The sequence below is a fragment of the Periplaneta americana genome, chromosome 3, assembly GCF_040183065.1.
Source record: "Periplaneta americana isolate PAMFEO1 chromosome 3, P.americana_PAMFEO1_priV1, whole genome shotgun sequence".
NCBI classification, from domain to species: Eukaryota; Metazoa; Arthropoda; class Insecta; order Blattodea; family Blattidae; genus Periplaneta; species Periplaneta americana.
In genome coordinates, this window is record NC_091119.1 from 88,191,240 (window position 1) to 88,335,418 (window position 144,179).

Sequence of the window (144,179 nt, forward strand, 5' to 3'; positions counted from 1 at the left end):
TAGTAATAGTGGTAATAGTAGGCCTAGTAGTAGTGGTAATAATAGACCTAGTAGTAGTGGTATTAGTAGGCCTTGTAGTAGTGGTAATAGGCCTAGTAGTAATGGTAATAGGAGGGCTAGTTTTGGTAGTATTAGTAGGCCTAGTAGTAGTGGTAATAGTAGGCCTAGTAATAGTGGTAATAGTAGGCCTAGTAGTAGTGGTAGTAGGCCTAGTAGTAATGGTAATAGGAGAGCTAATTTTGGTAGTATTAGTAGGCCTAGTAGTAGTGGTAATAGTAGGTCTAGTAGTAGTGTTAATAGTAGGCCTAGTAGTAGTGGTAATAGTAGACCTAGTAGTAGTGGTAATAATAGGTCCAGCAGTAACAGTAATAATATACCTAGTAGTGGTGGTAATAATAGGTCTAGTAGTAGTGGTAATAGTAGGCGTAGTAGTAGTGGTAATAGTAGGCCTATTAGTAGTGATAGTAGTAGGCCTAGTAGTAGTGGTAATAATAAGTGTAGTAGTAGTGGTAGTAGTAGGTCTAGCAGTAGTGGCAATAGTAGGCCTAGTAGTAATAGTAGACCTAGTAGTAGTGATAATAATAGGCCTAGTAGTAGTGGTAATAGTAGGAAAAGTTTTGGTGGTATTAGTAGGCCTAGTAGTAGTGAGACCTAGTCAGTGGTAGTGGTAATAATAGACCTAGTAGTAGTGCAATAGTAGGCCTAGTAGTAGTGGTAATAATAGGCCTAGTAGTAGTGGTAATAGTAGGCCTAGTTTTGGTGGTATTAGTAGGCCTAGTAGTAGTGACACCTAGTCAGTGGTAGTGGTAATAATATACCTAGTAGTAGTGTAATAGTAGGCCTAGTAGTAGTGGTCATAGTAGACCTAGTAGTAGTGGTAATAATAGGCCTAGTAGTAGTGGTAATAGTGGGCCTAGTTTTGGTGGTATTAGTAGGCCTAGTAGTAGTGAGACCTAGTCAGTGGTAGTGGTAATAATAGACCTAATAGTAGTGTAATAGTAGGCCTAGTAGTAGTGGTCATAGTAGACCTAGTAGTAGTGGTAATAATAGGCCTAGTAGTAGTGGTAATAGTAGGCCTAGTTTTGGTGGTATTAGTAGGCCTAGTAGTAGTGAGACCTAGTCAGTGGTAGTGGTAATAATAAATCTAGTAGTAGTGTAATAGTAGGCCTAGTAGTAGTGGTCATAGTAGACCTAGTAGTAGTGGTAATAATAGGCCTAGTAGTAGTGGTAATAGTAGGCCTAGTTTTGGTGGTATTAGTAGGCCTAGTAGTAGTGAGACCTAGTCAGTGGTAGTGGTAATAATAGACCTAATAGTAGTGTAATAGTAGGCCTAGTAGTAGTGGTCATAGTAGACCTAGTAGTAGTGGTAATAATAGGTCTAGGTAGGCCATCAGCTATATTTTCACTAATTTCTTTGCATTTAATACAACCAAAAACTAGAAGTACATACTGTACAAAACGGAAATTACATGATTAATTCATTTATTGTGAAACAAAACAGTTTTAGACAGATATAGTCTGCGGATTTTCTTATACACTCTGTTATTATGATCCCCTGTAATGTGATGGCACCTAATCCTTACATACATTGTTGAAATCAACCTTAAAAGCCTGATTAATGTGTTTCTGGAAAAACATTATCCAAGAAATATTCCGACATTCTGTAAACACATTCAAAGGAGGAACTGCATTTGGAACATTCTTCCAAATATTAAGATATGCATGCTTTCCTGGGCATCCTACAATAGTAGCTATGTTGGAACAAATATTTACGGCGCAGTATTTGACCATGTTCTTATTATTTCCCTTCAAGTGTACTTATATTTATCCGTACTCCTCAATAAGCATGAACTGCTTGCACTCCCGGCGAAGCATCAACTCCCTTTAATGGCGGCCGAACAGCGGTTCAATTTTGTACGCGAAACTAGCGCTGTTGGTGTCTCTAGTTACATATTACAAACTCTTTGTCTTCAACTTGCAGAGGTCTTCAGCCTCTTTATCATAGACAAATAAATAGAAAGACCCCCAACTCAATGCATTACCTTCGACACGCTATTGACGCGACGTCGAGACACTTGGCGGCAAAACATCGGAACTACATCTCGTTACACATAGCGGCAGAATGCGGAACTACATCCCTTGTTACACGGCCCGATCGGTATTACAGGTATCCGTTATGCCAACATTAGAGCACGATCGGTACTGCAGATACCTATTATACCAACACATACTGGTATTTTTCATATCGCCAAAGGAGTGTGTAATGGTTTATCAGTTTAAATAACATGTTCAACCACAATATTTATATCACTTTTTTGTTTTAACATGTGAATATAAATATAATGGTTGAACATGAAAATGAAAACCATTAACACACTCCCTCTTTTAACACCGTCATTTAACCCTTTTATTAAATTAACTTATCAAATTTGACTAATAAAAGTTTTTGCATCTTCTAGATCAAATATGTAATTGAGATACAGGATGCGAATAGGATAGGATACTTCTCTCCAAAACACCTTAAGCACTATTTTTAAATAATGTTATGTATCATGTATTGGAAGATAAAAACAAAGATTGACTTTGGAATATTGACTTCGAAGTTATTATTGGTCAGTTATATAATTATAATTCGCTCTTAATTTTTTTATGTCAAACATTAGCTTGAAAATAGTCATAAGATGTTTTGCTGTGACACAGTACAACGCACGTTCATAAACATTTATAAAACACCACTTTATTTGTTTTACACCGTCAGAGCTGAACATCTATTTTTAAAAGTAACTGCCATTAGTTTAATATATGGATATTAAAAATCTAAGTAATCAATAATCACCACTGATAACGAATACAAAGAAAACTATTTGTCTACAACAGACATAAAATTAACTTAGACTTTTAATAAAAACACCATTAAGAAATACAAGTAAAAAAATCATTTTTCATTCTCTGATGTATAGTTGATTCAAAACACTGAACATATTAGAAAAAGTGCAATACAATTTATTAGAGATAAGTCTATACTTCGCAACATTTCCTAATTTTGAGCTTTGATACTGAGTGTTTGATTTGGTTGTGGCCCCATTGCTCAAAATATGTTGTTGTTGTATTCTAATGCTAGGGGTTTGACAAAGTCATTTGAACTCTTGCACTCCAATATTTTTCGAAGATATTATCATGGCCAGCCACTGAAGCACAGATTTTGAGGTGTTCCGAATCCATTTCTTGGTTTGAGTTGCACAGTGGGTAGTTAGGGGACTGATATATTCCAATTCTATGCAGGTGTTTGTTTGGCCAGACAGTCATGGCCTGTTGCCAATCTAAATGCAGCTACAGACGATTTTCGTGGTAAATCGGGAATTAACTGTGGATTATGATGCAGAGAGTTCCATTTTTTCCCTTGAGATTTGTGTTATCAAATTTTGTTTGTTGAAGTCTAAGTATGTAGATTTAATAAATCTTTTCACAGAGTAATACGTAGATTTAGTAACAGGTCTGTAAGTAGCAGTGCTGCCCTTCTTTGCTAAAGCATCAGCATTCTCGTTTCCCAGGATTCCACAATGGGATGGTATCCACTGGAATACAATTCTTTTATTGAGTGATATTAATTGAGAGAGCATTTTAGTTATTTCTGCTGTTTGAGATGAAAGTATGTATTTAGAGACTATTGATAGAATAGCTGCTTTGTAGTCTGACAATATAACTGCATTCTTAAATTTATTGATGTGGCATAGAAGATTCCTGAGACTTTCACTTATTACAATGATTTCTCCGTCAAAACTTGTTGTTCCGTATCCAAGAGATCTATAAAGTGAGAAGAGACAAAATATTGTACCATATTTACTCTCTTCTTAGCTGATGTTATACAAGCATTCCATTATGAAAAATTTAGTTGCTTCTGTACCATTAAAGTAGTCCCGCCCAGAAATCCGATTGGGGGACTATTTTGCTGCATAGAATTGGAATATATCAGTCTCCTAACTGTCCATTGTGCTACTCAAACCAAGAAATGGATTCGGAACACCTCAAAATCTGTGCTTCAGTGGCTGACCATGACAATAATTTTGAAAAATACTGGAGTGCAAGAGGTCAAATGACTTTATTGTCAAATGCCTGGCATTAGAAAACATCAACATATTTACTCTGGTCATGATAATATCTTTGAAAAATATTGGAGTGCAAGAGGTCAAATGACTTTATTGTCAAACGCCTGACATTAGAAAACAACAACATATTTACTCTCTAAAAATTCTAAATAATGCACCCAAATCTCACCAGTTGCAGAAGCTGCAGATTCTTATCGCTGCCACTGGACTCCCTCCTATGCCCTATAGATGACACAACTGAAATGCTCATTGTACTAGTAATTATTATTTGTATTTATATTACTATGTAATGTTAACTTAGGGTCTTAAAGATCGTTAGATTTATCATTGCCCTATATATTACAAAAATTATATTGCTCATAATGTAGAAGTCAAGTACTCTACTTTTTTTTTCAGATGAATGAATGAATTCCCCTTATTTTCCTTCAATTAACTGAAGAAATCAACACATTAAACGAAATGAGATAATGATAATAATAATAATAATAATAATAATAATAATAATAATAATAATAATAATTCATTCTAGTACCGAGGTCATGGAAAGCATGGGGCTCTACCTCCATGCCCCCCAAATGCCTTCTTGGCATGTTACGGGGATACCTTTACCTTTTACCTTTAATTAATTAATTAATTTATTTATTTATTTATTATTAATATTTGTGTGCTGAACAACAGCCAGAGGCCAATTATAGTTCAGCACAATACACAAACAGAAGATACAAAGGTGCAAAACAAAAATAAATAATATCTTAAATAACAAAAACATACATAAATAAAATTGAGTACAAACAGTAAAAACTAATAATCAAAACGAAACTAAACCTTAAAAGGATCTAAATTGTGCCCATGCAAATTGGCATATTTTATGCATCTACAGACTGGAGAAAGTGATTTTGAATTTCGGTTATAAAAAATTTTTTGAAATCTTAAACCTTTTGTAGGAATACGAAGGCTGATATTGTTTATGATAGACTCACAATCAATATCATCCTTGATAACTTTGCAAAAAAATTGATAATCAAGATTTAGACGTCTAGCATAAAGGCTACAACAGTTAAAATATTTACAGGTAATATCATAGTTAAAGTCAGTGGAATTGGGTATATATCGAAAAGCACACAAGGAAATAAATTTTCTTTGAATATTTTCCAATTTAACCGAATCGGTTGAAGTAATGGAATTCCAGGCTACAGATGCATATTCAAGTTTAGAGCGAACCAAAGTAAAGTATAGAATTAATAGTGACTCAGGAGTAGAAAAAGAATAGGTTATAGACCTTATCAAACCAAGCATTCTTATTGAATGATTATAAATATATTGAACATGATCGTGAAAGTATAATTTAGAATCGAGTAGTACACCAAGATCTTTTATAGAATTTTTCCTAATAATACAGGCGTTATTAAGAGAATAATTGAATTTTATGGAAGTAGTTTTTCGAGAGTACGAAATGACAAAAGTTTTTGTTTCATTAACTTTCATTCCATTAATGTCAGACCAAAGTTCAATGGAATTAATATCATTTTGAAGAGTTTGGCAATCGGCAGAACTATTTATTGAGCGAAAGATTTTGAGATCATCAGCAAATAACAGGTAGTTTGAACTTATTCTTTTACATATGTCATCAATAAATAATAAAAATAATAGAGGGCCCAATGTAGATCCTTGGGGAACTCCACATAAACAATTAAATGGGTCCGAGAGAGAATCACCTAGACGAACACAACATTGTCTATTAGTTAAATAGTTTTCAAACCAGCTCACGTAGTTAGAAGAGAGACCAAAGTTTTTAAATTTATTTATCAGAATATTGTGAGGTACAACATCAAACGCTTTGCTAAAGTCGATATAAATTGAGTCAATTTGACCTTGGGTTTCAACAACAGGCATAACAAGATTAAGGTAGGATACTAAGTTTGTAGTTGTTGATTTACCTTTAGTAAAATCATGTTGTGCTGAATTAATTTTATTCTTAACATAAAATGAAACATATTTGTGGATTATTTTTTCAAAAATTTTTGAGAAATTGTTTAATATTGAAATAGGTCTATAATTGGAAACAACATTTTTTTTTTACCATTCTTAAAGATAGGAATAACGGATGCTTCTTTCCAAAGCATAGGGTATGTACCGGTTAATAAACTTAAATTAAATATAAAGGTTAAAACGGGTATTAGAATATTAGAACATCCCTTAATAATAAAATTAGGAATGCCATCAGTGCCCTTTGATTTATTAGGTTTAAGATTTTTTATGGCTAATGAAACGTCATCAACTTTAAGTTTAGGTAAGCATAAGAAGTCAGTAGAATTATACTCCAACAAACAGAGATTAGAATTAGGCTGTTTTTGAATCGATTTGAATTGATTAGCAAATGCATTAGCAATTTCTTGCTGATCAGTAATGTGAATCCCATTTATTAATAATTCGGTGGGATAATTATTGGATTTACGAAAAGATTCTACGTATTTCCAAAATGTATTAGGTTCATTCTTCAAATTTTCATCAATGGATTGTAACCATTTAAATTTGTCAGATTTAATCATAGCTTTAACTTGTTTTCTGTAATTGGAAAAAATTTGATAATGGTGATAAGTTTTGAATTTCTTAAAATTTCTATGTGCTTTGTTCTTTTTCCTAATAAGTATACACAAGGTATTTGAAAACCATTTAGGATAGTGCGATTTTTTTTACGAAAGTGACAGGAACAGCAAGAGAAATAGCTTTGTTCATAATCTTGGATAACGCGTTAGCAGCAACGTTAACATCAGTAGTTTGATATATGGAATTCCAATCATGATTGTATAGAGTGGAATAGAGTTTCAAGTAATCACCTTGAGAATAATTTATGAAGGTACTAGATTGGCAGTGATCAGGTAGCGACAAATACACTTCAAGATTAATGGAGATAGATGGATGATAAGAATCCTCCAAAACTAGAGAATGATTGGCTAGTTTTACTGTACTATTAATAATATTAGTAAAGACAAGATCAAGTAGATTTTTACTTGAAACAGTAAAATTAAATTGGTTAATCCCAGAAGGCAAGACGAGGAATATAAATCACTGGACTTAATTTTAAGTAGTAATGAATATCATTAAGATTAAAACCAGTTGACCAACCCATACCAGGACAATTGAAATCACCAATAATTACTATTCTAAAATTATGAGTATCAAGGTTTTTTTCAAGAAAATTGAGGTAAGATTTTAAGTGATTATGACCGAAATCAGGTGGGAAGTAATGATTTCCAATTAATAAATTAATACCATCAGCCATTTTAATTTCAATCCAAACACATTCATTAATAATTTCTAAATCATATCGCCGACAGGTAAAAGGTAACTGGTTGTTAATCGCTGTTAGGACACCCCCACCTCTTTTTTTATTGGTGTCCTCATACGTTCTGTCTGCTCGAAACACAGTATAATTGTTAGGGAATAAGTTTGTATTTAATACTGATTCAGATAACCATGTTTCAGTAAGACAGATAATGATATCATTATTACTTACTACATTTTGAAAAATTTCATCAATTTTTGTATTAAGACCACGAACATTTTGGTAAAATATCTCAAGATGATTATTAGAACTGTGCATTGAGAGTTAGAGAATAATATTAAGAGGCATTAACCCTAGAATCAACTGAAGTTCCTGGTGGAGCAAAATGCTGCTCAGGTTTAAGTTTACCAAAAAAGGGTGCAATGAGGCATCCCGCAGGCCAAACATCAGAATTATTAATTAACTCGAAATCTCTCTCATCAACTGAGATATGAAAAGAGGAATACGTCTGGTATTTTGTTTTCAATTTAGTTATTTCGAGAGACCTTAATTTACGTTGATGAAAGAGTGAATCCTTAATATTATTCTCGTTTACATTAGGACTAAATCTAGAAACAAAAAGAGATTTGGTTCTGATCCTCTCTGGAGCCATTTCTAAGTTGCTATTAGTTAGAGTGCCAACTTTAGGATCTCGTTTCTTAAATTTTTTGCGAGTGACAGTTTGAAAACCACCAGAGTCTACGTTATTTGATAACGCAACAGTGCTATCGTCTGTGCGTACGACAGCAGAGATTACATAATAATAATAATAATAATAATAATAATAATAATAATAATAATAATAATAATAATAATAATAATAATAATAATAATAATAATAATGAATGAAGTCCATTACCATACACTTGTCAACAAAATTAAACACAATTTTGTTAAAAGATAAAGACAATGAATGAATCACTCAATGAAAGAGAATACAGGTTCAAATTGATGCCACAGTGAAGTGCAATGAATGAAGCAATTATGTCAGGTGGTGAAAAAGGTTAATGTAAGTAGGCTGGTGATGAAGTGGGTCGTAGTTCTTGAGTGGGATACCAAGCATCCCTTGATGGAATGGCCCCTCTTAGTAAGTTATACCTGAAGTCACGGTTATACTGATTACTGCGAAAATGGCTTGCACATATATAGGCCCTTCTGTAAGGATGAGGATTTTCTGCCACAGCTGCCCACATGTGGTACCTGTTACAATCAAAATTCTATTATTATCTTAAAAAAAATACACAAACCAGGGTTGGTATTAATTTAAATTAATGATTTAATCATGATGTAAATAAAATAATTTTCATTTTATTTACATCAAATAATTGTTACTACTTAAATCACAGATTAAAATTATATGCACCTAACATGATTAAGATGAGAAATTAACTTCCTGAAAAAAAAATATATAAACTTTTTACATATGACTGTTCTGCTGCTTCTTAAAACTATTAGCAATATATATGAGTAGCAAACTTGCATCTCTGCAATGAACAAAATATTTTCTATGGTGAAATATATTTTTCTTCCTATGAATTCATATAAAATTTCACCACAGAAAGATCTTTGTTTATTACAGACATATAACTCTAGCATTTTCTGAAGAAATGGACAGGTTTTGAAAGTTTGCTTCTCATATGTCTTTTCCCAACTCCTAATTAAGGAGCAACAGAACACATGGTACATTTAGTCAAGTAGAGCCTACTTTCGGAATCACCACCTAGTTAAAGCACAGTATGATGCTGAGGATTGAAATGAATAGTTGTAGCTCATAACAGTATTAAAAGTAAAAGTTGCACAATGCCAAATGGACTACGTATTTATTCTGAAAAAAACACAATGCTAAGCTCTTCTGATAAATTTATTTGTAAATATTAATCTCTCTAAATAGTTGAATTCTTTTCTAATGAATAACAAACTGAGCATAATATCTTGCCTAAGTCTAAGCTAATTATTATTATCATTAAGTGCAGGTTATTAGCGTTGTAACTCTTCATGTATTAATAATGAGGCCTATGTGTAAACATAGTAAATTATTTTTGAAGCGATGTTGTTAATTACTTAAAATAACACATTAACAAAATACACAATTATGTAGGAACTAATGCACAAATTAAGTTTAAATGAATTACAAAAGAAGGCAAAAACTCATTTTAATAAACAAATATGAATTTGACAAATAATTCTCACTTAAATTTAAAAATCACTACGTTTACCAACCCTGACCATTTACTGATGATATATAAGGATATCTTTGCATTGAGCTTATGCCAACGCCATTGCTTACCTTTTAAGCTGTGCTGCATTACTTGGCGCAGGAAACAGGAATAATCAGGTCTTCTCATTACTATCCGATTTCTGACAGTACACTGCAGCACATTCACAGTGTAAAACTCCGCCATTTGTCTTTCTATTAACTGAAACAAACCAGCAGTAGCCTAGTATCATATAATGCATTAATAACACTACATTTCATAGAACAATTGAAGGATTGCAGTATAATCAACGTTTGTGAAATATTCCTGGAAGAATTCTATCCACGAGTCTATAAAAATAATAAATATCTCCGGCAATTTAACTCCTTTTATTTTATCAAAATTATTCTAGTAAAGGTACTACTGCTAACTGTAAAGTCAAATTTCTAAAATATATCTTTTCGGGAACAACACTTCTTTACTATTGTGTTACCAAGCTAAGGTACCCCGCCATCCTTCGATAACGCAACTGTAAAGAATTACACCGGGAATAACATATTTAGTCATATCAGATTCTGTCCCACGAATTTTAAGATGTCTAACCAACTTAACTTAGCTATATCCAAAAATAAGATGTTCGTTCATACCCAAAGTGTATATTAACTTTGTTAGCTTACCTTTAAAGCTCTTGGCGTAATTGCAGTTAGACCTAATAAACTGTTGTAATTCAACACAGAAGTCAGTTCATCATGTGGTAGTGGTAGAAGGAAGGTAATCGCGTTCTGAAGTTTATCCCTGAAAACAATTACAGATCTCAGTTTAATAAACGTTTAAGATATGATGGAAGAATTCAGTTTAAATTAGAAAACATGACGGTGCAGTTAAGCTGCATCTACACGGTTCAGTTTTAGCATGCTCGTACGCACGCAGTCTGGGAAGAATATTGAAAGAATCAAGTTTAAAGCGCATGTTGAATTAAGATACATTAAGATTTTCTATCTACAAGGTACGCCATATTAATATTAAAATACCAAAATACCATGTGATGGAGTGTAAAAACCGATTATAGTTTCACTGACCAAGTTCTGCAGCAGCGAAAGCTAAAATAATATATTATCCTGCACATTGTGTGCACTTCCGTTATTATTAAATACCAATCTTGCAGGCATTGCTTGAATGTGTGAAGTTGAAAGAAAAGTTGAACCGTGTAGATGTAATCTCAAACATATTTCTTTCTTACCTTTAACGTTGCGAATTATTTCTTGTTGCAGGAAAGCACCAGTAACTTCTCAATTAACTCGATCTGTTCAAATTTCTTCCTTAAGCAGCCATGTTCGTCCATTCCATAATTTATACAAGATTTAAACAGAATAGGAATGCCAACATCCAACAATTGATCAACTGAACAAATGAGGTTAATAGGTCATACACAGTACACTAATATTGCTACTTTGTCCTCGAATGAAAATGAAAATTAGCTATATAGTAATAGTAATAATAATCCGAATATTATAAAACTGACACATTCTGTAAATAATGGATATTAATAATATCTGTTTAAAACTGTCATATTGGCAAAACTTATAACCAAAGAACTTTCGAAACCAAAGAGTTTTGTACTGCTAATTTTACAAACTCTGTGATCGAAATACAGCCAGCGCTCTCCTGACCACATGCGGCAAACTATGGAACATCTATGAGCATCCACCATCTATAATTTGAGTTAAACCCCCCCTGCTCTTTATAGTATCTAACTCGTTGATAATACTGTATGGCTTAAAGTACATCCACTAATCAATCCACTAAATGTTACTTCAAAATGTATTAAATTGGAATCCTAGTAATAATAATAATAATAATAATAATAATAATAATAATAATAATAATGTATGTGTTTAATTTACAAGTGTGCTAGATTGATTTGTTTATCAATTACTCAGTAATTGGCTTAAAGTACAACCAGGGCGGCAGCACTTCAGTCGCTTCTGATGCAACAAAATGGCTGAAGGTGCTGAGTCTTCTGTTGCTGTGTCGCCAACTAAATTTGTAAAACATAAGTCAGCAAACCTTTGACTAGTGGCCAAAAAACAGTTATTTTAAATGTATTTCATAAGTTCAGTGAAAAATATCCAGAACTTCCGATAAAAGAGATAGTGAATTTAATGTCTGATTTACTGGTGTGTCGTGTACAAGCATTAATAGTGCTCGGAAAGAAAAAACAAAAACTGGTAAGGTTGTAACTGTCTAAATTTTATTCATAACTCTTTAAAAGAGTACATGAACTTAAACGCACAATGAAAAGGATATGAATAACATTGACAATAATCACTTCAAAATTAATCAACGGTCTGCCAACGGAAAAAATAACAGTTTTTCAATTATAGTGTCACAATGCGATCATAGCACTTTTTTCAATGTTATGCCCTCTCACCGTGTATATAATACACTATATAATTGATGCTTAAACTACTAATTGTTCTGCTAAAACTTACTAACTTATTATTAATAGTAACTAATTCTATGTAGAGTATGTATTTGTATTTCACTTCATTTATTACGCTAATATACTGCGTACCGTACTTATATCACATGCCATAATTGTGTACTTCACACGTGCTCCCTGTCAATGTGACAGTAATTGCGGCGCGAATGGCGGAAAGATACAATTGGGGTTTGTTTATGTTAGGATCACTTTAAGAGTGGACGGACTTTAGTACATGAACAATACGAATCTAACCTATAATTGTTTTTTTGAAAGATGGGACATGATAGTTAAGCGGCCGAGCTTGGAACTACAGTACCATGTTGCCAACATGAACTACCAGGTGCCAGCTAATGGAAGCTAGCAATTGTCGTTAAGATGGCTGACGTTAAAACATTCATTGACTATTTCGTTTACATAACGTCATTCCATTTTCGACCAATGAAGTGTAATGAAATTTTGAATTCCAACCAATCACAGTCAGGCTTTGCGATAATTTTTGCAGCTAGATTTATTGCTATCAATTTATCGCATGGTCGTTCTTTTGTTTAGGCCCGGTTGCAGAAACACCGATCAAAATATGATTGGCAATCAAGGAGGGTTTGATTGGCCATCAGTTCTATTTCTGTTGCAGAAAGAACAATCAGTGTTTGATCGGAGATCAGTCTTCCATCAGATTTGATCAACAGATTTTTGCTGGTTAAGTCACTGATCATCGATCAAGTAGGCTATTTATGTTGTTCTGTTCATAATGCAGTTACTGTAATGTATATAGTAAATAGTTACAGCGTAACAATATTGTTTTCGACATAATGGATTCTTCTGATGAAGAAATTTTAGAATGAAAAAAATATTATTAAGAAGAAGGCGTTGCCGTGTTTTGTTATTTTCAAAAATTGAAACAAATATATGCAGACAGACAAATCGAAACCTTCCACTTTCTCCAATGAACCAAGTTCTAATAATGCTGAGATTTTATGCTGTTGTAATTTTTCAGGCGGTCTTGGGTTATCTTGTTAGGGTCCACAAATCAACTATTTACCGAGTAGTTAGGAATGTTACGTATGAAATTGCTTTGTTATGGCAGGGTCTCATAAATCCCCAAACTTCAAACAGGGAACGATTTGAAATCCAGAGAGAATTTTCAGCCATGTCAGGATTTTCAAGAGTAGCCTAATATTGGTTGTATAGACTGCTCACATCTCCGTCCAATCACCTGGTTGAAATGATGCCGAACTTTATCGAAGTAGAAAAGGTTTCTTTTCTGTGAATATACAGGCAATATGTAGTCTACACCATCACTGCAATTCTGGAATGTTGTAGCACGTTGGCAGGGTTCTACACATGACAACACAATACTGTATTTTTAATGAGTGGGTTACGAGCTCCATTTGTAAACAGAGAGATGGGAAATGGAATTATTTTGGATTATGGAGGTTATGCATATTCCAATTTCTTGTCGACTCTCCTAGCAAATCCCACAACACAAGCCCCCTCACGTTTTTTTTTTTTTTTTTTGGGGGTTTGCTTCATTTTTTTTCACTATATTGTAGTCTATATACAAATAGAATCCGCCTGTTTCCTTTCTACAAAAAGCAACAAAACAGCAAAACATTCACTTGTTTTCCTAGTCACCGCCCACTTGATGCATTCGTTTCCCTACTTTTAAAGAGCATCAAATTGGCTGTGGTTGCTAAATAGCGCTGTTGTCAAATGTATTTCTTTCTCAAATCAGCAATTAGTAAATTGAGACAAGTTGATAGGAGATTCACGTTTGTGCAACGCAAAGAACAATCAAATAAATCAGACATCAACTGATTGTCGATCAGGGACTGATTTGATTTGCGTTTCTGCAACCGGGCCTTAGTCGTTGTCGCCAACTGTTTCCCTGTGAATTGATGATCATGAATACATTAAGATGCAACTACACGGTTAAACTTTTCTTTCAACTTTAAAGCAATGAATGATTAATTAATATATTTACGCAGTGAAGACGACGTTCAAAACGGCGAACCATGTAGACACAAAATCTTCATACATCTTAATTAAACGTACCTTTTAAACTTGATTCTTTTGAATGTTCTTCCCAGATTGCATGCATACGCGATTGGAATGTTGAACTGTGTAGATGCAGCTTTAGTTCCTTTACACACTACAGCGAGAATGCGTTTGTCGAGCTATAAAAAATGCTTTCGTGTAGCACTGATTGTAACGATCGAAATAAGACACAGCTGACATTGGTCCTGCGCTCACAGGTAACATAACCTATAAGTAGCCTATAAAATTTGTATTTTGTGAATGAAATGAAACAATTAATAGAAAGCCAGATGTTCAAATTTATGTAACATCATCGCATATCAAACCCAATGACCTTGCATAGTAATAATGTCTTTGATCAAACTGCTTTCCGTATGGCGTAATAAAATTCGTGTTTTAATTAGGCCTATCTATACAGAGATGGCTTCACTGTGTAGCAACATGCCTCGCTGTGAATACATAAGCATTGGTATATAGCTGTCCCCACTGTTACTGTTAAATTAAATTATGATTTCAGCAGATAATGAAAATGTATGTATGTTATAATAATAAGAGAAAAGTGCAGTACATGTAATTAACATTGTTAAACCTGTATTTCGCAATTGGCATTACTGAATAATAACATCGAATTTCTTTATTGCAGTAATCGATATTCATCTACTAGTATTTAAATTTCACAATGTTTGAATAGGTGAAGTATTCGTTAATAAACAATACATTATTAACATTTTGTGATCGAATTTTAGGGATATATGATTTACATTTTTATTTTACTCACAAATAGTCCTAAGGCCGGTTACACACTATACCGAGAGATGTGTAATGTGAAATGTGTGCCGAGAAATGCGCGAGCGAGGCGAGACAGCTTTGTCCACACACAGCGCCAAGAAATGTGTAATCGAACCATAGAGTACAGAATAGAAAATAGTTGCCCAACGAGCACAGAATGCATAGAGTAGACATGAATAGCTTGGAGGTGAAGCCGCTTTTGTAGACCGTCGCCATTATAATGCTACCAAAACATTGGGCTCCCGGTTAGCACATGGGCAGTTGATTGTGATGTTGCATCGTTGTTTTAATTAATAAATTAAGTAATTTCAAGATGCCTACATGTACTGCGTATGGCTGCACAAACAGGTTTTCAAAAAAATTCCTGGAATAACTTTTCACAGGTAAATATGCATGTGTGAAATGTACTTATTACCGGTAGATAATGAATGATTTAGCCTAGGTTAGTCGGTTAGATTCGTATTGTTCACGTATTTGTTTGATTAAGAGAAAGGATTAGTGTATTGATATTATTGTAATTAATTTTTATAATCACTAAATCAGACACGCTTTGTAAACTTAGCATTTACGAGCGAAGCTAACCTAACAACCCATGTTGGAAGTTTGTGTCGAGTGCTATAGAAAACGGGCGTACCGAGGTTTCTCTTAAACCGAATGCACGTATTCGTTTGATGAAGAAAAAGAAATAGTGTATTAATATTATTGTAATTAATTTTTATAATCACGAAATCAGACTTATGCTTTGCAGACTTAGTAGCTTCATTAACTCGGTCGTGAACTGACTTGACCCACTTGGTAATAAAACTTCACTTTTGTTCGCCGTTATAATCTAATTATATACTATAAACGAAGAGCCTATCAAATATTATATGGTTAAGAGCATTCTATTTTTTCTCTAAACAAAATCGGGACATCTATACGAAATACTGGCAAAAGGAAGAGAATGATAATTTGCGTTAAGAAGTTTCATTATTAAATCGAAGCAAATGGATCAACCTATAAAAGTAATTGTTATAGGGTAGCATTTTTATTGGACTAGTAGCAAAATAAGGTCAAACTGTTATCTTCCTTTTTTATCATTATTGTTTGTTTAACCTCCCAGATTATCTATTAAATACCATACTGCAATTTGAAGAGCTGACAATTTAAATAACCTGTATATATGTGATTTATCGATGACAGTTTCGTAATTTTTGCTAAAAAATACGTGCATAGCGATTCTGTATTACGAAACAAACAAGAAAGTGTGAGTCCTACAAGAAATTAGGGACATATGGAATTCTTATTATCATAAGATCTTCTATAACGTAATAGCTATTTTGCAATGTTTTGGTAGCAACAAGATGGCGTCAGGTCCATAAAATCGGTTTCACTCCGTCCAATGGTATTAAGATGCTAGTGTCTACTCTATTGTATTCTGTGCTCGTTGTAGTTGCCAGTGTCGCGCGGTAGCCATCTTAAATTAACCTGTCATTGTATTTTCATGGGCTAGTTGTGTTGTTTTAAATTTTTTGAGTAATGTTTTGATAAATTTAAATACGTCGATCCGGTGTGCTATATGGCAGAGTGAAATAAAGAGTTCAAGAGCTTACTTGGAATAACCCATCATGGGTATGCATGAGATACTAAAGACATTACATACGTAAATATCCGGAGTTGTTATCGTCTGTAGTTGATTAATATTTAAATTTAACTTGTGTTACAGTTTTCCAAAGGATCCTGAGGTTAAAGATATTCGGACACCTCGTGTTGTTGCAGCACAATTTGTTCCAGTAACTTCAGGGAGGAGGATATGGATCGCACGACCTTATCATATATGTTTCAGAAAGGGGGCTGTGCAGTATATATTTGCACCCTGAAGAACTAAAGGTTAATTAGATGAACATTACACTGATAGTTAACCATAATAATATTGGTATATCTATTCACTACTGTGTATAAAGTAGGCTCGTTATGTTATATGAATTATTGTTTTCAGGAAAGAAGGAGAGTAAAACGGAAGTTTGCTGAAATCTTTCTCTCCCTCTCTCTACTGTGACAGTTGTAGACGAAGTTGGGACCTCCATTATGTCATTGGAAGCTGATACTGAAAATTAAATTCGGATTCTATCGAAGAAGAACAAGGAAGTTAAGGAGAGGATAGTTTTGTGTACAAAAAGAGAATAAGACATTGCAACAATATAAATGGCGAGTGGTGAAATCAGTGGGTAACTTGAAAGATGTGTTGGAAACTGTGAAACAGAAAATCTTGTTTGAATATGAGTTTTGTGATATGTCACGTTCCATTTCAAAGACTTTTGTATCTCTTCTCAAAAGATATATGAAAGGTTAATGGTAAAAAAAAAAAACAGTGCGATGAAAACGTACTTACCGGTAACAATTTTCTTTCCCCTAACAAAAAAGAATTTGATACAGCTCTTCCTAATCTCGGACTCTATACAAATGGTAAAGTATAGTAAATTCAGTTCATTGTACAGATAAATGATATATTCATATTCTTAGCATAATATGAATAAAATGTTAATATACAAATAATTGTGTTTTTTATATGTTTATTATGTTGTAGCCTATAGTTTGAACCTTATAAATCATCCAATTTCTTAATACAAATATAGCAGCGGATCAAACCAAGAACCAACAGTTTAATAATACTAAAAAGGTAAGTAGTTTACATAATTTCGTGGTGCAAAATATAAATTAATGAAATATAACTTTTGTTTATTTTCTTTGAGAAGTTAAATTTTGGTTGTTACTCCATTACCATGAAAAGAAAGAGATTTATATTGCATAAAACTGCAATAAGTGTATCTGACACTCTTTGATGCGAAAGTGGCTCTGGAACTATGCGTTTTCAATTTTTTTTTTTTTCACGGCCTTCAGTAACTATGACAATTTGGTCATAATAGAGGAGGTGTTGGAGGTTCTTTCATTGCACCCAATTATATAAAATATTTGAAAAAATTATCAACATCAGACGCAATAGTTCCAGCACGGATTACTAGGGAAATGACCAGTTTTCATAGTATTGCATCTTGGACCTAACGAGTGTTATATTTGTAACAAGTGAGGGGGGGGCTGCAACGATCCATTAAAATACAGAAGACTCAAATTTGTATAATTTTAATAAGTGTGGGCTACAAAATCGCATTAGAATACACAAGTATCAAAAGATTTTTTATCCTGGAAGTACAATACTTGTGGTTGCAAACCAAAACCATGTTTTTATCATATTATACAACTCGCAGAAGCCAGTGAAATGAAAGAAAATTGTGCCTTTCTTTGGTGTAATTTTTCTGGAGAAATGCCATTATTCCCTCACTATATTAAACGGCATGTAGGAAATTGTATTTCACTTTATCGCGGAACGGAATGATACTGTTCACTTTTTCATAACCAGGAACAGCATTCTCTTCAGTCCAATAATGCAACCCCTTCATCACGAGTAGGCCTACAATGAAGAAAACTGAATCCTTAATAAATTATCGTATTGACTAGCAAGTAATACATACAGTAATATCTAATATGAAATCATATCTTATCATTGTTAAGTATTATGTGATCATGAAGTCATAATTTCATTCGTAGCCAATATTATGTTGATTGGCATTGGAAATTAGAAACTTAACCTAATTAATGTCTGATTAAATCGGTTATCTTCCATATTTATTTTCTTCTTTTATTTGAAAACTACCCCCGAATTTGGACATAACGAACAAAACTGTAAATTCATGTTTCAATAGAAAGGAAAATTATTTCAGGAGCATATTTTATTATTGCTTTATTTACTATCACAATCATTTCACTAAACAGGGATAAACATTTATTCAGTTCAACAATTTGTTATAAATAAATGCTTTAAAATTTCTTTTCCTACCCACATCATATATTTTAATGATTTGATGTTGCATTCCTTTTACCGGGGAGATCTTCAATTTAGTATTATTATAGTTATCGTCTCGTGTATCATACTTATTTGTATGACACCAAAAAATGTCAATGGCCGATCTGACATATTAGAACAATTTTGCTAAGTTTTCTGCATTTAAAACAGCTGAAAAATGTTTTCCCGATATCTGTGTGTAATTGTAATCGTTGACAGAGGTCGAATGTGTCTTGAAAAATTCGCTGGGCTAGCGATCAGAGCGAGAAATGCGTTTACCTCGCGCGAGGTGAGCGAGAAACTCGTTGTAGTGTGTGACGTTCCATTTAAACCAATGCTTTCGATTAAACGCTTTTCTCGGCACACATTTCACATTACACATTTCTCGGTATAGTGTGTAACCGGCCTAATAAATGCCACTCGAGGTCTGAGATTTCCCAGATAAATCCACGAGCGACAGACCTCTCGTGACTTTACTACAGACAATTGACGCGAAGGTAAGAAAACAATACAAAAATCGACAGAGAATCAAAGACTAAACGTACCAATGCTAACAATGTGTGCACAATAAATGTTTCCAAGAGAGCTATTAAACACTCGCCATGTGGGACCTGAAAGTTTGAAAACTCAACCGTTGTTACCATAGCAACAGGCCTACCATGCTATGTGATATTCAATAAATTCAGTTGTTTTTCCGATCGCAACGCTCCTGTCATGTCCCATCTTTCAAGAAAACAAATATAGACTAAATCATTATAAATAAGTACATGCCAAACAAGCATAATATTTAGCTGTTAAAAGTTATTGCAGTAATTTTAATCTGTTTGTGCAGTCATACGTAGCACATGTAAGCATCATGAAATTAGTTGATTTATGAATAAAAACGACGATGTAACACCACACTACCCATATGCTAAGCGGGAGTTTTGGTAGCATCGTAATGACGACTGTCCGCAAGAGCGGCTTCACTTCCAAGTTGTTTTTGTCTACTCTATGTCTTCTGTGCTCGTTGTATTGGACCACCATTATGATTTTTTATTTAATTGAAACACAATGTTGCCAACTTGGAGATCCCCCCCCCCTAAATTTGGGGAAAACACTTTTCTAAGGAGTGGTTTGAGGGAATAAAAATGTTAGGGGCATTTTCAGGGGAAAGTTCAATTTTTTTGGGTGTTTTGTAAATTACGTCATTAGGATTTATTTTTAAAATTAATTATAGTGAAACTACTGTAGCTGTTGTGTAATTGGACAATAAATATCATGATCATGAATCCTCTCTTCGGCCGGTATCGCATCTTGCAAGCATGTTTTCTCACTTGCGCTCTTTATTACTCACATAATATTTTGAATATGACACTCTCTCCCGCCCGTTATCGCGTTTGCACACGTGTTCTCCTTGTCTTGCTTAAGTTATGGCCTACACAACAATAGTGTCTGCAGTAAAATGCAGTTAAATAATTTCTCCAAACTAAATTTATATTTTTGATACAACTGATTTTAATTTATTTTATATTCCACATCTATGTTTTCCTAATTACATTTAATTTTGTATTAAATATTATATGCAACAATTTATAGTTACGTGAACTATTAATAACATTTTTAGTATGAAACTGTCTACTTGCTCGAGTAAAAATAGGCACTCAGCAAGGCGCAAGTGTTCTGGTGAAGTCACGAGTGACTGTATAGGTGATTATTGTTAAGAGATATTATAACGTGTTATTATTGTATTTTCTAAAATTTGATTTTGCATTAATTTCGCACTGTGTTCAATTATGGCATTCGAGAAAAGAAGGAAAATATGTTCAAAAATATTCAAAGCTCTGGGAAACAAATCCGTTGTTGAAAGGTAAGTTAATATTTTATCGACTTACAGTATGTTACAGAGTTGATATTTATATATGCTAGTACAAAAAAGAATTATTTAATTTCTTATTTGCAATGATGTTTAATTATAATTTTTATATAGGAGACCATGTCTTCAGGTATCATAGTTGGATATTGTCTGTTGATTTAAATACGCATATTATAAGACAAAAAAATATTGGAAACTAAGTTTTTACTGCTTTCACATTTATAAAATAATTTATCACATATCTGGAAGTGTTAGTGACAAGAAGTCTCACATCTTCTTTGTCATCTCAGCTATAACTCCGACGAACTAAAAGACAGATTATTAATATTTTGCAACGGATGTAAGTTTTGGTTTCATGGTGAATGTGTTGGCGTATGTAGTGATGATATCACAGCGCTTGGCGAAACTAATTCTCAGTGGTTATGATATTCCTGCAGTTTACAAGTCGATAATCAAAATCTTTCCATTGCTGCTACTGAATCTGTCTCATGCCCACTTTGTCCTGATGAAATCGGCAGATATTTAAAAGGTTTTAGAGGTCTTCGAATCCATTGGTCCAGAGCCCATCCAAATGTCCCATTTGTTAACGACTTTAACTCCTTGCATACCTCACAAGATAACTTCCATTCCAAGCTAATTAATTGCAAAAAAAAAAAAAAATGTTTTGAAGACAATTCCTAAAGGTGCAAGAATTTTCGCCGCAGATCGGTTATCTACAATATTGACAAATGTATTTATCAGAATAGTGAAGAAAATTAGCAAAATTTGATGTTTTTCGCCTATATTGCCCTTAAGGTCCCAGAGAAACATGGAAAGAAATCTCTTGTGTCCAAGATTAAAGACAGTTTAAGAGATTTTCAATTGATCTATCTTTCCAATAAAAGAAATACAAAATCCGCCCAGGTACGCCGTATAGAAACAAAAGTGACTGAAGGAGATATACGTGGAGCGGTTCGGATTATTTCATCTGATTTAGGAGTAGCGGACTATACCCACGCTACGTATCAAGCGTTATTAGAAAAACACCCGCCTCCTTCGAGACCGTCGTCCTTCCCTGATCCTCCAGACCCTAATGGTCAGTATTTGTCTATATCTGAAGACACTGTCAAGGCAGGACTGAAAAACTTCCCACACGGTTCTGCTTCTGGAATGGATGGCATACTGTACGTCCGCAGCACCTTAAAGATCTTGTGTCTGTGTCAGCTAGTGATTCCGGAAAGAGATTAATTACATATTTAACTAACCTCTGCAATTTTGTGTTGAGTGGGAAATTAGATACAGAAATTTGCCCATACTTCTATGGCGATTGACAAAAAGGATGGTGGGTTGCGTCCCATAGTCATTGGCAACACCTTTAGAAAATTAGTAGCTAAATTGCCTGCATCAGTGTAAAAGAAGAAATTGGTGAATATTTTCGTCCACATCAACTTGGATTCGGCACTCCACAAGGCTGTGAGGCTATTATTCATTCGGTGCGTACATTTTTGAACAGATATGCGAACGGTAATAAGATTCTACTTAAATTCGACTTCAAAAATGCGCTTAATTGTATTGAGCGAGATGTTATGTTGCATGCTATCAAATATAAGCTTCGTCAGCTTTCTGCTTTCATTTGGCAGTCATGTAAGCATCCTTCACGTTTGTTCTTCGGTTCTGATACTATCTCATCTCAAACTGGCTGTCAACAAGGAAATCCCGTTGGTCCAATGCTTTTCAGTCTTGCGGTACATCCAGTCATATCAGATCTGAAGAGTGTACTTAACCTCTTTTATTTGGATGATGGAACTTTAGGTGGAGATCCTAATGTTGGTCTTGCTGACCTCCAGAATATAATTGATATTTGTTCTAATATTTGATTGGAGATCAACTCAAATAAATGCGAACTTTATTTCTACTCCGAAAGGAATGAGGCTGTAGTATCTGCTTTTCAAGCAGTTGCACCAGGTATTAAGATAATTTCCAACCGTGATCTACCCATCCTTGGTTCTCCTATTTTCTTGGAAGGAGTCGAAATTATTGCTGAACAGGAATTATTGGCTTTGAAAACGCTATTTGATCGTCTATTGCCTCTTAATCCTCATATATGATATTTTCTTCTTAAAAACTGTTTATTAATTCCTAAACTCACTTATTTCATGAGGACAACTCCATTGTGGCTATTTCCATTATTCCTCCAACAATCAGACGATATGATGCGAAAATGTTTAGACACTATTCTCAATACTACACTTGAGAACAGAAGTTGGACACAAGCTTGTCTTCCTATCAGACTTGGAGGTCTCGGTATTAGAAAACTCAGTGACATCTCTACACCGGCATTCTTGGCTTCTGCATATGGAGTTTTCGATATCATCAAATCTATTTTTCCTTTATTCAATCAATCAGTCATGAGGTCAAAATCTGCTATTTGCCGGAGACTTTGGATATGTGGAATGATATATCCAGGAACTCTAATCCGCCCGCTCATCCAGACGTCCAGAATTTTTGGTGTGATATAATTATTAGGCACATCCTAGAATCTCGTGTAACATCTTGTACAACAGAAACAGACGAAGCTCGACTTTTGGCTCTACAAGAAATAGAAGTGGGTTCCTGGCTACAAGCTCTACCTTCTCCAAATATTGGAACGCTGATGGATAACAAATCTTTTAAGACTGCAGTCTCTCTACGTCTTGGATGCAAAATCTGCCAACCACATAAATGTGTATGTGGGGAAGTTGTCGACACTTACGGTCATCACGCTCTGAGTTGTGTCAAGAGTAAGGCACGTTCTTTTAGATATTCAACAATTAACGACATAAGAGAGCATTAACATCCCCTGGTATCCCTGCTATTTTAGAACCCACTGGGATTAGTCGCACGGATGGAAAGCACCCTGATGGATTATCTTGGTCCCGTGAAGCAGAGGAAAATCGCTATGTGGGATACGACATGCGGAGGCACCTTAGCTCCATCGCACTTGCCGTGAACTTCTAAAATCGCAAGCTCTGCAGCAGAATCTGCCGTACGCAGTAAACGTTGACAATTACATCTTCATTGTCTTTGCTGTTGAAACAATAGACTCCTAGTGTAAAGAAGCAAAAGACCTGGTTTCCGAAATTGGTGACTTACTGCATCAATTATTTACGGCAACGAATAGGAATAGCCATCCAACTTGGAAACGCAGCCAGCATTTTGGGAACCTTTCCAGACGCCACTTCTCTGGATGAAATTTTTAAATTTGAATATCTGATGTGATTGCAGTTTTTCTTTCCTAATTTTTATGTTCTTTAAATAATGATAGAGTTTTGTAGACAATGTCACTAATATAATGAAATTATTTGAACATGCGTATGATAGTAGATATAGATTGACAAATTGAACTGAAACCCTGACCGAGTTACTACGTGAGCGCTGGCTGTCTTGGGGAGGAGCAAGTGAGAAAGCACGGGGGGGAGGGGAGAGAGCACTATGCACTGTACTTGCAGGTCCACTCACAGTTTGCCAAATCTGCTAACAAAAGCATTACCATCCACATGACCCTACCAGAAACTGGTAAGCATAAGAGACCGGAAGAAGAAGGAGATAGATCTAGAGTTCTACACCACATCAGCCATGCTAGACAACAGCTGGCCCAGGGAGTGTTGGAGCCAGAGACACGTGATAACAAGACTCGCAATACACGGGTTCATCATAAAATATGTGTGAACAACAAGTTGCATGAACCGACCGAAGACTGCAAAGATGTAAGAAATATCATATCATAACGTGCGCGAAGAGAGTTAAACCAATAACAGACTATGGCAAAGACTAAACTTGGACATTAATGCTCAACTCGAGCGCATTTTTCTCATTATTATTAAAAGTATTAAAAGGTTGACTAGTTGCCTGTAATGCTAGCATAATGGTACCTTCCTAGCCGACAGACGAGGGAAAAATGAGGAATCCGTTATCAAGAGGCCTATATATTATAAGTCCTCTTGCCCGTTATTGCGGTAATACTGGAGAGTGGTTCTTCTATTGGTCGCGATGCCCACACCAAAGAGTTTGTAATAACTCTTTGGCCCACACACACCCTCTCAGATATTTACGTGGTGATTGGTGAATGACGAGGAGCGAGGAAGAGAGAAGAAAGAAAGAAAGAAAGAAAGATATTCCAGAAGTTGGCGTGTTTTACGGGGTTTCACTTGAAGTTGTCAAACTATAGTCGTTAAAAGTGGGACAATCATGTATAAGTCAAAGGAAATATCTTCACAAGCTGTATGTTATATACTTGCGGAAATACTTTATAGATTAATTATTTAATAATAGATATGTAAATGAACACATATAAGTTTTTAAAAAATCATTGAAATAAGATATTTATATCAAAGGTACATATCCTTGAAACTGCTTTAAAAATAAATTGATAGGCCTGAAATAGTAGGCCTAATATAAAACATACCTTATTTTAGGTGAAACTAGCGTTGTGTGACTTAATGATTTAATTTCTTTGAATTTCTCATAATGCGTCCTCGCATTACATTATTTTATGTTGCGTTTCTTCAAGTAAAAATTAAAGAATTTAGGGGGTTTCTCTGAATTTTAGGGGGATTTTTAACATGATATAGGGGGATTTCTTGTTCCTTTGTTGGCAACTATTCAAACAGTGCATTTAAAGCACAGCCTCCTAGATCGCATCTTATGACGCCATAAGTAAGATGCAATCCAGGAGGCAGGATATATAACTACAAGTTACAACGTCTTTGAGTAAAACAAAGACAGCGCCTTGTGGAGAGAAGTGGGAGGTCGGATTGATTTCTATGTGAGAATCAGAGTGAATCTCTTCCCACACCATAGACAAATAGCAGTCCCACACTAAGGTTAGCTTTCGGTAGCTTGTAAACTGCAGTAATAAGTAGAAAATAAAAACATTTACGTTTTGTAACTTTAGGGCCGATTCTAGGAATAAATGTATATATTGGTGACTGATAATAAATTAAGCCTCGATTGGACAGGTGCATTTAAAAACACTACCTAACGCGCGACGCAATTTAGAAATTACTGAAGACAATGAGGAAAAAATTATTAAATTATGGTTTATTTAACGACGCTCGCAACTGCAGAGGTTATATCAGCGTCGCCGGTATGCCGGAATTTTGCCCCGCAGAAGTACTTTTTACATGCCAGTAAATCTACTGATATGAGCCTGTCGCATTTAAACATTCTTAAATGCCATGGACCTCGGCCGGGATCGAACCCGCAACCTCGAGCATACACTGTTGTCTGAGCGGTAGTGGTGTGTTGTGCTGACCGTCATGGAGACTTGCAATGTGTAGGCCTACCTGTCTTTAGTGTCATTCCAAAGATAAGTGCACAGCACAAAATAATCTTCAAACGTAATTTCTCGTCCACGTCAAGTGTGAGCTGTGCTAGACATATTTTCACTCAGGGCCACCAAGTGGCGCAATCAAAATTACCCCATGCCTACCTGTGTGCTCCCAACTCCACACATATGAGGGGGTCAGAAACAAAGTGGGTACCGTGTTCTGGAGTTTATCCAAACATTAAAAATTTTAGTGGCAAAGGGATACATCTTTTAACCAAATCATACACTAAAATTGAAATAAAAAAATTCACGGAATTTACGAAACCTTAAGTATTTTCAACCACATTTTGTCACGAATAACTTAAGTGCACTTATATCCCTTTGCTTTTGACACCCTCATATATAAAAATTGAAGTTAAAAGTTTTTTTTTTTCAGTCATTTATTTAATTATTACTTTAATAAATTATATTCAGGCCAAGATTTTTCCTCCGCATTTGTTTCACAAATTCTCTTATCACTGCATAAATTAATAATATTGAAGTGTTAGTTTACATAATCTTCATAGAAGTTTAATTTCAGCTTGTTCCTGTTTCGCATCTAGATAGGCTATTGCACAAATTGAAAATTATTGGTATTTGTGAATTTAAAAATGCTGTCATTCTAATAATCTTATTATTAATGTAGACAGAACTTCATGTTTATTTCTTAGTAATAATGTCAGTTTTACATATCTAGTATTTCAATGACATAACTTTAATCTTAAATCATCCTTGAAGAATTGGGATTTCCCGGTCTCTTATTTGGGTCAAAAACTCTGATGGAACTTATATTTAACACTTGTGGTGAATTTTGGTGAAATCCAGAGGGCCTACTTAGTCAAAGCCACCCTCCTCACCTCTATGCTGGGGCCCCCTGGGATCCTTTAAGATGTGAAAGAAAGAGTGGTATGCGTAAAGCAATGGGAAGCTTCCGCATTTATCTATTACAAGAAGATATAAAAAATGGCATGATGAGTTTTTTCCCAGTAAAAGAATCCGGATGTAAGCTATCCCACTGTTTGGATGTCTGGGAGGGGGATACTGGAAAGGACATATCATGACGCAACCCAACAGAGAAGATGAAAGAAGATCCCCCAAGTAATGGTTCATTTTTTATTTTATTTTTTTTTTGGGACCAGGTCAAGCCTAATAATAACTGATAGGATTTGGACAATAATTATTCCAATTTCTGTTCAACAAACTGAAACATCAGTCCCGTGACTGTAAAAAACTCCATTTTCGAATTATTCAGGAAATATAAATCACTGCATTCAGGTTCGAATCCACTGTTCTCTGCATGACTCGCAGATGTCTGAGATATCTCTGCTAACTGAGACGAGACGGAAGACTTCACTTCTGCGAGGCATGTTAATATCCTCACCAAGGTCTAAATATACCTAGACGGCCCAGTTCAGAAGGGAAATAACTCAAAATTTAAAGTTATGAGAAACCTGGATTTTAAAGCTTCAAGTTGCTGTGAAAAATCCAATTAACACATTCTAATTATTTGAAACTTGTAGTATAGCTATATGAAACATCATAACAGAATTCTGGAGTAATTTCAACGATCCTTTGGTGTCTCACAGAAATATATTGCTTTAAAATGTAGTTTTCTCAAAACTTTAAATTTTAAGTTGTTTCCTTTTAAATTGTGTCGTTGATATCAATTATACATTAAATCCATTTTCTTCGTATTTTCTCAATTGCATTTCAGAACGGTTTATGACAACATTCGAAATAGAACGAATTTCAATAACTTCCTTAGCAATAGTTCGTGTATCTATGCTCTGTGTCTCTGAGCATGCGCAGTTTCTTGTATCTGGAACTTAGAATATTCAAAGGCCCATTATTTTATTTCTGATGGTGTACATAATCACAGCTTCCTTAAAATGATTTACTTATTGTTGACAGTTTGATGACGTACTTGTTGCCATTCTTACTTAATATGCACTATTTATGCTGTTCATTAGCTAGCAATCAGTGTGATAACGACAATTTCAACTCAGAATTGCTTTTGTTGTTAGTCAACTGTCCGAAAACAGGTCTGAACCTCACAAGTGATACCAAGAAGGCACCACTTATGAGGCAATTAGGCCAGAAGCTAATGGGATAGGGGGCAAGTTCCTTTCCCCCTTCATTGCAAACATCGCCGACTAGCTACATATTATTCACTAGTCAGACTTGAGATGCATACAAACAGTTGTTCTTCCTCTGAAACATATCGTCAAGTGAAATGTACTGCCTGATAATGTATATGTACATATCAGCCAGAACCTCAATATTGCTTTTTAGCTGGATCCAAAACAGGAGAGAAGGCAGTGACAGGCGCAGCCATGCGGAAGTCCGCTGTGATGCAGATGATCTACACATTCATACGTTTGAATGAATCCATCTCTTTTGAAGGTACAGCAATTTTATTGTTTACATCAGTGGCGTGTAGTAATATTTCAAAGTAGGGAAGCAGTAACTAAATAAAATTAATATTTAGAAAATAAATTACCTATTCATCTGTCATTTAAACTGCAGAATGATTCTCCCATTTTGCTTGTTAAACTCTTCTATGACGACATCGTAAAAACGAAATTGCTGTGACAGTTCCTTAAAATATTTTTCAATTTCAAAACTGAAGACTGTGACATTCGCTCTTTGCCTACAGAGTTTCTCACAAATGTCTTTATCCTCTTGAGAATAGATAGGAAGTGGTGGTAGGAATTGTTAGTGTAAGTTCACAAACTTTGACAACTGCAGAGTAGGCCACCTCTAGGTTATTTTCCTTAATAAATTTCAACAACTCACTCACGCACCCAAAGATAATACAATATAATGGATCTTGAAACTTTTAACTTGCAGTGCTGTAAAACAGTAAAAAGTGACTTATCGGGTTTTTTCTCTGTACTATTCATATGATATATATAACATGATATATGATAACAATAATGATAGGATTATATGTATATATGTGGTATATGAAGAGCAAAGGGGAATACATAAGTCCAAAATTATTCATTTTCTGTTATAATAATAATAATAATAATAATAATAATAATAATAATAATAATAAATGTAATAATAATAATAATAATAATAATAATAATAATAATAATAATCTATGGCACCACAGCCCTTGAAGGGTCCAGACCACCAGCCAGCTGCTGGCCTCACGTTCACATGTCGAAGCAGAGGTGGACCATGATCCAACCAGAATGGAGGTATCGTGTGGTTAGCACGATGATTCCTCCCCCCCCCCCCAGCCGTTATAGCTCGCTTTTGTAACCAGATTTTGTTACCTTTCGTAGCTCCCCAAGTGCATCACGATGCTAAATGGACATCGATCTCATACACTGGCCAAAATTTCATGAGAAAATTTCTTTCCTCATGAGGACTCTAACCAGCACGCATTCCATAACACGATTCCGAGGCAGGATGGCTTAGACCACGACACCACAGCGCGGGACTCGTTTTCTGTTTTAGATGTCCTGTAATAGCTCAGGTACTTGTTTGTAGTTTAACTAAGTATACAGAATAACAATCTCAGTATTTTTCCAAATACTTTTTTATCCATCCCTGTAATAGATTCACATATTGAAAACTAGCAGTAATATTTCAAAGTTTCTCAATTTGTTATACATTTGGTTCTGACCTATCCCATGGTTAGGAAGTGTGCTCACCCTTACATGACCAGGAAATTGTAGGCCAGAAACCTTTGAATGCCAATGTACTCTTAGACACACAGGCACTCTACATTTAGAAGCCATCTGTAAATAAACGACTAAGGATAAATTAAGTTCATTTCTTAAATAAGATTCAAAATTACTTTTATTTCAGTTCATTGAATTTGTTTTTCTTTAAGGCTATATGTGCGTTAGAAGTAACTTTACTATGTGCTTCAACTTTTGATTCCTTTTCAATCTTCACTTTTATGATTTACTTATTGTTAATAGTTTGATGACATAAATACTCTCTACTTACTTAATATGCTTCTATTTATCCTGTTAATAACATTAGCTAACAATCAAGTTTATTACAATGATTTAAACTCAGAATTATATTGCATTTTAGATGGACTCGAAGACAGTGAGTCATCGAGCTGCCTCCACCAGGACAGCAGAACAGCAAGCTTAATCACATTGTGGAGTAAAACCAATCTTTCTGAAGGTACAGTAACTGTTTACATCCTGAAGTGGTGGCGCTTTCAGCCATGAACAAGTTCGATTTTTACTGTAAATAAAAGAATAAAGGTAAATTAATTTCATTTTTTAAAATACGATTAAAAAATTACTTTTATATCAGTTAATTGAATTTGTTTTTTTTTTAGGCTATATGTGCATTAGAAGTAACTTCACTACGTGGTTCAACTTTTGATTCCTTTTCAAACTTCACTTTTATGATTTACTTATTCTTAATAGGTTGATGACGTACATATTGCCTACTTACTTAATATGCTACCTATTTATCCTGTTCATTACATTAGCTAACAATCAGTTTATTACGACGATTTAAAATCAGAATTAAGTTGCATTTTAGAGGGACCCAAAGGGACAGAGAAGGTGATGATGGACGAAGACAGTGAGATGTCGAGCGGTCACTACCAAGGCAGAACAGCACGCTTAATCACATTGAGCAATGAAGGTACAGTAATTGTTTACATCCTGAAGTAGTGGCGCTTCCAGCTATGCACAAGTTCGATTGCTGGTAGCGAAGAGGAGATTTATTGAGTAGTGCCATTCAGCCAGTTGGTCCAAACCGCTTGTTAAATTTGTCGCAATTCGTACAACCTGGTGTTAAATATTTGAATTAAGTTCTTTACAGAAAGAAAGAACATATAACTAGTAAATATAATGATAAAATAAACGACAAAATACTACTCGAAACGAATCATATTAATTTATTGTTACATTTTTGTTTCCTATCCAAGTGTGCAGGCATTCAGGAAAGGATATGATATTATGCCTGTTGCCTTGAAACACACTTGCGCTTATTTTGGTGTCGTTTACTCGGTTATCCTTATACTTTCCCTTTTCAATGATAATACCACATACACAACAATGAAACGTAGTAAGTTATTCAAAAACATACTTAAAAAAATTAAATGGACTTCCAACTACAAAATGGACTATTAATACTGCTTGTGTCTCACTTCCTGAACTGTTTCTTTGCGGGGGCGAGACGCAGAGGGAGCGAGTGGGAGGTCCTGGGTACCGCACGTGCCTACTACCCTACGTTCAACACATCGGCCTTTTCAGGATTCCTTTCATCTATGGAGCAAGATCAGCCAACTGCGGAATCCTTGTAATATTTTATTATTATTTAATAATTAACAGACAAGTGAAAGCTAGTATCTCAATAATTCTGTTCAGAGGGACGAATATATTTGCTTTTTAAGCCTACAATCTGGTTTTATGGCGGAAAGTTGTAGTCTCATTTCTACTGTACATTTGCATTTTGTCTTTTCGGTATTTTGTTTTAGTGAACACGTACGCAGAGAATCCAGTGATGAAAGTGATAAGTATTATTTTCAGTTTTAGATGTTCATTAAACATATTATTACGCATATTATTGGAATATTATTATTATTATTATTATTATTATTATTATTATTATTATTATTATTATCGGTGGTTTCATGTTATTATTGATTCATATTTGCGTAACATTTATATATTTTTATAGTAACCACTAAGTATAAAGTAGACACCGCAGCAGCCAGTCGGCTAAGGCACTTGTCTATCAATCCAGAGTTGTGCTCGGGCGCGGGTTCGATTCCCGCTTGGGCTCATTACCTGGTTGGATTTTTTCCGATGTTTCCCCAACCGTAAGGCGAATGTCAGGTAATCTATGGCGAATCCCCGGCCTCATCTCGCCAAATACCATTTCGCTATCCCATCGATGCAAAATAACTTAGTAGTTGATAAATGTCCTTAAATAATCAAGTAAAAAAAGTATGAAATAAAATTTAAAATCATATACAGCTCACGGAACCCCGGAACATACTTTGAGAAACGCTGCTCTATGGTAATTCAGCAGTTGAACGAAGAGTGGACGAAGAGTGGCCTAGTGTGTACATACATTTTCGGAAATCGCTATCAGAGATAATAGCGATAGTGGCAACCACGATTAGAGTATCCAGTATTAAAAACAGTAAAGACTCCTGGAATGACATAGGAGAATGTTTTCAGAACATGTAATATGCTATTGTGCAGCCACAATGTAGCTGCCGTGCCAGTCCGAGTAGACCTAAGAGGCGTGGTTATAAACACTAGGAAACTCTCGGCTCAGGACGTGAGACACGGGCAGTAAGGTACTTCGTTTTCCTCTTGTAATATTTTATTCCATTTCAGTTTTCATTAAGAATATTAACAATATTGAATGCTTTATAGTCGCTGTATTAGTAGTAGCCAGTATCATGTAAGCTGTGCTTATGTTTAAATCTAAATTCTAAGAGTGCAATCAGTGTAGTGCAATGAAACTTTAAAGTGGTCGATCAAGTCTCTTTAGTAGTGGTAGTTGGTTGAAGTTTCGAAAAGTGAAAAGTTAAATTGGTAAATACATAATACATCACCGCCCCCCTTTTTTTTTCTTTTGAAAAAGCCCTGTTGTATTTTTGGTCTACGGAAAATACTCGTCTTTATGGAAAAATTCAGTCCTGTCACTCCATTACAACAATGTATTATATTTTCCCTAGACCAAAGACACAATACGGCCTTGCTACGAAGTGGCACTGAAATGCTGTACATGTTGTTGTTGTTGTTGTTGTTGTTGTTGTTGTTTTCTAATGCCAGGCGTTTGACAATAAAGTCATTTGACCTCTTGCACTCAAATACTTTTCAAAGATATTATCATGGCCAGCCACTGAAGCACAGATTTTGAGGTGTTCCGAATCCATCTCTTGGTCTGAGTCGCACAATGGGCAGATAGGGGACTGATATATTTCAATTCTATGCAGGTGTTTGGCCAAACAATCATGGCCTGTTGCCAATCTAAATGCAGCTACAGACGATTTTCGTGGTAAATCGGGAATTAACTGTGGATTATGATGCAGAGAGTTCCATTTTTCCCCTTGAGATTGTGTTATCAAATTTTGTTTGTTGAAGTCTAAGTATGTAGATTTAATAAATCTTTTCACATAGTAATACGTAGATTTAGTAACAGGTCTGTAAGTAGCAGTGCTGCCCTTCTTTGCTAAAGCATCCGCATTCTCGTTTCCCAGGATTCCACAATGGGATGGTATCCATTGGAATACAATTCTTTTATTGAGTGATATTAATTGAGAGAGCATTTTAGTTATTTCTGCTGTTTGAGATGAAGGTGTGTGTTTAGAGACTATTGATAGAATAGCTGCTTTGGAGTCTGACAATATAACTGCATTCTTAAATTTATTGATGTGGCATAGAAGATTCCTGAGACTTTCACTTATTGCAATGATTTCTCCATCAAAATTTGTTGTTCCATACCCAAGAGATCTATAAAGTGAGAAGAGACAGCACGTAACACCTGCACCGGCACCTTGTTCTCTGGAGATCAAGGATCCGTCAGTGTAAAAATGAAGCCAGTTAACCTAATATTAATTGTCTCTAAAGACAGTTGTTTTAGTATTTCAGTGTTTACTTCTGATTTCACTATTTCTTCTGTTAAATTTATATTCAAAAGAGTTAAAGGGTTTGGTTTAATTTGTAAGTTTTCTTTTAAATTCGGGATATTGATTTTCTGTTTTAATTCTTGAACAATGGATATGAAACTTTTTCGAGTTTTCAATCTACAGAGAGGACTGTATGAATGCCAATTGTTTCCTGGTAATCTGATAAGTTTTTGATATTGAATCAGTGCTTTTTCTTTTATTGTCATTTTGATGCTGTTAATATTAGTGAGGAATCTCATAGAATCGATTGGAGTTGTTTTGATTCCACCAGTAATGAGTCTGAGAGCTTGGTTTTGAACATATTCTATTTCGTTTATGAAAGGTGAAGTAATTAAAATTTCTCCGCAGTATGTCAGCACTGGCTGTATAAACATTTTGTATGTAGTGTTCAAAGTATTCCTAGAGCATCTCCATTTCTTTCCTGCTAGTCTTTTTAGAAGGGAGAATCTTTTACGAGCTTTTTCAGAAATGTATTTCAATTGGTTGCTCCATGTTAACTTACTATCGAAAATAACTCCAAGATATTTGGATTCATAAGTCCTAGGAAGGTGTTGGCCATTGTATTGGATATTGAATTCTCTTTCTTTTTTACCAGGTGAAAATATTTGGTAGTTACTTTTGCTTAAATTGAGTGTCATCAAATTTGATGTATTCCATTCATGTAGTTGATTTAGAGCTTTAAGAGCAGAATTTTGAATTTTGTCTCTATGTCAGTAAGATCCGGAAGTCCACAAAACTATATCATCTGCAAATAGTGCTGTTTTCATGTTTGATTCCTCTAATAGGGAGGGTAAGTCATTTATATAAATATTGAATAAAGTTGTGCTGAGGACAGCACCCTGAGGTAGACCTCGATATGTTTGTCTGTAACTAGAAAGTGAATTATTGAATTTAGTGGCAATGAATCTTTGACTAAGGAATTCTGCTATCCATCTGAACATATTGCTGGAGATACCTAATTTCTGGAGTTTTAGTAATAATTTATTTCTCCAAACAGAGTCATATGCTAACTGAAAGTCAATAAATATTGCCAAGATATCTTCTTTCTTGTTAAAACTGTCTTTTATTTCTTGGCCGAGGCATATGACTTGTTCATTGGTACATGTACATGTTAAATTAACTTAATGTGCAGTAACAGCAGATTGTGTAAGTGCGTGTGCAGATAGTATACTATGTGGAGCATAGGTCTGCAACAAGTGAGCGGCACTTTGTTCTATTCCTGGCTAGGTAGGCCTACATCTTTGACAGGTAGGATAATGTATATGATATGTATTTGAAGATGTAGCGAGGGAACCCTCCGCCGCTCTGATGTTGGCCCAGTGCACAGATGAAATGTCGGAAGTCTACCCCCCTTCTTCCTGACCCGAGTCAATGATTTTAAGTGATAGGGTAAACTAGGGTCTGTTGGACAGTCAGGCATGTTGGATTTTTTTTTTAGTATGTTATTTTACGACGCTTTATGAACAGCGTAGGTTATTTAGCATCTGAATGAGATGAAGGTGATAATGCCGGTGAAATGAGTCCGGGGTCCAGCACCGAAAGTTACCTAGCATTTGTTCATATTGGGTTGAGGGAAAACCCTGGAAAAAACCTCAACCAGGTAAGTTGCCCTGACCGGGAATCGAACCCGGGCCACCTGGTTTCGCGGCCAGACGCGCTGACCGTTACTCCACAGGTGTGGGCATGTTGGACACTCCGTACTTTAACATGTTACCACGCCGCTTGTGGGCACCACATTCAGCTAGAAGTCAATGACGGAAGTAGCCCCACTCGTGCCTACTTCCGTCATTGACTTCTAGCAGAATGTGGTGCCCACAAGTGGCGTGGTAACACGTTAAATTACAGAGTGTCCAACATGCCCGACTGTTCAACAGACCCTAGTTTACCCTACACATAAGAGCATGTTGATTTGCAATTTTACTTTATTTGTAGCTGCTTATTATTTCATATTTCTATTGATATTATGAAATTTATAGTTATTTTGGAACATGTTATATATTATTTGTATTTTTCCAGCTTTTTCCTCATTGACATGCATCACAGTCATACCCACAGAAAGTTTGTTCAGCCAGGTGTGATACTAATGAATAGGTGAAAGATCTAGCTCGGTAAATGAGTGATGTGAAGGTTTAACTAGGGTTTAAAAGGAGTCGAGTTGTGGAACTTTAAATTGGTACTTTGCTTGGAGGGACTACCCAAACATACACGCATAAGTAGAGTTGGCAGTGGCGGCTCGTGAACTTGTGGATTGAGAGAGCTGCAGTAGATTTTGGTACATACAAATTTCACTTCTTGATGCCATTACTAATAAGTATAGGACAAAAATAAATGCACTACATATCGAAAAACCAAAACTTCCTGACTTAGTTGGGAGATATCTGTGGCATCATTTGCTAATCGCTAAAAAGAAACTAATACCATCGATGATTTCGTCTGAATTTCAGATCAGCAGATACTCAACTTGCAATCTACCAGTGCATTCTGAATTGTCTTAGAATCACCTTTAAATAGTGACATGTTCCAAATGATTTTTGAGAGGCCCGTTTAGATTACTCATGAACTGTAGCAACCCACGAAATACACCAGGGTTCTTCGAATCGTTTTTTAATCATGTCCCCTAAGGGGAAGTTCATATTGGCCACAAAATTTGATACAATCAATATTTTTTAAAAATAATTTCACGATTTTTTCTCACTTCTTGATTATGTTTGAGAATGTTTGTTCTGTTCGCTTCACTTAATTGCACAGCAATATTAGTTTTGCCTAACATAGCCAATGAAACAACATTTTTCAGGTGAGACTGCGAAGATTCGTGCATTTTGCTTTTTAGGAGCAAATGTCCTAAATGTGTCACACCGCTCCTAGTCCATGCAGCATCACCACCGAAGAGGAGGCAAGGAAAACAAAATACAGATTTTTTTTTTTTTTGTTCACATCCACGTAACCACAAATGCTTAGCGTAGATTTCATTGTTATACTTCCTTACAGTACATACTGTATATGCACTATTTCGGCTGGATGAAGCTTGAGTAAGATTTAAGTCGGGTAATGGACGACCCTTTAATTTCACTTCATTACATCAATCTTCTCCGCAAGGGACAGTTGAGAAAAATAAAATTAATATTCTGTAATTCACACACACTCATTCTTGCAAATTTGCACTGGTTAAGTTACAGTACTAAGACGTCACACCAAAGCAACACTCAGATATACTGATGGTCAACAATTTTCTAAAACTGGAAAAGAAGTCTCTTTCGTGTTTTACGTGCTATATCAAAAGGATTCTACTAGTGCAATCATTTTGAGGTAAGGCAAATATTAGATTCTGCTGGAGGCTGGATATATACGTAATAATAAGGCAAAAGAGAATATTAATTTCGTTATATTAACCGATAAAATTCTACAACAATAAGTATGTGAGAAGAAAATAAAAATTTTGTCATTAAGTTTCAAGGGAATAGATAATCCATTTGACGTAGCATTACAATAGTGGTGTGGGAGGGGAGGAAAGATCTTCCCTTGTGGCCTGGCACTGCAAGCCACTGCAGCGAAATATGGGTTTTAAACAGCGGCAGTTTCCCTGTGCTTCCCTTCACCTCTCTACCCCCTGACCTTCAAGACACACTCTCTTACGAGCTGTCCTACCCTGCAGATCCCAGGACGACTTTGAATGCAGTGTCAATTCCAATACAGTCGATGCGCAAAAAGATTATGCATAAGATAATAGTATATTTTCCCGGCCAGATGAAATATAAAGCAATTTACCAATAAAAGCTGTAACAATTCTTCTACAAATTAAAATAAATATTATTTTTAATTTCCTGTCAAAGCAGGGAGTGCTGCAGCTCTGCAGCTCTTATGGGCAGGCCGCCCCTGAGAGCTGGGATTTTTATGTAGTATCACTTAGCAATAAATATGTAGTGAAAAATGGTGAAATATGTTGTAAAATGGAAAAAATTTGTAATATCACATATTTAATACAAACTTAATATTTTGTTAGTTACATCACTGAAAACACGTTTATACATTAAATTTTGTAGCACAGTGAACAATAATGTATTTTTCTATGTTCTCTGGGGTCATTGAAAGACGTTTGTCACTCAGAATGTTCTCAGAGAAAGATCTTTCTATGTTACTTGATGTAGCTTGGGCAAATTTTAGGAGAGGAATTTTACCTTGAGGAATGTCCTTGGGTGAATCAACATCATCTTCATTTAGAATTCGGCACACACTGTGAATGTTGAATATGCAAAAATGTTTGCAATTTACTCAATACACTTGCACCAGTTTCTCCATGCACAGCACTTAGATTTTCAGTAGCATCATCTATGACACCAATAGAATCGTGCAAAGGAAGTCCTGATGTTTGATGCTTTCTGGAAGCAAGCTGAAGTTGCCCCTGATGTAGACAATTGAGGAGACCACTTTGGAGTCACTAAAGGCAGTCTGAGATTCACAAATAGATGCAGCACTTTCAGGATCAAAAGAATCGACAACAGTCTTTACAGCATCTAGATGCTCACTATAGAAGTCGACCATTTCTATCCATGTTCCCCACCTCGTTAACACTGGTTTTGGAGACAGTGATATCTCTGGCAATTGCTGTTTGTAAGATAGCATTCGTTGTGGGGCTTTTAGAAAAACTTTTTTTTTGCTGAAATTAATCTGTTCACTTGTGTAAATTTAGCTCTAATATCTTTGGCAATACGTTGCAGTCCATGGGCCAAGCACGTAAAATGGAGTATATTGGGGTAAAACACTTTAAGAGCAGTTGCAGCTTTAAGCATGTATGCTGCAGCATCGGAATACATTACTAGTACTTTCTCCCCTTGCATTCCAGTTGGCCACAGAACTTTTAATCCATCATTCACAAACCTCGCAATAGTTGAGTGATTTGTATAGTCCAACTCTTTACAGTAGATCAAACATGGCTTTGAGGCACTGTCAGATTCTAGCTTCCCCAACACAAGATTCACAATAAATCGACCCTTAGCATCCGTTGTTTCATCAACAGCAACCCATATGAAAGCATTTTCTATGTACTCTCTTACGTTGTACATTGGCTCATCACAGCAGACTTGAAGATAATTCTTGCATAGTGTTGATTGATGAGGAACATGTTGCTTGCAATATTTTTCTAGGAAAGATGTGAATTCAGGCACCTCAAATTTATACCATGGAATATTGGCTGCAATAATGCACTGCATAAGTCTTTATAAAAAGATATTATTATGATGTACCGAAGTACATATGATATTTCCGTGCAGATATTCTGCATCATCGTATGATGAAAGATGAGTGGAACAGAGAAAAATTCTATCCAGCTCCGGGATTTGAACCCTGGTTTTCACCTCTACATGCTGAATCTCTATCCACTAAGCCACACCGGATTCCCATCCCGATGTTGGATCGAATCCTCTCAGTTTAAGTGCCACCTCTTGGGTTCCCTCTACTGGCCTACCCCTCTTGCACTGTGTCATAGATGTATGACAGTGGCACAATGTCCATACATGTGCAGAGGTGCACTCGTTACGAGTGACTAATTGGCCGGGATCTGATGGAATAAGCGCCGTCTTTAAATCACTAAATGATTATTTTTCGCATATCATATATTATTATGATGTACCGAAGTACATATGATATTTCCGTGCAGATATTCTGCGTCATCATATGATGAAAGATGAGTGGAACAGAGAAAAATTCTCTCTGGCACCGGGATTTGAACCTGGGTTTTCAGCTCTACATGCTGACGCTCTTTCCACTAAGCCACACCGGATTCCCATCCTGATGTCAGATTGAATCATCGAACCTCTTGGGTTCCCTCTAGTGGCCTATCCTCTTGCACTGTTCCACTCATCTTTCATCATATGATGATGCAGAATATCTGCATGGAAATACTATATGGACTTCGGTACATCATAATAATATATGATATGCGAAAAGTAATCACTTAGTTGGATCCCGGCCACTTAGTCACTCATAACGAGTGCACCTCTGCACATGTATGGACATTGTGCCATTGTCATACATCTATGACACAGTGCAAGAGGGTAGGCCACTAGAGGGAACCCAAGAGGTGGAACTTAAACTGAGAAGATTCGATCCGACATTGGGATGGGAATCTGGTGTGGCTTAGTGGATAGAGCTTCACCACGTAGAGCTGAAAACCCAGGTTCAAATCCTGGTGCCGGAGAGAATTTTTCTCTGTTCCACACGTCTTTCATCATTTTATAAAAAGAGTTACTTGAAGGTGAAGGATTTTTCATCTGTGTTAAAAGTATTTGTTTCTTCTGCAGACCTAATTGTTGGTTTTTTCTATGCTGATCACTTCGTACATGTTGTTCAAGCTGGGATTTCATAGAACATGCGATATGTTTGTTACATGCTTGATAAATCACTACTTTACCATCACTTGTAAAAGACTAGTCAACTGCAATCCATGATTTTAACTTTGAAGCCAACAAGGACGCAACTGGTGCCATATTGACACTAGAGAAGACTGATGTTGAATGAACTATTTCCTTCACTGTTTAAACGAAACTAAAATCTACTTGAGATATTTCAGAAGTAGCCTACAAATCCTTTAAGAACAGAGTTGGAAATTCCAAAGTAACAAAATGATCACATAAATTTGTTTAGGAAAACATTTCTAGAAACTTCAATATGCAGGTGGCTAGTTTAAAGCCATTAACCCTAATAGGGATGAAAGATGTATAGCATTAAAGAAATATATGAGCGTGTTTTCTGCAACTAATTGGACCTTTCTTAAAACCCATTTTAGAAGTGTCTTCCTTTCAAATACCTGTTAGTTGTGCCATCTTAATCCACCTATTATGGCATTGACAACAGTCGGATTTGAGTTTCAAACTTCAACACAGCAATTTACATACATTTTAATACGAAAATGCTAAAATATGTAATTTTATGTAATATCACTAAGAATATGTAAAATGCCGGTACCTATACCTTGACCAAAACTACTTCCGACTTGACAGTTTACAGAGAAGGGGGAGCAGTGTTGTCATGTTGCCCATCTTTCGTGTAAGCGAGCGCGCTGCCGATAGAGTGCAGTAATGAACAGCTGACATGAACACATACATTTCTAACCAATTTGTTGAACACTAGGCATTAAAACTTGTGTATATTATTATTTTTATTAGTTTATTATAATTAGTGGTAGTAGTAGTAGTAGTATTCTTCAATGTAATACCGCTAGAAAAGTGTCGAAAGGACTGTAAACTGTAAAAACAGGTTTAAATTTAATACGAACCCTCTACTTCTACAAGTGTCAGTATTCTTCAATGTAATATTGTTAAAAAGACGTTGAAAAAATTGTAAACTATAAAAATATTTATGATTAAAAAACTGCACTGCTTTTTCCTTTTCCAGTATTGATAACAGTGCTCTTATTAATTTTAACACACGCAGCAGTTGTCATTACAACTTGCGCCAAAGGTAAAAGAGGCCCGCCATTATCTTTCTCCCTCTCAAAATACTCTCTTACATACCACACACCCTCTCTCTCGCTTGACCCTTTAATGGGGCACCTTGTCCAATATTCTTTGTTCTCTGCCTGTCTTTCTTTCCTTCCGACATTGCACAAATCACTTGTTTAGAAACTCTCGCAGAAACTAGAAAATGCACACTAGCCACACACTCCACCAATGATAACGAAGATAATACGTGTAATATAATTTAAACACAATAATATTATCGATACACTAAAACAATAATACAACTAAATAATATTTTAACTCACACAAAGCACGTGCTAACCAGTCAACTCAAAGTCATTCCAGGCGACTGTGTTCACCACTAGGCCGTGGTATTCACGTGCAATTTGTAAACATAGACACGGCAACACTGTCCCGTTACCATGGTTACGCGTCTCTCGTGATTGGTTGATTTGAATGGTTGCCATGGTAACATGCTAAAGGCGCCATTTGTCAGGTCGGAAGTTGTTTTGGACAAACCATACAAATATGTAAAAAAAATATGTAAAATGAAATTCAGTTATAATGACTCAAACATAGTAGTTTGTGAACATATAACTTTTCCCAGCGTCTAAATAGCAAGGAAAAAAATGTAATTACATACAAATCCCAGCTTCACTTATCAGTAAGGCCAGGGTTTATACACAAAGTCTTCAAATGTGCATAATAAAACAAAACATTTGCAAAAACAAGGAAAACCCAATTTAACTAGAGTTTACTACTATTCTAAAATAAATGAGAATGATATGTCAGGCATTTTGCACCAAGATCCAATATGTGCACTTCATTTCTTTGTTTTCCTTATTTTATCTGAACACAGCCAACAGCATTGTACAAATTGTGATTTTGTAAGATTCAGGTTCAAGCAAGCCACATTTTCTCGTTATTTTTTACATTGAGCACAGTACTGTAACCAAGGTATTTCGACAATACCATGTGTAGTTTTGTCTTCACAGCCTCATCAGTGGTCCTTTGTGTGTGGGATATGTGTTCTGTTAGGATTCTACTCACATGACGTGGGTTAATAAAATTTTATTACTGCCCAGTTCGTATGGGTTATAATTAGACTTGACCTTGAAGTAAAGACACAAAGGTTAGCGGTAGAAAATTCAGTTGCATCTTTTCGACCCTGTCGGATATTAGATATATATGAAATGTCAGAAGGAAGTGAAATTGGGAGGGGATTACGTCTAGGAAGCACTTTTTCACCTACCTGTTCAACATCTACTAGAAGAATTTTTGTGAAGAACTGTTTTCAGAACATGAGAGGAGTGGTAATAGGAGGAAGAAGAATAAAGTGCATAAGATTTGCTGATAATATGGCGTTGTTAGCAAAAGAGGAGAAGATACTAAGGGATATGCTACTGGAGCTAAATGACAGCTGTGAGCGGTATGGGATGCAGATAGATGCAAATAAGACAAAGAGCATAGTCATAGGAAGAAAAATAAAGAAGATAAACTTGCGAATTCTAAATGAGGCATTAGAGCAAGTGGATATCTTCAAATACTTGGGGTGTACTATAAGCAGTAATATGAACTGCTGCCAGGAAGTCAAAAGGAGGATAGCAATGGCCAAGGAAGCTTTTAATAGAAAAAGGAGCATCTTCTGCAGACCTCTGAAAAAAAAAAACCAAGGAAGAGACTAGTGAAGTGCTTCGTATGGAGTATGGTGCAGAAACATGGATGTTATGACGAAGTGAAGAGAAGCGAATAAAAGCATTTCAAATGTGGGTATGGAGAAGAATGAAACGTGCGAAGTGGATAGAGAGAATAAGAAATGAAGCTGTGTTGGAAAGAGTGGGTGAAGGAAGAATGATGCTGAAACTGATCAGTAAAAGAAAAAAGGAAATGGTTGGGTCACGGCTGAGAAGAAACTGCCTACTGAAGGATGCACTGGAAGAAATGATGAACGGGAGAAGAGTCTGGGACAGAAAAAATCAGATGATAGACGACATTAAGATATATGGATCATATTATAATCCATATTTAAAAATGGACTGAAAGTAATCCCAGTGTTAGGGAAATTTTATCTAAGAACAGTTAGTGGTTGAATTGTAGTAACTTTTCTGGAAAATGTGTTATATGCAATCAAATCTTGTGAATCACATGTATCTTGTCCTGAAAATTGACACCTGGTCCCAGCAGAGAACGTCCTAGGAAATTGTTTCAGGAGAGCAGTAAGAAACGTAAGAGACAAAAAGTGGAAACATTAATAGCAAGTACGAGGAGACGCAAATTAACTTATGCTGGTCAGATTAGTTTATGATTGGAATAACGGTTTTTTTCGTAACTTTTTTTTTATTACATTTGAAGAAGACAAACTATCTCCTAAGTAATGGTTCGTCTTTTATCTTTTTTTTGCGGGGCCAGGTCAAGCCTAATAATAACTCATAGGGTTTGGGCAGTAATTATTCCACTTTCTGTTGAACAAACTAGAACATTGGTCCCATGACTCTGTAAAAAAGAACTCCATTTTCGAGTTATTCAGGAAATAATCACTGCAATCAGGCTCGAATCTGCTCTCCTTTGCATGACTTGCAGATGTCTGAGCCATTTGAGCTACTGAGACGAGACGGAAGACTTCACTTCTGCGCAGCATGTCTGGTCCTCACCAAAGTCTAAATATATATAGACGGCCCAGTTCAAAAGGGAAACAAATCAAAATTTAAACTTTTGAAAAACTTTAAGTTTGAAACTTCATGTTGCTGTGAAAAATCCAATTAACACATTCTAATTATTTGAAACTTATATTATAGCTATATAAAACATCATTAACTGGATTCTGGAGTAATTTTAACGATCCTTTGGTTTCTCACAGCAATATAAAGCTTTAAAATTTTAAATTTTCAACATAAAATTTAATTTGTCATACGTTAAAAGTGTTAAAATTGTTAAAAAGGTATTTACCTATGACAGACGGCCCGTTTCGACGCTATGTGTCGTCGTCTTCAGTGTCTCTTGAACCACTGGTGATCTTGACTCTGCGATGTGCAGTTGTCGATGGTAGGGGTGGGGGTGTGTTGCTCCTATGCTCGACAACTGCACATCGCAGAGTCAAGATCACCAGTGGTTCAAGAGACACTGAAGACGACGACACATAGCGTCGAAACGGGCAGTCTGTCATAGGTAAATACCTTTTTAACAATTTTAACACTTTTAACGTATGACAAATTAAATTTTATGTTTTTAACAAAGTGTTAACGAGAACTTTAATCAATTAAATTTTCAGTTGTTTCCTTTTGAACTGGGCCGTTGATATCAATAATTATATACAACAAATCCATTTTCTTTGTATCTTTTCAAGTGCGTTTTAGAACAGGTCATGACAGCACTCGAAATAGAACGAATTTCAATAACTCCCTTAGCAATAGCTTGTGTATCTATGCTCTATGTCTCTGAGAATGCGCAGTTTTTTTGTATCTGGAACTTAGAATATTCAAGGAGTCCATTAGTTTCTTTTTGGTACTGTACATAATCACGGAGAATATTCAAGGGGCCCATTACTTTTTTCTGATAGTGTACATAATCACGGTCTCCTAGAAATGAGGCTGGACAATATACCTAACCTGCCGACAATGCATCAGCTGCGTTTTGATTGCTGGCTGGCTGTCACGAGGTCAATTAGCAGACAACTTGTTAGGAATTACCAGTTAGAAAATAAGTTTTATTTAAGTTAGAATCATAAATAAATATTTCAGTTTCACTCTCAAAATGTTACGATAGCTTATGATTTGAGTTCATAATCGGTAAAAATGAGCCTAGGACCTGGAGACTTTAACAAATGTTGTTATATAACCTTATGTAAACCCTTGTTTCCAACATTGGATATATATTATAGACTATTTAGCCGTAGTACACAATACCTCCGCAAAGATACTATATTCATACAATACGATATCTAAATATGTCAATTTAGATTCAATTCAAGGCGATAATAATTACACTGTATGTATCGTGGTTCTACAGTTTATAATAAATTTACATAAGAGTTTGAAACATTTGAGGCCTTCAAGCCAAGAGTGTAAGTTTGACAGATGAAGCATCCATTTAACTCTATGAAGTTTTAAATATATTAATATGTAGCTACCATCATTTAATAAGTCTATACTTAAAACCAAGCTGTAGTATTGGTGGTAGAGTTACGTCTAAGAGAGTAAAATCGGTTCCATTGGCTGATGTTTCGAAGAAGTTAAATTGGTAAATGCTTAGTACATCACCCCTACTTGTTAGTAAAGCCATATTGTATTTTTAGTCCACGAAAAATACTCGTTTTTTATGGAAAGATTAACTCCTGCCACTTTCTGCAACGACATATTGAATTTTCCCTGGACCAAAGATACAATATGGTGTTGCTAGAAGTGGCGGTGACATGCTTAACATGTTAAAGTAACTAGATGTAACAGTATGTGACATGAGTGTGTGCAGATGCAACTTCGGATAGTATAGTATTTCTTTTAGCTCCTTATGTGTAGCACAGGGCTACAACCAACAAGTGCCACTTTGTCCTAATTCTGGCTAGTCCATTTTGGGATAATTCAATAATTCAAACAATATTCCGGTGTGGGCAGATATGTTGTTGTTGTTGTTGTCATTGTTTTCTAATACCAAGCATTTGAAGTCAAATGACTTCCTGCACTCCAATATTTTTCAAAGATGTCATAGTCAGCTACTGAAGCACAGATTTTGAGCTGTTCCGAATCCATTTCTTGGTTTGAGCTGCACAATGGTCAGTTAGGGGACTGATATATTCCAATTCTATGCAGGCATTTGGCCAAACAGTAATGATTTGTTGCCAATCTAAATGCAGCTACAGATGATTTGCATGGTAAATCGGGAATTAACTGTGGATTATGATGCAGGGTGTTACATTTTTTCCCTTGAGATTGTGTTATCAAATTTTGTTTGTTGAAGTCATTATATTATATTGTCAGTTATATTCTCAGACTCCAAAGCTGCTATTCTATCAATAGTCTCTGCACACTTCTTTATCTCAAACAGCAGAAATAACTAAAATGCTCTCTCAATTAATAACATTCAATAAAAGAACTGTATTCCAATGGATACCATCCCATTGTGGAATCCTGGGAAACGAGAATGGGATGCTTTAGCAAAAAAGGGCAGCACTGCTACTTACAGATCTGTTATTAAATCTACATATTATTCTGTGAAAAGATTTTTTAAATCTACATACTTAGACTTCAACAAACAAAATTTGATAACACAGTCTCAAGGGAAAAAATAGAACTCTCTGCATCATATTCCACAGTTAATTCCCTATTTACCATGCAAATCGTCTGTAGTTGCATTTAGATTGGCAACAGACCATGACTGTTTGGCCAAACACCTGCATAGAATTGCAATACATTAGTCCCCTAACTGCCGATTGTGCAACTCAAACCAAGAAACACCTCAAATCTGTGCTTCAGTGGCTGACCATGACAATATCTTTGAAAAATATTGGAGTGCAAGAAGTCAAATGACTTTATTGTCAATTGCCTGACATTAAAAACAATAACAAAAACCAGAATATTGTTGTTTTTACACAGTATGCTCATTTCGGGCTTTATGCCACAAAATCCTGAAAATATGGTACATTGGATGATAAATAGTGTATTATATAGAGGAACACCTGAAATATGGAAAAATATATACAATTAATTTTGAATATTCCTCATTACAGTCTTTCAAAACATGCATAAAATGATTTTGCATGACTTGCAAATAGACAGTAAAAATATGTAGTTGTGTACGAATCCTCGCCTTATTAATATGCCATTCACTGAAAGCCTGTGAATGCAATGACTTATGCTTAACGATCAAGTTTATTTTGTTTCTTTCAGAGTACATGCCAATCATCCCAGACATGCAAGATGCAGTGCCAGAACAGCTCCCATGCCAGCTACCATGCCAACATCCATGCGAGAACCATGTTAGATCCTATTCAAGAACCCATGCTAAATCCCATGGAAGAACTCACAGTCTACTATATACAGTCACGAAGCTTGAGGTGTTTTTTTGCAAATCTCGTGATAAAGCGCTCCAAGCGGTTAGCAACTAGAAACAATAGACTGTCCATGGTCGACTTTGGACTGTGTCGTATTTCTATCGAGTGCTAGCTCGTTGCGTATTTCACATTGATACTTGTGAAATGTTCGTTATTGGTTGCAATGAAAATGTTAATGGCTAAAATATAATTGGAATAATAATATGGGACAAGGAGGAGACGTTTGTAGTGCTATAAATTGTAGCAACAGTAAGAGAAAGAGGCCAGAGTTATCCTTTGTCCGATTTCCGAAAGATTCAGAAAGGTTCCTGGGTTTCCACAAGAATGCTGTGCAGAAACAAAACTCTTAATTTTGAAGTTCTTTGTGACTGTGAGAACACATTATATCCTTAAATTTCACAATGAAATGTTTCAGTCTAACCGAAAGGACATTAGATACCGGTTAAAGTTCTGTCACTTAGGCTGCTATATTTCCAGAGAAATAAAGGTTAGGTCTACTTTTTTTTTCAGAGGATATATTTTTAATTGTAGCTATTAATTTTGTTATTTATTTTTATGTGTTATTTTACTAAAGACGTAGAAAAATTAATTTTGTTTTAATGAAATTTATTGATCACGTTTTATTTTCAATTTTGGTGGGATTATTATTGCTTAGGCCTATTTTTTTTTTCAAAGGATGTGTTTTTAATTATAACTGTTAATTTTGTTGTTATTTTTATTTGTTGCTTTACTAGAGACGTAGGAAAAGTCTGGGTTACAATAAAATTTATTGATCACGTTTTATTTCCAATTCTGGTGTGATTATTATTGCTTAACCTCATCCCACTTTGTTAACTATGTAAGCCTACACTACAAGTACCGGTACGCGTAAGTTACTCCATTAATTCATACTATTTCCATTATTATTGTTGTAAAGGGAAATGCAAATTAATATTTATTGGTTTCATAGTTAATTATCGCTATAATCTTGAATGAGTGAAGCGATTATAGTAAATTTCAGTTCGTTTTGCACAAATAAAAATTATATTACTTATTTCTTGCAGGTATCTTCGAGTTTATGGTGGAATTTAATATACTTCATTAAAATAATAAATTAACTTTATGCATTAAATATTTCAATAATGGAAGGAAGGTGTTAATTTTTCCAAAAGAACATGACAACGAAAGTGTAACATATTTTGACGTCTGCTAGGAGAGAGATCTGCGATGATGAGGCGATAGTAGCGATCCTAGTGGTGGGCAACTACCCATGTTTGCATTTTTACTACATCTTAAGCTTCGCGACTGTATATAGTAGACTGTGGAAGAACTCATGCCAGCACCATCTATCAAAGACCTATCAACAGAAGAAGAAGAAGATAACAGACGAACAAAGAATGGCTGCTAATGCTGATTTAGATACGTATTTTGTGGACATTGACGTTTTTTTAGGCATTAGTAGTATAAATATTGTATGTCTAAAAGTGCTCTTGTTTTTTTTACTGTTGACTATTGGTCTCATAGCTATAGTTATTGGGTTTTTATGTGTTTTAGGCAATGTTCTAAGTATTGGAATCTTTGGATTTTGGTTAATATATCTATATGTCGCAGTTATCAATAAGCAAGCAACCGAGTAAGACGTGATTGACCGCGAACCTGCTAACTTAGCAAAGTGTAGTAGTATACGGAAGCCGTTTCATAGTGAATAATAAGTGAGGTGAAAGATCTGTGGAGAATGGATACCACAAGTCTAAAGGTGACCATCGATAGTATTAACAAAAAATTGGTAGATCTACAAAAGGAAAACAATATATTAAAAAAGAAGGTGAAATACTTAGAAGAAGAGAAAAGGAGGAACAACTTAATTTTCTTTGGTATTGAAGAACAGGTGAAAGAACAGTCTATGGACACGTATGAAGTGATAGTAAATGTGTGCTGGGAATGGTTAGGCATTGACATTGGGAATAGTCAAGTGAAAGAGGTGTATAGAATGGGGCATGGGGAAAATAGGCCCATATTGGTCCGACTAGCAAACCGGATGATTAAAGAGAAAATCATGGATTGTAAGAAAGCATTGAAAGACTCGAACATTAGTATAGATGAAGATTTTGAATACGAGGTGAGGTGTAGAAGGAAGGTGTTAGTGCCATTTATGAAGGCAGCGAGAAAAAATGGACATTATGCAAAATTAATTAAGGACAAATTGAAAATTAATGGGGAGTTATTTGATGTTGAATTTTGTTTGGAAAACTTGAAGACGTCGGAAAATGGAGACAATATTGACAAAAGTAAAAGATTAGAGATAAAGGAGAGAGTTAGAAAGATTGTTAATAATAGTGGAAGAAATAGAAAAGGTAAAGTTGCGGAAGACATGAGGGCAGTGACTCAGGAGATTGCGAGGGAAGAATGTCGAAAGAACCCATTGTCAGCAAATTCCACTCAGGTGGTGAACTCTAAGGCAGCGGCTGCACCATCTAGTAGACGACCAGTAATGACATCACCCCAAGGCCAAGCCAGCGGAACAAGCATAGTATCAGATGGCAACAGAATTGGAGAAAGGCAGAAGGGGAGAGAGAGGAATGCTGAACCGACGAAAGAAGAGACTGGTGAACAAGGAAACGAAATAAGTGCGGGGAATAGAAGTGGAAGTATTGAGTGTGTAAAGTGTGCCAGGAGTGTGAAAAGAGGGGGCAATAATGGAGAAAAACCTGTCTATAATCTGAGGAAATGGTGCATCAGTGGGTTGAAATAATAGTAGGTTCAGCTAGGTAATGGATAAATGGAAGTGAACTGTTGTACTTTTTTCAGTGTTAAATAGTGTTATAAATAAAGTGAAAGCAATGTTGCTAGGATACGAGCGCTAATGTGTTGTGTGAGAAGAGTTTAGACAGTGAATATAATAATTAGGGCAAGGCATTTAATGACCTATAAATTGGTAAAAAATGCATTTATGACCTAAAAAATACAAAAAAATGACCTAAAAAACAAAAAAAATGACCAATAAAAAGCAAAGCATTGCCAATGAAAATACTTTTAATTACGTTAAGTACTCACTTGATTACTGAACTACATAAAATTAAAAAAAATACACGTTACAGTACCATATATTGCAGAAAATTCATTTCAAGTGCACTTTTACAACAATTTTGAATTGCAGTTAACAAACAAAACTTGGCGGAGATTTTAAAACAAAAATGATTGTCTATTGTCTGCTAGTACAGACTTATAAATGGAAAAGCTTCTCTCTACTTCAACGGAGACAATTGGAGCAAACTGAAAGCAAGCAATATCTCCTGGATTTAACTCACAGTCAGGAAGAGAAAAATTTTCACCAGACAAAGCTAGCTGTTCCACTAATGTCACTTGGGATTTTTCCAGTGCAGTTATGACAACAGGAAGGAATCCAAAATTAGTATTTATGTAAGAAAGTTTACCAGCAATTTCTTTATCAGCTAATAGTTCTTGCGCCTTTTTTATTGACACTGACTCACCATTATCAAAAGAATCAACCACTTTCTTCACAACATCGAAATTCTTGCAATAATAACTGCAAGCTTGGAGCCATGTTCCCCATGTAGTCAAAACAGGTGAAAATGGCAATTGGATTTCTGGAGCTTCTGTTTTGAATGCTGAAATTCGAGAGGGGGCTTTCAAGGATACTTTCTTCACGCATCCAATTAATTTATCCACTTCAGGAAAATTTGCACATACTTCTTCCGCGACCCGGTTTAATGCATGTGCTAAACACATCACAACTGACCACCTCAATTAACAGCATAACAATGCCAGTTTACCTGGAGAAAGAAATCTCTGTGGGAGTGTGGGTAAATTCCTAGAAGTGGGTAAGTTTATTATGCCTTGAAAAATAGGGGTACAAGCTAGCATACGCTCTAAGAATTTGAATAAAATTCCTAGAAGTGGGCAAGTTCATTATGCACATACCTTGAAAAATAGGGGTAGAAGCTAGCAAACATCTACTTAATTCCAAGAAATTGAATTGACAAGGAAAATACTGAATTATAATAAAAATCTCAAATCAAATACAAATAATGTCACAGCCTTCCTGAAAAGTGTAAAAAATGCTCAAAATGACCTAAAAATTGCTAAAAAATGACATATCCGTAATAATGTTAAGAAAATGCAAAAAAATGCCCCACGAATTGCTTTTGTTTAACCCGGTTTTTAATGTCATACATTTCCATATATGCTAGCAATGTTTAAACCTTCATAAGAAAAAGATGCAAAATCATTCATTGCCTTGCCCTGATAATAATAGTTCAAATTTTTAGTGAAATAGTCGACAAGGGTTAGGTCTTATATATTAAATAAGTTATATGTATTGTTATTTAAAGTATTAAGTTAGTTATGAATGTAGGAATGAGTTTTAAGGGAACTGAGAATAAGAGAAGGGAAGTAGAACAGTAGTGGATAAAGGAAAAGGATGATCAAGTAAAAATGAAGGGACATGAAAGACATAGCAAGAACAGGCTTCAAGTGTCAAAATACGTCTTGTTTAAAGTTGTAAATAGTGCAAGTAAGGGAATGCTGGCCCGAATACAGAAATGTGAAGGGCCAGCAGGACCTAAGATTTTGAGAAATATATAACATATCATATCATATCTATATGTATTATTGGATAATATGACCTCTGTGGGGGCTTTTAGTTCTGTTGTAATTACTTTTTGGTATATTTCTGTAGGATCAATATTTATTTCCTTTACTTCATTATAAGTTTAAAAATCCAGTGGTTTTGTCTATATATTAATCTTTTTTTTTTCATAATTATAACCACATTATTATCAGCTTTGGTATGTACTAAATTATTGTGAAGCAATTTTTGTTTAATTTATTGAATTATTTCTTAATTTAATTTGCCTTCTTGAATTGTTTTGTTGTCTTGAGATTACTTTTGTAATCTTTTATTGTTTTGGCTGCTTGATATCTAAGATATTTCTTATTAACATGTACTATTCTGTATTAATGCTTCTGTTTCAATGTCCACACCTGTGGAGTAACGGTTAGCACGTCTAGCCACAAAACCAGGTGGCCCGGGTTGACAATTTAATGCAATGTTATCACACATAGGCAAGTCATTCTTAAAATATACATTGCGTTCTCTTCCTCCTGCGGCCAGGCGATGAACAGCAAGCATGCTGAGCAGCAATAATATAGCCTACCAACGTGCTGCCACCCGTGCTTAAGAATCACTCCGCTGTCCATCATTTTGCAGTCAGCTGACCTAATTGCGTTCTGTTTCAACAATCAGTTTGCTTTACTGAAGCGTTTTTAAAAAAATGCCTCAAGGCCACGTGTGGTGGTTTCCGTGACCAGTCAGTTTACGCTTGTCAGTGTAGAAGACACAGTCAGTTTTCGTTTATCTACAGTATATAAAACGTAGTGCAGTGTATAAGACGTGTCATAAGTTTATTTTAAATCCATTAATATGGCATTGGAGAAATTCACACTTGAACAAAGAGTTTTCATGTATGACACTTATGTCAAAACCAAGTCATGCAGAGCAGTGTGTAAACAGTTTCAAGACAAATTTCCTACTGTTCCAGTTCCAAATAGAGAGACAGCCAGGCGTCTTGTTAATAAATTAAGAACAACGGATCCCTAAACGTTAAATGCCCTAAGCCAAAGAGAAGGGTCCTAAGTGATGAAAAACTCGTTAAAATTAATGCATCATTCACTTGCTCTCCAAATAAGTCTCTAAAATGTGTTGCACAGGAAGTTCATGTTTCAAAGATCTCAGTGCATACTGCTACTAAAATTTTAAAACTGAAACCATACAAAGTAACTATAGTCCATGAATTACGACCCCTAGACAATGCAAAACAAATCACTTTCTGTAATTGGATTTTACACAACATTGCTGACGGCATTGTTAATCCGCAGTTAATAATTTTCTCCGGTGAGGCTTGGTTTCATTTAAATAGTCACGTCAGTTCACAGAGTAATAGATACTGGAGCACAGAAAATCCCCATCTGATTCACGAAATCCCATTACATGATGCAAAGGTCGGTGTTTGGTGTGCAGTAACAGCACAACGAATAATAGGGCCAATATTTTTTTATGAGATGGTAAATTCAGAGAGGTACCACGCAAATATAGTCGCACCATTTTTTCAATTGTCACTAATGAAAGAGAAAACGGGTACTTTCAACAAGATTCTGCCACAGCCCATACTGCCCATAATTCCTTGAATGATATAAGGGAAGTTTTTGAAGACAGGATAATTTCTCAAGGGTTATGGCCTCTGTGTTCTCCCGATCTTACTGTGTGCGATTTCTATTTGTGGGGAACTCTAAAAAACAGAATGTACAGGAATAATCCTCACACTATAGACGAGCTGGAAAACAATATACGAACAGAAATTTTGACAATTACTGAAGAAGAACTTCAGTGTGTGAATGGAAATTTTATCAGAAGATGTCAAGAATACATCAGTGCAGATGGACACCACTTTCAGCATCTTTTGTAACAAGGTAGTACTCAAGTGATAATAATAAATGAGTAGGATTGACACACATCGCTAACTAATGCTCCGCGCTTGCTGGTCAGCCGCAGGGGGAAGCGAACGCACTGTAATTGAGGATATGATGGTAACAACCCACTCGTAAGTTTATCTTCGACTTCGCAATTGTATAATCCCATTTTCATATGCACAATAATGTTTATATTTTATATTGTTATATTTTGCCTGATGATGCCCCAGGTGGGCGAAAATGTTTGTATCTATAAATAAATTTAGAACCAATGTTATAAAATATAACTTGTTTTTTATACTTATTGTATGGTAAGTCATAAGGATTGATATTTTGTAAACTTGATACAAGTATATATGAATAAAAATAGGCAAGCAATAAGAAAAGAAAACTTTAATACAAAATGAAAAAGAATAGGAAAATTAATGGAGAGAGGATGGTTTTAATATGGTGGAAAACCAGTGAATTAAAAAAAATGTTTTGCTGTTGAATACACTTCGATATGAAAGAAATACTGTATATATTTAATGTGTATTTATGCTCTTCTCAGCTGCTGCAGGGCTATTTTTAAAGCTTTGGTGCACCGGGTTTTCAAGAGGCAAGGATGGTTAAATGTGGTGGGAAAACTGGTACATTTTTTTAAATAAAAATGTTTGCTTTAAAATAATCTTTGAAATTTGAAAATTTCATCACACAACATTTAATGCACATTTGCACTCCTTTTAGCACAGACTTTTCAAGGGGCAAGGATGTTTGTCCAAGAGGCAATCGAGAAATTCTTCTGTGGGTTTCACTATGGTCTCAAGCGTTGATCGGTCAGTCGTCATCCACTGCTTGTAGGTCACTGTTTCAATGAAGTTTTCTTCGAAACATTTCTCTAAATTGTCTCTTATTTTTAATGGTCCAGGACATTCTTTACATTTCCTGAACAGGCACTTTATTTGAGGAGGATTGCACACCATAGTAGCCAAGAAATGTTGATAAGTTGGAAGGTATAAAGAAGAATTTTCTAGAAATCCACGTAGACCTGAAACTTTAATTGCTTCCAGCATGAGTTTTACATTCTGATGAGTGACACAGACACAGACAGTATGAGTTCCACTTGCTCCAGCTAGAATACAATTTCTTGGTCTAAGAGCTGCAAATTTGGAGAATCCTATCTTCATATCAGGGTTAGAATTTTTAAATGCTGCATATAATTCATTAAGATTTCCCAGAATTAATCTCTTCTGCTCATGTGTTTTACTCCCTGATTCTTTAATCGTGACATAATCTTTCTTACCAGGCATCATTCTGCTTATCTCGTCAGAACAATAGAATTCTTTAACTTTAACAGCAACAGCCGCGGGCAAGGATTTTCCTGGTTTCGGATTTGGTGAAGACAAAATTCCCTTTTCTTTTGCCAGAGCTTTAGCTTTCCGAATCATGTATTCAGAAGCTAAAGGAAACTCTTTTTTTATTTTATTTATGCTCCAGTTTTTAGGTAGTAGTGTCAAAATGGTGATTTTCTCACTTTTACCTGAAGTTTGAAATTTTTCCTGCAACTGAGTCAAAATTGCAGAATCAGGACTTGATGAAGATTCTGGATCGTCGATGTCTTTAATATCAAAGACTTTTTCTTTTAAGGCTTTTTCAACATTTTCAAATTTGTCTCTTATATTTCTCTTCTTTTAACCTTTTTCGTTTAATAGGAGACACACCTAAGTCAACAAGACTTGTATTTAATGAACTTACATTTGCTGTAGAATCGACGTATTCTTCATCGTTACTACAGTCATTCTCAGGATTCTGCATCGCACTTTCAATAGCATCATATTTTATTTTTATTTCTTTGCGACACATAGCGCACACCTTTTGTTCCTGTTTTAAATTAGGAAATACATTAAGCATCCACAACATAACACTTCTTAAATTTTTCTTGTAATTACAATGCCCTGATTTCTCGAAGGGATTGCAGCAAACATATAACTTAAAACGAGACTCCATTATAACACACAAAACTACCACATACTACAAAAACTAAAGACACTGCACTTGAAAAAGATCACACGTTTTGTATGTAAGTTGAGGAATGTATCAACTGTAGTGACTCCATTATAACGCACAAAACTACCACAAACTACAAAAACTAAAGACACTGCACTTGAAAAAGACCACACGTTTTGTACGTAAGTTGAGGACTGTATGGGTCGCGCAAGAAACTATTACCGAATACCAATGGTGGCGTTGTTGTCTGTTTTGACGTGTGTATGTAGGCACGCGAGGGGGGGGAGATGCGAGCCGATGGAAGTACTGTCTCTTCCAAGAAGATGAACAAATGAGGACATCGCTGTGGAAATAAAGAACATAGCAAGAGAAAAATTCGAAGCTAATTAAACGTGCAACATATGTTTACGAATGAAATAATAATACCATGTGATACAAGACACGTATTCACATGCAGTGGAACAAACTAAAGTCGTAATGTAACTATTACAACGCAAGACTGATTCTATCGATGTCATTTCTCTTCCGACTGTACTCTTGAATATCATTCAAGTTATCTCATGACCTTTCCTGACGCCCGCTCTTCCTTATCGCAGTGTTTGATTCGCATTCCTTCCGTCGGTAATCCGTACTTGCGAGACCTATATCAACTGTGACTCATGACGGCCTGACAGAACGATGACGCAGATCAAGTACGAACTCGTGCGCATGCAGTGTTGGTGTAAGATGGGTTTAAGTGCTACAAACCAATGCATTGATATATTTTTTTACTAATATTCCTGAAACGTTTCCAAAGTGAAACTTACACCAAGGGGAGAATACTCTTACCTCTATAACATACATTTTTCGCGAAATAATTTATGTCCTGCATTTATAGATATTCAATATTAAAATGTGTTTCACATGACCATTCAATAAAGAATTAATTACTTTGATGCAAACCTATTTTCAATGAAAAGTATGATCCGTTAGCTTTAAAATAAGCCCAAGTTTAAGATTCTACCTCAATTAGAAGAGAAGTTATGAATTATTTTTGTTGACATAGTATGCGACATTTTTACATTTTTTCTCGTATTGACAGAATTGCTGTATGGATATCGTGCATTATTGAGGGATAAAATTTTACATAATTAATTAACTTAAGGTTATTTACCATCCCACCAAATTTAATGAAAATCTGAGGTGGTCGGGTTGAAAAGTCCACTTTTTTGTGGTGATTTGACATGGAATAGCCCTTATGTAACTTGTATGTGACTTTTTTTTTTTAGTTGTAACAGTTTCGCATTAAAATATTGTGACAAAATTTCTCAGATATAACAGTATTCCATAATATATTATTACTTGCAACAGATTTTTCCTTACATCACCCTGTAATAAATTTAGATAATACAATGGAAAAATATGTCAAATGTAGATTTAGAAACACAAAAAAATTATATTGGTTGATATCGGATGACTACAAGAATAAAAGAAATAAATTACACCAACCAGGATGACTACAACAATAATAATAATAAATAAATTGTGTCATGTAGCCTAGTTGCCTCATGAGTGATGCCTTATTGGTGTAACTTAGGCCTATGAGGTTGAAACCCGTCTTCGGACAGTCGACTAAACATCAACATGTAGTGAGAAAAAACATGTTTGGTTGTTATTCAAATGCAGCATTGTTTTCTTCAACACCATTGGAAACTTTGAAACTTTTACACAGATCAAGCAAATTTTCCCCCCACATCTATCCCTGAAGGTGAAGAAAATACTGGCTTTCGTATTGCTAGAGAAGACTTGCGCTTCCATCTCTGTCGACTACTTATTTTTTCGAAATCATCTTGTTCATAGGGGTACTTATAGAAGATGGCGAAAGGATCCTGTTTTCTGACGTCCACGATTTTCATAGTAGACTAGTTTATATTATCACCGTTTTTATTTCTGGAAAAATTATTTCCCATTTTTTGTGTTAAGTCTTTCAAATCTAAGATATCTGGTGTATCTACTTCACTGACTTTGTATATATTGCCTTTTTTCTTGGGCAATTTCAGTACTGGTACCCATTGCGTTGGCAGTAATATAAGTCCTTCTTTAATAACTCTTCCCCCCCCCCCCCCCTTCAACAGTAGAATGCATAGAGTCATTCTCATTCTCGGTATGACTTGACTAAAAATTTCTGTGTTATGACATTAACAGTTACGCAGTGCAGAAATAATGGGGCAATGAATTTGTTCTTGTTTTGCCCAACACAATTGTCTGAAAACATAATTATCTGGTTTGTTACTGTGTTGGGCAAAGAAATAAGAAATTATAGAGACATGTGTCAATCTCTTTTGAATCTCTTTTGGCCAAGCCCTCATGCCAAAAATAACAATGGCCCTGGCTGTTTGCGATGTCATATATTATGAGATTGTAACAGGACAGTTTACTTTTATAATATTAAGAGGAACACTCATCGCAAAGTGAAGGAAGAACTGCCTGAATATCAAAGCAGCACACAACTTTGCTTGGATCCTGTTTTCTAATTCAATATCTTTAGTCTTTGTAGCCTTTAATGTTGCTTCTTCTTTTATATGTCTATTATAACTTTTTTGCAGTTAATGTCTCTGTTTCTGTATTATTCTTACATGCACTATATACACAACATTAACCTTTCTTAGAAATATAAAATGAAATATTAAGTGAATTAAATATTGATGTATAAGAACATTCACAGTGATTAATGTTTCAATACTACGTCGATGGTGAAGACAAAAGTAATAATAACATTGTTTTTAAACAATGCAGCCAGTATTATGCTATGATTATTGTATGAACTTATCATCAGATGTGCCAAATCTAAACTCGAAGAATGAATATTTTTAATGCGAAAGTGTTACAAGTCAAAATGGAACATTGCTTTTAGCAACAATGTTTGCAGTTGAGAATGAAAAACTGTTACAACGCAAAATATAACACTTTTCAATTGAGGAAAAGACTAAATAGCATAACTTTAAAATGTTATATGTGCATTTATGTCCCACTAGGAAATTTTTAGAGTTGTAACAATTTCACATAGCATAGTTCTCAATTCAAGTGTTCAAATGATAGTAATAACTCAAAAAGAGAATTTTTTGAGTTGTAACAGTCTCGTTCTGAGCCATCGATATAAGAGATTGGTCGCAATATAGGATTTTTTGGTAAAAGCATGAGTAGTTCGACAGACTGACAGATAACGTGATATGGCTGAACGGCCCTAGATCATGTGTCAAATTACCTCGTTATGTGATATTTTTTAACCCTAATGCAATAATTTGTTTTGTAATTTGGGTAAGGAATTTGGTATGCTCAAATTATATCATCTTTCCATATGATACAGTGAGAGAGGAATTCGTAGAACTGACATGGCGTAATAATGTATTACCCCATGGAGCTTGTAACTTTTCTTCCATCTAGCAGTCATTACTAAAAGTTCATTTTCGACAGTGAAGAATCTAGTGACTGTTCTCTTTTATATGGTGCCATTTTATAACATGGGAATGGCAATCTTATATATATATGTTGTTGTTGTTTTCTAATGCCAGGCGTTTGACAATAAAGTCATTTGACCTCTTGCACTCCAATATTTTTCAAAGATATTATCATGACCAGCCACTGAAGCACAGATTTTGAGGTGTTCCGAATCCATTTCTTGGTTTGAGTTGCACAGTGGGCAGTTAGGGGACTGATATATTCCAATTCTATGCAGGTGTTTGACCAAACAATCATGGCCTGTTGCCAATCTAAATGCAGCTACAGACGATTTTCGTGGTAAATCGGGAATTAACTGTGGATTTTGATGCAGAGAGTTCCATTTTTTCCCTTGGGATTGAGTTATCAAATTTTGTTTGTTGAAGTCTAAGTATGTAGATTTAATAAATCTCTTCACAGTACGTAGATTTAGTAACAGGTCTGTAAGTAGCAGTGCTGCCCTTCTTTGCTAAAGCATCCGCATTCAATGGGATGGTATCCATTGGAATACAATTCTTTTATTGAGTGATATTAATTGAGAGAGCATTTTAGTTATTTCTGCTGTTTGAGATGAAGGTGTGTGTTTAGAGACGATTGATAGAATAGCTGCTTTGGAGTCTGACAATATAACTGCATTCCTAAATTTATTGATGTGGCATAGAAGATTCCTGAGACATTCACTTATTGCAATGATTTCACCATCAAAATTTGTTGTTCCATATCCAAGAGATCTATAAAGTGAGAAGAGACAGCACGTAACACCTGCACCGGCACCTTGTTCTCTGGAGATCAAGGATCCGTCGGTGTATAAATGAAGCCAGTTTTGTGGAGGGTACCTAATATTAATTGTCTCTAAAGACAATTGTTTCAGTATTTCAGTGTTTTCTTCTGATTTCAGTATTTCTTCTGTTAAATTTAGATTATATTCTATATTTAATAGAGTTAAAGGGTTTGGTTTAATTTGTAAGTTTTCTTTTAAATTCGGGATATTGATTTTCTGTTTTAATTCTTGAACAATGGATATGAAACTTTTTTGAGTTTTCAATCTACAGAGAGGACTGTATGAATGCCAATTGTTTCCTGGTAATCTGATAAGTTTTTCATATTGAATCAGTGCTTTATCTTCTATTGTCATTTTGATGCTGTTAATATTAGTGAGGAATCTCATAGAATCTATTGGAGTTGTTTTGATTCCACCAGTAATGAGTCTGAGAGCTTGGTTTTGAACATATTCTATGTCGTTTATGAAAGGTGTATGTATATATATATATATATATATATATATATATATATATATATATATATATATACATACAGTGAAACCTGTTCAAATCGGAACCTGAATAATCTGGAATCCTGTCTATTTCGGAACAATTTATTGGTCCTGGCGAAATTTGTATGTATTATGTGTAATTTTTCCTGAATAAAACGGAAACTGTCCAACACGGAAACGGAAACTGTCCAACACGGAAACGGAAACTGTCTGCTACTGTTCAAAACGGAAACAATATTTTGGACACACTATATTTTGTAACTATATTTTGAAACAGCGTGTAATTTCAAGGAATATACGAAATATGTAGGTCAGTAAGATAAAAACAAGTTTTCTTTGCAAAATTTTAGAGGGTAGGAGGGTGTGTTGGCCTGTCGGTCATAAATTTTATTACCCTGTTGACTAGGCAGACGAGTCCCTTCAAAGATTTTCAATATTTCACACCCGTATACTGTCGTAGCTAAATAGAGCGCAAGTGCAGTGATTTCCAGGTAAAAAAAAAAAGTTGCATAAAATGTGGCATTAACATTAAGTGATGAAGTCAAAGTTATCGAGATAAAGGAAAATTAGAAACAAAGTCTATGTGAATTAATGTTGAAGTTCAGTTGTGGAAAACTCAGGTGTGACACTTTAAAAATTAAAGATCATAATGAGTGAGTGGCTTGCAGCCGATATTGGTGACACAAAAGGAACCAGAAAACAACTGTTTATGTTAAAATAAATGAACTGTTGTGAGAGTGAGTTCTTCATGACCTTTCAAAGAACAAGCCAATTTCTGGATCTATTCTGCAAAGCCAGCTATTGAACTGGGAAAGAAATTAAATAAACCAGTATTCAAGGCTTCTAATAGATGGATCTTAGTCCAATTAATTAATAATGTGCAGTGATATGCAGTACAGTATTAGAGTATAGTGTTAGATATTAAATAGAATGAGATTAGTAAAATTTAGTAATGTTTAATGACTAATGAGTGAGTTACGATAATATTTATACAGAAAATGAGATTTTAATCAAGATGATTCACCAACATAATAAGCGACAGAAAGCTGATTTAATGTTCATTGATTAAAGTTCTCGTTAACACTTTGTTAAATCATAAAATTTACTCTGTCACACATTAAAAGTGTTAAAATTGTTAAAAAGGTATTTACCTTGACAGACGGCCCGTTTCGAAGCTATTTGTCGTCGTCTTCAGTGTCTCTTGAACCACTGCTGATTTTGGCTCTGCGATGTGCAGTTGTCGAGGGTAGGGGTGGGGGTGTGTTGCTCCTATGGTGGGGGTTGGTTGTCTGAATGCTATGACGTACTATGACGTCAAACAATGTGTGCGTATTGAACTGTAGTTGCGTATTAAGTATATATTGTGGGTGTGCTATTGTATTCTTATATATTTCGTATTGTTCTAGGATGTTTAACTGTGAACTTTTTGGTGTGATGTGTAAAATTTCCATATCTATTTCTATATTATTGTAGTCATGATTATTGTCGATAATGTGATCTGCATAATTTGATGTAATGTAAGGTTTGGTTATAGCTTTAATATGTTCGTTGTATCTTGTATGAAAGGATCTTCCTGTCTGTCCTATGTAAAAATGTGGGCAACTATTGCATTTTAATTTGTAAACTCCAGTTGAATTATAATATAATTTTGTACTTTAGTTTTCTGAATGAAGTTGCAATTTTGTGGGTATTGGTATTGTGATATGTACAAAATTGCATACAAAACAAATAATACAACACAGAAATACTTAAATAACCACACTAAACATTCAAATATATATAATTCAACTGGAGTTTACAAATTAAAATGCAATAGTTGCCCACATTTTTACATAGGACAGACAGGAAGATCCTTTCATACAAGATACAACGAACATATTAAAGCTGTAACCAAACCTTACATTACATCAAATTATGCAGATCACATTATCGACAATAATCATGACTACAATAATATAGAAACAGATATGGAAATTTTACACATCACACCAAAAAGTTCACAGTTAAACATCCTAGAACAATACGAAATATATAAGAATACAATAGCACACCCACAATATATACTTAATACGCAACTACAGTTCAATACGCACACATTGTTTGACGTCATAGTACGTCATAGCATACAACCAACCCCCACCATAGGAGCAACACACCCCCACCCCTACCCTCGACAACTGCACATCGCAGAGCCAAAATCAGCAGTGGTTCAAGAGACACTGAAGACGACGACAAATAGCGTCGAAACGGGCCGTCTGTCGAAGGTAAATACCTTTTTAACAATTTTAACACTTTTAACGTGTGACAGAGTAAATTTTATGATTTAATGTGATTAGTGTGAAATGGAATATTTTGTACTTCTTGCAATTTGCGGCTTGCCATTTTATTTTTCATGTATATGAATGACAAAATATTCCATTTTAATGTCACACCTGAATAATACGGAAACCTGTCCACAACGGAAAAAAAATTAGGACCATGTCACTTCCGTCTTGAACAGGTTTCACTGTATATATATGATCAGTAGAGCCCAGAAGTTTGGCAAAATGCCTTGTTTTTTATTGAAGATAATGAGCTTTTGTTAAAGGAAAAACTATTTCCATGTCTTTCTCAGTATCTGAGTTTTTCATCCCCCCCCCCCTTTTGCATATTTTAAACGAAATTGCTTCATTCTAAGATTTAATGTCTTTTTTTTCTAAATAAAACCGTGTTTAAAAAATACTTGAATAAGACATAATTAAAATATCCAATGTAATTATGATTTTATATTTTTCTGTGGAAAAAAAAAAAAGATTACATTTATGGTAGAAAATATTACTCTACGAACTTAGGTCTATGTAATTACTGTGATTTTAGTTCACATTATTGGCATGGATGAATATATAATAGGATGCGAAACTTACTGAGTTTCCCGTAATACATACTAGAGGCACTGTCGTAGAAATTGACCTTGCTGCCATCTGTTTGTGGGAGGGGCATTATTACATCTAGCAGTGCACCAAGTAGCGAAAAGAGTAATTACTCCATGCATTTAGCAGCGTGGTGACGAAAATGTTAAACTGTGCAGAAAGTATTCCCTCCCACCCTCATCGATATTCAAAACTAACCCAATTTAAAATAAAACATTTACCGTTTTATTCCTCACAGCATATTCTGCTGAAAATTCTTACCGGAGCCAACAGAAAGATAAAAGAGACGATGTGTTTTACACTAACCGATTAAAATATAATAGATAATTGGGATTGTATTCTTTGGGTATTTATTGTACAGCGCAATGGAAAAGTCTGCAAGAACTACTTAGATAGTTCAAGTTATTATATTACTATTACTTTACAATACATTCAACACTATTTTTACAACGTCCATAAACATCACTGTTTAACATACACTGGTTATACACACACACACACACGTATCACTTTATGTTCACTTATTAGCAAGTTTCAGTCTGCCATCTCACTCCTCGACTCTCCCGTACAGCAATATCTCGAATGGATAAATAGAGAACTCTGGGTAGTGTACCCAACACGTAGTTCTAATGTTCATCCACCTACGACGTTGGGCACTGATCACCTTATTTCAGATCCCCAAAGCCAGATGGTGCTGACCGCAGTTTCGCATCCTATTATATATTTATGAGATGGATGTAAAAAGATTCGATTGTTGAAGTCGTTGATAGATACGCAGCTTGGTTATCTAGTGAATTATTTCAAATTATAAGAGGTTTAATAATTTAATTGTGTTGTGTTCATTGTGTTATAGTTATTTGTGTTGTGTGTGTTCATATTTTGTTTGTCAGTAAGTGTAAAAATGGCCCCAGGGCCACAAAACTTGAACTCTCAAACATCGTCATGTAATGATTCACATAACAACAATGGTGAACCCAATTCTAATGTGTCTGACATGGCTAAACCTTTCATTCTCATTCCTACCACATTGAAAACCTATTCAATGCTACTCCAGCTTCCTCACCTCACAAAACACAGACAACGGCTAATCTACACACAGTAAGTACAGAAAGTGTACAATCTTCAAATACGCCACAACAACCTTCAAATAAAAAAATAAAAATTTCTGACAACTCTACCATCACTAAAATAACTCCTGATATGCCCTCAATTCACCCTGATGTTCAATTACACAACAGATTCGAACCTCTCGCAAAAGATATGGAACAGGATTCGACTTTAATGGATCAAGTTATTTTTACTACTAATGAAGCTACTACAACTTCACGCCCAGTGCGTACAAGAATGCCACCAATAACTGTAAAGAAATTACCTGAAAGTAATTTCTTCGCACAAAACAATAAATTACAATCACTACTAAGTCAACCAGTCAAAATTAGCTATTCTAATGAAGGCATCAAATATTACACAGCTTGTAGACCCGACTATGATAAGCTGCTCAGGTTTCCTACAGTATTCGATTAAATGGAACTCATCTCAAAGAATCTATAAGCACAAAGTTTCTTGGTTTAGAATTGGATAATCACTTGAACTGGAAAACGCATATAGAATGTATTACTCGTAAATTGAGCTCTGCCTGTTATGCATTAAGATCCTTATCTACTATTGGTGATATAAACTTACTTAAAATGTCATACTTTGCATATTTTCACTCTGTAATGAAATATGGATTAATATTCTGGGGTAACTCGTCTGAAGCTAAACACGTTTTTGTTTTACAAAAGAAAGCTATAAGAATAATGGCCGGTGTGCATAAAAGGACCTCATGTAAAAATATTTTCCGAAACTTAGAAATCTTGACTTTACCTTGTGAATACATTCTTTCCCTAATGATGCTGTATATTAAGAACCAAGATAAATTCAGTACTAATCAAGACATTCATCATTTTAATACAAGACATAAATCAGATCTTCATCTACCCTCTGTTAGTCTAAGCTGTTTTAAAAAAGGAGTTCGCTATTCATGTATAACAGTCTTCAATGCACTGCCTAATAATCTTAAAGATTTGAAGAACAACGAGAAAAGGTTCAGAAAAGAATTAACCAAATTTCTATATACTCATACCTTCTACACAATTGATGAATTGTTTATGCTTGTGAATTGAATTATTCTACTTAAATGACATGTACAATTTTATATAGCTCAACTAAAATATGTTTTTATATTGACTTAATCTGTTTACTATGTATTGTATTTTTTGTTTAGCATAACTGATGAATTGTATGTACTGTATACGTCAACTGATGAATTGTTTAAGCTTATAAATTGAATTAATCTACTTCATATGAATTGTATAGCTTAACGAAAATAAGTTTGTAAATTGAACTAATTTGATTGTATATGTTTGTATAGTTTGGCTGATGAATTGTATATGTTCTTAAAATGATTACTAGTCTGTGTAGCTCTACTGATGAATTGTATATAGACCTACTGTAAATTGAATGGTAATATGTATAGCTCAACTGATGAATTGTTTATGATTATAAATTGAATTAATCTACTTGATATTAATTGCACAAATTTGTATAGCTTAATGAAAGTATGCTACTTTGTATTGTATATATTTGTATAGTTTTGGCCGATGAATTGTATATGCTTTAAATTGAATAGTAATCTATATAGCTCTACTGATAAATTGTTTGTGTTTGTAATTTGAAGTAGTTTGCATGATATGTATTATCAATTTCTGTATATCACAACTGGTTGAATTGTTTATACCTTAAATTTAATTAAATTGTTTTGTATTATAATATAGCTCAACTTATGAATGATCGTTTGCGTTTGTAAATTTAATAATCTGATTGGCTATGTATTGTATACTTTTAGTAGAGCCATCGATGTAGCTCAGTCGGCAGACTCGCTGGGCTGCTGTTCCGGAGCTGCGTTCGGGCTTGGGTTGGATCCCCCTTTGGACTTTGGTTTCTTCCGAGGTTTTCCACAGCCGTGGGACTGAAGCCGGATGGTCTATGGCGAGTCCTTGGCATCAACACCTTTGATTGATTACCCCCTTTGATTTGATTACCTGGTTGGGTTTTTCCGAGGTTTCCCCCACCGAAAAGGCAAATGCCGGGTAATATTTTGGCGAATCCTCGGACCTCATTTCATCTCACTACATCTCGCCAAAATGTAAAAAAAAAAAAAAAATTGTACAACATTGTAAAAATTTTAGAAAATTACTAAATTGTAAAACTATAAAACTTTGTAAAAATTGTAATTGTAATATTGTAAAATGTTGACATGTTCCACATCTTAAAGCTTCATTGCTCATGTAAGATCTATGGAATAAAATAAATGAATGAATGAATGAATGAATGAATGAATGAATGAATGAATGAATGAATGAAAACATAGAATTCTACTCTCATGAGCCACGCGAAACAAAGCTACTCCAGATTGTTGTTAAACGTCTCCCCACTTCGGTTGATTCTCAAACTCTGAAAGAGGAACTAGAAAAACTAAACTTCACAATTCAACATGTACGACAAATGTCAGCTCCTCACCAACAATCGGACGGCACATACACCAGACGTAATCTTCCAGTCTGGGTGGTAACTCTCCCTAACAATGAACTTTCTCAGACTATCTACCAACTAAAGGACATTAACCATCACCTTGTAAAAATAGAATCTTATAAATCAACTCCTCATATAATACAATGCCATAAGTGCCAAGGGTTTGGCCACACCTCCAAACGGTGTAATATCGAAACTCATTGTGTCAAATTCGGACAGAATCATTTCTTTTCGGATTGTCCATCAAAAGGTCCAACACATCCTCCAAAATGCATTAACTGCCAAGGACAGCACACTGCCAGTTACGGTCAGTGCCCCATACAGAAAGAACAGCAAGCAGCACTACAACTTAAATTGAGAGAAAAACAAAACAACTTCACTACACAGCTCCAAAATAACTTTACATTTCATAGCTCTGAATTCCCACACCTTCCAAAACCTCATCAGAATGACTTGGTATCATTTCAAAATTTATATGGTAATGGAGACAAACCCCAACTATCCTCAGATTCTAAATCTCTCACAGAATCGCTCAAAAAAATGTTTGCTATGCTTAAAAGATTCAACATAAAAAACATATTTCGTATAATCAACTCAACACTTCAACGATTCTCTGCAGCAAAAGATCCCCTATCAAAAATGTTACTAATTCTGGAAGCCTTCTCTGACTTCACACAAGCAACAAATGGTCCGTAGAGATCTAATATTAATGAACTTCAATGCAAACAGAATTATTAATCAAACATTTGAATTACAAGAATTTCTCACACTATATGATGTTGATATTGCATGCCTATCGGAAACTCACCTAACAACTACAACAAAATTCAAGATACGCAACTATACAATATACCGTTCAGACCGATTAGAACGACATGGAGGCGGGACCGCCATATTAATTAAATCACTCATTCCTCATCGACAAGCAATTATGCTCCATTTTAATACATTGGAAGCTACTGGTGTCTATATACAGGTTGACAACACAGAAACCCTAATCGCAGCGGCATACCATTCACCATATAAACAACTAAATGAAGCAGATATGAATTCACTTATTTCTCTTCACACCGATTTCATAATATGTGGAGATTTTAACGCCAAGCATACCATGTGGAATTCCCGTATCAATACACCACGAGGAAATTTTTTACTAGAACATTCCATAAAAAATCAGTACTCTGTCACTGGACCGGAAGACCCTACACGATATCCTTGGTCAACGACACACCAACCTGATGTACTCGATATCTGCCTCATTAAGACAAAGACATACCCTGCTACACAAAAAAGTATTTTAGCGCTTGACTCAGATCATGTACCAGTACTATTGATATTCAAGATCCCAGCTATTAAATATAAAAAATCTACCACAACAACCAGAATAACCGACTGGAATGAATATACTAAACATCTTCATGCATCGATAACAGTGAATCCTCAGTTCCTACAACCACAAGATATAAACATTGCAGTTAAGATTTTCACAGACACAATTACCACAACCCTGAACTCCGTCACCACAACATCTTATTCGTCTTCTCCAGAGGAAAATCCAAATGAGTTAACTTACCTACTCAAAGCCAAAACTGAAGCCAGGAAAAAGTGGCAAAATACTCGAGATCCACAAGCAAAAAGGGCCTTCTACCGGTATCAAAGAGCCATACGACGGAAACACAAACTTAAAAAAATTAACTCTTTTGCAGATAAAGTTGAAACACTTCAACCAAGTGGAAAAGAATTCTGGAAAATCACAAAACATTTATTAGGCAAATCCATTCAAGTTAAGAACACACCTTTAGAAAATGCAGAACATCAGATGGTGTATGATCAACAACGCAAAGCAGAAACATTTGCAGACTCCCTTTTCTGGCGATTCCAACCTCATCATGTTAACTCTGATCCAGCCTTCAATAAACAAGTAACAGATGAAGTAAATCTATATCTTCAACAAACTCCTGTCGAACAAATTCCAAATACCTCGCCAAAAGAAGTCAAGAACATCATAAAGCATTACCGCTCCATAAAACCTCTGGTTCCGATGGTATTTTCCCTTTAGCCCTTAAACGATTGCCCAAACGGGCATTAATACATCTAACCAAAATTTATAATGCCTGTCTGAAATTTTCACACTTCCCATAACAATGGAAAGAAGCAACTGTCATCACAATTGCTAAACCAGGAAAAGACCCCACACTTCCTAATAACTATAGACCGATAAGTTTACTTGACTTCCTTGGCAAAGTTCTCGAAATGCCTAGTACTAGCCCGCTTAGATCCACTTCTAAAAGAGCCAGATAGAATTCAACATGAACAATTCGGCTTTAAATCCAAGCACAGCACAAGAGATCCACTTCATATGCTCACTCACTACATAAACAATGGATTTCAACATTTCGATCACACAATAGCAACATTCCTGGACATACAACAGGCATTCGACACAGTGTGGCATGACGGTCTTCTTTACAAACTACAGAAAATTTCAGTTCCTGACGCATACGTACATTTTATTGCAGACTACCTGAAAAACAGATCATTCAGAGTATGACAAGGTAATTGCCTTTCCAGTTCAAGACCAATTGAAGCAGGAGTTGCTCAAAGCTCTGTTCTGAGTCCAATTCTCTACGCTACATACGTTCATGACATTCCCAAGCACACGCCTTATATGCGGATGATACGGTCCTTTATACAAAACATCACGACATCAAATGTGCTTTACAACAGATGCAAGAAGCCTTGGACTTACTCACCCAATGGTCTACAAGATGGCGACTGAAAATTAACGGCAATAATTGTACAGCAGTAGTTTTTACAAGGAGATTTCCACGATTATTACAACCGCTCTCTGTTCAGAATCAACACATTCCCTTCAAAACAATGGTGAGATATCTTGGTCTAGTACTGGACAGTCGTTTGACATACAGACAACATATACAGTTAATACGAGACAGAGCTTTGCAAAGATTCTTAGCATTATATCCAATACTTAAAAAGCTTCATTCCCCTCAAAATCAAACTATTGCTGTACACATCACTTATACGATCATACATGTCCTACGTGTCAGAAATTTGGGCTCAAACCCATCCCCGCCACATCAAGAAACTTGATGCCATCCATAGAGCTGAGTGCAGAACCATCACAGGTGCTGATTTTTACATTACTAACGCACAACTGTACAGTGACCTGGAAATCATTTTGTTCAGTGACTACGTGCAGCACTTACGCAAAAATTATCTTCAGAAACTACAAACATATCCTAATCCACTTATTAAACCATAATTACACATAGCATTCAGTGAACAATCAAGTAATGTTAACTTTCCTGCAGAAATCATTGACTCTGAAAGTTTACCTACATGTCCAGCTTACCAGTCTCTGTTTCTGATGGAGAAGATGGTCACACTTCATTTACGTACTCATGTTATTCTAAGCAATATTCTTGTTAAGGCAGGGTCCATGTGACCTGGAACTTATGATGACATGTGTCTTTATTGACACCACCAAATAAATAAATAAATAATATATTTATCCATATTATTAGAATGAGGTACATTTATTCTTCACTCAACTACAACACGTGTTAAATTCAGTCACATAAAAGTGGAAGTCAGCTTAGATGCTTATTCTTTGAATCAGAACCAATCCTACCACTGTCTTTGTAAACATTCAGTACAAAAGCTAGTATAATTAGGTCCTGCTCTCGTCAGATTTATGGTAGCCTACTTGGGTAGTCTTTAACATACTTTCCTGCCATTTCAATATACAGCAGAACCCCGATTATCCGTCAATCTATTAACCGATTGGCGGATTATCCGACTGTCTTTCTCTAACTTTTTTTTTTTTGCTACAAAATATATGAAATAAGTACTGCACATTATATTAGCACTTTTTTTTTTTTTCTAGAGAGTGTTATTACAAACATTTACCCTTTCACAGTCTGGTATACTGTTAGAGTTGTAAGCTTACTTTATAGACTCTCTAACTTATATATAAAATGTCGTCCACGGGTATGAAAAGAAATCGTGTTGTGTTAAGTTTCTTAAAAAAAAAAAGTGCAAATCATTGAGTGGTATGGGGAAAGAGAAACTGTAATTCATCTCACATCAGAATACGAGACTGGAGTTACAATTACTGTATGCATTTTAATAAAACTTAAGGATAAAGTGTATAAAGTATGTAAGTCTACAACACGAGACCTCCACTATTCCTATCTTTCCACAGACAGCCATTACAATAAATTTCCTTGACCCTTAAAAACCTGTCGTTGACAACCAGACTTAAATTATTGAACTTCTGATCCTCTACTAAGTATGTTAAATACAAGATCATGAAGGAAAATATGGAAGTTTCAGTATTTTTCACTAAATTTACGAAAATCTTTTATGGTATGGGTTATCCGATTTTTTCGATTAACCGTTCAGGGCACACGCTTCATTACCACGAATAATAGAGGTTCTACTGTATTCGCAAACACATCCACCTGAGTAACAACTACAAAAACTGAGTGAATTGTCAACACAACACAGCTAATCATTGAAAAGGTTAATTTTCAGAAAAACCCAGGAAGTCTTCACTTTTACAATTTTATAAGGGTTTTTAAAGAGAGAAATCCCATTCTGTTAACAGCATGGAAAAATACAAAAATGTAAGTTGTTACCACAAAATAACAGTTTTGTCTAGCCCTGCACTCTGAAGCGACCACATTGTAAATTCTGTACTCATCATGCTGAAACTTAGTGCACTGCTCAGAAGTTACACGATTATGTGAGTGATTTCGGCAAAGACACATTTTCTACAGATGGCGCCATTTTCCTCTGCAAGATATATGAGAAATCCTAAGTCACGAAAAAAATATTTCGTAACTCAGCATTTGGCAACAACTAAACATAAATCTGCTGCTACTAAAATGATTGGACACAAATAGATATCTGTAATTTCAAAAGTAGTCACCACATCCAGTAGACAATCTCAGTTTTTTCTCGATCTATATAAAGCCTTTATCCGTTCTGGGAATTGAAAAACAATTCTCTCAGGATATTCCTAGAAAAGTACACTAAAGAGGAGGTGCCATAAGAGTCAGCACTAAGAAAAACATATTTAAATGTATGCTATAAAGATACTTTCAACAGAATTCGCATGTCATGAAATTTGCATGGAAGTGCCAGCTCAAATGTTAATTGCACTTGTTATTAGACAGTGTGCTCGATTTGAACATGCACAAGTGTCTGTTGATTTGTTGTAAATAATATATTTCATAACAATATTAATATTGGTTTAATGTAGTAAGTTGCATTTAATATGTTCCATGCAGGGGCGTATTTTGCGGGCTACCGGGGCTACCTGCGGTAGCCCAAGGAAATTACAAAAGAAAAAGTTTATAATATAACATAATGTAATAATTTTGTATTATTAGTTTTACCATAGTAATTAAAATTAAAGTAATTGTTAGATATATTTTGTGTAATAATAGGGTCAGCGGTAGCCCAAACCCTTTAACCAGTATACGCCACTGGTTCCATGAACAATCCCATTAAATTCCTGCCAATCTTTTTTGTACAGTGAAACCTCGATGCATCGTTCATGTTATCGTCGTTTCCTCATCTTTTTCGTCCGCTTTTTTTGGTCCTGGAAATAGTCCCATATAAATAATGTTATTTTTTCCCGGTTCCATTATTTCTCGAACTATAGTTTTATTGCATCGATCATTGAGAAATCACGGCCCCGACGGCATATTTTCCCGCATGGATAGTTTTGTTTCACTTTGAAAGGACGAACTTTTTGCTCTCCATTATAATCTTTGAAGCAAGAGGATGCAGAAGATTGCGATCCAGAGACTGTGTTAAACTTTGAGGAGAAATGTAAAATGTATTACGACGCCATGATACGTGATGTGATTAATCATTTTAGTGCAACATACGAACTCTCCATGTGCATTTGGTATAGTCTGTTAATATGTAAATTAGTTACTATGTGTATGATCTGTGATATGAAGACAGGTATTAGATTTTGAAAAGAAATGCAATTTTATAGTAACTTATTGATTAATCATATTTTTCCACACAAGGACGATGCGGAGGTGTATAAACCCTTGATATAATATTATTATGGAATAGATTACGCAGTCGTCTGCGACTTGTTTAGAGTCAGCTGTGCTACAACAGATGCTGATTTCCACAGTGGCAAGTTTTTCTGTACATTGTTTATGTTCAGTACATGATTGTATGCTTAGACACGTACAGGAGAACTAGCCTCGTAGGGTTATACTAAAAAGCTAGACAAGTTTCGGCATTATTTTCATGCGATATAATATAGGCCTAATTTGTGACGCAGGTTCTAGTTGCATGTAATGCAACAGTATGGGCTAATGGAAGCCCGCCTACTTTAAACAATAATATTAATTTTATGGGAATGGATTTGTGGTAACATATATCTGCATTCTGAATGTATCACAAATCTAGGTTTATGATTTTCATATACTTCATTTCTGTCTAAATTATCAATAATGACCATCATTTTGTAAGGAATAGCGAACTAATTTCTAGTGCATATGTCATCCTCATCACCAGGGAAAGGATTTATATGTAAATACATATTTACTTATAAAGCTAATATAATTTATATTTTGCATTATCTTTATGTTTCACAATGTGTAGGGTTGAAAAATCCTACTTTTATTTTCCATATTTTTCCATATTTTAGAGTTTAGTACATATTTTCGTTAATTTCCATATATTTTCCATATTTCATATAAAACAGTCCATATTATATTAGGTTTAACAATAAAACAAAACAAAATTCCATTAACTTTTAAAAATACATTTCAACAATAGAGATTTAAACACATGTTCAGTAATCCCTTTAACATCAGAGTTATTTGAAAATTAGCAGTCCTATCAACAATGGGAAAGTAAGTTACAAAACTGTATTAATTTAATTTAAAATTTTTAACAGACTTCAGTTGTGCAGCTCAACAGTTAAATGCCAGTCAGAGTACACATAGGTTCAGTTTTGTAAATCATACTATAAAGACGGTAAATATGCCAAAAGTACGTCATTCAGTCAATTTAAAATCAAAACTAACAAGTTACATTTCAGAATTTAAAGAAGATGGTTTATCAACTGACAATAAAATATTATTTTGTAATTTGTGTCAGTGTGCAGTATCATCTACACAAAAGTTCCTGGTGCAACAACACATTACAACTAGTAAACATCAGGCCAACAAACAACTAAATTCCAAGCAGAGACAATTGTTTTTAACACAACCAACAACATCGAATGTAAGATCTGAGTTTAACATCGACCTGTGCCGTTCTCTCATCTCTGCTGATATTCCTCTCTACAAACTAAAGAATAAGGTCTTCAGGGAATTCCTTGAAAAATATACTCAACATACAATCCCGGATGAGTCAACACTTAGGAAGACGTATGCTCCATCCATCTACGATGAGACAATACAGAAGATAAGAGATGAAATTAAAGATAGTTCAATTTGGGTTTCCATTGATGAGACTCCCGACAAAGAAGGTAGACTTGTTGGTAATGTAGTTATCGGTTTGTTAAGTGAACAATATTCTGAACGAATTCTTTTACATTGTGATGTTCTAGAAAAGTGCAATAACAAAACTATAGTTAAACTGTTCAACGAAGCTATGGGTATCCTGTGGCCAAAGGGTATTATGTACGATAATGTGTTATTCTTTATTAGCGATGCTGCCCCTTATATGGTCAAAGCTGGACAAGCATTATCTGTTGTATATCCTAAATTGACTCATTTTACTTGTGTGGCGCATGCATTTCATCGTGTGGCAGAAGTGGTCAGAGACAATTTCCCTAAAGTAGATTTGTTGATTTCATCAGTGAAAAAAGTATTTCTCAAAGCTCCCAGTAGAGTTAACGTGTTGAAAGAAATGTACCCTGAAATTCCATTGCCACCAAAGCCAATTTTAACTAGATGGGGTACATGGCTAGAAGCAGTTGAATATTATGCCGAACATATAGACTCTATTAACAATGTTCTCCTTGCATTGGACTCTGAAGATGCAGTCTCAATTGATACTGCGAAAACAGTTACCTGTGACATAAGTGTGAAGAATGACTTAGCTCACATTCAGCATACATTTTCATGCATCATAAAAACGCTCAAAAGTCTCCAAAATAGGCACCTTTCACTATCTGAAAGTTTTGAAATTATAAATAGTACTGTGGAACAACTGAATCGTGGTAGAGGTAAAGTTGCAGATGCAGTAAGAGCTAAGGTGGACACTGTACTTTCAAAAAACCCTGGATATGAAGAACTACAAAAGGTTGTTGCTGTGATGAGTGGTGAATCAACAGTGAAGATTAACTTGGACTTATCCCCAGCAGACATTGTGAAATTGAATTATGTACCAGTTACTTCTTGTGACGTCGAACGCTCTTTTAGTCAGTATAAATCTATCCTCAGAGACAATAGAAGAAGATTCACTTTTCAGCACTTGAAAGAAATGTTTGTAACCTATTGTTATGGTAACAGACAATAAAAATTGTGTTTTGTTGAAACTACATTGGAAGATAAGGTACGTCCATTATATTTTTTGTTTAGTTTGATTAAAATGTACCAATATTTAACGTACATAGTCATTTTTTTATAATTTTAAGTCCATATTTAATTCCATATTTTGGTAAAAATCCATATTTAATTCCATATTTTGGTAAAAATAACTACATATATATTTACATATTTCATATATTTTTAGTCCATATAAATCCGTTCCCTGCTCATCACACATGTCTTGGTATGATGGTATGGAAGTGGTAAAACTCCATCTTCCTGTTTATTTCAGTATTGTTCTATCAGAAATTCACTATAGAATTCAGGCGTAAAATATGCACGAAGCGAAAGCTAATTGCAGATTGTTTCTGCAAGAAATAGTGTACATAATGTTCTAATAAAGGTGCATTCAGTGTAATCACTAACATTTGGTTGTTCATTTTATACCCTATTTAAACAAACAATAGCTTTATATCGTAAGTTTACAAACAAGAATAAAATATTACGAGACACGTCCATTATGATTTTATATTATTTATGATTATTGTTAAAAATTAAATGCATCGATTATATGGACATTCCCCTTAAATCATCTAGGGAACAATAGGATACGTTCATAACTCTGTTGCATCTATATGCCTAAATACGGTGATTTTTATAGTTTTCCAGTATTATAGTTTTCCCATATTTATCGTTTTTATTCCCTGTCCCCCCCTCCAAAAAAACGATGAATCAAGGTTTCACTGTACACTCTTAGACAAAAAAAATGACCGGGCTCTTGAAGCGTAAATTTGTCTAAGTTCCGTTCGGCTGTGCACCTGATACACAAGACTAAAATCAGAGTAGTAAGGACGAAACCAGCGAGATCCAAGAACATACTCTTATATCGGCAAACAACGGTTTGAACTGTGTATGTGTCATAGCTCCGTGGTAAAACTCTGCCTTCACACGCAGAAAACACGGGTTCGTATCCGCCTTCGTATAAGTATATATATTTGTTTCGTTTTATTTTTTCTCTAGCTAGAAACAAATGATACATTTATTAACGTGCACAGGAGTTTGGATTAGTTGAAAAATTAAACAAAAACATTCAGTAATATCGGTGACTTCTTCCTAATTACCCTTGAATTCAAATAGATGCTCACTTCTTGGATCTTCTCCCTTCTCCATAAGGAGTAGCCTATTGATCATTTACTATAATTTCTATCAGTAGTAGTAGTAGCAGCAATAATAATAATAATAATAATAATAATAATAATAATAATAATAATAATAATCATAATCATCATCATGTTAATAGACTAGTATTGCAAAAACGAGATGAATAATGTTAAAGACAAAACCAATGCATTCCAGATATTGGCTACACTCGTAAATAGTGCCGTTACATATCTGCTTTGTAATAGGTCCGTGGTAACAGCCTTGTTTCTTGTGTAGGCGATTGAAGGTCGTGTATGGTACCCCGTAAGGACGTCAGATGTTTAATTCTATATTGATGTGTAATTTAATCAGAGACATCTGGAACTTCTGAAAACATGAGTAGTTTAATATCAAAGACGGATATCTGTTGTCTCCACAGTTTTGATCTAGAGGCACTTTTTGTTTCACAGTGTTCTTTGTAATATTTTAACACAATTTATTTTTATAGATGTAGTGTTAGAGTTTGCATATAGTTCACCATAACTGAAAAGAGCTTGAAAAAATGTATAAGAATCCACATTATCTAAATTTCGATGTGAGGTCAGATGTCCGTCTTTGATATTAAACTACTCACATAGTTCTGTGCACATGTAACTGCGCATATTAAACGTGAAACAACCATTCTCTCTTGTCATTATCAAGAGTAACATGGCTGACAGAAGACATAGGCCAGATACGTGTAGGCAAGCTCTTCTTGTTTATTGGTCTCTGAGATCTATTTCTTTATTTTGTTTAATACAAAGAAAAGGATTATGTTTGTCTATTCCTATCCAAAAAGAATTTCTTTTACTTAAGGTTTATTTTTGTTTGTTTATATCCGAGAAGATTTCGTTTAGTCTCTTTAAATACAAGATACAAGGGAAAGAATTGTTATTATGTATCTAACTTGCCCTTTGTAAATATTAACTTTCTGTTAAATATTTCACAATAAGTTACTGGTTATTATCAGTATATAAGAAGTAAAAAATGAGAATGAAAAAGCAGAGTATAGACTGAGATTCGAACTCGAAACCTTTCGAATACAAGACCACAATACTACCGACTATGCTATGCGAGAGAGACGGTGATTCTTTAAAAAGCATGTTATAATATAGGCCTAATCATGATATAGTGGTGGCAGTGGAGTGTTGGAAACATTTACGACAGAAGAAATTCGTCCGCGTGTGTATCATGCTCTGACAAATGCACCCAAAGTCTTCCGAATCGGACATAGAATCTGGAGCCCGGTCAATTTTTTTTGTCTAAGAGTGTACATAAGTTGCAGAGAGGTCATTGAATTCATTGCTATACTCCCTCCATAAGCCAAGGAGCATGACGTCTTGTTGCAGTGTAGGGATCGAAAATCTGTTGGCTGATTATAACATGCCACTACATGTTGTATGGAAAGCAAAAATATCACGCTGTTTCAAGCAAGAGAACATCACATCTGCTTGTCAATTACTTTTAAACAAATAAGGACTGAATTACATCTACACATTACCTAAAGACATTCTTAACAACACGTTTCTTCAGAGAATTCTCAAATATTCACTGCCAGTGTCTGCTTCTACTACTAAAATTTACAACACATAATAACCACCACCCTAAACCTCGGATCAGCTTTCGAGCATAAAGCTTATGAATAAGTCTGCCAATAGATTAAAAATTCCGCATTAACAAAAAGAAATGACAGAAGCATGTATAAAAACAACAGAAGTACCTTACAGGTATCTTGCTCTATCTCCAAAATAAAAACATTTAATTTCTCTGAAACAATTAACTTTGAAGATGTACCATGTCAAATTTATTTTGCATAAAAGAAAACAATTAATTCTGAATAAACTGAACTTATGTGTGTCGTTTTTCTTATAGCTGATGCAATGAATCGATCTTTTCTGTGCTTAATGTACCCCCATTCTTACTAATTGCTTGTTTATCAAAAGTTGTAAAAGTTTACTATAACATCTATTCTTGCACAAATATTTCTCGTGTTATGTATTGTACTAAGGCACAACAATACAGATTAAATCAAAATGATGTTACAAGAGTCAGTGTTGCAGCATACCAAAGTATGTAGCTCCTGTCACTGGTTTCACTGAAGGAGGATCATACATTTTTCAAGAAATGACACAAAAGACATTGAGTTTGGGAGAATAGCATTCATGTTCAAAAAATAAATGAGAATTATCTGTGCTCCACATCCTCACATTATGTGTGTTCATTTTTCTCTGAAATGTGGAATGTTGCTTCATCACTAAAAAACCAACTTTTCAGGAAACTGTCTGTTTTCATTAGCTTAACAAAATCAGCAGAGAAAGATGCCCGCAGGCGTAAGTCTGTGTTCCTCAGAGCTTGAAGGAATTACAAATGGTAGGGTGTCATTTCAAAACATTTCTGCAGGATATCAAGTTCTCACAATGCCAAGTACAGCATGTGGATTTGTATGGCCTTGTTACGAAACTTGTGTGGACATGCTCCACTGCTTCTTCCTCTATTGATGGCCGAAAAGTCGACTTTCAATTACAAATGCTGAAGTATCTTGAAATTGCACATATCACTTTCAAACTAACTTGTCACAAGGTAGGTCCATTCCAAATTTCGCCCAAGAAAGCACTGAATGCTTAAAAGAGACTTGTTTACATGAAAATCAAGAACAAAGTATATTTTATGTTTTCCACTCATCATAATTTTCCTTAGCTGTCTCCTGGCAGATGACTGGAACAATGTGAGAGAATTAGAAGAGTTTATCTCCCAACAGTTTATCTCACAACAAAATACATTCAATAGATTTCGCATAATTACTTAAATTACTGAAATCAGAAACATAATTTTGATTTACATCACTCTTCGCACTTGTACTTAGGATGCATTTTCCACTTTCATAATGAACTTGCCATTAACATGCTCGACTTACTATTGTTGGTCCAATGCCTAGGCTCTTGACAATGAAGTCATTCACTATTTTGCACTTCAATATTTATATTTCATATGATGAGAAAGTAAAACATAAGAAAATTACAATTCTCAAATTCAAGTCAGGTAAGTTTTTATTATCCTACCACTATTTCATAAACATTACCAGTGCTGCCACTCTATAATTAACCCAAATAATAAAGAATTAACTATAAAAATAAAAATACCTCAATATATTCTTCTGATGTGCTGTCTTCTTGTTTTATTAACTTAGAGGATGATGATGTGACTGGTAGAGATATACTGGCGGAAGGTGTTCTGAGATCGCTTGGCACAGCTGATGTCAGTGTAATACCAAGATTAAGTTTCTCATCGCGAGAATCAAGCTCTTCATAAATACCGTCGGCTACCGGTACCTGTTGGAGATACATGTCGATTGCAGTAACAGCATGAAATTCACTTAAAAATAAACATTTCACACAATTTACGGAGATGAATCGTAAGTCACACACACACACTTTTATGCATCTTTCCCACAAATAAGATAATGCAGTAAACTCCACTAAGTCACTAGCATTTTTGCCATAACTTGGAAGTTCGCAAAATAATTATCTCTCTGTATCTTCAATGAAACACCTAACATGTTGTATGGTTGTTTGTCAGAACTTTAGTTATCCAAAAATCACGTATTTCCAGTAAAAATATCTGCCAATTTTACAAACACTATCATTAACACAAGCTTCACACCAGGACAATTTAAATAAACTACACAGTGCCAATAAAGCAAAAATTACAAAATCATCCCTGTCCCAAATTGAATATAATAAAACAATACAGCATAAGTACTGATAATTTTACTATTCTAATCAGTGTTTAACATCTATACCCCTTTTCACGTGACTTAGTTCATGGAGGTCACAGCTTTTAGCTGCCCATAACAAAACTAGGCATTTGAGCTTAAGCAAAGTTGCCTAGTTGTAATGTTAAGACTCAGTCACTGTTAGTTATGGTAACTTAAATATTACATGTGCCAAGACAAAATGTTGCAGCCAGGAAGAATATGAGATGCATGAACTAAGTAGCATGAAAGCATATTAATGTCACATGATAATGATGATAATCTGAGGTACAAAAGCCTATGAAGGACCATGACCGACCAGCTGGCCTCACGCCCACGTGATAAGTGCACAAAATACACAGCCAAGTAAAGTATTTTATAGCTCCTCTTCCAGTATTATAGTATGGACACTGAGTTATTGGCCACTAATGCAGTTTTTATATTTTCGTTCAGTTTACATGCCAAAAAAAATATTAAACCTGTCCAATTAAAAAGGCAAACCAGTTCCACAAGAAAGAATTCCTCTATCCAAGTGTACTGCTCTGGTAGGCACTGAATGGATCATTTGACCACCTGCGTATAGAAAGTTCTCTATATGCTTGCTCTCTTAGAATACCCAAATCATGTAACATAAAACTGCGGCTTTCCTTGACAATTGGCAATCTTTGCAGCCTAAGCAAGAATTGGACATACTGTGTATGTTAGTCCTACATATTCATATTTCAGTTGACACACTGTCGTGCAATGTCTGCAATTTACAAGAGGAGACTTTTCAACATATTCTATTGGACTGTAAGCATCCAGATTTTGATGAAAAAATGGAAAAAAAAAAAATCTTGGAATATGACGCAACACGCAGCGCGTAAGTTTAGTTAGACCAGTGGGTCCCGTGACCCATACGCATGCTGTCTGCAGGTATGTGAAATCTGTTGCTTCAGCATTTATCCTATTTACGGACGTAAATTTTGTCGGGTGAGTTGTTGCCTCGGTAGATCTGGGGTTGCTGCAGATAGACCTGTGGTGGGACATCTTGCAGTGAGTGCACAATGCTTTGCCCTTTCTGCTGCAGTCTCTGGCAGAGTAACCGCGATTCAGGCAAAGAAAACAGCGGTTAGCATTCTTCAGTCTCTTCACTCGCTCACTGGCATCTGGGACTACCTTACAATCTTGAGCCCAGTGACCACGGGACTCGCAGAACACATAAAAGGGGTCAGGTGTCGACCTGCTCTTTCGCGATCTCGATCCTGTCTTGGTGTCGACTCGCAGTGTTGCTGTTGTAGGGATGCTGGCAGAAGAGAAGGCGTCACCACGGATCCTCTGAGTAGTCAGGGTGCCGTCTACTTCATCGCCCAAAAACTCCATTAGCTTGAGAATATCTCCCTCTGATAAGTTTTCTCTATTCGCGTGAATTATCCACCAGCGACAGATGTCGTCCGGGAACGCTCGCAGTATTTTAGGTGCGAGGATCCTTCCATATCCATTGACATCTTCTCCGAGTGCTTGAAGGGCTTGCACCCGCCGGTGACATTCTATGTACGTAGTGTTCAGTGCTTCAGGAGTGGCAATTCGTATGGGTTTTACATCCTCCAGATAATCTAAGTGTGCTTGAATTATCCTGTTCTTGCCGCCGTAGCGCGTCCGTAGTATTTTCTTCGTCTCCTCGTACGTTTCTGCAATCACAGGAATTCCGTCAACAAATTGTTTCGGCTCACCCTCCAAATAGCCACGGAGAAATATGTGTTTGTTTATTGTAGAGAGGGAGGGGTCCTTATCTATAGATGATTCGAACTGCTCCCCAAATCGTGCCCAGGTCTCAACGTCTCCGGAGAATGGTTGGAGCTTGATTGTTGGTAGACGGACCGAGTGTGTGATCGAAGCTTGTGTTGGTGCAGTTGCGACTGCCTGCTTATCGGAGATACTTGTGTTCGTCATCGAGGTTGATAATCTATCCCCAATCCTTCGCGATGCTTTCTGTATCGCGCGTTTAGCGGAATCCAGGTACTCCTCACACTTCTCCACGTCATCATCGCACTCGCTGTCTAAAAGGAGATCGTGGATGGCGTCGTCAAGTGTGCCCAATTTACTCAGAGTTTCCTGAAGCCGGTCACGGAAATATTCAAGGTCATCTAGGCTGGTTCATCAGTAAATGCATCTATTTCCGTAATGAAACACGTAGCATTCTTCCTTTCTCTCGTACGTTTCCGTTTCAAGTGGTGTAGTGTCGTTTCTTTGTCAGAATCAGGCATTACTTTTCCGAAGACTAATATAAAAGTATATATAAGCGTGTGTGACCAAGTATACAAATTAAACTAACAATAACACCACCAACCACTGAGCCCCTTAATCGACTGTGTCTCTGGTGGTAGTGTTATATGCTATCGATAAAGACACTACAATCACTTCACAGCAACAAGATACAGTAAGCAGTAATAAATTTAACAGCAATCTTTCTACTGAAGTTATATTCACAACTGAAACTGTTCTGTCGATTCACTAATTTTATCTCTGACTAGTTAACATGTGCATATAATATCACAACAGACCTTATCTTGTTGTAATAGCGTCAGTGAGTGGCCACATCCGCCTCCTAGTCTTGTTACAGCAAGGGTGACTTCTCACTAGTTTCAGCATGCTGTGCGTCTTCTCTCGGAGTCTTCAAGTGTGAAGTGTACACAAAATTGCTTCTAGTGTCAGATGCAAATAGTAATTAGGAATATCTCTCCCATGTTTCGGCACCAAAATTGTGTGGGGAATGCAAAGAGAGAAGACGAGTCGTCGTATTCACTGAAAGACTGCTTTAACCCTTCTCCGGGCAACCTACTTTTGTAACTTCAATGGGCAAGGAGGGTCCGTCGGAACCACATGCCATTTTAATACATTGACAGAAGAAAATCATTTAATTGTACACAATATTAATATTCTTTAATAATAATATTATTATTATAGTGACCAAAATATCCATGATATATACATAAATCATATAATTGTAGTAGGTTTTTCATGCAATAAAAGAAACATGTTTAGTGTATGATCTACAATTTTTTTTACTTTCGTCGTAAAACTCACACACATTTACACAAATTTTAGATTTTCTCATTTCTAGCACACACACACTCCCACACGTCATTACTCTCACACACTCACATGTCATCACTCTCACACGTCATCACTCTCACATGCTCGCACGTTATCACTCACACTCTCACATCATCACTCTCACACTTACATGTCATTACTCACACACTCACACGTCATCACTTTCACACTCTCACACGTCATCACTCATCATCATTCTTACAGTTTTTACACACACGGGTCACTTCACTGTGCTCATTACACACAGATTGGCCACAATTGTCACAGCTTTGTTTTTGTTTGCGACGTTTTTCATACTGGTACATATGACACCTTTTAGTGCTCTCCTGTGAATGGGGCGCAGTTGATGGAGAGGCCTACTAGCTCTTGGTATGAAAGAGCAATGGTCATTACAGTTTTTTCTGAAGTCCTACTATAGGTCTTCTTTCAATTTGAGGTTGGATGAGAGTTTCAGCAACAGCTAAAAGGAACAACCTTCTATTGTTCTGTTTTCCAAGATTCCACGAAAGATGAAGGCTCATCCACACAACAAATGCAGTAATTCCACATACATCTAAAAGATTCATAAAAATGCAAATGTCCAGCGATTTGTGCGTTTCTTGCACGCATAGGCATTCACTAATGATCGAGTGTGTCAATATCTCCTTTTGTGCTATTACAGTGAAGAATAATTGGTCGTTTCTTTTCTTCCGAAATGGTTTGTGTGTGGTGCATTGCAGAAAGAACAACTGCTTTATTTGGTTTTGGTGCATTGAAACCAATGTTACATATTTTGTAAATCCGAAGATGGATGAACACTCTGGCCGTCGTCTTTTATTTGGCTGAAACTCAGGAGAGATGAATATATATATATATATATATATATATATATATATATATATATATATATATATATATTGTGTACTGTTCCAACTAAGGTGAGACCATTACTGAGGAGATTCTCAGCTAGTTCTTTATCAGTAAAGTAGTTATCACAAGTTACATTTCTGTTTGTTCTTTGATAAGTCTGTGTTTCTACAACCCTTCGACCTACTCCAGAGTGTACTCTTACACAGTTTTCTTTTCCGGTGTATGGCAGACCATTTAGGGGATAGAAGGTTTTGGAATCACAAGCCCACCATACCTTCATGCCATATTTGTCAGGTTTTGATGGCATGTATTCCTTGAAAGGGTATCTACCACGCAATATAATAAGTTGGTCATCAACCGTTATATCAGTACAAGGACTATAGGCCTAATATTTAAAAAAAAATTCGAATTCACATTTTCCCAGACATTTATAACCAGGGCAAACTTATCCTTCTCACGGCAAATGGATCTTGTTGTTTTGTCATCAAAGCAAGTAAACGCTAGCAAAGATTTGAATCTCTTGAGACCCATGGTCGCTCTAAATACTGGAACACCATACAAGCCGCTCCATGGAATGTCATAATTAGTGTAATTTGCTTTGAGGTGTCCTGCAGTTACTAGTAGACCGAAAAATGGCCGCAATTCAGTGTCGTTGCAACACTTCCATGGGTGTGCAACATTTCTTTCTAAACACAGCCGCTCAGCCTTTTGATTATTTATCTATGTTACTTATAACTGAATCAGTATAAAAATTGAAGGCATCAATAGATTTCCCAGGTGAAAGAGTGACTTTATTTATTGACCCTTTGATAATATTGTGAGCCCTAGCTCGGCCTGTCGGAAAAGGCTGAGAGTTCCACATGGTGCCATCTTTACCAAAGAAATTAGCAGTTTGAACAAATGCTTTCCCCCATATCCTAGTTCTAGACGGTCGACACTAACCTCTTGTGGATCACATTGGTGATAACTGCTTTTCTCATTGATAGATAGATCCTCATCACGAGGGGTTTCAGGGTCATATGGTGGCTCTAAATGATGATTACTAACTTCTGATGCTTCACTCTGATGATCAGATTAATTGCTATTATAGGCGTTATCGTCTGGATCATCTTTTCTTAGGTCAGGTTCTCTAAACAAATCCTGAATGGATTCTTCACACAAGTACTTACGCTGAGTCTGTCGGAATATTTGACCTAATTACAACTCTTCAGTATAACAGCATAACTAAGATGCATTCAAATATACTGTAACATCTAAAGACCGTATCTTTGTTTCTTTGACTTTCTTCGGTTTTTCCATAATAATTACTCCCATATAAAAATAAAGTAAAGGTGAGAGATTGTCACTTTTTCTATTATAAACTACACCGTATTATGGCTAGCATAACTTCACACTAACTTATTTATATTTATTATAATGCATAATTTGTCCATTTTTTTTAAATGTCATTGTTGTTGAGCTTCGGAATTAATTTTTCCAACATTCCATTGCCGTCAGATTATCACTGAATGGGTGGAAATAGTGAAACCTCGTCACGAAGTGAGAAAAACCAATAAAATATACTATGGTCCAGTAGACCTTGCATGCCTGGTTAAGACTTTAAAGAAGTAAAAGTGTTCTAGAACATTTGTGCAAAATACTACAATATTTTTCTTCTCACTAACTATAAAAAACACAGAAATTAACAAAGTCATGAAATTTCAAGTAGGTAGAAATTATAGTTTTAATTTTATTCACAAAAATAGTACATACTGCCAGGGCCCGACGGACCCTGGTTGCCCGGAGAAGGGTTTGCTACAACAAACAATTGAATAGCCGAAATAGAAAGTTACAGTATAACATAGTTCAATAGGGTGGTCATAGATGGCAGGGGCGTCTTAAATCCTCCACAAAGGCATTTTTATGTTAAGGAAATTAAAAACAAGTGTTTGTGTTGAAGTGCTAAAATCTGTATACTATGCTTATATACATTGCCAACGAATAAGTTTGGGGTAATGATCCTAAAATAAAAAAAAAATATTAAAACTGCAAAAGAGGGCAGTAAGAAAAATTTGTAATGTTAAAACTGTACACATTGTAAACCTTTATTTCGGAGACTTGAAATTTTAACTGTACATTTTTGTATATTTTAAGTTATTTAATGTATGTACAAAGAAAATATTAATGATTTCATTACAAATAGCTCAGTGCATATCTATTCAACTAGGCATAAAAATGATTTAAGAAAGGGACAATCTAACCACACTACAACTAATACGAGTAGCAGCTTTGTAGAAATTTGTAAAAAAAAATTATATAATGTTTACCAAATAATATTAGATATTTAAGCTTGAGTTTTTTTAAGAAAGATATTAAGAATAAATTAACAGACTTGTCACTAAATAATATTGGAGAGTATTTTAACTCTATGTAGCTGTGTATCTTTTAAGGAGAATTGCATATACGAGGATTTACCGTCACTTACAGAGCTTATTTTTGAAGACATTTTGAACAAAAAATGTTATACAAACATGGCTCCTAATATTTTCAGAGTTACATTAATATGAAGTTGCTTGTAAAATACATTTTTCTTTTGTTTAAAAGGTAAAAGAGAATGAATCATTCAGATGCATCATTTCTTTAATTGACATGTATTCTGAAGCTAAAAATTTGTTGAGAACTCCTTAATTCCTTCGTACAGATATTTTTTTCAATTTTTAACTACAAAATTACATTATTCTTATGCACTAATCACAACAATTATTACAAATCACACCATTTTCACAGGCTTGATTCCCTTTCAGTTCAATTTTGCATTCTAATTCACAGTCTTAGAAAGTTTCCAACACTTTTTAAAAAATTCCACCATCCGCTTCAATACACTTGGCTGCACTCTTGTGAACTGCACTTATTGCTCTACATAACTGCATACAGCTATCTTTGATTTCCATAGTGGCATGCATGATGCGCACCAAGTTTGTGACTTCGTATGGTAGACAAGATCCTTCATCCATCCCCACACGCAATAGTCCAATGGTGACAGATTTGGCGATCTAGGAGACCAGGGATGAAAACCACCTCGTCATACCCATCTCTCAGAGAAATGTACATTTAAGTGTTCCACCACTGCACAGTTGAAGTGAGGAGATGCTCCGTCATGCTGGAATATCATACGTTGTCTCACCACCAAAGGAACACAGCCTCAAGTAACTGCGCCAGTTCTTTTTTCTAAGAAATGCAGATAAATCGCACCAGTCAGTAGTCCTGGTAAAAATGATCAGCCCGATTGATGCTGAAACGGTGTTGAAAATTTGTTTCCTATTGCAGGATGGGGATTAATTTCTGCCCAAACATTTACGTATATTATTTGTGCCGTCCTGCGAGAACTGTGCCTTGTCGCTAAACAAAATGTAGCGGTAAAACTATTTTCATTCAATCAGTTGCAGAACTCCAATCGATGGGCAGGATCTCCTGGTTGTATATAATGTACTTGTTGGAGGTGGTAAGGATACAATCTGTTTGCAATAAGTGTCTTCCACACCATCCATTGTATAACTCCAAGTCGTCTTGCTAGACGCTGTGCTGGACAGCGTCGAGAATATTCTCCTCTTCAACTACGTGACGTTAAACATTACGCTCGCTGTGGATTGTAATACTCGGAAGTGAACCTGTTGCCCATAAAGTGCTGAAAGTCCTTATAATTGTTCTAGGATTAGGAATCCTGCAGTTAGGGTACCATCTGTGATATTCAGCTGAAGTAGCATTAGAATTACCTTCACACACTCCAAAAATAAACACCATATCGGTGTATTCCTCTGTTGTAACACAACATTAGCAACCAAAGGCAATCTGACTGATTGAGCACAAAATCTGTCAGTGATACAGCTGCAGACACGACACAGTCACGTGCTCGCGCTGGCTGCACACTGGCCAAGGTCACACATTGTTCACAGCAATGCGTTCCAATAACAAAGCGTAACTCTGTAAATATTGAGAACAGGACTCATGTTTATATGACATTTTTTGCTCAAAATGTCTTCAGAAGTAAGTTCCATAAGTGATAGTGAATCCTCGTAAATCACCCTGTATAATATTATAAAATGTGATTTTTTTTTTGTATAATTTTATATGATATTTCTTTGTATGTAACTTATGTATCTTATTGCCTATTTGTAAGTTACCTTTTTAACATTAATATTTATGTTTTTATTTTACCATGACATTTTCTTATGCAGCATTGTTCAGTCTATCCAGAATTAAATAAATAAATAAATAAATAAATAATAATAATAATAATAATAATAATAATAATAATAATAATAACATACGTACTGTCGCACTAACTGGGTTGTGTTCATGTGAAATATGTGTATGAACTCGTGCAATAATCACACTTACCTCAATATCAAAACCTGTAAGGCTCGATTCATCAAATGAGTCTGCACCGCCTCCTCCTCCAAATTGATTAATATCTATGAATTCAGGTAAATTGTGCTGAGAAGCAGATAAAGGGGTTAGAGGAGTTGGTGGTGCACTTCCTCCCAATTCATCATCACTTTCTTCACCGCCTGATAAACTCGTTCCACAACCACCACTCATGCCAGAAAGTCCTGAAAATTCTCGCTTCATTTCTCCCCTCTCTAACATCTCCAGGTTTTTCTAGAAGAGGAAAAAGAAAAATATATAAATCAATTTACTAAAAATACTGACAGATGTATATTTGTTGGTTGATTATATAACTATATTACTGACTAAAAATCACTGCAAACTATGCAGAAGATGAAGAAACCAATTCTAGGTGCAATGTGTTCAACGTATAAAACTAGAAGTACCTAATGACAAATGTTTAATCAAACAATTTTCTTGTCCAAAGATTTATTTTTATGTAATTACGATTTGAATGCACTTTATCAAAATAACAATTGCATATTGTTACAATCATATTTGTCTATAAGTTTTTGTTAAATAATGTATTCCGGCTTCAATAGTGCTATAAATATATGTATTTTATTAGAACATTTTAATGCCCTTTTTCCAGAAAACAAGTTTATTTTATCAAAATACTTTGAATATGATTATATTTTAACAGAAATTAAACATCAGCATTGAACAGCGCGCATTACAGAGGTTTACAAGTTCATAATAATTTTAATAAAATTATATTTTTTACATATATCCCATAGTTACATCATAAATTGTACCGAATACATGAAAATAAAAAATAATGGAATGATCTGGAATGGATTCACACTCACTTCAAAGTTTATCTTCAGAGTTCAGTTTACACTTAAGTGCACATCCTGCCCTCTGTTTATAAGATATTGAAATGAAACTACGTAAGCAACTAGACTTTAAAAGGGAGAATCGAATTGAACATTCTGCCAAAAAAGGGCCTATAGAACTATGGGTCTATTTTCCAGCTACCGCCTCAATTATATACAATAAATAAGAAAAAACACTTTTTTGAAGGATCTAATATAATTTTTCAATACTTTACCTATAAACCTCAAAATTATTTCAAGTATCGTACAACGTAAATTTTCTATTAATTTACTAACTAGGCAAATTATTGATAACTTGTCTTTATGTCAGGAATTATGCATCGATGTAACCCTCTCTCTATGAACTCAAAAAGAAGTAGCTAATAAGCAAGCAGTATTTCCAAGGGTAACTTGAGATTTTCTTTAACTGATTAACATCATTTAATTCAAGTTACAGTAGTAATTGCTCGTGTATATGGTAAAAGATTCCATCATGCGAACAATTAGACTAGTATGGCATTAAATTTCTCTCAATTTAAACCTATAGTTATATAGTTACAGTACATTGTTATGTTCGATGTCAGACTCCGTACTTACTCGTCATTGCCTGGTGACACAGGTACTATACAGAGCTTGCCTTCTTCCGAGCGACAGCATCAGGGCTTCCAAACTACCAAACTACCACTAATGTTCCAAACACTATTTACTGTCTTATAGATCGATTTCTTGCTATTTGGGAAAAGGAAATTGTACCAGAACAATGGAAGGAGTCCATAATTGTACCTATTTTTAAAAAGGGGGACAAAACCAACTGTGGTAACTTTCGAGGAATATCACTTTTGTTGACGTCGTACAAAATTTTGTCCAATATCCTTTTGAGAAGATTAACTCCGTACGTAGATGAAATTATTGGGGATCATCAGTGCGGTTTTCGGCGTAATAGATCGACTATTGATCAGATTTTTTGTATTCGACAGATAATGGAGAAAAAATGGGAGTATAAGGGTACAGTGCATCAGTTATTCATAGATTTCAAAAAGGCATATGACTCTGTTAAGAGGGAAGTATTATATGATATTCTTATTGAATTTGGTATTCCCAAGAAACTAGTTCGATTAATTAAAATGTGTCTCAGTGAAACTTACAGCAGAGTCCGTATAGGTCAGTTTCTATCTGATGCTTTTCCAATTCACTGCGGGCTAAAGCAGGGAGATGCACTATCACCTTTACTTTTTAACTTCGCTCTAGAATATGCCATTAGCAGGGAACGGATTTATATGGACTAAAAATATATGAAATATGTAAATATATATGTAGTTATTTTTACCAAAATATGGAATTAAATATGGATTTTTACCAAAATATGGAATTAAATATGGACTTAAAATTATAAAAAAATGACTATGTACGTTAAATATTGGTACATTTTAATCAAACTAAACAAAAAATATAATGGACGTACCTTATCTTCCAATGTAGTTTCAACAAAACACAATTTTTATTGTCTGTTACCATGACAATAGGTTACAAACATTTCTTTCAAGTGCTGAAAAGTGAATCTTCTTCTATTGTCTCTGAGGATAGATTTATACTGACTAAAAGAGCGTTCGACGTCACAAGAAGTAACTGGTACATAATTCAATTTCACAATGTCTGCTGGGGATAAGTCCAAGTTAATCTTCACTGTTGATTCACCACTCATCACAGCAACAACCTTTTGTAGTTCTTCATATCCAGGGTTTTTTGAAAGTACAGTGTCCACCTTAGCTCTTACTGCATCTGCAACTTTACCTCTACCACGATTCAGTTGTTCCACAGTACTATTTATAATTTCAAAACTTTCAGATAGTGAAAGGTGCCTATTTTGGAGACTTTTGAGCGTTTTTATGATGCATGAAAATGTATGCTGAATGTGAGCTAAGTCATTCTTCACACTTATGTCACAGGTAACTGTTTTCGCAGTATCAATTGAGACTGCATCTTCAGAGTCCAATGCAAGGAGAACATTGTTAATAGAGTCTATATGTTCGGCATAATATTCAACTGCTTCTAGCCATGTACCCCATCTAGTTAAAATTGGCTTTGGTGGCAATGGAATTTCAGGGTACATTTCTTTCAACACGTTAACTCTACTGGGAGCTTTGAGAAATACTTTTTTCACTGATGAAATCAACAAATCTACTTTAGGGAAATTGTCTCTGACCACTTCTGCCACACGATGAAATGCATGCGCCACACAAGTAAAATGAGTCAATTTAGGATATACAACAGATAATGCTTGTCCAGCTTTGACCATATAAGGGGCAGCATCGCTAATAAAGAATAACACATTATCGTACATAATACCCTTTGGCCACAGGATACCCATAGCTTCGTTGAACAGTTTAACTATAGTTTTGTTATTGCACTTTTCTAGAACATCACAATGTAAAAGAATTCGTTCAGAATATTGTTCACTTAACAAACCGATAACTACATTACCAACAAGTCTACCTTCTTTGTCGGGAGTCTCATCAATGGAAACCCAAATTGAACTATCTTTAATTTCATCTCTTATCTTCTGTATTGTCTCATCGTAGATGGATGGAGCATACGTCTTCCTAAGTGTTGACTCATCCGGGATTGTATGTTGAGTATATTTTTCAAGGAATTCCCTGAAGACCTTATTCTTTAGTTTGTAGAGAGGAATATCAGCAGAGATGAGAGAACGGCACAGGTCGATGTTAAACTCAGATCTTACATTCGATGTTGTTGGTTGTGTTAAAAACAATTGTCTCTGCTTGGAATTTAGTTGTTTGTTGGCCTGATGTTTACTAGTTGTAATGTGTTGTTGCACCAGGAACTTTTGTGTAGATGATACTGCACACTGACACAAATTACAAAATAATATTTTATTGTCAGTTGATAAACCATCTTCTTTAAATTCTGAAATGTAACTTGTTAGTTTTGATTTTAAATTGACTGAATGACGTACTTTTGGCATATTTACCGTCTTTATAGTATGATTTACAAAACTGAACCTATGTGTACTCTGACTGGCATTTAACTGTTGAGCTGCACAACTGAAGTCTGTTAAAAATTTTAAATTAAATTAATACAGTTTTGTAACTTACTTTCCCATTGTTGATAGGACTGCTAATTTTCAAATAACTCTGATGTTAAAGGGATTACTGAACATGTGTTTAAATCTCTATTGTTGAAATGTATTTTTAAAAGTTAATGGAATTTTGTTTTGTTTTATTGTTAAACCTAATATAATATGGACTGTTTTATATGAAATATGGAAAATATATGGAAATTAACGAAAATATGTACTAAACTCTAAAATATGGAAAAATATGGAAAATAAAAGTAGGATTTTTCAACCCTACACATTGTGAAACATAAAGATAATGCAAAATATAAATTATATTAGCTTTATAAGTAAATATGTATTTACATATAAATCCTTTCCCTGGCCATTAGAAAAGTTCAGGATAACAGGCAGGGTTTGGAATTGAACGGGTTACATCAGCTTCTTGTCTATGTGGATGACGTGAATATGTTAGGAGAAAATACACAAACGATTAGGGAAAACACGGAAATTTTACTTGAAGCAAGTAAAGCGATCGGTTTGGAAATAAATCCCGAAAAGACAAAGTATATGATTATGTCTCGTGACCAGAATATTGTACGAAATGGAAATATAAAAATTGGAGATTTATCCTTCGAAGAGGTGGAAAAATTCAAATATCTTGGAGCAACAGTAACAAATATAAATGACACTCGGGAGGAAATTAAACGCAGAATAAATATGGGAAATGCGTGTTATTATTCGGTTGAGAAGCTCTTATCATCCAGTCTGTTGTCAAAAAATCTGAAAGTTAGAATTTATAAAACAGTTATATTACCGGTTGTTCTGTATGGTTGTGAAACTTGGACTCTCACTCTGAGAGAGGAACATAGGTTAAGGGTGTTTGAGAATAAGGTGCTTAGGAAAATATTTGGGGCTAAGTGGGATGAAGTTACAGGAGAATGGAGAAAGTTACACAACGCAGAACTGCACGCATTGTATTCTTCACCTGACATAATTAGGAATATTAAATCCAGACGTCTGAGATGGGCAGGGCATGTAGCACGTATGGGCGAATCCAGAAATGCATATAGAGTGTTAGTTGGGAGACCGGAGGGAAAAAGACCTTTAGGGAGGCCGAGACGTAGGTGGGAGGATAATATTAAAATGGATTTGAGGGAGGTGGGATATGATGATAGAGACTGGATTAATCTTGCACAGGATAGGGACCGATGGCGTGCTTATGTGAGGGCGGCAATGAACCTTCGGGTTCCTTAAAAGCCATTTATAAGTAAGTAAGTAAGTAAATAGATCGATTTCAAATTTTTTTCGCAGAAAATTTGTTATAAATGCGATCTTTCAGTGTACAAAATTTGAGGTTCCTATCCAACCTTCCCAGTGGCGGCTCGTGAGTTCTAGGCTAGGTGGGGATAGTGTCTTGTGACCTTCTGTCCATGAGCCAAGAGTTTGTGAAGGATTGCAGGCATATAATACTATTTGTGCAAGCATAAATATAATTCCCTTGTCTCCCTTGCATACATGTCAAGTGCCCGTTCATCAGTATTGCAAAACCGTATGAAAAAGGTTTCTGATATATTATGTGTAAACGACTTATTAGATTTCCATCTATTCCCGTAATACGAGTATATGCGAAAGTGGAAACCTCCCTGAAAAATATTCTTGCAGTATTTGCATCGTTTTTATTGCGACTGCTTTGTTTTATCATGTCAACATGCCTGAACCTATCCTATCTTCAATGTTTCGCAATAAGTAAAATGATGGATCTAAATTAACTGTTACAAGATTTTGTATTTCCCTTAATTCTTTATATTGATTTGAGGTCAACTGTAGATCAGTAATCAAAGCGAGATCCTTATTAGGTGACAATTGTTGGTCGTTTCTGCAAAATCAATTTTTACGATTTTTTTCCCATTTTGTCGCACGTTGAAGTAATGCAAGTGAAAGCTCTCCTACAATATTGGCCGCATCTCTTTTCCTAGAAGTTCTGAAATTCATATGGGCAACAGAAAGCTTTTCTTCTGGCGATCTTTCTTTAAAATGTGGACTAGCTTTTTTTCCGTTTTGATCTTTCGCTAAGTCTCCGAAAAGTTTACGTGGACGTCTCGAATGCTTGTACTGGCAGAATCAAATTGGAATTGTTTTGTAGTAGATGGCAAAGTATTATATATTTTATTTTCAGACTTTGCATCTTGGTTGAAACATAGCGCATTATATTTTAAGACATTTATCTCATTTCTGCTGTATTTTCCCCACCGTAATCGAATTTTCGAGTATAGAAATTTAATTCATTTTTTTATTGACTGTAAAATGTCTTCAGAGTAATCTTTGAGACAAAAATGTTCAATTATATTTGAGAATTTCACTTTTCTCTCGCTCTTGTTCCACATCTGGAAAACAGCTCTCCGGATTACGGAGCGCATGGTGTCTGAAAATAATTAATAGCTACTCTGTCTGCACCTGTTTGCAGAAAAAATCACGACATCGTATTCAGAAAAGTATAATGAATATCTCTACAAAATTTTATCGAGGTGATAGAGGGCTACACCTTTTAAAAGTCAACTCGAAATATATAATAAGGTAAAACTCAAACTCTTTGCACATGTTTATCCAGACACTTATTCTAGACAATAAGATATTAATTTTTGTGACGAAAATTAGCTTATATGTTAGTACATACCTTCTTATAATATATCCACACTCTGTATTAGAAAAAATACTGTATTAACTTTACCACTTTGCACCATCCAAACACATACTTCGCGCCCGCCTGTGCAGCGTAAATGATCTTATCCAGGGCCGGGCATGAGAGCGGCTCAGTCTAGTCGGCCAGAGCTGCTCTCGCTCCGAAAGGCACTTCAATTCCAAGCCAGAGCAGAACGCTCACGCAGTGGCGGACTCGCATTACAGCTACCTTCCTTGCATTAATGTAACAAGAGCCACGGTTGTTCTAGTCATTCAGTCTGTCAGTACATAATAGTTTATAAGGATATTACATCAATCCATTGTACATTACAGAATTTATAACACTCTTATTAATTTAATGAAATAAACTTCGCTCTATGCACACACAAATCATTAGACTTATTTACATAACCCATACGCACATGCTGCAACCTCCTCACCACGGTTCTACGAGACAGGCATTTGGTTTCCACTTCCCCTACTTGCTGTGGACAGAGTTCATCTGCCAATATAATTAAACATCGCTTGATGAATTCACCTTCGTTGAATGTTTTAAATTCCTTTGCAATTTCGTGGCAAATTTTGTAGCTAATTCTCATAGCCGTTTCACTAAGTGCATTATTGTCATCCTGTTAATATATAATATAATATAATATAATATAATATAATATAATATAATATAATATAATATAATATAATATAATATAATATAATGTGATGCGATATATGATATGATATGATATGATATGATATGATATGATATGATATGACCATAAATTAATACAACTTAAAGAAAAAGTTTCTCAGGTACATTATATTAGAATATCTATTCAATATTTATATTGCATTATAAGTTATTATAGTACATTTAGTAATATATAATTTTAAATTATACAAATATTATGATATATCATAGTATAGTATATTACAGTTCATGATATATAATATGATATATTATATATCATAATACTTGTATAATTTAAAATTATATATTACTAAATGTATAATAACTTATAATGCAATGTAAATATCAAATAGTTACTCTAATATAACGTCCCTGAGAAACATTTTTTTTAAGTTGTATTAATTTATGGCGTTCATTACCAACATATTTGTCATATTCAGTAGCATGTTGTAAAGAATAATGTCGTTGGATATTGAACTCCTTAATCAGTTGGAGTGTTTTATGCCAAATTAAACACTTTGCTAATCCACTACTCCCTACGAAAAAGAACTCCTCCTCCCATGATACATTAAAAGCATTGAGAGTAGCGGGACACTTTAGCGTATGAGCGGAAGCTCCGTCTTCAAAGTTCGCCGTCATACTGCACAGTCACCACTGCACCTACACTGAATGACGTACAGTATGCATACGTCACACCGCTTGCGAGACCCGCTCCTTAAAGCATACAGCGCTCATTTCTCAGAATCACGTAATGTGCCCAGCCCTGATCGTATCGGAGACATGCAACTTTCGCTCTATTGTGAGGACCCCCTAACAGATGTAAGCATCTGTCTACACTTGGATAGTATACTTTGGAGTGTTATAAACACGTCTATATAAGAATTTAGCATTAAAGATAGGGCGTGAAAATTTATTTTTGGCCGGCTAGATGCTTGAAATTACACACTGTGCGGCGTCAGGTCCGAACCCGGGTCCTTGGTTCTACGTACTAAGGGGTTGGTACGTAGAACCAAGGACCCAGGTTCGATCACGGCGCCGGAGCGAATTTTTCTCCTTTAATAACCACTGTTACTAAAAATATTAATATCGTTCAACAGGACGGAAAGAAATGCAGAAAAGTGGACTAATTAGGGATATATTGATGTAAAGCATTTTTGTCAGATAGGGTAAAATCACATGAAAATTCTACAATATACATTAACAACGCTATAGCATATATAAAACTTTAGGTGTTGTGTCAATTCAAAAGAAGCGTGTGACATCATAACATGTCAAACAAGTGAAAAATGTCAGATCTCGGGAATTTTTTCAGCATTTTCGATAGTTTATCCGAAAAAATTCTCTATTTATTGTGATCATTTCCCTGAGTCATTACTTCAAACCATTATTATGTAATACAATATGCCGAATAAGGAAATACTTAGAAATGAATTAAGTGCATTGTACTTTAATCCCATGTTCAGGAACGCACCTACCTCTAGTGCGTTAATGTTGTTACTCCATGAAAATGACCTTAGAGACACACTCCAGAAAGTAACAAAGTTTTTGGAAATAGTTCTTGTGACCCCTGTGGCTACTCTCGAAGCAGAGCGCTGTTTCAGCATCCTTATGCGCATAAAACCTCTTTTGAGAAACACTATGACACAAGAAAGATTAAATTCACTGGCTTTTCTTTCTATTCATACGGACTACATTCGCAAAATAACAAACTATAATTCGAAAGTGATTGATAAATTTGTTCATCAGAAGAATAGGAAAGCAGCATAGCTATACAAATAACCGGCCACTGTAAGTATGTTGATTTGTTTAACTTGATTATTGTTTTATTAATTATCCATGTACTAACCATTGTGTAGAAATATTTTAATTATATCATATTCTATTCTCAAGTATTTTTCTAGTCAAACTATTGATAATATGAACTGATATAATGATGTAACTATAACGGAATATCAAGAAGCACCTATGGAGATATACGGTATAAAACATGAGTTTATTTTTAATCTGGCCTCTGGCAAACTATCTGAGGAAGCCCAGGAAACGAGGAACAAATACTATATTAGACTTTTCAGAGAAGTCTTCGCAAGAAAAACATCAAGAAAGACACAAATACCCAGGCTACTTATTTCTTTTGACCCTTACATCACCAGCTTAAAGAAATTAAGAAGAGGAAATTGTGGTCGATTTCAATAGTAGTGCTGCAGTTGTCTCCGAGCCTCCATTAGTCGGTGCTGTCAAAGGAGAGACTAGCAGCGAGGATACAGATTCTGATGGGGATGCATCTGACGTCCGAACAAGTAAGATATGTAGCAATATTCCTTCGCCTTACGCTTTCAATTTTAAGTGTATTCCACATTATGAACATTAATTCCACATTGTGAACATTAATTTATTTTTTTGACTCGAATCGAATTTCTTTTACAACATTACTATTTTTATTTTCAGTAAAAATAGTTGCTATTTTCATTTTCATTATTAAAAACTTATCCACTTCAATAATTGAAGGTACATACTAAATTTTGGCGGCCGGGTAGCTCAGTTGGTAGAGCAGCTGACTACGAACTGGAAGGTCCGGGGTTCGATCTCAGGTGGTGACAGGATTTTTTCTCGTTGCCAAACTTTCAGAACGGCCCCGAGGTTCATTCATCCTCCAATAAAATTGAGTACTGGGTCTTTCCTGGTGGTAAAAGACGGTCAGAGCGTGGTGCCGACCACACCACCTCATTCTAGTGCCGAGGTCATGGAAAGCATGGGGCTCTACCTCCATGCCCCCTAAGTGCCTTCATGGCATGTTACGGGGATACCTTTACCTTTACCTTTTTACCTTTTACATACTAAATTTTATGAAAATTGAGCGATTAGTTTTCGAGAAATGATTTTTGGCCGGCTAGACTCGCTAAATTACACACTGTGCGCCGGAGTGAATGTTTCTCCGTTAATAACCGTTGTTGCCATAACAGATAAATTCTGCAGAACCAAAAATTAATCTTTACGTAAATATTTTTAGGCTGACAAGGTCAGAGAGATTTAATTAACTTCGAGAACGGAGTTTGAATCAAACTATCTACTGTATTCATTCTTTCAAACACTTTTGCACACTTTATAATACTTTTACTTAGTAGTGTAATGTTATAACACTTTTGTAAACGTACTTATTCACACTAAACGCTGTGCATACACTCACACGCACTTTACGTTGAACTTAATGTATTACAGAACTTCAATTTTAACCATAGAGTTAGTATAGATAGAGAGCGCCTGGTCTACTGCGCAGGGTATCAACATTGAAAACGTAAGTCTTTGACTTTGACTTTGATATGCTGCAGACGTTTCTGTAATGTTTTCATACGTGAGGTCTTGCTTGTGATACATTTATGAAATGTACTCAAAGTAAGATAATAAGTTGTTACTCGTATATACCGATTATAGCCACAGTGATGGCGAACTACTGCTGTTGCTATCGATGCAAAGAAAATATCTGAAAGGAGGAAATATATCATTCCATTCTTAAGTATAGCACACACGTAACCTCACTTGTAAATGTAATATTGAAGACAGTTTCTAATTCTCACATATACTAAATGATTTATCATAATCATCTATCGAAACAAAATTAGTAACTATCAATAGACATGAACATAAAATGTGTACTTTACTCTGTTGAATTCATGGTATATGTTGTGAATTGTTGAAACGCATCCACATTTATGGCAAATCTACACGATAATGTTTGCAGAATCACACAGAATTGCTGGATAAGGTCTTCATTTATTCCTGTTGTGTTAGCGTTTTTGATGGTATTTTAAAATATCTTCTTGCCATATTGCTGTCATTAGTGGTTCCACATTGAAGTTTCAATCTATCAACCAGAATACCCATTTCACTTTTGAATTTTTCTCTAATTATTTTCTTCCTGGATTCACATTTCGATTTGTCAGTTTCACCCCTGATGTGGCATTTTTTTACCTTTAATCTGTAGGCGATACGTAGAAGATATTCGAAACGAATCCAGGCGTGAAGTATGGAGAGACTGAAACTAAGTTGTGGTGTCCACAACAGTTGTGTCCTTCGTCGCTGGGTCCTTATTCAAATCTTTGGGCAGTGCAATCCAAATATACATATTTCTTAGACGTTTTACTCTCTGTTAGGATAACCACCTTGGTAGGTTCCAGAATATTGATTTGCTGTCAGCCTTATCTTTCTCTTCTCTGATTAATTGTGAAGTGTCTTTCTGGAAAAGAATTTTAATGGGTATGCAGAATCTCGTAGAAGATGCCCAAGGATTTTGCTACACGATTCTTTTTGCAGTATCATTGGTATGGATTTAAAGAGAAACTAATGAAATTATGAATAGATTCTAATTAATATATTTTTGTCTTCCTTCCTGCTCAAATCTTTGCTTGTATCTGACATGTCCCGAATGCTGTCGCACCATTCTTGCGAATTACAACTAATTCAAAATTACGTTCTGCCACAACTTCACTCAAAACATCTCACTACACACTGACAATACACTGAAGAGTATGATCCAGTTGGTTCTCATGAAATTGACTCTACAGTGAAGTATATTTCTTTCGCACTAAGGTCTCCTAGTAAATTTTGAACATCTCTTTTGTTTGCTTCTATTGCTGTTTTGCTGAAAATTTTTCTTGGATGACTCGTGGTATCGCATCCCCAAACACAGAAGCAAGAGAATTGCATATTTCTTTCGGAAAACTGAAGGAATCAATTAGTCAGTCAGCATTATATTTTATGAATCTTTTCTACTTCTATGGCACATTAACAAGAAGGACACATAAAAAAATCTCCGATAACTGTTTTGATTTTATTTTCAATATCACTGGGGATATCTTTTAGTCCTAACTGTACTATAATATTATTTAAAAGTTCATCATTCCGTGATTCAGCACTACTGCAGCACCAAACTCCAAAAAGTTGTCGGTGAGATATAACCGTCACGCCACTGAAAATAATTATCGGTTAGGTTCGCAGATAGTCTATACGGAATCATGCAAACAATATTTCACACAGATAATGATGTCGGAATATGAATATAAAATTGTTTTGACAGCACACAGCAACTAGCATTTTATAAGTCTAGATAAAGTCAGAGTTTTTGGGAAAAAAATATATAAATGTTCTTCATATCAAATAAGAGCCGTATTGTGGACTCTAATGTAGTAATTTAGATAAATTATACGTTGTACTTAAGCACATATTTGGATTTACAAATTTCATGTGAAATAAGAAAAGAAAACACAATTTACTAGCCCTTAATACGATTTCCAACAAAGCTCTTTCTATTGTGACTGAAGATGTGAATTCAACACTCTGCATATAGAAATGTTTACGATCGTCTGAAACAAGTAAATATCCGCGAGATATACCGCGCAGTATCTTCGTTAGATGCCATGTACAATCAGGGACATATATATCCTTAAAATATGTAGTGAAATCAACAAGTCGAAAAATGAATTTTGTCCAGCTAGATTAAGAAAACTGCGAATCCAGAAATGCATATAGAGTGTTGACTGGAAAGCCGGAGGAAAAAAGACCTTTGTGGAGGCCGAGATGTAGGTGAGAGGATGATATTAAAATGGATTTGAGGGAGGTGGGATGTGATGATAGAGACTGGATTAATCTTGTTCAGGATGGGGGTCGATGGCGGGCAATGAACCTCCGGGTTCTCCAAAAGCCATTTGTAAGTACCAAAATATCATTTCATATTATTCGTCCAGTAAAATCATATCTGCTTTAGTTTAGGTACTGTATGTAAAAGTGAATGAAGCTAAAATAACAGATATATTACAATCATTTTCATTTACTTCTGTTTTTATTTATTTACTTACTAAATTGAAAGATCAACGGAAGACAGAAGGATTCGAGTTCACATTTTTCGACCTTGTTAAGTTGGCTATCCGTTGCCACTCCCTCCCTCTGCCATCATACAGTCAGGAATAATATCATAATCATTGTTTGAATTCTTGTAAACAAAAAATAATATACTGAATGCAACCAATATATTAAGTGAAAATTTAGTATGTCATTAAGAACTACAGTATAAACATGCTACATTTATGTAAATATGTACTAGTTGAATATTAATTTATTAAATTTTATATCCTAGGTTGAACTGTATAGAGAAAATGTACATATCATGACTGCTACAGTCGAGCAGTTCCGAGCGGCTAGCATCGTGTGGAATTAGCATTTTTATTATTTATTTATCTAAACGATAACAGCTCCCTGTATTAACAGGCTGCCACAAAGACAGAGCATATTGTACAATAGGCAGTTGATAGTATAAATAACACACATATGTTTAAGTTTAATGGAGTCACATAACAATGACAAGAAATGGTTGAATAAATAATTAGGTACTAATTAATTATTTGAAGATCACTGTTGACCGTAGAGATGGTTTCGGAGTAAAAATATTGATCCTCTCAGAGCTGCAAGAACGATGTCATCAATTGTCTTCCTCTGTAGGCCGAAATGTTGCCAGGTCTGGAAGAAGAAACTGGGAATAGTTCCGCGCACTCCAACCATAAGGCCTATTACTTCAATTTGTTGTAGGCCGTGTTTGTCCATGAAATATGGAATGGTACGTACATAGATGTCGTTTTTTTCCCTATTTACATCTTCAGATTACCTCTTTTGTTTTTCAAATCTAACGGTGGGATCGATGATGTAGCCATTGTTGTTATTTGGTGGGATGGCAATCATGTCTATTCTTCTTGTACTGCTGTTGTCTGCCAGTCCGTGTACTTCTTGGAACACTTGAAATTTATTGATCTAAACTGTTCAGCGATCATCGAACGAATTCTATGGTGTCGTGAGTTACAGAGTACTTCACCATGTGGACAAGAGCCCAGGACATGTGCAAGTGTTTCTGGCTCTCTATGGCATCTCCGACCGAGGATGTTGTCACGAGTCCTGCCCGGAAGGGAACGTACGGAATACATGTGTGCAGTCAATTCATTTGCCAATTGATTTTATTTTAAAACAAGAAATACAAAAATGTACGTGCAAATTTGATTCTAATTACTCGGTCTTCCTCTTCTTCTGAAAATAATTATGAAGCAGAAAGTTGCCACTCATAATTATGGTGACCAGACATGAAGAATGAAAAGAGAGGACAGTAATTCTGAGGAAATGAAAGAATGTTCATTTTTATGCAATTTTCAAATTTTAATTAATTATTTTATACAAGCTTCCTAATAATTGAAGAAACTCGTAGTATTTTTGTTGTTCCGTGAAAATGACGTTCACACGTCTCAGGTGTTTCAGCATATTATCATCCTTTAACTTGAGTCAACATAAAACCAAAAAGTACGAATTAGTACCAGTAGGTCATTAATACCTTCAAATCGAAGTATAGTCGGCAACTTCCTATGTAGTGTCAATAAAACGATGTAGTACAATTTCCCATAAATTTACTGTCACATTTACGAGAATTTAAACCATTTCCAAGATGTACAACACGATATCAATATTTCTGCCCTAGAAGGTAGATTTTAATTCTACCCCTACTGAATGTTGCATCTGGAAATAAAGTAATGTTTATTTAATTAATATAATAACAATCACAAATAAAATATGGAGTTTGAGACTCGCATTCAGGAGGTCTCGGGTTCAAACCCCATGGCCGACCAATTTGACTGGGATTTTCATGACTTCCCTCAGTCACAAAGGCAAGTGTTTGATTGGAGATTTACGTGCCATGATTCATCACCGCCAATATCGTAAACATTAATCAAAATCTATATTCAGTTACATGAACATAATTAAGCCATCTATAACACACAATACAAAGAGGAACTCAACAATAGTAAAAAGAAAGCGGCCTACTAGTATACCCACAGATACTAAACACGCGATATTACCACAGATGTTAAAGTGTGCATAAATAAATAAATAAATAAATAAATAAATAAATAAATAAATAAGTAAATAAATAAATAAATAAGTAAATAAATAAATAAATAAATAAATAAATAAACAAATAAATAAATAAATAAATAAATAAATAAATAAATAAATAAATAAATAAATAAATAAATAAATAAAATATTTTTCAAGTTACTTTACCTGCCAGTGAATAAAATATACTAACAGTGAAACGTTCATTTTGTCTAGTAAAAACACAGGCTATTTACAATTTTCCTCTTTTTCTCGGACAAAAAAGGGAAATGCCATTTGATCCCTATCTGTCTGACGCACTGATTTACATCATCGTGACCAAAATATAAGATGAATATTGTTTACTGCAAATATTGAAAAAAAATATGTTCTCCCCCCCCCCCCTAAAATAGCATCGTAATGCTTCAAAAATAATACTCGGAAAAAATGTGCTTTTTTTTCCTAAAATAGCACCGTAATGCTTAAAAAAAATACTTTAACCTATTTCATAATCATTTTTAATTTTAATGTTTGCAGGACGTGCTTTGTTGTTTTTGTTTGCTTATGTTCTCTTCTATCTGTGTGTCCTGTTTTCCATGGGTCACTATATATGCTTTAGACACAGTTGCACTCTCGTGACAGCGTAAACTCAACCTCAACACTGGGCATCACTTGCTGGTCTACAAATGAACTGTTATTACGTGGGAGAGAAATAACCAATTGATTGAATCAAGTGGTCTCTTGTTCATTGACTGGGTTATTTAATGTACCGTAAATATACGGGAATGAACTCATAAACTGAAATGAAAATGCAGAGTACATTAAACGACATTCGTCTCGGATCGTACAGTCTTAGAAAAAAGTTTTGTTGCACAGATACTTTATGTCCCAAAAATGAGGAGTGCGAACGATCAGAGGACGAGTGATCTGGCTCAAAGGAGAACGAATAGTTGAGAGAATAAATTAGTTTTGTTTCGTAATATGTCTGATCATGCGCACTGTCTCCTTTCTGGGACTTATAAAGTATCTGTGCGACAAAACTTTTTTTCTATGACTATACATTTATGGAAGGTAAAATAATTCCTTCTCTATTTATGTCGGCAATGGTCTGACTTGAGCATCTCACTTGCTACTACGATTAGCATTCGTACTGTATAAATAAATACAGACTTTTGGTTCAGACTAGGTTTGAGAAACTAATATAGCTCCACTAATACAATAATGTTGTACTACTACAATTAATTGTTAGACCTACTGAACTGGTGAGGTTAAAAATTATGCTCTTTATTAAAAAAAATAAGTGTAAATATCAGTACACTCTTCAAACTCGTCAAAACAATCACCTATACAAATTTAATTCGTCACTAGTTCAAGTTTAAATTAATTTAGGTTTGTTCATATCCCTATAGAGGAGTAATTCGGATAGGTTAACAAAAATTTTCAAACTGGGAAAAAGCTTGATCTTGTACAGAGAAAACAAGTAAACATACAAATAGTACATTATTTTGTCGTACTGTGGAATTAATTTTACTAAAGAGAAATTACTATTGACACTGAAATTAAGCTATCCAAATTACCCGACTAATTGCAAATGAAGAAATTAAGAGGGGCTAATTGGATACTGCTGCGGGGTAATATGGACAACAATGAAAATGTTATGTAATGTTGGTATTTTCATGCATTGAAACAAATTTATTAATTAAATTATTATTTTATAAGCATTTATCACTAATGAATTGTTTTCTTCCTTGTGCTCCCACGCATTTTTCATGAAACCATACCTTACATTTCTGGGAGCCAATCCATTCACCTTTCAGAGTTGATGACTTGAAGCAGTAACTGATCATGCAAAACACACATTTATAATCATTATTCTCGTTTAGCTTTTTTATTTTTTCTTACACTTTCTTTGATATTGTCCTAAGGCCTATCACTGAATTTAAGTCGAGTTTGTTTGCCTTTTAATTGAACCTCTTTCTTTGCCTTAACAGCTGCTACAGTCAACCTGGTTGGCGAGTTGATATAGCGCTGGCCTTCTATGCCCAAGGTTGCGGGTTCGATCCCGGGCCAGGTCGATGGGATTTAAGTGTGCTTAAATGCGACAGGCTCATGTCAGTAGATTTACTGGCATGTAAAAGAACTCCTGCGGGACAAAATTCCGGCACATCCGGTGACGCTGATATAACCTCTGCAGTTGCGAGCGTCGTTAAATAAAACATAAAATTAAATTAACAGCTGCTACATTATCTGGTGATGTGCTGTGATAGGCTGTTCGTTTAGCTCGAGAAGATTTTTGGGTTCTTTTCTTTTGAAGACTAGGAAGAACCTCTCTAAGATTTTCAGAAGCGATTCGCACAGGAGGTTGCGAAGTACTAGGCTGTTCTTTAGGCTGAACTACTTCTTTGTTTTGCATGTCTTCGGTATTGGCAGTAGTGGAAGGCCTATATGTCTCAGAAATTGCAAAACGGAAGTCCTAGATTGCTTGAGATCTGAAGAGGAAAATTCCTGTACAGGAAAACCCATTTATTGCCAGTTGCAGTTGCCTTCCAAGCTTCATTAAACAATGAATAGAATTGGATCTTAGTTGTATTAGATCGTAGATTCCTGTGTAGCCGTGATGTTGCTTCACAATGATAATATTAGCTTTGAGTGACTTGAAAACGCAACGATCGAAGGGCTGCAAAATATGCGTTGTGTGTGAGGGAAGATAAAGGATTTCCATGTCAATTTTCTGGCAGTATTCAAGAGCAGAAAGTGCTGCATGACCATCTACAATCAGAAGAACTTTTCCTGATGCACAATGTTTCTGGAAATGATGGAGAAATGTCACAAATATTCATTCGTTAATGGAAAGTAACTTTTATAATTATGCACGAGACAAAAAAAAAAACATATATTTATTATCCGTATAGCCCCGCGAAAATGTATCCAAATAGCCCCGTAAGTTATCTATAACCAAGTAGAACCTACTTACTGGACAATGCAAGAGATAGCTTCACCATCCAGTCTGACGGACTGTTACATACCATGGACACTATCACAGATAAAAGCGATATATTTAGTATTTGAAGACAAATAAAACTTACGTTCACTGACCACAATATTACATGCTGCATATACTAGAGATGTTTGTTACTTACCGTCCGTTAGAATAATTCGTTTTGCTTATCTCAGGATAGGAGAATTCTCACCAAACTAACCACAAACGTTAATAACACTCTTTCATTCACTGTGAAGCTAAAAACGACAATATGGCGTCGTCGGTAGACACAGAACATGCCAAAAACCTTAACATTATCAGTATAGCCCCACTATCTGATTTACCCCTCTGTACCCTATGTGTAATTTCGTTTACGAACTCTATTAGAGGTAACAGTTTTAGAAAATTGCGAATGTCTATCGTGCAATTCTTAAATAGCACTTTTTTGCACTGTGCGCGAACTATTTTCTAATTAAACGTCTCTCGTTCGTTCCAATATTGTGGTTAACGTCTTCATTTCCCTCTGTTAAGTCTTGAGTAATTATTTTTGCCCCTCAGAATTTATTTTTTCACCACCATCGGATGCGACGGTAACTTAAATGTCTTATAAATAATCGCCTTTAACAAGTAAGTCGATTGGAATTTTGTCCCACAACTTGCATGTCTAGACTTACTCCCTTTTCTAATTTTCAAGTGGATTGTGACTTGGAAACAATGCGGTGCTGTCACATTGTGGCTTAAAAACATTCTAAAGTTGCGCAATCGCATTGCACCCAAATCCTTTTCTTTCTTCGAACAATTTCAGATGTCTTTAACATATTTAATACAGTCATACCACTAATTATTAAATAATAGGTATCTGATACATGATTTTTAAGCTTTGAGAGCAAGCCTTCATGCCATACTTTATCAAATGCCTTTTCTGTGTCTAGGAAGAGACCCAGCACACCGCCTTTTCCTCATATGTATCTAAAATAGTATCTGTGATCCGATGAAGTTGTTGTGGACAAGAGTGTTTGCTTTAAATCCAAACTGCGTAGAAGGAATAGTCCCTTGGAGTTGTTTTAAGAGATGAGGTATAAGTAGTTTTTCAAATATTTTTGATAGTAATGACAGCAGACTTATTGGGCAGTAATTTGAAGGGTTGCTTTTGTCTTTATCAGGCTTGGGGATCATAACCACTATGGCATGCTTCCATTGTCGAGGGAAATATGTTAAACGTAGAACTGCATTGTAGATTTGTGTTAGAAGAATGAGTGGTTTTCTAGAAAAATTTTTAAGGAGAGGTTGAACAATAAGATCGTGGCCAGGAGCTTTCTTCTTTGGAGATCTTTCAATTTGATTTCTGACTTGTCCTTGTGTAAAAAATTTTCCAAAGTAAGATATTTGAAGAGGTTGTGTTAAACTTGCATGAATTTGATGAGCGAAATCTGGGTCAAGACTGGGATTTGGTTGAAACTGCTGATATAACTGTTCAGAGAAAATTTTTACTTTTTGTTCAGGTATTGAAAACCATTGGTTGCCGACTTTAAGTGGAGGAATCCTACTGTCAGTATGTTTTATGGCAAACTTTGTTTTTTGCCATAATGTTCCATCTTCAGCAATTAAAGATTTTAATTTACTCTCCATTGCAGCCTGATGTTGGTTTCTTAAAGCTCTGCTGAGTTCTCTGGTGGCTGCGTTTAATTTGGTTTTGTATGGAGGGTATTTTGTCTGTTCCCAGAGTAATTTATATTGCTTTTTAATGAGATGAAGTTGTCTTATATGTGGTGTAAATGTAACTCTATTTTTGTTTTTATAATTCTGGGAATGGCTACTGGCGACATTCGCTGCAAATTGAATATTCCTGGTTAACGTAGACACAGCAATGTCTATATCCTTGGGAGTCTTGAGAGGTATTTGTGTTTCAGTAATTGCTTCTAGTGTTAAACTGTATAGTTGCCAGTTAAATGGAAATTTCATCAGTGTAGGATGCAGAGGAGCATCTAAATTATTTATAGACAAATGAATCATTACTGGAAGATGATCTGAACTTAATTCATGTAATACAGAAGCCTCTGAACACAAATTGGCAAGATTTTTTACCAGAAAAAAATCTAACAAGTCTGGAGTGCTTTCATCTTGAGGATAATGTGTTGATTCATTCGGGTAAATAGCTTGCAAAGTAAATTGATAAATTACATCGTGGAGTAATTTACCTTTAGGATTGGTTGTGTTACTTCCCCATCTAGGATGTTTACTGTTAAAGTCACCTCCAATGAGAAAATGTGTCTTCATGATATGAATAATGTCCCAGAAATGCGCCATAGTTACTCTATTTGCAGGAACAGAATAAAATGATGCAATTTGTAATTCATTGCCTTCAAAGGTGATTTGTATGCGAGCAACTTGAATTTCAGGTTCAATTATAGGTGCAAGTTCACTGTGTTTTAAGTCTGATTTGATTAATATCGCAGAACCCTCTTTTCTCACACCATTGGGATGATCTGCTCGGTATGCAATATAGCCAGGAATTCTAAAGTGAATGTGATGTGTTAACTTGGTTTCCGTTGCGAGCAGTATGTCAATATTATGTAAATTAAGGAAAAACAGTAGTTCATGTTATTTATTGTTAATTCCTTGACAATTCCATGTGCAAATGCATATTGTTTTATTAGAGATAGTGTTCATTTTTTGTTAACAAGGACAGGTAGGATTTGAGATAACGCTGTTATAAGAGGATGAAGCAGAGCTAAGAGAGAATCTAGCTTAGTAAGAACTTGCTCCAGCTGATTTACCTTTGATACACCTGAAGCTGTTTCAGCATAGGATTTTTGATTAGTTGATATTTTTGGGGCCGGAAGCAATGGAAAATTCACATTGGATAAGTTTGTATCCACTGGAAAAGAATTTACATTTGTATTTACATCAACTTTTCTCTTATATACAAATGAAGATGTTGCTTTCTGGAGCTTTAAATGTTCAGGGCATCCTCTGTAACTAGCTGTGTGCTGTCCTTTACAGTTTACGCACATTGGAGGTACGTTATGGGGTTTGTTACAGTTTGAAGTGGGATGAATTCCATCGCATTTGACACACCGGGCCCTTTCATGACAGTAGTTTTTACTATGACCATATTCCTGGCAGTTCATACATTGTATAATGTATCTCTTAGGTTTAGGAGGCTCTACTTTTATCACAGCATAGTACAACCTATTTAAATCATATATCTTATCATTGTTAACGTTGGGTTTAAGGTCTAGGAAAAATAAAGGTAAAGGTACTTTAGTAATAGGATGGTATATTGGAACCATCTGCAGAGGTTCAAATCCTTGTTCACGCAACTCGTTCTTAACTGTATTGGTGTTACATGAAGGATGTAAACTGCGTTCATTCTTCATTTGAAATGTATGACATTCAGCTTTATGTGTTTCAAAATATTTGATAGCATTTCTGTAGCCTTCAACAGATTCAAAAGAAAATTTTACCCTCTGATTATCCAGAGTAACGTGTTTAAAATTACCAACATTTTGTGTGCTTAAGTTGGAAAGAATTACATTTATGTTTGATACATTGTTTACATATATAGGAGGTGGTTTCATTGATTTTTCATTAGAACTATTGTTCTGATCCATAGTTTCTGTGTCATTATCTTCTGATAAGTTTGATAATGGTTCAAAAGGATTTGGAGAAATATATGAAGACTTACTATTACTTTCAGATCCTGATGTTGATCGCTTTCGTTTTTGTCGATTGTTGTTATCTTCATTGACATCCATCTTGATAAGATTCTGCTAGCAATGCAGAAACAATTTATATAGCGTGTACGCTTAGACAACACTAAAAATAATGAAATGTTAAAATAGAAACAAAATAACACTTAAAACACACAACTTGAAAACTTGATGTAGCCTAAAGATATGAACAATCTAAACTAATTATAATATGGAGCGACAATATCTAGCTTCACAAACTTTCCCTAGTCAGGCGTCTTGTTAATAAATTAAGAACAATGGGATCCCTAAGCGCTAAATATCCTAAGCCAAAGAGAATGGTCCTAAGTGATGAAAAACTCATTAAAATTAATGCATCATTCACTTGCTTTCCAAATAAGTCTCTAAAACGTGTTGCACAGGAAGTTCATGTTTCAAAGACCTCAGTGCATACTGCTACTAAAATTTTGAAACTAAAACCATACAAAGTAACTATAGTCCATGAATTACGACCCCTAGAGAATGTAAAATGAATCACTTTCTGTAATTGGATTTTACACAACATTGCTGACGGCATTGTTGATCCGCAATTAATAATTTTCTCCGATGAGGCTTGGTTTCATTTAAATAGTCACGTCAGTTCACAGAGTAATAGATACTGGAGCACAGAAAATCCCCATCTGATTCACGAAATCCCATTACATGATGCAAAGGTCGGTGTTTGGTGTGCAGTAACAGCACAATGAATAATAGGACCAATATTTTTTTACAAGACGGTAAATTCAGAGAGGTACCACGCAAATATACTCGCACCATTTTTTCAATTGTTGTCACCTAATGAGAGAGAGAAAACGGGTATTTTCAACAAGATTCTGCCACAGCCCATACTGCCCATAATTCCTTGAACGATATATGGGAGGTTTTTGAGGACAGGATAATTTCTCAAGGGTTATGGCCTCCGCGTTCTCCCGATCTTACTGTGTGCGATTTCTATTTGTGGAAAACTCTAAAAATAGAACATACAGGAATAATCCTCACACTATAGACGAGCTGGAAAATAATATACGAACAGAAATTTTGACAATTGCTGAAGAAGAACTTCAGCGTATGAATGGAAATTTTATCAGAAGATGTCAAGAATGCATCAATGCAGATGGACACCATTTTCAGCATCTTTTGTAACAAGGTTAGTACTCAAGTGATAACAATAAATGAGTAGGATAAGCTTGAGGATTGATACACGTCGCTAACTAATGCTCCGCGCTTGCTGGCTGGCCACAGGGGGAAGCGAACGCACTGTAATTGAGGATATGATGGTAACAACCCACTCTTAAGTTTATCTTCGACTTCGCAATTGTATAATCACATTTTCATATGCACAATAATGTTTATATTTTATATTGTTATATATTGGCTGATGATGCCCCGGGGGGGGGGGGCGAAAATGTTTGTATCTATAAATAAATTAAGAACCAATGTTATAAAATGTAACTTGTTTTTTATATTTATTGTATGGTAAGTCATAAGGATTGATATTTTGTAAACTTGATACAAGTATATATGAATAAAAATAGGCAAGCAATAAGAAAAGAAAACTTTAATACAAAACGAAAAAAAAAATAGGAAATTTAAGTGAAAATGCTACATGGGATGTTAAGGAGAGAGGATGGCTTTAATATGGCGGAAAACCAGTGAATTAAAAAAAATGTTTTGCTGTTGAATACACTTCGATATGAGAGAAATACTGTATGTATTTAATGTGTATTTATGCCCTTCTCAGCTGCTGCAGGGCTATTTTTAAAGCTTTAGTGCACAGGGTTTTCAAGAGGCAAGGATGGTTAAATGTGGTGGGAAAACTGGTACATTTTTTTAAATAAAAATGTTTGCTTTAAAATAATCTTTGAAATTTGGAAATTTCATCACACAACATTTAATGCACATTTGCGCTCCTTTTAGCACAGACTTTTCAAGGGGCAAGGATGTTAACTGTGGTGGAAAATTAGTATTTTTTTTAAAAGAAACGTACTTGCTTTAAAATAATATTTTACATTTGAAAATTTCATCACACAATATTTAATGCACATTTACGGCCCTTTTAAGTGTCATTTTTAAAGGTCTGGTGCACGATGTATTTACATGACATTAAACTTAGATATTTAAATTTTAACTTTGTGGTAACTTAAATTTTGTGCCTTATTCTCACACAAAGAAATTAATATCTTTATATCTTCGGAACTATTTATGCTACATGCATGATATTTGAAACACACATTCTTAGGTTATTAGAAAACTTTTCTGTGTAACAGAGATTTGTTATTTTGTTCGATTTGAAAACTATCCTTTCATGTTTTATAAAAGTATCTCTAAAATTGATTCTTAAAATGCATTCTTTATTTTAATATTTTGAAAGCAAATACCAAACAGTGCCCTGGTACTTTAGTTTTTCTAAAATTTCTGCCCCAATTTATTTTTACTAATCTCGAATTTAAGTTTTTGCAGCAATGATATTTCTACCAAAAAAAAAAAAAAAAAACATCAAATAGGAAAAAATTCAAATTATACAACCCCTCCCCTTAGAAATAAGATTTACATGATGTATTGGAAATTCTGTATTGTGTACAGTTGTATGATTTAAAGAATACTCGTACGTAGTAATGAAGACAACAGTGTCAGTCACGTTGGATACAGAACAAATAAATAAAAAACTTTGTTCTTCAGAAGCAGAAGGTCGTGCAAAGAAGAAGTTTTCTTACCAGATGAAGTCCATAATTTCGCCAAAGTGGCTGTGTCCACGTTAGTTTTGCAGAAATCTGCATTTATTTGTCAGAAATAATATAAGTTATTTTGCGAGTGGCAAGAAAGAAGGAATGTAAAAGGTGTTAACGAAGAAATCATATTGGCGTACCTTTCAGAAAAACTGAAAAAATGTAAGAGCTCTTGCTTATGGTCATACTACTCTGTGTGCGTGCATGCGTGCGTGCGTGCACACGCGCGATTTAACAGTAAAGTCATCCTCCTTCTTAGATGTCCATCAGATTTTCCAGAGATTCACAGATTTTTAGATGTTCCATTTATTGCACAATAAACATTTAGCAGAGTCCAATAAACCGATTCTATGCAGTTGTTTTGTAAGACAGTCATGATCAGTAATCACTCTGAACATGGCCACAGCAGATTTTCGTGGTAGATCAGGAATGGATTTTAAATCTTGTAGTAAATTGTTCCATCTTTGAATTTTGATGTTCATTTGGTGAATTGCTGTTAATTGTCTTTGTGATAACTCGTTTTATGGACTCGTATGAAAACTACAGTTCTTCTTTATGTTTATTCTAGTTCCTTTCTTGGCCAACATATCAGCTTTCTCATTACCATATATTCCACAGTGGGCTGGGATCCATTGGAGAACTAAGGTCTTATTTAAATTTTGAATCTGCCTTAACATATAGTGGATTTCTTTAATTTTTTCTGATTTAGCAAAAGTAGTTGCACTAACTGCCTGGATTGCAGCTTTGGAATCAGATAAGAGAACTATATTTTTGCATTTCTGTAACCAAGGAAAAACATTTTGGAGAGCTGCGTAAATAGCTTCAAGTTCACCATCAAAATTTGTTGTACATTTGCCAACATTTTTATAAAATGAAAAATATGGACAAGTAGCACCTGATCCAGCTCCTTCATTTGGATTCATGAATGAGCCATCTGTGTAAATATGTAACCAATCATCCTGTGGGTATCTTGTGTTAATAGTCTGAAGAGTAATGGATTTTGCTATTTCTGGGTGAGTATCACTTTTGTGAAAAATTTCATCTAGATCGAGGTGACAATTCACTCTAAAATTATTTATTGGATTATATTGAAGTATTATATTTTCTTTTCCAATTGGTATTTCTAGATTTTCCCTTATCTTTATGACTTCCTGTATGAATCCGTTTTGTGTCTTTAGTGTAGATGTGGAGTTATACCTGTTCTATTTGTCAGAATTTGGAAGGCTTAATTTTTAAATGTTAACTCAATGTTGTTGTTGTTGTTGTTTTCTAATGCCAGGCGTTTGGCAATAAAGTCATTTGACCTCTTGCACTCCAATATTTTTCAAAGATATTATCGTGACCAGCCACTGAAGCACGGATTTTGAGGTGTTCCGAATCAATTTCTTGGTTTGAGTTGCACAATGGGCAGTTAGGGGACTGATATATTCCAATTCTATGTAGGTGTATGGCCAAACAATCATGGCCTGTTGCCAATGTAAATGCAGCTATAGACGATTTTCGTGGTAAATCGGGAATTAACTGTGGATTTTGATGCACAGAGTTCCATTTTTTCCCTTGGGATAAGTTAACTCAATGTTAAAGAAGACAATTTGTGTGAATGAGAACATTGATATTGAAGCGTGAGTATTATAGTATTATGAATATGAATAAAGTGGTAATTTTAGATTATGGCATGGGCGTTTTATTGTGTTTAATCTAGTAATTTTTTTAAATTTTAAAGGCATTTCTAGGAATGAATAAAATATCAGCATTGAATAAAACAAATTTATTCACTCTTGGATGAAAGTCATTGTTTAGATTGCTATGAGCGACTAAACAAAGCCCTCTTTACATATAAGTAGTGGAAAAAATAATAATATCTAACATAGTATGTATAATAATAGATAACATCTCCTTTACCAAATTTTCTTGGATGCAAAAACCAATTTAAACAGATTACATAAAATGAAACTAATATAACAAATAGGAAATTCTACTACTATCACTATTAATAAAACTACAAAGACAGCCCCTATAATGATCAAGCAAGGAGTTGCACAGGGGGCTCCACTCTCACCAATTCTATTCAATGTTGCCATTGACTTCGTGATGAAGGAATTAAGCGAAAGTAATATCTCTGGAGAATATGGATACAATATATCACCTCAATTAAATAATCTTTCCATTCCTGCATTTGCGGATGATCTAGTATTATTGTGTAAAAATAAATCTGCCGCTCAATATTCAACATCGCTGACTATGAATTCCTTAGCTAGAATTGGTCTTGAAGTAAACCCGCATAAAAGTAATGTTATACACCTACGTAAAGGATGGCTCTGCTCTGATTCCCTCATCTTGATCGATGGACAAGAAATATCTTGCATCAAATCGGATGAAGTTATAAGATATCTTGGCATTACTTTTAATGATGAAATAAAATTTAATGCGGCGCAACTAATTGAAAAACTGACAAAAAATCTTAATCAGCTGGTCACTTCACCCTTACTCATGCCTGACCAAAAGATAAATATATTAAATCAATATATCTGGCCTCAGTTGGTTTACCCCTTCCAATGTGCTCCTTTAAAAGATCTTAAAGTGAAATTTCTATCTGATATTGACAAATTAATTCGCAGCGCTGTTAAGGAAATAATTAACATTCCTACTGACACCCCGGATGCTATGTTGTATGCACCAAGAAGATTGCGAGGTTTAGGAGTATTTAAAGCCCAGTGGGAAGCTTACCTTCAGCATTTAAATATTTGTCAAAGACTTTTACACGTTGACAACCCTCATGTAGCAGCCACTCGAAATCTTCCAAACGAAATTGAACATTGCATCAAACAATTACCAATTACCTTCGATTGCTCTGAACGTATTTCTTCTCAAAAACTAAGAAAAGCACTGCGTGAAGATTCTTTTCATCAATGGAGCAAATTGAAAAGTAAAGGTTTGGGAGTTGTTTTCTATTCTCACTGGAAGAAAGGTAATTCGTGGATCTCAACCAAAAAGGGACTTTCGAGCAGTCAGTGGACGCAAGCCATTAAGATGAACTGTAATACAATACCTGTACGTACTCTCCCTGGTAGAACTCTTGACTCAACCCGTTGCAGAAGATGCGACGAGCAAGAAACGCTTCCTCACGTCTTGGGTTTCTGCCGTCACGCAGAATTGCTCCGAATCAATAGACATAATACGGTTCGTTCTCTCATCGCAGCTTCAATCCGTCAGAATGCTTCCTATGAGGTTTATAAGGAGGTTGGTTGCGTCTCTTCAGATGGCTCTACTAGACGGGCTGATATCATCATAATTGATCAGCAGAAGGATAAGGGTGTCATTCTTGATCCCACAATCCGTTTTGAGATGCATGAGCAACAGCCACAAGAGATGTGTCGTGAAAAACAAGTCATATATGAGCCTTGTTGTCAGCAACTTGGAGCACAATACCACATTACACATTGGACAGTTTTTGGGCTCATGTTCGGTGCCCGTGGCACGATCCCATGTGAAACTTTAAATCAACTTAAACAGTATAAAATTTCTGATGCAACGATTGATGCCATAGGATCTCACGTGTTAAAATCATCCTTAGCTATAATTAGTAATCATTTGTACCCAACAAAATTTTTATTGTAAATGATTTCCTACGTTTTCTTATCTTAATGTTTTTTTCTTTTTCTTTCCAAGTGTCACAAAATTGTTTTGTTTACTTATTATTCTTTATGAATTGATTAGTAGGCCGATATATCGAACCCTTATTTAGGGCGGCTTTTGTTTCTACAAATTATCTATTATTATTATTATTATCATTATTGTTATTGTTATTATTATTATTATTATTATTATTATTATTATTATCAGTTTTTTTCATGTAAAATTTCTACCTTGGAACAAGGAGAGATGGTGGTGCACAATTTCTAATCACTAGATTGTGCACCAATATGCCTGGTTAAATCGCATCATTCTGCTCAGTGACAGAAGACCAATCAGCAGTGGCGTATACTGGTTTAAGGGCCTGGGCTACCACTGACCCTATTATTACACAAAATATATTTTAAAGTCCCGATAATAAAATTCCTTACCTATTTATATATGAATTTCAGACGTCTTGATTGGGACGAAAATACTTTGATGACTTCGTCATTGAAATTACAGTTGGGCCACTTGCGAAGTTTCTGTAGAAATGACTTTTCAATGGACATCAGTGCCAAGCCGGATAAACGTTCTTGTGTATGAGTTGATCTACAGTAGGATTTTATTCTCTTCAACGCAGAAAATATTCTTTCTACCGATGCTGACGTAGCTGGTATTGTCACAATTAATGTTGCCAATTTAAGGACTTCAGGAATAACTTGGTTCAGCTGGTTTTCATATATGGCAGATAATATTTCATGGATAGGTTTGTTCGAAAAATCAAAGACCTCTGCAGAATATATTACACTTAATTCATTTTTCAAACGTACTTGATCAAAGTGACTGTTATAGGACTGAAATAATTTGTTTAGTGCCTCATTCGGGAAGTTTTCTCTATAAGCAGAAAATTTTTGAGAATCTAGAAGATATGTGAACTGAAGCTTTCCATAATCAGAAAATCTGTCAGTAATTTCCATGTGCATAAGATCTAGTATGCTGTAGTACAGCTGCCTGCATTTCAATTCATCATCTCCTTTTCTTCGCTTTAATGGTGGTTCCATTGTATTGGCTGAAGAATTTTCATTTTCCATATTACTCCATATGGACGGAAACCCACTACGTCTGAACTCGAATATAGTATTTTTTAACTATGATACCTCTTGCAAGCAGTATGCTATGTCTAGACTTTTTATCTGAAGAATATTGTAGAGCACATCTATATGTGCGAACACTCTAGCATAGACTTCAAGAAGAAATATATTCTGAAACTGTGTGAAAAAATACAAATATCCTTGAGCCTGCACAGTTACATCATCATCATCTCAGTTTTCTTCAGAGTCATTACAAATGATATTTTCAAAGAAAGCAGTCAGTTGTTCTCTGTATTACTTTACTGTATTTACAAGCCGAGATGTAAAATTGCATCTAGTTGGTGCTACTTTTGGGAGTTTCTTTTTCATAAATTCTTGAGTTTTTCTGATCTTTTAGGAGATGATGAGAAAAATGCAGCTAAACCCGACAGTGTTTTGAAAAAAAAATGCGGCATTCTGGAATGGATGAAGTAGTTTGTTGCAAAACTAAATTGAGAACATGGCTGTAACAATGGACAAATAGTGCTTGAGGATATTTTCCTTGAACTTTTGTTTTTAAGCCATTAATATTTCCCGCCATAACTGAAGCACCATCGTATGTCTGTGCAATTAACTTATTGCCGACATTGTATTCTGCTATAACACCTTCCACATGCTGAAACCAAACAGCAGCAGTTTTGCCCGAACTGACATTTGTGAATCCTATAAACCGTTCTTGAACATTGGCAGTACTATCGACGTATCTTAAAACAGTGGACAATTGACTCTGATTAGAGCAGTCACTTGTTTCATCAACAACAATGGCCGCAAAAGGTGCTTCTTCTATTTCAGATTTTATGTTCTTTATCATAACCCCACTTATAGCAAATATTAAGTCATTATGAATTGCGGGAGAAGTACCACGAAATACTGTTGAACTCTCAAGATGATTGGCCAGTAAATGGTCAAATTCACTTAAGGAACTTAAATATTCAATATAATTTCCTCTATTGTCTGATTCCACACTCACATTATGATCCCGAAAAGCCAATTCTTGTTTTCCTAGAAAGCAGACTGCGTTAATAAGATGCAGTAAAATCTCCCGATTTTTTTTGCACAGGAGCATTGTGTTGGTTGATATGTAGAGCTTTTTGCTTATCTAGCTGTAAATCAATTCTTGTCTTCCCAAAGTTTGCAAAGTTCATGCTACTACAAATATGAGCTTTTGGTTTGTCGTGTTTTAGGACTGCCGTTCGAAGGGAGTTGATATTAGAAAACCCTCTTTTGACCACACATTAGTTTCGCAGCTAAATAACAAACATGGCCAGCAAAATAGTTTAGACAGTTTAGAACTACCACACAACCAATTGCACTTACCATATGATGTTGAAGTGAAATGGCGTGTGTACTCATGCTGTTTTTCTTTTACGTCCATGGACAAATTTAACTCAGGAGTTGGTCTTTCCATTTTCACAATTTCAACTTCCTCGTTGTATGTACGACGGTTAAAAGGCACTTTTAATAAACCTTCTGTTACACAGTCATTTTCAACACAAACCTCTCCAGAAACTTGTTCTGCCATATTTTTCACAATATCACTTAATTGGGAAATTAAAAACTTAATAATTCACAATTAATATAACCCTTAGACACTCGAACAAATCACAAATTTAAAATACTGCACTGCAAGAACACAATTACATTCATGAGCTAGCGTGCTAAGTGTACTGTTGCTTCGTGCCTGCGAAGAAACCGATCACGAGAGCAGCAACTCACCCGGCCTTACACTGCACGTTGGAAACAGTTGGGCAGTTGTGCGACCGGACAGCATGCGCGGTACAGTCACAGGCTACCTCACGTAGCAAGTGGTTTCTCCAGTGATGCCGCCTTGACAACTTGTTTCTTTTCGAGGGCAGAGAGCACATATAAATCTAACAATTACTTTAATTTTAATTACTGTGGTAAAACTAATAATACAAAATTATTACATTATGTTATATTATAAACTTTTCTTTTGTAATTTCCTTGGGCTACCGCCGGTAGCCCCGGTAGTCCGCAGAATACGCCCCTGCCAATCAGTATTATTAAGTAAGCTGTATAGCTGTAAGTAATCCCCACGTTTATAGTTGTAGGATAGAGGTAATAGGTTATGATTACTCCTATTAAACTGTGTATTAGCAGAATAAGATAACTCGAGTTGAAGTGCAGGATGTAACGGATCAGCACTGACAAATACCGCATCTGCATTCTGCATATCTGCATATAGTCTTAATATTAGTTACTACCAGATCCAAGTATCTATCCATTGTATTGGGAATAATATTAATTAGCTCTAGTTTAGCAGTATCCATAAAATCAGTAAGTTCAGTAAACAAAGAATCTTTTATATGCTCACCAATAATGAAGACATTATGGCTTAAGGCATCACCACTTATTGTGTCTGTATAGAAAAATCACTGTGTACTTCTATAGGAGAGTGAGGTGGAAAATATACAGTGCAGATATTATATTAGCTTATTGTTCCCTAATTTGATTTTGATCCAGATATTTTCGTCCTTAGTTTCCAGTTCGCATAACCTAGTAAAAAGAATATTGTTTTTAACTGCAATAAGTACATCACTACCACGTTCACTCTCAGATATGTTGTAGTCAGGGCTGGGCAAAATACTGACATCCAAGTATTTCAAATACAAATACAAAAGACTTCATATAATTGTATTTGAAATACAAATACAAAATACTTTTAAAAAATTAACCAAAATACATTTGTATTTTAAATACTCGAAATACATTAGATAGATAATAGCTTTATTGATATTGTTCACAAAAGTACAAAACTTAATAATTTAACAAAAGATCTATATACAAATGTAGTTCTACATAATAAATATACAATTTCCTAAACTAATTAATCTATCGCAAATGACAATAATTTATTGGTTCAAACTTGCACTTACGTCTTGTTTTAGTGCATGTTTAAACCAATCGTGATAATCCTTAAGACTTTAAACCTTAATTATTTGCTCCTTTTCAAAAATCTAATTGTAATATTTAGGTCTTTCGAAATACATTTGTACAGTATTGCAAATACTCAATACAATATATAGGCCTAAAGAAATAAGAATATTACCGTACTGAAAATTAAAAATATTATATTAACTTAAAAGTATTTTTACTTCGAAGTTTTATATAAACACTGTAACTGAACATTCTTCCTTTTCCCAGTCAGCAATGAAATTATGCTACATATAAATAATTACTGCTCTCTTTCAAAACAACCAGTTCCTCAAATGTTCATAAGATAAGGATCCCCTTGCTTGTGAATGAATAAATCTTGCAAAACAGAACAGTCTTTCTACAGGCGTAGAGGAACACAAACTTGTATTATATTTATAAAAGCTTGTTTCACTGTTGGGTAATTCTCTAGAGTGCACAGGATTGTCCCTTTGCCATTGAAGAATTGTATGAGCTCATACTCCACAGCAGACAAGCTCTTTCCTTTTTGGTTTTCAAAGTCTGTTTTACTTGAGTTGAAAACATAAAAATTGTTTTCATCCTCTTCATCGTCTGAACCGATCAAAGATGTAGCAGACAACTGCTCAGCTGATTTCACACACAATTCTGTGTCCTCTTCTTATCACTTAGTGAGAAAATGTCAGGTAGCCATCTCATCTTCAATGATGGGTGGAGCAAGCTGCCAAAATAACTCAATTTTCTTCTGGGATCAGATCAAACATCGCTTTAAATCTCGATGAAAGTGAACTTATTAGGACTGGAGTTACTTGGAATAGATGGCGTAGATTGCTATGTAACAGAATATGTTGTTGTTTTCTAATGCCAGGCGTTTGACAATAAAGTCATTTGACCTCTTGCACTCCAATATTTTTCAAAGATATTATCATGGCCAGCCACTGAAGCACAGATTTTGAGGTGTTCCGAATCCATTTCTTGGTTTGAGTTGCACAATGGGCAGTTAGGGGACTGATATATTCCAATTACGTAACAGAATATGTAATCTGTTTTTAAGGGAAATTAATGTGGGCAAAAGTTGGCCGTAATAGCACGTCTTCTCATTTTGCATTAAATTAAGGGCTACGGCAATGGGTTTCAGAACTGCACAATATTCTTCAAGGTACTAAAACTCAACATCTTTGAAGGTTGGCAATCCCAGTTTTTCACATATAGTGTTTATATCATGTTTGAATTGCAATATTTGAGAGACTGAGTCATAAGGAGAATTCCATCGAGTTGGGCAAGGAAACTAATGAATATTTCAAGACATCTGATATAATTTTTGAGTATTTGAATCTCCTAGACGCATTCCATAATGCTAAACAATTATCAAGTGTTGGGTGATGGATCCTTGATGTTGTTGGAGATTTCTTCATGGCATTAAGGAAATCAGTTGTGGCAAGAAAACTAAGTGTATGGATAGCACAACTGAAATGGGTAGGCAAATAAGACAAAAGTTCGTTCTTCAAATCCAAATCCAAAACTTGAAGAACAAGAAGAAGAAAATAGTATTTTGAGTATTTGAAATACAAAATACATCAATTTTATGTATTTAAATACAAAATACTTTCGAAAATCCTTACAAATTACAACAAATACGTATTTCAAATACATGTATTTCAAATACTGCCCAGCCCTGGTTGTAGTTTCTGTCTTTTCAAAATATCAAATAATCATCCCCTATAAACAATTCATTGTCAGTAAAACTACCATTTAGCCAGGTTTCAGTTAACAATATAATGTCATAATCACTTGACTGAACAGACAATCTAAATTCATTAATTTTACTTCTAAGCCCCCTGACATTTTGATAATAAAGATCAAAGGACTTTGTGCAGGATTTTTCTATCTTTTGAGCGTATAATAGCTGCTATCTATTAGTCTGTTCATTTTTTTTTTTGGCATTTCTTGATTATTCTCTGAAACAGCTGACTGAGAACCCTCCGAATCAGCTGACTGAGAATCCCCTGAATCAACTGACTGAGCTACATCAGTCTTTTCAGTAAGTAGCTTCAGTACTGCTCTACTTATCACATTGACAAGTACCTTCTTCCTTTGTACATTAAAATGAAGTCCATGTCAGGTGTACAATTTCCTATCTGCATCATAAGTGTTTATAATTTTAACATTGCTAAATCTCTTACATAATAAATGACACCAATAAAGCATCACTCATAAGGCAACTAAGACAAGAGATAATGGCTAGTTCTTTCCTCCATTGCATACAATGCTGACAAGTAACATATTACTCTAGTTAGACTTCAGACATATACAAGCAATTGCTCTTTCTCTGACACATATCAAGTGAGAGATACTGCCTGATAATAGATGTACATATCAGCGTACTGTACTTTATTTCACTAAGTGGAGTTGTCACAATCATGAGATTTTCAGCCACCAGCATGGCTCAGTCAGTTAAGGCGCTTGCCTGCCAGTCTGAAGTTGCGCTTGGGCGCGAGTTCGATCCCTGCTTGGGTTTTTTCCGAGGTTTTCCCCAGCTGTAAGGTGAATGCCAGGTGATCTATGGCGAATCCTCGGCCTCAGCTCGCCAAATACCATGTCGCTACCTCATCGACGCTAAATAACCTAGTAGTTGATATAGCATCGTGAAATAACTACTTAAAAAAATGAGATTTTCAATGAGGGTTAAAAAACGAAATTAAATTTATTGTGGACTACTGCCTAATGAACATGAAGAAAACTGTTAACCAAAAAGGCATTAGTCATTACTTTAGTTCATGAAAATAATATTATTGTGACTTCTGAAGTTGGAAGTCCACATTTTGTCCTGTGTCCCAAGAATGACATTGTCTTCCAACATTGTATAGATTCTCGTAAACTATTGGGAATTGGACTACCCGGTTTTGTGATGTGATCTGTGGTCTTTTCTTATTAAGAATCCGAAAATAGCAAGAACTGACACCTGCCCTTAGTGAAATAAGGTACAGATTAAGATATATCGCAAAACCTTACGCAATATTTGGTTGATATTACAAACATCAACACTATTTTCCCTTTTTCGATGAATTATAACGAATTTTAACAACATGCTTCTTTAAGAACATAACGTTATAAGATAAAACAATTAAATTTGGTACATTTCCAATGGCGCAATCACCGAGTTAGCTCTGTGGTAGTGCGTCTGTCTTTAGACTAGCCGGCTCGGGTTCGATTCCCGGTGGGGTCAGATATTTTCATGTAAAATTTCTACCTCGGGACTAGGAGAGATGGCGGTGCACAACTTCTAATACTAAATTGTGCACCAATATGCCTGGGATAAATTCCAAATCTCTCCACAGTGCATATGGAGAAGGCATATGTCACTGTTGATAGTGATTTGTCCGTCGGATGGGGACATTAAGCCTGGCAGCCCCCTTGGTGCTATTCGACAGGAGTAGGCTACGTGCTGGCACCAGGTTTCTCCTTCTCTCATCCTCGTCATCATCATTATCATCTTCCACACCCATTCCCTACACTACACATACACTCACCCTAGTACACGACATAACTATTCACAGATACACGTCATGAATAACGTGGCCTGCTGAAGTAGTGTGCAACTTGAAAATGGGTCACAGTCCTGCCATCTGTTCGCAGTATGCAGAACCCGAATCACGAAAGTGAAGTGGGTAGGCATTAGACACACACACATAATTTGAGAACTTCGAAGTCACTTCACTGAACAAAAATTCGACAATGACGCGAAACTAATTATCTTTATTTTCTTTTTTTTTTTGTGTTCAAAACATCACAGCAATGAATTCAGAAGCAGTTTCAACATTGTCGAAGTCGGGTGCTCAGTGTGTTGTTTCATTTTTTGTGTGCCCATTAATTTATTTATTTAATGTTATAATTTAATTAACGTGTTTTTAGTGCTGTGTTTTCGTTAATTTATCGATTGAAGTACCGGTATTAATAAGCTGCTGCTATGAAGAGGTCTGCCATTAATAGGTTTGTTTCTAATGTAAGTTTGTGATGGTTCGACAACTGTTTGAAAACTGTTGCAACGTCAACTATTGCGCATAATCAGCAATGATTGGTTTTGAAACTAATTTCAAACCATTCCTGCATGAATGCTCATGTACTGTAAAATAATTTACTAATCTCGTGTATTGAATATGTACGTAATTGAATTTTACAGAATATTTTAATAACCAAATATAGATATGCATGGAAACACAAAATATTAATGCGAAAATTATGTGTGTGCCAGTTCAGTGGATAAAACCAAAGCACAGCTATCTTAATACGCATGCATCAATATGATTTGAGATTGGTTTGTGCTTGATCCGCAAATTTTTCTGACCATTGGGAAATGGTTTGATGACGGTTTGATTTGCTGCAAGAACACCTGACTTTAATCAGCAAGTAGTCAGAGTTTGAAGTTATCGCTGCACAAACAATGAAGTCGATGTGCGCATGTTCATGACGGTTGGAAACTGTTGCAGAAATAAACCTAATTCCAAGACCATGCATTTTTATCATAAGGAAAAAACAAATGGAAGATAATGGTAAGAACATACTGTATATATATAAAATATACATAATAGACATACTCTTCACTTCTTAACAGTGATGGGCAATTTGTAATTGATTACAGAAGTGCGAAAAGGATAAAAATAAAGTTTCAACTTTAACATGTTTTGAATTTTTTCTGATTGTTTACAATGAACTTTATAAAAATGAACATTAAAACGTTTAAAAAATATTTATTTCAAATAAACTTCATAAAATGTAACTAACTCTTCTTCATAATTCAAATATGCTCAACAATTAGCCACTGTTCAGAGTTTTGATGTGAAAGCTTATTGGCTTTTGGACTGTTTGTCATTATGGCAAATGAAAACAGTTTTAAGCTGTCTGATAGTATAGCATAGTTAATTCCCCCATCACAATAATTATGGTAAGACATCATGAAAAGTAGAAATGACAAAATTCTTACTCTTCTTGTTGTTTCACCACTATACATATTGGATGCTAGGAACGAGAAGATTTTATAATTCCAAAATTCAATTTGCATATTAAAAATCTTGAGTTTAATCTACAGAGTGATCAGATGAGGTGTGGATAGGAGCAACATGCTTTTCACTGTGCGCTGCTGACTCACTCGTGGTGGGAAATGGTGGGCTAGCAGAGGCAATGATGCAAGCATGCACTTGTTCGTCCTGGCTTGTGTCAAGATTAGTGAGTCAGTCTCCAAGTGACTGGCGGGTGACTCAGTACATACTGCGGTGTAATATACGGGTTTTCTTGTGCATTTAAAGTGAAAGTGTGAATAAGTGTAAACTGCATAATGGCTAATCAAATGTTTACTACAGAACAACGTGTATATACTCATGATTCATATGTGTTAACCCAGTCTGCCAACCAAATATGAAGGCCATTTGAAACACTATTCCTGGGTGTAAAAATTCCATCACGTACAACCAGGGTTGCCAGATTCTCTCATCAGGAATCCAGGACAGGTGATGATAATTCGTACCTTAACGTGTTTATCGGGGCTGCTTTCGAAGGGGGGCTATTTTGCTGCTAGAATTTTTTAAAATTTCGCTCTCATCAACATGCACGCAATCGTCAGTGAAGTCACTTCCTCCCCTGGTGCTGCCAGAGCGAAGCCAGAGACAAGGACTATGGGTGAAGCCACTTCCTCCCCTGCAGCTGTCAGTCTCAAGTCTCGGATGCTTTGCACGTTAGTTTCACGCCTCCTCCTGCTTCCACTTGCCATAAATTCAGAGTCACAGGCATTGCAAAATTTACAGCAGTGTGTCAGTAGCCAGTGTTGCCAACTTGGGGGTTTTCTCCCCAAATTTGGGGGAAAACACTTTTCCAGGAGGGTTTGGGGGATAAAAATGTTATGGGGATTTTCAGGAGAAAGATACATTTTAGAGCGGTTTTTGAGGTGTTTTTCTAAACTACGTCACTAGGATTTATTTTTAAAATTAATTACAGTGAAACTACTGTGTTGTGTAATTGATCAATGAATATCACGATCACCAGGGCTGGGCAAAATACTGACATCCAAGTATTTCAAATACAAATACAAAATACTTCAAAGAATAGTATTTGAAATACAAATACAAAATACTTTAAAAAAATTAATCAAAATACATTTGTATTTCAAATACTCAAAATACATTTGTATTTCAAATACTCGATACAATATATAAAGAAATAAGAATATTACTGAAAATCTAAAATATTATATTAACATTAAAAGTATTTTTATCTCGAAGTTTTATATGAACACTGTAACTGAACATTCTTCCTTTTCCCAGTCAGCAATGAAATTATGCTACATCTGAATAATTACTGCTCCCTTTCAAAACAACAGTTCCTCAAAAAGTTCATCAGATGAGGATCCCTTTGCTGGTGAATGAATAAATCCTGCAAAACAGAACGTCTTTCTACAGGTGCAGAGGAACACAACCTTATATTATACTTTATAAAAGCTTGTTTCACTGTTGGGTAATTCTCTAGAGTGCACAGGGTTGTCCCTTTGCCATTGAAGAATTGTATGAGCTCATACAGTAGACAAGTTCTTTTCCTTTTGCTTTTCAAAGTCTGTTTTACTTAAGCTGAAAACATAACAATTGTTTTCATTGTCTTCATCGTCTGAACTGACCAAAACTGTAGCAGAGAACTGCTCAGCTGATTTCATACACATATACTGTATCCTTTTCTCATCGTTTGGTGAGGCAGTGTCAGGTACCGGTAGCCATCCATCTTAAATGGTGGATGGAAGCAAGCTGCCAAAATAGCTCAATTTGCTTCTAGGGTCAGATCAAACATCACTTTAAATCTTGATGAAAGCGAACTTATTAGGATTGGAGTTATTTGCAATAGGTGGCGTAGATTCTAGATAAGAGAATATGTAATCTGTTTTTGAGGGAAATTAATGTGGGCAAAAATTGACCATAATAGCACATCTTCTCATTTTGCATTAAATCAAGGACTACGGCAATGGGTTTCAGAACTGCACAATATTCTTCAAGGTACTGAAACTCAACATCTTTGAAGGTTGGCAATCCCAGTTTTTCACATAGCCTATACTGTTTATATCATGTTTGAATTGCAATATTTGAGAGATTGAGTCTTAAAGAGAATTCCGTCGAGTTGGGCAAGGAAACTTTAATGAATATTTCAAGACAATGATATAATTTCTGAGGATTTGGATCGCCTAAATGCATTGCATAATGCTGAACATTTAGCAAGTGTTGGGAGATAGATCCTTGATGCTGTTGGAGATTTCTTTATGTCATTAAGGAAATCTGTTGTGGCAAGAAAACTAAGTGTATGGCTAGTACATCTGAAATGGATAGGCAAATAAGACAAAAGTTCATTCTTCAAATCCAAATCCAAAACTTGAAGGACAAGAAGAAGAAGAAGAAAGTATTTTGAGTATTTGAAATACCGGTACAAAATACATCAATTTTATGTATTTAAATACAAAATACAAAATACTTTCGAAAATCCTTACAAATTACAAAATACAAAATACAAATGTATTTCAAATACTGCCCAGCCCTGACGATCACGAAGCCTCTCTTCGGCCGGTATCGCATCTTGCAAGCATGTTTTCTCACTTGATCTCTTTATTACTCGAGTTATATTATTATGACGCTCTCTCCCGCTCTTTGTCGCATTGCACATGTATTTTCCTTATCTTGCTTAAGTCATGGTCTACACAACAATGCCAGTAGTGTTTGCAGTAAAATACAGTTAAACAATTGCCCTAATCTAAATTTATGCTTTTGATACAACTGATTTTCATTTCTTTTATATTCTACATAATATGTCATTTTTAGTGTGAAACTAATTATCTGCTTTCCCGAGCAAAAATTGGCACTCAGCAAGATGCAAGTGTTATGAACTTTCAGTGTACTGTGGCAATACTTGCAAAATGCAACACGTTGTTGTTCCGATGCATCAGGAGTCTACTGGGTTGTACTGCGAGGGCGAATTATGAGAAATCCAAAGAGTATTCTATTCTATTGCATGTTAGCGTGCATGATGTGTGAATATTTTTTCTATTCAATTGTGTATGTATAATCACATTTGCTAATTTTTATGTTGTATTTTTCCAAGTAAAAATTAAAACATTTAGGGGGTTTCTCTGAATTTAAGGGGATTTGTAACATGACATAAGGGGATTTCTTGTTCCTTGGTTAGCAACACTGTCAGTAGTGTGCATATGTTTGTATGGGACATGTGAGTACCGGGAGTGTTTCTATTTAGTTTTCACTTTCAGTAAGTGTGCGCAGTTTTAAATACATTTTCTATAATGTTGTGAGTATAACAAGTGCAACAATGTTTAATTCTGTACAATATTTACAGTCTGTTCAGTTCAGTACCTTAACACTTCAGGAGAAATGTGAAATTAAATGCTGTGGAAGATCTACATCTGTGCTAGATATAAAACAGTGTTCGACAGGCCGACAAAAAGAATATATGAGGAGGTTTAATTGTGATGTGTATAAGAAGTTTGTGTGGTTGACAGGCTGCGATATTAAAAATGCGCTATTCTGTTTTCCATGTCTTTTGTTTGGTGGCGATTCGAGCCGGACTCAGAAAGGCATAATCGATCTTAGGAAACTAAATGAAAAGATTAATAAACATGCAAATTCAGCGAAACATATGAATAACAGCTTGAACTTGGCTGTGTTGGGAAGAGTGAATAATCATGAGAGTTTAAGTTCAGCTCTTAAACAAGCTGTTGAACATCATAACAACAGCGTGAGAAAAAACAGAGAAGTGTTGGCCAGAATTATTGACTACCAATGAGTTAGCATTACGAAGGCATAATGAAAAGACAGAGCCTGACAATCAAGGAATATTCCTCAGTTTTGGTGAAATGTACAAGTGTAATAGATTCGCTGTTCAAGTCCCATTTGGAGACCTCTTCGCCATTTAAAGGCCTATCAAAAAATGTTCAAAATGAGCTACTGGAATGTATATTGGACGTGTTCAGAAAGGAAATTTTAGCAGAGATTGAGGAAGCCGAATTTGTCTCTGTTCTTGCTGATGAGACCACAGATATATCTGAAAAGTTTCAGTTTGTGATTGTAGTTCGGTATTGTAACAAAGAATGAAAAGCTGTGGAGAGGTTCTGAGTTTTCTTTAACCCAACTGGACAAGATGCAAATGCAATATCAGAGTGCATACTTTCACAGCTAGAAACAATTTTAAAACAAAAGAAAGATAAGCTTATTGGACAGAGCTACGATGGAACAGCTATGATGAATGATGTATTAAATGGGGTACAAGCAAAAGTTAGAGATTGTTACAAATATGCATATTTTGTGCATTGCTATGCCCATCAGTTGAATCTCATAATGGAAAGAGCCGCTAAACAAAATACAAAGGCTCACATATTTTTTGCTACTTTATCCAGTATCCCTGCTTTCTTCTCTCGATCTCCACATAGACAGTCTGTATTAGATGCATGTGTTTCAAAAATAATTCCGTCAACTAGGGCAACAAGATGGAATTTTAAAATAAGAACAGTAAACATTGTTCATGAGAAGAAGAAGCCATTGCTAGAATGTTTTGAAACCATTATGGAATCTGAAACGTCTAACATCGCAGTAAAGGAGGCAAGTGCTCCGGTGCGTACACTTGAAGATCCTGAATTCAATTTCTGGCTCAGTTTTTTTCATTTATTGTTGCCTCATGTAGATAATTATATTATACAACCAACCACAACATCGCCAGTTAGATGTTTCTAAGGTTCAAATCTGCATGTCAAGCTTTGTTAATGCCAGACTATGCCAGTGTGTAACAGTGCACAGTTGAGCAGAGATAACTGTGAAAATGAAAACCCTAGCAAGCGTCGTAAAGTCGAAGGGAATCAGACAGGGGTGCGGCACCACACAAGGTAACACCCGATTCCAGTTCAATAGATCATCTGATATTATCTTCTCTCCTGTGTCAAGAAAAATTTGAATGCTACAAAAGCTCATTTCCTGAAAATGACCTAATGTATGTGTGAAGCTTTTTCCAATGTTCGATAGAGACAAACTAAAAACGGAACTCACTGTGTTGTATCAGAGACAAGAATTCAGAAATATTAGTGGCTAAGTCAAGCTTTTGCAGTTTCTTCTATCTGAGAACTTGCAGGCCTCATTTTCAGAAGTTGTGGAACTACTACGCATAGCTATCACCATACCAATGACAACTTCTGAACCAGTGTTGCTTTTCATGTTCGAAAAGAATAAAATCCTATCTTAGAAATATGATCAGAGAAGAGAGACTGACCACATTAGCTATGTTGTCCATTGAAAAGACTATGTTAAACGACATATCGGACTCTAATAAGATGATGATTCAAAAGTTTGCAACCTACAAGACAAGGTGCATGGAACTAATCTTTAAAGTAAGGCAAGTTGCATAGTGTATAATGTATTTTTCTATGCAACCCCTCTGGATTCAATACCCACGAGCTGCCATTGGTGGCTACACATTTGAATTAATTCAGTTTGCAATATAACTGATTTTATTCGTTTTATGTATTTAAGCTAATTAATTACATAGGGCCTAAACTTCTAATTTTGTTACATTCTTGCTAGGTTATGAAATTTCCTTTCAGTTATTCATAAAGTCTGGAAAAATAATGTCATACTATAGCCTAATCAATACAGAAAAAATGCATGATACAGTGTTTAAATTCTATCAATAACAAATCAACTTCCAAAGAGAGTAACAAATAAAAATACTGTATAATACCTAATACATACTATAGCAGTTTTGCCAACCATATGATCTGGATTGTGCATGTACAATAATTTGATATATATGATCGTACAAACCGTTGCTTACGAGATTATACAAGCTGGCGCATAGCACAATCGAGAGTAGGTCTCTGAGAATCATGACAATTTCTGCTGCTAGGTTCGCCTCGCTGTACTAAGAAATGATGAATAGTTCCATTACTAAGCATTGTGTATCGTGCAAATTCTTTGATTAATTTTGCATTACTGATCGATTACGAAGATTATAAACATAACAAGCATATTACAGTCTTATTTGAGATTTATTGATGACTTGTTAAATATCAGTATGCAGATTTTCAGCGTCATTTAATGGAATTTACAATTTTGTTTCCCGAAAATCTGAATTTGTTGAATTAAAAATTTTGCTTCCAAACTACATTGTTCATATGGTTCATTTACTTTGGCAAGTTGATTGTTTTCAGTTCCGTGTTTTCCATTCAGATTTCATTCCCTCTAATTTGTTATAATTGCTGAAAGTGAACTACCGGTTTCTGCTACTTTCAGACATTATTATTATTATTATTATTATTATTATTATTATTATTATTATTATTATTATTATTATCATCATCATCATCAAAATCAAACGAATATAGTTCTTAGCTTGTCTTGCCTTAAGGCAATCAGTAGCGTTATTTGAGGAAAAGAGTATGATTTACCATCATCATTTATAGTGGCGAAATATTCCACGACAATGGTTAATTATTACTGCTGAATATTGACACATATACGATTTGCATTATTTAGGATACAACATACAGCAATGTGATTTTAACATTGAGCATGCCGAGTTTAGTGTAAAGTACTCCCCTCATCCTCCAAGTCAAATCAAAAATTATTACGATATTACGAGTAATAAATAAATAATAATTACTACAATTATTCATTGTGATAAAGTACAACTATCACCATATGGTGTACCGAAGATTTTTCTTTATGTTTTCATTAAATTGACATGTCATGAGTGACGACAGAAAACAGCTCAGGGGAGCGAGATTCAGACATTACTAAAAATGAAATGGGGATCGGGGAGAGCAGATGCGCAAGTGCCTATGGGCGGCAAATTCTAAAAAATATTGTCCCTGAGATTCCTGAGATATTTGTTTATGTTTTGGGAAATGGTCAAATTCGAAAACCATTTCTAATCACATATATTGCAGTCTAACTTCCTAATTAATTTAATTCTAACTCCTAATTTAAAAACTGTTTACACATACTAAAATATCATAGCATTTGCTATTACTACCCACTACTGGATTAATCTTGCACAGGATGGGGACCGATGGTGGGCTTATGTGAGGGCGGCAATGAACCTGCGGGTTCCTTAAAAGCCATTTGTAAGTAACAGGTTAATCAGCAGCCTATTAGATATTTATTTCACCACTGCAAGGTGTGCAAGAAAAATCGCACATTTGTACTAATCATGTATTGTGACTGCTGTTTGCTTTAGTAAAAATCATATCACTTCAACGTCAATATATTTAAAAAAAAAGAAAGGGATAAGTTAGGCCTACTTACAAATGATTAAATTATGAAGTCAGGGAATTTTTCTTCCAATAACCATGGTTTTCGTCTTGTTTGCATTCATCTTTCTTCCATACTGCTCACAGTTTTCATTTAGCTCAAGTAGCATATAAAACTCTGAAAGAACTGATATTTGACATTTGCGGTGAATTTCAGTGAAGTCGACATTTGCGGTGAATTTCAGTGAAGTCCGGAGGGCATAATTAGTTAGTCAAATCCACCCTCCTCACCAAACTGGAGCGTCCTGGGATCATTTAAGATGCGAAAGAGAGAGTGGTGTATGGAAAGCATCGGGAAGTTGCCTCATTTATCTTTCCCAAGAAAACTGCAAACATAGAAATCATCATCATCATCATCATCATCATCATCATCATCATCGTCAGCAGCACTAGCAGAACCACCACCACCACCACCACATCGTCGTCATCATCATCATTATCATGTAGTTTCCAAGGAGTTGGGCCACAGATTGGCCCATTCTGGTCTTATATTAGAGGTCGAGAAGTCTCTTTATTTTCTTCCAAGGTTTCTTTTATCCACTGGAGCGTAATTTTTTAGTAATGTACAATATCTGTTGCGGTGCATCCTATTGACATATTGTATCCACTTTGACTTATAATTTAAAATTTGTTCAAAAGTTGATGTCATTCTCAGTTTTTCCAAAATTTCTATATTTGTTTTGTAATCATTCTATATGGGAATATTTATTCAACTACTGGAAAAATATGTTCAATCATCAGGAATATTAACTCCCGAAATTAGGTATTTGATTTAAGTGTGATCTGAGACTTTCACGGTAATCAGCGTAATGTGAGGTTCATAGGTATTTGCATTCTATCCTAGCTGTAAAGACATTAAACGTTTCGAAACTGCATATCGGCTCCATCATCAGAGATTGTACGGAAAGGAGAAGAGAGAATGGGGAAACCTATCTGTTGGGTTCTTTACCAAGAGCTGTTCTTCATCAATGCACTTGGAGTCCATTCTTCTTTTAAATTCCGCAATCCTGTTTTATATATTAGCTTATAAAGGATAATGATCTCTCAATGTATCCACCTTACTTACTTATGGCTTTTAAGGAACCTGCAGGTTCATTGCCGCCCTCACATAAGCCCGCCATCGGTCCCTATCCTGAACAAGATTAATCCAGTCTCTATCATCATATCCCACCTCCCTTAAATCCATTTTAATATTATCCTCCCATCTACGTCTCGGCCTCCCCAAAGGTCTTATTCCCTTCGGCCTCCCAACTAACACTCTATATGCATTTCTGGATTCGCCCATACGTGCTACATGCCCTGTCCATCTCAAACGTCTGGATTTAATGTTCCTAATCAGGTCAGGTGAAGAATACAATGCGTACAGTTCTGCATTGCGTAACTTTCTCCATTCTCCTGTAACTTCATCCCTCTTAGCCCCAAATATTTTCCTAAGAACCTTATTCTCAAACACCCTTAATCTCTGTTCCTCTCTCAAAGTGAGAGTCCAAGACAGTCTCACAACATACATAACAACTGGTAATATAACCTAACTGTTTTATAAATTCTAACTTTCAGATTTCTTGAAAGCAGACTAGATTAGATAACAAAAGCTTCTCAACCGAATAATAACATATTTATTCTGCGTTTAATTTCCTTCCGAGTGTCATTTATATTTGTTACTGTTGCTCTAAGATATTTGAATTTTCCCATCTCTTAGAAGGATAAATCTCCAATTTTTATGTTTCCATTTCGTACAATATTCTGGTCACAAGACATGGTATTTACACTGTGTCCTAGATGTAGAGACATCCAATTGGATACCATTACATAATAAATATGTACCAGTAAGCACTTAATGTTCAGTCACAGTCTATTATATACAGTCACGAAGCTTGAGTTTTGAGGGTGCAAGAAACAATAGACTGTGACGGTACTATTTTTCATTGCCTGTAATGAGGCGATATTAGCGATCCTAGTGGTGAGCAACTATCTAATGTTTACTATGTATTGAGCTTCGCGACTGTATATACTAGACTGTGGTTCAGTCCTGAAGATTAGCACTTGGTAATGGATCCTACAGATAGGTATGCTTTTTTCCCTACCTTTCCTGGTGATAAAGGTATTGAATGTCTGTACAGATCTGTGAAGATATCTCTTTGGATGGTGCAATGTTCTTTCATCTAATATTATTTCCACAACGTATATGCAAGTCATTCTACCCTCTGTAAAAGGTAAAGGTATCCCCGTAACATGCCATGAAGGCACTTGGGGGGCATGGAGGTAGAGCCCCATGCTTTCCATGACCTCGGCACTAGAATGAGGTGGTGTGGTCGGCACCACGCTCTGACCGCCTTTTACCCCCAGGAAAGACCCGGTATAGGAGGCTGAGTGAACCTCGGGGCCGTTCTGAAAGTTTGGCAACGAGAAAAAATCCTGTCACCACCTGGGATCGAACCCCGGACCTTTCAGTCCGTAGCCAGCTGCTCTACAAACTGAGCTACCCGGCCGCCCTTCTACTCTGTGTACATCTCATAATGTATCTGATCCTTCGTGAGCGTCCTGTCCTAATTTTGGCCGAAATAATAGAATAATTTTGTTATAAATTATTATTTTTTTTTTATTTCCATTCTCCTTTCACTACAAACACTATGATTACTGCTGCTAACATCACAATAAATTGAAGGGGGGGGGGAAGTGCTCTGTCCACTTTTAGCATATTTTTCAGGAGAGCAATATAAAGTTTGGCTTTAGCACGTTCTTTCCCTGTATGCCAAATCTAAAATCTTTCACAGCATTTGTATTGTTCACATTATTACACTGATTCATAGCATTAAACTACATGAAATCCTACTCCACATTTTTCAGGAGGAAGAAAAAATTAATTAAATATCAATAGGCCTCGATGATGTTATTTATGTTCATCATATCCACCAACGTTTTCTACCGAATTACTTCATATTCTCATACATACGTAGCCCCAACCACAGTATTAATCATAGACAAATAAATGTATTAATAGTGTGGCTCATTTAAAGGAACTACAGTATTATGAAGAAGAGAATTCAAATGTTTCTCTTGTTCATTGTTAGATGTCTCTTATGCAGCTATACCGGCGGGAACTCAGTTGTAAATGTTTCATATAAATTCCGCCAGAGTGCTCCCTCAATCGTTACAACTGTTACGACTTCGAAATCGAAGCCTATTAAGATTTAAAAAGATATCCATATTCCAAATTGTTATTACGGTATTGGCGAAATGGTGTCAAAAGAGCTGTAAAACGGGAAATTGAATTTTAGTACTGCAACAGAGGTAGATCTCGGAGGCAAAACTTTATGGGTGCTATTCATAGACATTTCGCTAGCCCGGGCTACGAGCGTGCTAAACAGGATTCATATCATATCATATCGCTGACAGTGGTTTATGAATACGAAAAACGTTAGTTCGCTGATCATCCACCGAAAGCCCGCGCTAAGAATGTCTATGAATACGGCCCTATCTGTCTTATCATCTACTCGGTTTTGCATAGCGTAGCATTGTGCACGCTTCGTTACGAATATTAACAGTGAGACAGTAGAACGGTTTTTCAGAATTCATAGAATACAATATAACAAAGAGGAATGAGAGATAAAAAAATACGCCTCGTATTTAAAGGATTTTACAACTTTGAAAAAGTATAAATATTTATTCAGAGGACATATTAATGGTGTGAAGTGTAAGACAGGAGCAAAATACTTCGTTTTATTTTGTGTAGTTATGGTTCGATGTAAATAACTTTTGTTGATAATGTTACATATGATAAAAAGCAATGAGACATTTCTGGACTCTATTATTTTCAGTGATAAGGGCACATTTCATTATTTTCAGTGATAAGGGCACATTTCATTATTTTCAGTGATAAGGGCACATTTCATATCACCGATATCATCTGAAAGAATAGTTATTTATGTGACAAGTTCGTAAGGGTTCTCTTTTTAGCACGAATGCCAAAAAGAAAACTTCACGAATGTGTGTCATACAATGTTTTTTTCTACGATAGCACAAATTTGTATTAAATAAATATTTCAAGTTGGAGAGGTTAGGCCTATAAGATCACTATGACATGGCTTTCTGAACTCAGAACCATTAAGAAGTAAATATTTATGGAATGATAGCCTGTTTTATTCATGTTCACGATTTCATGCCCGTCTAAACCTGCCATATAATCAACAAGCGATTAGGAACAGTTGAATGATAATTGTTACAATAAGTAGGCCTACTGCATGTAACTTCGGAATAATAAGAGATAAAATCTAGATATGAATGTTAAATGTGTTACTTATTTGTGTTACGTGTAATATTCAAGTAATGAAAGATCGAGGTATTGCATTAATTTCTCACTGAATTAAGTCTGTACGTTAAATATTGCATTTTCTTTGACAGTGCGTAAAATGATTAGTTACTTTTTTAGGCACTAGTGTTTTAAAGGCTCACTTTAGCACTGTAACAGTGGGTATAATGCAACTTCACGCACTGTCGCAGGAAAAAAATTTTTTTTTTTTGCACGATAGTTGTTTTTTCGTCGTTATAGCAAACGGCTATCACTATTGGAAGCTGATTTTACTGAATTCAGGGTTGCCAACCTAAATAAGTACTTATGTTGAATATTACAAATAACTGCTCTAGGGTGTACGGACTCCGGTAATTAAAACTACACTTGTCATCTACTGATACCTATGACAAACTTCATTCTGAGAATCAGTCAGCTGTTCATAATCTAACATACAGAGGTGTATCGCATATTAAGATTTTTAAAAACATTATTTTCAAAATATATTATCGTGCAAAAATACTGTACAATACACGTTTGTGAAGAGCATTACAAAATCTCAGAAACTGAAAAACTCGCTCTACTCGTTTTTAAACTTCTCTTCGTTTTTGTAAAAGCATTTCCCAACCTTGTATCATAATATACGAGGCGCATCCAGAAAGTAAGTTTCCCGATTTTGTTCCCCTTGAAAGTAAACGTAATTAGCCGTGTCAATTGCGCATGCATAACAGATCTATGACGTATCAATCATATGCCAGCCGGACAGGTCCCGCCTGGTGCCAGTAGCGTGGCAGCAGTGGTCCGAAATGGAAGCTCTTATTCCTTCTCCCGCCGCCTGCGAGGTTCGGTCGGTGATAAAGTTCTTTAATGCACAAAGCATTGCGCCAATTGAAATTCATCGGCAGCTCTGTCAGGTCTATGGGCCGAACATCACGAGTAAGCAGATGGTGCGTCGCTGGTGTAGGCAGTTTTCCGAAGGTTGTCAAAGTCTCCACAATGAAGAGCGCAGTGGGAGACCGTCCCTCATCAATGATCATCGTGTTGAGCTGGTGCGGCAGTGCATCATGGAGAACCGTCGCTTCACGATTACGAAGCTGAGCAGCCATTTTCCGCAGATATCGCGATCCTTGTTGCATGAGATTGTCACTAAGCACCTACTGTTCAAAAAAGTGTGTGTCAGGTGGGTGCCGAAAAACCTGACACCCGAACACAAAATGCAACGTTTAGGAGTAGCACTGACATTTCTGCAACGGTATCACGATGACGGCGACGAGTTCCTCGACAGAATCGTCACGGGCGATGAGACTTGGATTTCGCACTTCACCCCGGAAACCAAGCAGCAGTCAATGTATTGGCGGCATGGTGGATCTCCGGTCAGGACGAAATTCAAACAGACGCTGTCAGTATGGAAAGTAATGTGCACGGTGTTCTGGGACAGGAAGGGCATTCTGCTCATTGACTTCCTTCCAAGAGGTGAAACAGTGAACGCTGACCGTTACTATGAAACACTGCGAAAATTGCGACTTGCCATTCAAAACAAGAGGCGTGGAATGCTTAGTGCAGGTGTTGTGCTCCTCCATGACAATGCTCGTCCACATACGACTCGGCGCACAGCAGCTGTTTTGACGGAATTTGGCTGGGAGTTGTTTGATCACCCACCCTACAGTAATGATCTTGCTCCCAGCGATTTTCACGTTTTCTTGCACCTCAAGAAATTCCTGTTCTCCGGTGAGCGTTTTGGCAACGACGAAGAGTTGAAGACGTCTGTCACACGCTGGTTCCATTCACAGGCGGCAGAGTTCTACGACAGAGGGATACAAAAGTTGATCCCACGATACGACAAGTGTCTCAATTCTGATGGTGGCTATGTTGATAGATAGCTGAAACATTGCTGTACCTGTTGCCAATAAATGTTTTCCTGAAAGTGTGTTCTTTTTTTTTTAAATAGGGAAACTTACTTTCTGGATGCGCCTCGTACTATTCAATTTATACACTACTTTATTCTTTTTAATAAGGAACACTTTGGTTATGGTTACTATAGTAATAATTTTATTGTTGAAACAGTTTGTTAGTCCTTGTGTCACGAAAGCAGTTTTATTGATGAAATCAACATAGGCCATAAAATAAGATGTTCTTAACAGAAAACGAAAGAATTGAGATCCGGGTGATAATAGGATTTGGAGATATGGCATACACAAGAGGTATGCACATTTTTTTAACGAAACCCATCCAAATCGGCTACCTATTTCTCAGTCCACCGTGAGTGGAATAGAAGCGAACATGACCTGCAACCTTCTGTCAAAGTCGTCTACCATTATGATCAAATTTTTGGCAAGTATCCTACCATATATGTTAATTTTGAGCTCAAAAAAATGTATGGTGATGAATTTAAGTATGAAAACCTGGCACAGAAAGTTCTTCAGTAACATGGACATTTAACAAGCAGCAAGATATGAACAGACAATGTATGAGATAGTTTGAAGGCAATAAAGAAATAATTGAACAGAATTTCAGTTCGGACTTCTAAACTGAAATGAATATTTATATCAGCACTTTAATAATAAGATATTTATTACTATGGATGAATATTAATTCTGCCATTATGGAAGTAATGTTTAGCATGAATGACGATATCCTATGTAAGATTGCTGAATTGTAATATTGATGTGAGCTTACTATCTGATGCTATGAAATGAAACGCGTGAATTACTGTCATATTTCTGGATTAAATAATGCCAAACGAAGTACATTTTCGTACAAGGTTGGGTTCATAAAAATTACGGTTTACTACTTTACTGGATCATGAGGTTAACGGTATTCTTGTATTAATAAGAAATAACAAATTAACTGGTGACATTTTGAGGTCAATATAATGATTATATCAGCAAGAATGGAACACATATCCTCTATGGTCTGTTCTAAGCTGTTATGATGAACAAGCACCAGGAATTTATTTCGAGCAGATTGGCAGGGCTGATATGCTTTCAGAAGTAATTTATTGAGGTTATTGCATTATATCACTAGAAAATGCAATGTTGTTTGATTCATTTTTTAGATATTATGTAGATATTAGGCCTACTGTTTTCAGAACATGGGAGGAGTGCTAGTAAGAAGAAGAAGAATAAAGTACATAAGATTTGCTGCTGATATGGCGTTGTTAGCAGAAGTGGAGATGATACTAAGGGATATTATGCTACTGAAACTAAATGACAACTGTCCACCGTTGTGGTTGAGAAGTTAACGAGTTTAACTCTGGCCCCAGCCTGCCCGGGTTCGATTCCCGGTCGGGACGAGTTGCCTAGATGAGGTTTCTTCGGGGTTTTTCCCTCACTCCTATGGATGAATATCAGATAACTTTATCAGGCGATTGGGGTTCCAGATCACTCTTCAGGCGGCCCTCCGAAGCTGCTGGCTCTCTCGACCGGGTTCCGTGGATTGTATTCAAGTGATGATGAACAGCTTTGCAACGAGCTATAGAGCTCACCGGTAGGGACCGGTCGTTAAGGGGGTCAAGTGCTTAGGTCGGTGCTCGTAGAGGATCGGTGGGCACGCAACTCATCCCTTATAGGGGGTGTAAAATATACCTCAAGGTCGTAGTGCGTGGGATGTTCCCTCCCTCCTAACAAGAAAAAAATGACAACTGTGAGAACTGTGGAATGAAGATAAATGCACATAAGACGAAGACCATGGTCATAGGAAGAACAATAAAGAATGTAAACTTGCGAATTCGAAATGAGGCAGTAGAGCAAGTGGACAGTTTCAAATACTTGGGGTGTACTTTAGTAGTAAGGCTGGGTGCACACAGAATCAGACGCGGCGCGTGGGTCGCGGGCAGACATGAGGAGACAACGTTAGATGGCTGCTTGAACTTTATCGCGAGCAGTCTGATGACTGCAGCGTACAGCACATCCGTGAATAGTCATCCACGATTGCAAACTTCTACAATCTAGAGATACTATTGTTATGTAGTGAACATTATTGAGAATGGAGCTCGATGCGGATAAATTAGTTGTTTTAATACAGGAAAGATACGTTCTGTACAATCCCACTGTGAATATCACGACAATAACGTGATCTCTAAAATGTGGGAAGAAATTGCAAATGAGATGAAAGAACCAGGTGAATAATAATAATAATAATAATAATAATAATAATAATAATAATAATAATAATAGTTTGTAGTAGTCTTAATTCTCTGCTCTATACTATACTCATAGAATTAATATATTTTTCAGTATTGTGGCTCGTGAAGTAGTCATAAAGATACAAAATAACATTTGTGTATTGCATTGTGTTTAATTTTAAGACGCTTTCAATTGTATAGGTTTTGAGGCGTATTAGGCGACCTTAGGAAATACAATATCCAAATACAATAGAATTTCTGATATAGACAATCCTCATTCATTGATGCTATTTTCTAGTTTAGATCAGTTTTCCAAATCCACGTAGCCAGCAGATCAGTTGTCGCGAGCAGACCGTGTTAATACAGTCTAGTATATACAGTCACGAAGCTTGAGTTGTGAGGATGCTGCTAGGAACAATAGACTGTGCCGGTACTATTTCGCATTGTCTGTAATGAGGCGATATTAGCGATCTTAGTCGTTAGCAACTGTCTATGGATGCATATTTACTGCGTATTGAGCTTCGTGACTGTATATACCGGTACTAGACTGTGGTGCTAAGTTGTCGCGAGGCATTGTGAGACACTATAAAGGTGCAGTTTCGTTTATGCGATGGTCGCATGTGATGATCGCGAGCAATTGCTGCATGCGTCACTGCACTGACACGTTGAATGGAAGCCAGTAGAACTGGTTTGGTTTCTGCGTAGAACGCAGGCCATCGCATGCGTCCGCTGCAACGACTACTCGGAGAACAGTCAGGCTGCAGCAGACGGTGAGAATTCACGTTTGGATTATGATTCAATTTTCGACGATTTTCTAGCAACAAATTAATTTTAGCAGATATGAAGATTCAAAACTCATAAAATGTTGCAGCTCAACGGATGTTGTATAGAAAGACGACATCTGGAGAGAGATTGCCTCTAATTTCGAATTGAAAACGGGTAAGTATTCATATTACTTTTGGGAAAGTATTAATTTATATTTTCATATAATGAGCCGAGCTCGACGCGCCAGTCATCCACCTAGTACGTCACTTCGCCCGACAGAGTGCACTCAGACAATATATCACAGAAAGCGCTATTATTTCCTTCATTTTCATACCCAAATTTTCCTATTGGCCGGTTGGTTTCGTCAGACAAAGAGAGGGAAGGCGAGGTTACTTGGCTACGCTCAGTTATTTTTAACTTTACTCAGGAGCCGGAGGTCATACCGATAAGACTACTCAGGAGCCAGGCCGCGTACCGACAACTTCATTCAGGCAATCGACGTGCACTCAGGAAATAGAGCTCGAATTGTATTCTACACTTGTAACTTAAGTTCGTCGTGTTAGATTGTTCGAGAATGGTGTATCATTAATTTCATTTAGGGATTTACGGATTATATGAAACTTTGTTCGAAATATATCTTGGGATTTACTGCGGCAATAGGTTGTATCAGTTTTGTTATTATTGGAGTAGTTAAATTAGGGTTGTGATATTATTTTCATTTTTTGATTCTAAGTGTTTGCGAAATTGTGGTGGATCGTGTATGGAAGTCACTCGCTGATGATACGTCTTGGGTTAAGTGATTGGGCTTACGTGAAGAGATATAATTTTGATGTGTGAGGTTGCATTGAAGTTCCAAGGCAGTTTTGGTGATATCGCGGTGATTACGATCTCTTTGCTTACATCGTAATAGGCGGTGTAATGAACTAGAATAGTATGGGCCTCGTTATTATTCTAGTACTTGCTACTCCATATAGGCTATCATTAGTTTTCACACGCTGGTATTCAGGAATCCGAGTGTATTGAGTTTCTGTTGCTATTCAAACGAGTATTCGTATTTGAAATTATCGTCGGTTACATATTATCTATCGTATCTCTCTCTCTCTCTCTCTTGGGCATTATTTGATTGTAAGGTACAGAGATTATTGTTAGTACTATCTGGAGGGTTTATGTGAGACATGTGTTTAATTAGTTATCTGTATATTGATTAGTCGTGTGACAGTTTATATTGGGTAAATTCTTTCTGAAATCTGAGTCAATGTGTATGTTGAATTTGCTTGATGAATTTTATGTTAACTGTAATTTAATGGAGCATGTGTTATGAGTTAGCATACTGACTGGGCATTCATGTTAAAGTTTATATCTTGTTGGCTATATATATTTTTTGAGAGAATGTTTCAACGGGTAAATGCTTAATAGGCCAGCAACTTGTTATTGAGAAATGGTTAATCAGATTGTATTATGACTTGTAAATACATTGGCCCAGTTTAGTTAAAGTCTCGACGATTCAGTGATTGGTTTATTGGTTATTGAGATTAACTTGCAATATTTTTCCGTTCACTTAACTTCATATCTACATGTTACTTCCATTTTATCATTCATGTAATTGTTATCCATTATTTGTTAATTATATTTGTTACAAAAATTCACACTATTTATTTGTAAGTCTTCCACTGCGCATATCCCAATCATCCAATGTACCATAACATCTGGCGAATAACAGCCCGGTATAAGAAGAAGAGGATGATCGTACCACCACTCCTCAATAAATA

General features: G+C 35.4%; 2 protein-coding genes and 1 long non-coding RNA gene across 6 annotated transcripts; 1 reads left to right on the forward strand and 2 right to left on the reverse strand.

Moving 5' to 3' along the window:
• Positions 1-8,222: 8,222 nt before the first annotated feature.
• Positions 8,223-11,063, reverse strand: LOC138697128 (uncharacterized). Its single transcript, XR_011331529.1, has 4 exons — positions 10,867-11,063; positions 10,304-10,421; positions 9,719-9,848; positions 8,223-8,631 (listed from the first exon to the last, which is right to left on the reverse strand). It is a non-coding gene; the product is annotated as an uncharacterized lncRNA (long non-coding RNA).
• Positions 11,064-25,395: 14,332 nt separating this feature from the next.
• Positions 25,396-54,422, forward strand: LOC138696245 (uncharacterized). 4 transcript variants are annotated; one of them, XM_069820933.1, is made up of 5 exons: positions 25,396-25,510; positions 28,288-28,398; positions 30,055-30,150; positions 30,520-30,624; positions 46,965-54,420. In XM_069820933.1, exons 2-5 carry the CDS (start codon positions 28,329-28,331, stop codon positions 47,180-47,182), a joined length of 489 nt encoding a protein of 162 aa, XP_069677034.1. In that variant the 5' UTR covers positions 25,396-25,510; positions 28,288-28,328; the 3' UTR covers positions 47,183-54,420. The 4 variants fall into 4 exon arrangements, with proteins under 4 accessions (XP_069677034.1, XP_069677032.1, XP_069677035.1 ...); XM_069820931.1 differs by having other exon boundaries at positions 46,965-54,409; XM_069820934.1 differs by lacking the exons at positions 25,396-25,510; positions 28,288-28,398 and adding an exon at positions 29,306-29,485 and having other exon boundaries at positions 46,965-54,422.
• On the reverse strand, positions 29,743-90,086 carry LOC138696246 (uncharacterized). Its single transcript, XM_069820935.1, has 4 exons — positions 90,064-90,086; positions 88,604-88,864; positions 79,671-79,859; positions 29,743-30,213 (listed from the first exon to the last, which is right to left on the reverse strand). Exons 2-4 carry the CDS (start codon positions 88,850-88,852, stop codon positions 30,211-30,213), a joined length of 441 nt encoding a protein of 146 aa, XP_069677036.1. The 5' UTR covers positions 88,853-88,864; positions 90,064-90,086; the 3' UTR covers positions 29,743-30,210.
• Between the last annotated feature and the right edge of the window lie 54,093 nt (positions 90,087-144,179).

Excerpts from the sequence above, each read along its gene's own strand:
- LOC138696245 (XM_069820931.1), top strand. The coding sequence starts at position 48,843 with ATGGATACCACAAGTCTAAAGGTGACCATCGATAGTATTAACAAAAAA.
- LOC138696246 (XM_069820935.1), bottom strand. The coding sequence starts at position 88,852 with ATGTTAGAGAGGGGAGAAATGAAGCGAGAATTTTCAGGACTTTCTGGC. Across the intron at positions 79,860-88,603 it reads TTACAGGTTTTGATATTGAG|GTACCGGTAGCCGACGGTAT; the intron begins GTAAGTGTGATT and ends TATCTCCAACAG.